We start from the raw sequence: 143,547 nt of genomic DNA, 5'->3' as shown, positions 1-143,547 counted from the left end.
CCTTTACTATTTTCTTATTAACCGGGCAAATATCCAAGGACTCCAACTCCTCACTGGGGTCTTTTGCAAGGTTTCAGTCACAGGGCTGGACAGGAGAGTGACGGGGCTCACAAAGAAGCCAAGCACAAGGAGAGATTTGAAGGCTGGAGTCACCTCTAGCTGTCTGCAAGAAAGCCATAGGGCAAGGTTTGCCTTTTTAGTTTGACCAAGGAGAGAAACAACAGCCATTTTGTAGAGCAGTTGTTCAACCCTTGCTTTTCCACGCACTTTGCTTCAAAACTCTTTAAAAGGGTACTTTAAGGAAGGACATTGGGATGCAGTTGAGGAGAAGAAAATCGGAGGTTTAGAATGAGAGAAAAAGCCTCTTCCTGCACCTAGGACCTCAAAGGAGGGCATTCCATTTTGGCAGATCGAGTGATTGTGAAGAAGACTTGAGCGAGAAGGGAAGTGGGAGGATGACGAAGGGTGTGTGTTCTGTCTGTAAAGATGTGTTCTCCAGAAGAGCTCTGTCTTCTTGCTTTGCCCAAGACCTATAATGTGGGCATCCTGGTGTCTCCTCAAGCCAGACCCCCTCCCTCCTGGGCATGGCTGGGTATTGTACGGCTCGGAGTGATTCATCGTCTGATGGAGCACTTGAGAAGGGACCCCTCCCCCTGCCGGGTCAGAGCGGTGAATTCAGCACCCCATCTACAGCAGCCAGTTTAGGGTGTCGGAAGGGAAAAGCCCTCAGAATTAGTCACAACCTTTAAAGAGTTACTTGCTTGCAGATTTTAAATGCCATATCATTGTTTCCAGGCTCATTTTATGAATATAAAGAGTATTAGTGAGTTTAAGAAGATGAGTTAATTAAGAAATCGTAATTCCCAGAAAGCCTCTTTGACATAATTTAAAATCCCAGGTAAGTGTAATCCATCATTTAAACCTGAAATTGAAGGGGTGACTGGAAAATACTGTGCAACAACACAATATAAGTCATCCCAGCAAGAGGGTCCAGAGGTGCGGAAGGAGAATGAGCAAGGGAGGGACAGACATCTGGGGTACAGCAGGTGGTTAGAGGAGGAGAGTCGCTCTGGCCCAGAGATCTCAGAAACGCACGGCTGCCATCCAGGAGATGTTCACAGACGAGTCCCTCACCCCAGGGCCTTCCAGCGCCGGCAGCGGCCGATGCCCCTGTTTACCATGTAAGGAAGCCACCATTTGGGGGAGTAAAGCAAGGTTAGGTGCCGTCTGTTGGGGTATTGCCAAAGGGGTTGGTCCGTGGCATGGCGTTTTGAATTTCCCAGATCTGGTCCTGTGAGAACTGGTATTAAAATGCACTCATCATAAAACCATCGCTGGACCAATCCTTGAGAGTACGCCCTAAAATGAAGCATGGTTGTGGCCCATTTTGGTTATGTTTGCTGCCCCTTCCTTGTAGAGCCGTGCACAGTGAGTCTGAATTATCCTGTCTTGTGCTGGGCCCAGTGAGGTCCACGCCAACCAGAGCGCCATGATCAAGTGTAGACTGTGAACTCTTGAGGTGTTTCCTTGTGTCTTCCATGGCACAGACGGTTTTCCACAGCGCGGCAGCGGCAAGTGGCCACAGCCCTATGAGGTCCCGAGAGGAGGCGTTCGAGAAAACCCCAGGTCCGGCCGTCCCTCCTCCTGAGAGGGAGGGTCCCCCGCTGTGCATTAGTGCCCTTCCTGATCTGGGTGACGAAGGGGAAGCCCCGGGCACGTGCGCTCCATCCAGCAGCTGGTGTTGCCGGTGCCTCCAGGAATCTTCCCACGTTTCGCAGGAGGAAACGTTACTGGTGGCGGTGTTGCCCTTGGCTGTGATGCATAGAGAGGTGGGACGGTGTTTGGCACCAAACGCAGCCCATCGCTGGGTCCCGTGGATGTCAGTTGTTGTTTTATTGAATTTTCACTTCAGCTGAGTGAACTCAGGGCAGAAAGAGATGACTCCAGTGACAAAGAAAACAGTCTTAGGGCTTAACCGTGACCCAGTCGGGGAGCTGGGAAATAGCCAAAACGTGGCATTACCGTTGTTTGCTGAACAGCCAGGAGAAGGCTTCCCGCGTGTCCATGTGCACATATTTACTTAACACGAACTCAGGTTGAGGAAGGAGCTCGGATCGTGAGTCCCGGCAGCCTCGGGAACTGGCAGACAAGTACACTGGCAAGTACATCACCCGCGCGAAGCTTGCCCCCCACAGTGGAAAGCACCATTGTTGGTTAATTGCTGTGTGCTATTAATAGACGCTGAGTAATGGGAAGGGACTTGTGGAGGTCTCGTGAACCCGTCTGCTGGCTACGTTTATATGACCATGTTTGGTGCAGGACATCTTCAAGGCGCACAGTGGAAGCTTGTGTGGTGCCCAGACCAAGTGTGCAGGGCTCAGGCCCGCCCACCTCCCCCGAGCAGGCTTCGGGATAAGTGTTTCCCAAGGACTAGGGGCGCCTTTTCTGGCCTGGGCTCTAGGGGATGGCGGGGTGCATACTGAAGCCTGATTGTTTAATCCAAGGGCCTAGGGCTCGTAAAATTGTTTAAAATGCACAGGCTGTCGTGCGTGAGGCCCATCGGCTGAATTGACATTGTGCCGGATTATGGATGACAGCCAGCTCCGCGCCTCGGGTCTGAAGGCCAGTGCGCTCCAGCTTCCCGTGAGAGCGCAGGTTATAACGATCAGACATTAGAAATCAGACCATTTGCTCTGCCTTGGTTGGAAGCCAGATGCAGAAGGTGATGACCCCATGCGGCCACCCCTCTGGTCATCTCTGGACTTGACAGTGCTTCCCCCAGACCCCCGGGCCTGGGGGCACCTGGTTAGGAAAGGCAGATGGATTCACGTGTGAAGGATCCCTGTTCTAGAGTTCTGCCTGGCAATCCGGGTTGGACACAGAGGAGGCATCTTAAGTGAAATTTACGCAGTTGTACAGTGAGCCTTTATTTATTTTTTTTAAGGACTCAAAGAATCCTAAATATTTGAAATCAGGCAGCCATGGCCTGATGCTGTCCAGTCTGCGTTCTCTCTGACCCTCACAGATGACCACGTTAGTCACTAAGTAGATGGACCGTGAGGAGTCGACCTCCGCTTTCTGCGGGTGCCCATGTGTGCCGGTTTGTGAGATCGCCTCAGAGGTGGGCGCCCTCGCAGCAGCGGCCCCTGCAGAGTGAGCATTTGTTTGTTTGTCTGGGATGCGTTGTGTTCCCGAGGACTGTTTTCACCTGGCAGGTGTCACGCGGAAGAGTCGGTGATACCTGTTCTAGGCCAGAACACGAGATGCTGAAGGCCTGTGAATTAAGGTCAAAGAAACTCCAGGTTAGTCATTGTTGCCAAAAAGAAATTTTCATTCCGATGATATCAAGAGGTTGTCTGGGAGCCAAGAACATAAAAAGAACAATATTTAACTAGAACTCTTAGATAGTTATGTGGGAAAATACACGTGCAGATGTGTGCTTGTGTGTGTGCGTGTGCGTGTGCACGTGTGTGTGTGCGTGTGCGTGTGTGTGTGTGTGTGCGTGTGTGTGAGATCTTGCAGCAAGAGTTTGTGTAATTATTCCCGTGTCCCTGCATCCTGCACCCCCATTGTGGCATAAAAACCTTCCACCGTCTGCCATCGGTCAGCATCAGGAGGTTATGGTTGCAGGAGCAGATGACCCCAGACCCTCAGGGCTTGTGACAAGGGGGGCATCTTGCTCACAAACGTGCTGCGGGCGGCCTCCATGTCATCTCTGTTCTGGCATCTTGGCTCAAACTGTTAGTCACTCTTCTGGTGGCTGTGCCTTTCAAAGATCCCTTTATTTAAGATTTATTTGAGAGAGAGAGAGTGTTTGTGTACACATGTGCGAGCAGGGGGAGGGGCAGAGACACTCTAGCCGACTCCTTGCTGAGCACAGAGCCCGATGCAGGGCCTGACCTCACGGCCCCGAGATCATGACCTGAGCCGAGACCAAGAGGCAGACACTCAGCTGCCTCAGCCGCCCAGGCGTCCTGTCAAAGGAGTGAATTTTGATGTGTCCTTCCTAGACTTTCTGCTCCAAGAGGGCACGGGCCGTTGCATGTGTCTCACATGGCAGAGTGCCGGTCGCTGCGACAGCAGTCAGTCCCATCAGCTGGAGGAACAGGAGGCTAACCTCTGTAGGGGCACAGCTGCGAGAGGCTCCCTGAAATCCAGACTTAGATGTAAAGGATTTTCCCCATGTGAGGAGTGAAGAGAGCATGCCGCCGGCTTCTGGACAGAGCTGTGGTGGTGTGACAGACCCCAGCGGTCCCGGGACTCCCTGCCAGTTCTCCAAGAGCGGTGGTGCAGGGGGAGGGAGCGCCCAGTGGAGGGAGAGGAGCTCATGCTGGCCTCCCAGCAGCGCTAGGATGGGCCTTGGTTGCTCTGTGTATTTCCATGGTCCACAGTCTCCGTGAAGGTCCTCGCCCCAAGGCTTCCCTCCCTCCGGGATCGCAGTGAGGGAGAATCCTGTTGATTATGCCCCCAGTTCACACATTTTCCCTGGAACTGCTTCAGCATTGGGAATGGCTTAGCTAGTCTTTCAGGTTTTCCATATTTGTTTGTCTTTCTTCTTCTGTCTACATCCCAAAAAGATTCGAGGTAATTTAGAGTAAAACACGGATGTACATTAAGGTTGCTAAAATGGAAAGAGAGCAGCAACTTGGGGGCATTTCATGTATGTTCCTTTCTTGTGAATGTCCTCCAGTATTCTTGGGTTTAGCTTTGCCATTTTTTCCCGGTGACAAGGTAGCCAGGGGCCAAACAGCCAACTCATAAAGAAGGAAGTGGTGCTTTTCCCTCTTGCTTATTAATTTATGAAGTTCTATACATTCTGACATTTCTTTTTTTAAAAAAATATTTTATTTATTTATTTGACAGAGAGAGAGAGAGACATCACAAGTAGAGCAGCAGGCAGAGAGAGAGGAGGAATCAGGCTCCCCGCGGAGCAGAGAGCCCAATGGGGGGCTCGATCCCAGGACCCTGGGATCATGACCTGAGCCAAAGGCAGCAGCTTAACCCACTGAGCCACCCAGGAGCCCCCATTCTGACATTTCTTATATTAAGTTTTCATTTTGCCACTTTGGGCTGAATCCTTGTTTCCTGGTGTCCTGTATTTGGCATTAATATTTTTATTTCTTGGTGATCTCTGTAATGCTAACACAAATTCGTAGACACATACTCAGGGTAAGGCTTTCCTGCATCTAGAATTGGTGATATGAGGTCAGGGTCAAAATCAGCAGCACTACAGGAGGGTGAGTCACTGAATCTTGAGGTGGGGGCACACTGCCTTGAAGCAGGCTGGTTTGCCAGTAGAGCTGGGGACCTGCATGAGTCCTGATGCTCCATCCTGTTGGGTGGCAAGTGAGACTGTCTGAGGAGCCTGGGGTAGAGCCCCTCACGTACCGTGACGCTGGGTGCAGAGACGCTCTCTCTGTTGTCTTCAGTCTGGGCTTTGCCTTGGTGAATGTTCAAATTCCCCTAAGACTTAACATTCTCCCGATGAGAAACCTGAGTAGATGTGTACGTGCGTTTTGTGCCAGCCTTCCTTGTCTCCCTTCTTACTGACCTGTCAGAGGACGCCTGCCTCTGTCCACGGGATGGTTCTCCCCCGGGGAAGCGGACAACGGACAGCATGCCATTCTCTTCTTTCTTCCCTTACCCAGAGTAGCTTTGAAGCCTCCTGATACCACGTAGCACGTATTACTCTGCCGAAACCCAGACCCTCCAGTGTTTACGTGCATTGTTATCCCCGTGATTCCCTAGTCATGTTTCACGGGGGATAGAATGTTTCACTGAACCGTCAGGGTTTGTTTCTACACAGCGGAGTGTAGTGGGAGCTGAGAGAAGCCGGTGTCGATGCAGAAGCCCTACCCGTGGGAGGACCTGGGCGCCGGGTCTGGAACAGCGTCGGGCGTCCTCACTGGGACGCTGCTGCTGATTTATGTGTCTCCTCTGACGAGAGCCCACTCTGCCCGGTTGACTTTCACCTTTAACTACAATTACAAGAAGAGTTGGAGTCATCCGTACACTTGGGGGTCAAGTGGGGAGCAAGAAAGACGGCGGTCGGGACGTCCACCATTGGTGTCTCCTGAGGAGGGGGTCCTGCCCTTCACAGTGACTTCTGTGTGTAGCAAAGGCAGGCGCCACGGTGGCGAAGAAAGACCCGGGACCCAAACGGGGAGCTGTGCAAGGTACCTGTTTCCTCGGGGTCACGCTTACGCACACTCTGCTCTTCTGTCCAGCAAATGTTTATTGAGCCCCTGCTTCGACCCAGTGCTTTCCTGGGCATTTATGCTCATATTCTCCTCTTCTCATGGAGTCACATTCTAGGAGGAGAGGCAAAACCCTCAAGTAAATACATGGGCAAGATGATTTCATGCAGGGGAGCGTGATCCAGAGAGGAAAGCAGGGTGGTGTGATGGGGACTGTTTGCTGCTTTGACTGTGAGCTCAGGACAGGTCCTGGGGGTTGAGGAGGTTGGGTTCAGGCCCTGAGTCTGAGCATTTCTGGCAGAGAGAGCAGCACAGGCAGAGGGACTGAAACGAGGATGCACCAGACGTCCTCAACGGACAAGCAGTCCTCGTGGCTGGGCATGGTGAATCAGAGGAAGGAGGCTGTTTGCAGATAGAGAGGTCCGCAGGAATCTGGGTTCAATTCTTACTGGGAAGGCTATGGAAGGTCTTAAGCAGGAGCACACCATCGATTGGGATTTCTGAGAACCCCCGTGCTGCCCTCAGAGAATGGGTTATAGGAACAGGAGTGGAGCACGGAGCCAGGCTTGCCTGTTCCATCTTGCCCAGGTGGGAGGCCATGGGGAACTGCATCAGGAGAGGATGTAAGTCCCATTCTTTCCGTAGTCAGGTGGCCGGCCAGTCTGTCCCCCTCATCTCCATCACACAGCCCAGACGGTGTCACTCACCAGCTTTTCTTGTTCTCCAAGAGATCAAGAGATTGGCACAGGCAATCAATAAGCCATGTACCACATTGGCTCATACTTTTGTTTCCAGATCAGGAGTTATGTTTTCCTTATGTTTCATCTCCAGGATCCCATTTAGGTCCTGACCTCACAGTAGAAACCCAGAGCACCCCAACTCTGGCTATTGGAGCCAAGCCAGCCCCAAAACTTCATCCCCTGCACGGCACTGATCCCCTCCCTTGGATGCCCCACTCTGGAGCCAGAAGCACGTTCAGTGGGCACCTCTCCTGGGTGCCAATGTAGTTTGGGGCTGATGGCTTGCCCGTTTCCAGCAGAACACATGTGATCAGGTGAGCAGCCTCTCTTTCACATGGTTCTAAATGTTCTTACTTGGATTTTGCTTAAAGAAAAAAAAACAACACCAAACTATCAACACATTTTTCCCTTTTCATACTTCACCAAAGAGGAAAAAAGGTAGCAGGATAAACTCCCACGATTTTTCCTGTGGTGACTCAGCACAAATATGACAGATCACAGAAGGGATCCTTACTGGCAGCTGTCAGTGTCATCTGAAATGAATTAGAGCTTCCCCCTTCCCTGCAATACTGAGCTCTGAGAGAGACACGGGAGGTTGCTCCCACTGCTCACAGACCTGGAGGTCCACCGCTCAGCTCTGCTGGGGGTCACGGGTGCTTCTAGGGCAAACTGAACCCGGCTTGGGTGTTGGGGAAACATCAGCCCACCTCGCTTTGCTCAGCACAGTCGTGTGTGTTGTGCAAACAGGCTGCATTTTCTTGGTCTCGAACAGGCCGTTGGTCTCTTGGGCGGCAGCTGATTTGGCCGAGCAGGAGTTGGGACCTCGACGTCTGGGGTGTGCAAACGAGGGCGTTCACATTGTAGGATGGCTGGGTTACCAGTAGTCATCCCGTAATTCGAGATAACCCACCACATGACTAAAGAGACATCTGGAAACCCATGCGTGTGCTTACGGAAAACTCTCCTCCGGGTACCGCTGGTCCGTGTTTGTATGATGGCTTCCCTTTGGGCTGTTTTCCCGCCATTGTGGTAAATATTTCTGCATTTGAAGCGAGTGACTCAGGAGAGAGCAGAAAACCTGTTGTTATTGCCAATAATTCTCTTTTGCAAAATGTAGGAAGATTGAATTCTGCCCAGACGCTCTCCAGCTTTAAAACCGAACTTCCAGCCCCTTCCCCCACCCCCACCCGCTCGCGCAGGCTCCCGCCGGCTGCGCTTTTTGTCCCGCGTCTCGCCCCGTCCGCAGCCTGACTCGCCGCTCTTGTCCTCCTTCCTCCCGCTTTTTCTTTCTCTCCTCTCACGGTCTAAAGATGCCCTCGGCCACCAGCCACAGCCGAAGCGGCAGCGGCAGCAAGTCGTCCGGACCGCCACCCACGTCGGGTTCCTCCGGGAGTGAGGCGGGGGCCGGGGCAGCTGCGCCGGCTTCCCAGCACCCCGCAACTGGCACCGGTGCTGTCCAGACCGAAGCCATGAAGCAGATCCTCGGGGTAATCGACAAGAAACTTCGGAACCTGGAGAAGAAAAAGGGCAAGCTTGATGATTACCAGGAACGAATGAACAAAGGGGAAAGGCTTAATCAAGATCAGCTGGATGCCGTATCTAAGTACCAGGAAGTCACAAATAACTTGGAGTTTGTGAAAGAATTACAGAGGAGTTTCATGGCATTAAGTCAAGATATTCAGAAAACAATAAAGAAGACAGCGCGTCGGGAGCAGCTTATGAGAGAAGAAGCCGAACAAAAACGTTTAAAAACTGTACTTGAGCTCCAGTATGTTTTGGACAAATTGGGAGATGATGAGGTGAGAACTGACCTGAAGCAAGGTTTGAATGGAGTGCCAATATTGTCTGAAGAGGAATTGTCATTGTTGGATGAATTCTACAAATTAGCAGACCCTGAACGGGACATGAGCTTAAGGTTGAATGAGCAGTATGAACATGCTTCCATTCACCTATGGGACTTGCTGGAAGGAAAGGAAAAATCTGTATGTGGAACAACCTATAAAGCTCTAAAGGAAATTGTTGAGCGTGTTTTCCAGTCAAACTACTTTGACAGCACCCACAACCGCCAGAATGGGCTGTGTGAGGAAGAAGAGGCAGCTTCAGCACCTACAGCTGAAGACCAGGTAGCTGAAGCTGAACCTGAGCCAGCAGAAGAATACACTGAACAAAGTGAAGTTGAATCAACAGAGTATGTAAATAGACAATTTATGGCAGAAACACAGTTCAGCAGTGGTGAAAAGGAGCAGGTAGATGAGTGGACAGTCGAAACAGTTGAGGTGGTAAATTCACTCCAGCAGCAACCTCAGGCTGCATCTCCTTCAGTGCCAGAGCCCCACTCTTTGACTCCAGTGGCTCAGGCAGATCCCGTTGTGAGAAGACAGCGAGTCCAAGACCTTATGGCGCAAATGCAGGGGCCCTATAATTTCATACAGGATTCAATGCTGGATTTTGAAAACCAGACTCTTGATCCTGCCATTGTATCTGCACAGCCTATGAATCCGACACAAAACATGGACATGCCCCAGCTGGTTTGCCCTCCAGTTCATTCTGAATCTAAACTTGCTCAGCCTAATCAAGTTCCGGTACAACCAGAAGCTACACAGGTTCCTTTGGTTTCATCCACAAGTGAAGGGTACACAGCACCTCAACCCTTGTACCAGCCTTCTCACGCTACAGAGCAGCGACCACAAAAGGAACCAATTGACCAGATTCAGGCAACAATCTCCTTAAATACAGACCAGACTACAGCATCATCTTCCCTTCTGGCTGCTTCTCAGCCTCAGGTGTTCCAGGCTGGGACAAGCAAACCATTACATAGCAGTGGAATCAATGTAAATGCAGCTCCATTCCAATCCATGCAAACGGTGTTCAATATGAATGCCCCAGTTCCTCCTGTTAATGAACCAGAAACTTTGAAAGAGCAAAATCAGTACCAGCCCAGTTACAACCAGAGCTTTTCTAGTCAGCCTCACCAAGTAGAACAAACAGACCTTCATCAAGAACAGCTTCAAACAGTGGTTGGCACCTACCATGGTTCCCAGGACCAGCCTCATCAGGTGACTGGTAACCACCAGCAGCCTCCCCAGCAGAACACTGGATTTCCACGTAGCAGTCAGCCGTATTACAACAGTCGTGGTGTGTCTCGTGGTGGTTCCCGTGGTGCTAGAGGCTTGATGAATGGATATAGGGGCCCTGCCAATGGATTCAGAGGAGGATATGATGGTTACCACCCTTCATTCTCTAACACTCCAAACAGTGGTTACACACAATCTCAGTTCAGTGCTCCCCGGGACTACTCTGGCTATCAGCGGGATGGATATCAGCAGAATTTCAAGCGAGGATCTGAGCAGAGTGGACCACGGGGAGCCCCACGAGGTCGTGGAGGGCCCCCAAGACCCAACAGAGGGATGCCGCAAATGAACACTCAGCAAGTGAATTAATCTGATTCACAGGATTATGTTTAAACGCCAAAAACACACTGGCCAGTGTACCATAATATGTTACCAGAAGAGTTATTATCTATTTGTTCTCCCTTTCAGGAAACTTATTGTAAAGGGACTGTTTTCATCCCATAAAGACAGGACTACAATTGTCAGCTTCATATTACCTGGATATGGAAGGAAACTATTTTTATTCTGCATGTTCTGTCCTAAGCGTCATCTTGAGTCTTGCACATGATACTCAGATTCCTCACCCTTGCTTAGGAGTAAAACATAATACACTTTACAGGGTGATATCTCCATAGTTATTTGAAGTGGCTTGGAAAAAGCAAGATTGACTTTTGACATTGGACAAAATCTATAAATCAGCCCTAGAGTTATTCAGTGGTAACTGACAAAACTAAAATATTTCCCTTCGAGGAGGAGTGGAGTGTGGTTTGGCAGAACAACTGCATTTCACAGCTTTTCCAGTTAAATTGGAGCACTGAACGTTAGATGCATACCAAATTATGCATGGGCCCTTAATATAAAAGGCTGGCTACCAGCTTTGACACAGCACTATTCATCCTCTGGCCAAACGACTGTGGTTAAAAACACATGTAAATTGCTTTTTAACAGCTGATACTGTATAAGACAAAGCCAAAATGCAAAATTAGGCTTTGATTGGCACTTTTTGAAAAATATGCAACAAATACGGGATGTAATCTGGATGGCCGCTTCTGTACTTAATGTGAAGTATTTAGATACCTTTTTGAACACTTAACAGTTTCTTCGACAATGACTTTTGTAAGGATTGGTACTATATATCATTCCTTATAATGTACATTGTCTGTCACTAATCCTTGAATCTTGCTGTATTGTCACCTAAATTGGTATAGGTACTGATGAAAATATCTAATGGATAATCATAACACTCTTGGTCACATGTTTTTCCTGCAGCCTGAAGGTTTTCAAAAGAAAAATAGCAAATGCCTGCTGCTACCACCCTTTTAAATTGCTATCTTTTGCAAAGCACCAGTATGTGTTTTAGATTGATTTCCCTATTTTAGGGAAATGACAGACAGTAGTCTCAGTTCTGATGGTATAAGCAAAACAAATAAAACATGTTTATAAAAGTTGTATCTTGAAACACTGGTGTTCAACAGCTAGCAGCTTATGTGGTTCACCCCATGCACTGTTAGTGTTTCAAATTTTATGGTTATCTCCAGCAGCTATTTCTATAGTTGCATTTATCTTTTGTCTAACCCTAATTGAATTACCTTTTTCTCATGGAGGCATTTATATTCAAAGTGGTGATTCCTTCACTTAGATGCATAGGGAGAGTCACAAGTTTGATGGAGATGACAGCTTAGTAATTTATGTACTGTTGGAATTTGTGCTAGCAGTTTGAGCACTAGTTCTGTGTGCCTATGAACTTAATGCTGCTTGTCATATCCCACCTTGACTTCATGGAGAATTAATCCCATCTATTCAGCAAAGGCTACTAATACTAAGTGAATGGTATTTTCTGTGCAGAAATTGAATTTTGTTTTATTAGCCTTTAGCTAAGGAGTTTTTCCAGTAGGTGCTCAGCTACTAAAGAAAAACAAACAAGACACAAAACTATTCTCAAACATTCATTATTAGACAACTGGAGTTTTTGCTGGTTTTGTAACCTACTAAAATGGATAGGCTGTTGAACATTCCACATAAAAAAGTTTTTTGTAGGGTGGTGGGGAAGGGGGCATATCTTCAATGTTTATTTTAAAATAAAATAAGTTCTTGACTTTAAAAAAAAAAAAACAAAAACAAAAACAAAAAAACCCGAACTTCCAGGGAGAACATCATTTTTGTTCTCTTTCACTTCCTGTGTTTAAATCATCCAGAATCCATTCACACTTCGTGGTGTCCTCTGGCTCAGTCTCTCCAAATGCCTTGGAGACTGGCTGTGTGAGCGGCGTGGATGAGGGTGGGAAGAGGCTTCAGCAGGCACAGAGGACCTGTCATTTTGGAGGTGACTCCCCAGGGTTTAAAATAAGCGATTGTGTGATAGAGAGTAACTGCTCTCATCCCTGGTATGAAAGACAAAACCAGTTGGACTTTTTAATGTAATTGATATAGGATCTTAAAAACTCCTGTTTTTTTCTTTTACTGTATGTTTTCAAACTGCGTTTTGGGGGAAAGGGCAACAGAGATGCCCCACCTGCTTCCGCCTCCCTGGGACGACTTGGCCCCAGTCCTTTCTTAGCCACCCAGGCCTCGGTGAATGGGGAGGCGGGTAGGAGGGAGGGCCACACCTTATCAGTCTTCCCACCCGGGTTTTGTTTTGTGCTATGTGGGCCCAGCACCCAGGATTGTGTGCATGGAAAGTCCCACTCTGATAGTGTGCCCCTCCATGCTCCACATGGACTGAATGTCCAGAACTGGGCTGGGTCCTGGAGGGACAAGCCATTGTCATCACGGATAGGTACAGGGGAGACTGCTGCTCCCACAGACAGCACCCCGCCAGCCCCCGACCAGGAGCTATTTGGTAAGAGGCGGGGTTGGTGTTTCCAGGGATGAGGGACGGAACCCACACGCATCCCATCTGTTCTCGGGGCAGGGCTGCGGCCGGCTCCCGCCGCGGGTGGGCTATACTGGTCTACCATGGCAGTTCTCATCCTGAGCGCTGGCTAATGCTTGCTGTGAATTGAATCACAGGGAAGAAACACCCATTTGAGGTGTGAGCCAGTTGATTTACACAGTAGGTGAGGAGAAATCCCTCTGGGCCGCGTGGAGGTTGAGTGGAGCAGTTTCCTGTGGTGTCCCAGCTCTCCGCTGGCCGTGCCAGGACCCGCGGCGTTGACTGGGGGCTGGGCTGGGGGCCGGCCCAGAGCAGGGTGCAGACACCTCCACTGGGGGCTCGTGCGTAAGTAACTGTGCTCTCCAGAGCCCCATTCCAGGGCAGCCTCTTGTCCCACAGTGAATAGGGAGCCCTGTCTTGGAGAATAACACAATGACCTTCATAACAGCTCCATGGGGAAAGCATTGCAGGTTGGATTGGGCTGTGAGGCCTTCCGGGATAAAGCACGTGCTAAAGAGGGGGACCACTCCCTCAGGGCACTTGCAGGGGATGCAGCACGCACAGAGCAGACAGGGCCCTTGCCAGGTCCCGGGGGACATCCCCAGTGCTGGGAGCCGCCCTGACCACCGCCCAGCCCCATTTGGGGACCATGACCTAAGAGAGGAGGGGAGCCTGCCCCGCTGGGAGGAGACCTCTGACCTGAGACAGCCACACACTGTCCTCTCCCTGTCCACAGTCAGCAGAGCCCTAGCCCAGGCCAGACCACTGCCCTTGGCCTCTGCTGAGCTGCTCCCTTCACGTGGCCTCCAGACAGGCTCTGTCTCAAGCCATGAAACCCGTGGTCCTTATAAGACATGTGAAACTGGGGACCTGCCTATTGCTGTCCTTTATTTTCTGGAAATAAGTATGGAAGAAAACACTGTAGAGACTGGGGAGTGAGTCAGGAGGACAGAGAACATGCTCCATGCGAGGTGGGCCTGGCACAGGCCATGTTCCCACAAGAGACACCGTGCTTGGACGGGGCTGTGCCTGCCGGCTGGCCACCATGGCCACTGTGGTGGCGGCTCTGCTGGGGGAGGGGATCCAGGTGCCAATGCAGGTAAGCGTGTCCGCTCCCTCCGTCCATGAGGCAGCCTCACGGCAGGATGGCAGGAACGTGTGTTTCCGACACGGGAGGGGCCGGGCCACACACGGGCGGAGTCCGAGCCCCGGGCGTCCTGTCTGCCCATCGCCACCGTCGCCGTGCCCTGTCCAGCCACACTGCACCGCCTCGGCCTCTGGTCGTCCCCCAGAGCACGGGGCCACATATCCGTGCTGTGGAGTCACACGCAGGTGCTTCAGACTCCGGAGAAGCAGACAGATGCCGAGCAGGGCTGTCAGGAGATTCTGGACATTCTTAGAAATGACATGTCCATTTCATCAAATGCGTGATGAAAATTCCTTTAAAAAGAAATAACCCACAGTTTAAACGAGACCTGAGAAGAGTGTAGATCAGCGCTTTGTGGCCTGAGTCCAGCGACACCTCCCTGGCTGGCGTCAGAGCCCAGGACGTGTCCTTTCAGGGTCTCCCGTCCCGGAATGACAACACGTGGCCCCCCATGGAAGTAAGACATCCCGCACATTCCATGATCCCCTCTCTCTCTCCCACACTGTAAGTCACCATCAGAAGTCCCGTCAAACAAATCCTGAGGGTCCCATCGACCCCCGGCCCCCTTGGCACCTTTCCATGTGTTTGCGTGGATACATGAACCGAGGTCAATATTTTAGCACAGATGGGATTGATTATACATATATTTTTGCAACTTGCTTTTTAAACCTCCTGTGCCTTGGAGCATATGCATTATCAGAACGCACAGGTGCACTCACTTGAGAAAAACCGCATAAGGTCCTCCAGACTGGGTGTTGGGCTCGTTTGTTTAACTCATATCGATGACATGTAGGTTGTTGCCTTTGTCATCCCTCGCTACAACTGATGCCTTTCCACACCCTGCTGAACTCATAAATTGCCTTGGAAAACAGACTTCACTCATTTAAATGCCCCCCGAGACTGTGCTCCTTCTAGGCAGTCTTTCCAGTACTTGTTTTTTTCAGCCCTTTGAATTTCTGACCATCTGGTAATTAGAGCATATTTTTAAAATCTTTACTTCCCTGATAACTAATAATATTGAAAGTGTCGTGTTTTATGTGGGCTATTTGTACCTCTGCATAGATGAATGTATTTTGGGGGGTGGTTTGGCTTTTTTATTGATTCCTAGGAGCTCTTTATATATGCTAGACATTAATTCCTTATTTTCTGCACATGCTACATTCTCTTCCTGGCAGTCTGTAGCCCGAGGCTTTTTTCTGCTCTTCTGAGTTCTTTCGAATAGCTCAGCCAGTAACCTCACACCTTATGAATGTGTGAAATGCTGAGAACAAGAAATGGGGCCTGTTTTCCACTCAGGCACGCGGGTCAGAAGACCCTGGAAACTTCCGCCAACTTCCAAGCACAACATGTCGTGGAGATGACCTTGTTCTCACTGTGTCCTGCTGGGCTGCTGGGGCTGGAAGGAGGCCCCCGGGGCCCTGGCTACATTTTCTTGCTTTCCCACCACTTCAGGGATGGAGCACTGCCTTTCCTTGCCAACGCTGACTCTCTTGGCCCCCCTGCTTCTTAACCTGCCCGAGTGCATCTTGCCCACCGTGGTGCAGGTCCGGACTTTGTCCTGATAGCTCACGGTTTCTGCAGCAGGTGATGTCAGACTTGCTTCCTCCAGCCCTGGAGGCAAAGCTTGGTCAGCAGGGAGGGTCTCACGGTTGTGGATGTAGGTTGGGGCTGCGAAGGCACCCAGGCCTGGACCACGGACTCGCTGGGTCTCTCCAAAGCGGCCATCATTTCCTCCTGCCTTACAACTAATTTGGGCCGCTCTGGTGGCAAGCCAAGTCATCGCAGGTTGCATAAGGCCTGCAGCCCTGGCCTGTACATTCCTTTGTCCACCGTGAACTGACCTTCATGTATGAGAGCCCCACAGACTGGCCTTCGTAGGAAGCCGGGTTTTATTCCTGAGCTGTGAGCATGGACGCCTTTGCAATCAGCCTCTCCTCCTCCTGCTCAGGCTCATTTCTCCATATTTTCTCTCCTCTTCTTTCCTCGCCTTGTTTTCTCTGTGATTTGCCTGCAAGGGGGGACGATTTGTCCCAGTTCCTTCCTGTGAACAGTGGCCCTGAGCACGGGCCCCTGGGACAGGCCACAGTAGGAACCTCTGAGAAAGAAAAGTGTGTTTGAGCTCAGCTGGTGTGATGAACCTTTGAGGGCAACAGAGAAGAGTGATTATCTCACACCCTCAGCCCCGCCTGCTGTCGAGAGGCTTATTTTCACGCTGGAAGACGTGGTTTTCCGGCTTCACCATGTGGGGAGTGAACCGTTCTCGGCAAGAGTGGTCACTCGGAAGAGCATGCAATGCTGGGTTTCTCCTGGGGGTCATCGTGCCCTCAGGGGCATTTGGCAATGTCTGGGGATAGCCTGGGTGGTCGTGGCTGGGCAGGATGTCGCTAGCAGCAAGCCTGCAGAAGCCAGGGGGGTGGTGAACATCTTCGGAGCCCGGCACAGCCCCCAGCCGAGGCCCCAGTGTCGGCAGGACCTGGGCTGCTCTCCAGGCGGTGCTGGGTGTGGGAGAGCATGCTTTGCGAGAGGACGCCCTGTGGGACTGGGGGTAGGGGGTCACCTAGCTGTCCTTCAAGTTCCCAGCCTTCCCTCTTCCTAGCACCGCCATCCTTCAGAACCCATCCTCTCAGAGGAGAAATGGGGGCTTTCTGACCCTCCTGGCCCCAGGCCCCACATGTGACCTGTTACAGGCCCTGGCCTGGACCTTCATTTCTGGCCTGGCTACAAGTGGGAGCCGCCAGCACTGCTGGTCCAGGCCAGCTCGCCACCATGACTTCGTTCCACACTGGCACTGGGCTTTCCTGGCCTCTCTCAACCCATCGCTCCAGTTTGCACACCACACTCCTTGCCTCAGTGAAGCTGGCCGCAGGTGTGCTGGACGTAGGTGAGGACGGGTGTTGGCTGCCAGAACACTTCCTCGCTGCCCACCTCTGGCTCCCGTACCTAAGGGGTTCCTGTTAATTAGGCATCATTGGCCACACTGGGAGCTGCGCGATAACATTTTATAGGCCATTTTCTCATAAAGAAAAGCAAAGCCGATGTAATTCTTGCTGGCTTTGGGGTTTTGGCTTCACACTCAGTACATCTGATGCAGCCACCCTGGGAATCAAAATCCTCCAATCATTGGCCGTATCATGGAGTAACAACGAAAATGCTACATTTTAGTTCTTTGAGCAAAGACCCTCAAATCCTTTAATGTCCAGGCAATAAACATCGAACCATCTTCCCTGAAGGCCTGCAGACCCTGAACTGAGCTCTGAGTCAGGAGATCCCCAGCAAAGGTTTGGAAAGGCTGCAGTGGGGGCGACACTCAGTTCTGCCTTTGCCAACATAAGAAGTGTGCATGTGGATGGAAGCATGCTGTGGTCAGCCATCCCGGGGGCTGTCCTTGCCCTCGGGGCTCAGGAGGGACTTGAGCAGGACCATGGAGGGGTGTGGTGGCGTGCACCTTGGTCATCGTCTTACAGAGACTTCTGGATCTAAGATAAATGCCAAAAAATGAAGCAGAATTAAACATGCATACAGAATGGGGATGACAGGGCCCACCCTGAGCCCTTGCCCGGGCTTTACTGACACTGGGCCATTGTTCACACTCCAGCCCTCTGGTCTGTTTCAAGAGCAGAAACGTGGAGACTGATGGAGACATGCCCATGGAGAACACTGAGGAATGCCGATAGCTAAGATGATGGAGAAGCCCATAGACGCATACGTGTGCATGTGAGCACACACATGGTCTGCACAAGTGTTTGATGTATCTCTCTGGGCATTATAGGTGTGCGTATGCATCTGTCTGTCTTCCACCTCTGTCTATCCATCCAACCATCCATCCATCCATCCTACCATCCATCTACCCATCTGTCCATCCAACCATCCAGCCAGCCAGCCAACCATCCATCTACCCATCTGTCCATCCAACCATCCAGCCAGCCAGCCAACCATCCATCTATGCATCTGTCCATCCAAGCATCCATCCATCTGACCAACCATCCATCTACACATCTGTCCATCCAACCATCCATCCGTCCAGCCAACGATCCATCTACGCATCTGTCCATCCAACCATCCATCTATCCATCCTACCATCCATCTACGCATCTGTCCATCCAACCATCCGTCTATCCATCCTACCATCCATCTACACATCTGTCCATCCAACCATCCAACCAGCCAGCCAACAATCCATCTACGCATCTGTCCATCCAAGCATCCATCCATCCAACCAACCATCCATCTACACATCTGTCCATCCAACCATCCAGCCAACCAACCATCTACATATCTGTCGATCCAACCATCCACCTATCCATCATATTATCCATCTACACATCTGTCCATCTAACTATCCAGCCAGCCAGCCAACCATCCATCCATGAATGTGTCAGTATACACAGACACGCACACAGACACAGACACACAGCAGTCATAAGAACTGAAAAGAAAATTTGGGAAATCCCCTCTGTTCTTCACAGCCCCTAAGGATGTTGGCATCTATGGAACAAGATGCCAATGGATTGTTCTGGAAATGATTGGGCTGTCAGGAGAGCATCCTGGTGTTTTAGAAATAAAGAAGCTTATGCACTTGCTACAAGTTTGTTTCCGAAATGGGTATAAATTTTTTTTTCCTCAAATGTTTGTGCTTGAAGAATTTGTCTTTGTTTGCCTAGACACACTGCTGAGGGTTATTGCTGAAATGGTTAAAAAAAAAAAAAGATAATGAAATGTTAAAAAAAAAAAAAAAAAAAAAAAGCAATGGTATTCATAGAGCATCTGCTGTGTGCCCAGTGGTGAGTGAGGACTTCTGCATGCATTCTCACACTGGGGCCATCACTGTCCCCAGCTGGGGACCCATCGATGTAGAGGGTCTAGCACTTTTCCCAGGGCTCTGCAGGCGGCAGGAGAAACTCCAGCGGGGCCAGCATGGGGCCGCAGGGAGGGGCTGGAGAGAGCGGTGGCCAGGGTCTCCGGCTGCTTCTCTCTCCTTCCGTTGGCCACTTATTCCCAATAATTACCATTTATCCCTATTCCTCGTGAGCCAGGCAGGGGGCCGTACCCAGGAGTTCATGATCATGGGCACTGGGATGCAAAACAGGGCATTGGTGAACATGGTGAGGGAGGTCAAGGCAGGAATCATTGGAGAAGAAAGAGGTCATCTAGGGAAGGTTTCTGGGAGGAGGGAAGTCAGGGCCAAAGATGTTCCTTAGGGCCTGGATGTAGACCAGATATGAGTCTGTGGATCATGAGAGCTTCTACACTTACACGCACGCACACTTGTCTGTTGACAAACAGCCAGAATGATCAAAGGCGTATCAGCCCACCTTGGGAAGATGGCTCTGATCAGTCCAGGCTATGTGCACGTGAACCGATGCTCCCAGCCTGCTGCCCAGGAGGAATGTAGGCCGGCTGCTCCCATCTCGGCAAAGGAGGAGCTGGGGGGATGTCATGGGAGATCTCAGATCCCGGGGAAAGAGGCTCTGCTTGAATGGCTCAGGCTGGAGGCTCTGGGAACATGAGCAGCATCAGACGGTGTCTGAGGGTTTGGGACGGTTCAGGAGGCAGCAGCGTTGAGATGGGAAGCTCTGCCTGGAAGCTGGAGGGAGGAGTCGCTTGTCCTGCTGATAATGAGAGACAGGAGACCTCTGAGCACTTGGGTCTCCATCTGAGTGGAGCGTGGGGCTCGCCTGTGCTCTGGAGACCCTTCTAGACCTTTCTAGGTTGTTCCTGCCACGCGTGTGAATGCCTTCCTTTGCCAAGACGTGTGCTCACGTCACCTTATGAGTGGGTTGGGGCGGGGAGGAGAGGAAGAAATCATCCCTTAGTTCCCGTGACAATGTGTGTTGGAAAGAGAATTATAAGCCCGGGAAAACGGGCAGATGAGAGAAGCAGCTGGCTCTTTGGTGACAGCGTGCACATCGTGGAGATGTGGGGCCTTCCAGGGGCAGGTGCGCATGACCCAATGATCACAGCACGTGAGTCAGACATGCTGCTTGGCCCTTGTCCTTCTAATCAGCACAGCATCTGTCATTCTGAGGAGGAGAACGCTCCCATCATGGTTCGGTTTCGGGTGATGGTGTGTGCAGGAGGCCAGCGCTGGTTGCTCCCACAGAAGGACATCTGCTAAGCAGCAGGTGACCGAGCCAGCACAGCACAGGGTGCAAGGACAGGAGCCAGCATCCAAGATGGGGAAATGGTGCAGGTGCGAGGTCAAGGCACAGGGATTTCCCTCCGTCCTTCTTCCATGGGCTGAGGGACCCAGCACCCAGTGCTCTGGGCCAGCAACTTAGGGCGTAAAGAGGGGACACCATGACATGTCCCCAGTGGTGCCTGCCCTCAGGAAGTTCATCCCGGCTTCTGGCTGCCCCGCCCAACCCAGGCACCATGCCAGGCGTGGAGGATTCCTGCACGACCTGGGAGCAGAGCCCCACTTGCCCGGAGGCCACAGTCTGAAGGGCATAGAGAGGAGACCAGGTGTCAGTGTCTCACCAGCAGTGGTGGCTCCGAGCCCGGTAGGCAGATGTTGGCGAAGCAAGTCAGAGGACTGCTGGGCGTCCTTCAGCCAACAGGGTCCATGGGGTCCTTCCCAGGAGGAGACATCTGGGCTGAGTTCTGAGTGGCAAGAAGGAGCCAGGCAGGGAGAAGCGTGGCCTGCTCCAGAGCACAGACCATGGAGGGCCTGATGGGGACGCGTCTGGGGTGCCAGGCACGTGAGCCATGGGAAGGTTTGGGGACGGCACAAGGAAAGCTGCCAGCAGAGAAGGGGATCCTGGCTAGGATGGGGCCGCAGAGGTGGAGGGAAGGGTCCAGCCTGGGTCTGAAGAGTGGAATGCAGGGGCTGAGGTTGGCAGGGTGTCCGGAACAATTCTGGGATCAGGAGGTCATGTTGGCCACAGACACAATCAGCAGCCACACAGGAAGAAGCCACAAAGAACACGCACCGCTAGCCCATCGGCGGACCCCGATGGCCTCGCTCCTCACCTTTCAAACTGTGAGCGGGAGGCTCTAATTACCTCTCGCAACACATGTCCTTTTGGGCACACAGTAGATACGTGGCCCGGGTGAGTGGGTGAGTGGCTGGGGGCTCTGGTGGTCTCATGGGGGTACAGGGCTGGGGGCTCCGGTGATCTCATAGAGGGTGAGGCCCCAGTTCCTTCCAACTGCAATACTCTGCCCCTCCCAGGATGAAACACCTGTGCCTCAAGTCTTTCCTGGGGTCCCAGGCAGCCACTGCTCAAGTGGGTCTGACCTGCATCCTTGAACTGACCATTTCCACACCCCGCCACCGGCTCACTCATTCATTATCTCACTTACTCATTCATTCATCAGACAGCTCGCTGAGCGTCTGGTGTTTGCCAAGTGCTGAACTGGGTGATGGGACTGCACCGGCCAATGTGACAGATGTGCCCCTCCCCCGTGGGGTTCCAGTCTCGGAGAAGTGTCGGAGATCCCCCTCTCGCACACACCCACACACACGTATGCAGAGATAAGATTCTGACAAATGCTGTGAGGAGGTCCTGGGTCCTGGGCCCACAGGCAGTAGATCAGGGGTTTCTGGCCCAGCCGGGGTGGCCACAGAGGGCCTCCTGAGGCCCAGAGAGCTGGGGATGAAGGGCAAGCGGAGCCCGAGGGCAGAGGAGCTCGTTATGGGAGCTGGAGGATGGTATGGCTGGGGCTCAGGGCATGGCAGAGCGAGCAGAGGCCCCCATGTGAGTGTCTGTGGGGCGTGGATAAGGGCAGACCTGCAAACCGTGACTTCTGAGTCACCGTGGCTGGCATTTCCCTCTGTCTTCACCATGAGCAACTCCACAGACCAGATACCATCACGAGCAGGGCCTGGGAAGGAAGGGGTTCGGACTGTCCTCCCTCTGCCGGCTTCTGACCAGGACCCTCCACCTCCGAAGAGGCGTGTCACAGGAAGCCACGCGGAAGCTCCCGCAGACCCAGCCTGTGGCAGCAGGGCGTGGTGGCAGGGTCCCCGGGGCTGTTCCCGTCAACTCCGCTGATGCTCCCAAGTGGCCTCCCTGAGGACCCTCCCCCCACCATCTTGAGGCCCGTGGTGACAGTGGTGCCCCTGGAGCTCCAGGTGCTTCATGGCCTGGTGTCTGGGAAGCTCGTGTGGTGGTGTCCACATCAGGGCAAGGTGCCCCGATGTACCCCCTAAAGGACTTCCCCGGGGGCTTGGGGCCCGCCCTGTCCCCACTTCCCGGCTCGTGTGGTCATCTGTGTGGGGTGCGTGCTATCCATGAACATGGGCACGGACAGAAGAAGTGTTGCTCGTTGAAGATCCCAGGATGGAGACTTGGCCTGAGAACGTTGAAGGAGGGAAGCATCTCTGGTTCAGTCCCAGGCCACAGGGAGGCTGTTTCCATAAGAGATAATGAGGAGCAGGGGAGGTCCTGTGACCCCCCCCCAAATGGTTCTCAAGGTGTGGCCTGTGACCACCATCCTTAGCACTGCCTGTTAGAAACTCGGACTCTTGGATGGACCTGCTGAGTCAGGAACGCGTGGGGTGGGGACAAGAAGTGGGGTTTCAACAAGCCCCTCGGAGGATTCTGATGCCCATGAAGGGTGAGGAGCTGCTGCCCGTGATTGACCATGACCTCATACCGGACCTGCCTCCTCCTCGCCCTCCCCCGGGGTGCTCGGTCACTTGTCCTCCAGGGCTGCAGCCCACGCAGATCAGGGGACAGGCTGGCAGCCTTTCTCCTTTGATTTCTTGTGTTCTGTATTTTCATTTTAGTTTTTTTTTCTGAGATAGTTTCTGAACAATGTATGAAATACTAATACAAACACATGTTTTATGAAATAGAAAAATGAGCTCCCAACGTCAAGCTAGAAGCTTCCCTGCCCAGTGGAAGCCCCTGGGGGTCCCGCCCCAGCAGACCCACCTGCCCCTCGGAGGCAGAGTTTTTCATTTCCTGTAATACAGGGTTTTGTTTCACTTGTTGATGGAGCTTTAGAGAAATGGAAAATCATGCACCGTGCCCTCTGAACTGGCTTTCTCCCCCGGGTGCTGAGAACCCGCCCAGACTCCAGCTAACCATGTCAACTCCGGAGCCAGATGTTGGGTTCCAGACCCAGCCCTGCCTCCCGGATCTGGAGCAAGTCCACTAAACCTTGCGAGCCTGAGCTTCCTCACCATGAAATGTGCTTTCCTGGTGCGTTTCCAAAGCGCGGGGGCAGTAATGTGCAGCTAGCTGTGGCATGGCTCTTTGCAGAGGTCATGGGACATGTTCACGGTCTGCTCGGAGCTGCGGTGTCTGCCTGGTCCCTTGTGCAGGGGATTCCGATCTGTGAATGTGGCACCATTTGTGCACCTGCTCTGGGTTGACCCTGATTTGTTTCCAGTTTTCTCCTTTTAGGAATGGCACCTCTGTGAACGTGCTCATCCCGTGTTCCTGGTGCCGAGGTGTAAGGCGCTTAGAGCTTCCCAAGTTTCTGGAGCCACATGAAGTTGCTGGTGTGTAGCGTAGGACCGCTCGCTTCACCATTTGTGGAAAACACACTGTGCTCCTTTGAGGGGATTGGGGATGTGGGCATTCCCACCAGCGATGTATCAGAATTCCTGTGGCCTCAAATAGTTTTCAGAGGTTTGAGGCAAGCTTTTAAAAAGGCTTTTGCCGTGCCATTGTGATTTTATTTCCATTTCCAACATTCTTAATGAGGTTGAACATCTTTCGTATGTTTGCTTGCCATTCTTCTTTTATTTCTGTTGTTAAAGTTTAGTTTAGGTCTTTTACCATTTTCCTGTTATGTTGTCGTCCTCTCACTGAGGTGTAAAAGTTACTTATGAGCTCCTGATACTGATTCTTTCCTACATTTACATGTGGCAGATCTTTTCTCCCAGCTGGCCTCTTGTCCAGCTTTCTTCGTACTGTCTTTGGTGAACACAGGTTCCTAACTGAGTGCTGGGAGGTTACTCATTGTTTTCCATGTGTATTGATTTTTTATGTGTCTCACCTAAGAAATGCTTCCTTGGGGCGCCTGGGTGGCTCAGTGGATTAAGCTGCTGCCTTCGGCTCAGGTCACGATCTCAGGGTCCTGGGATCGAGCCCCGCATCGGGCTCCCTGCTCCGCAGGGAGCCTGCTTCCTCCTCTCTCTCTGCCTGCCTCTCTGCCTACTTGTGATCTCTCTCTCTGTCAAATAAATAAATAAAATCTTTAAAAAAAAAAAAAAAAAAGAAATGCTTCCTTAAGCAAAGGTCGCATAAGTCCTCTGCCAGATTTGCTTCTAAAATTCTTCTGCAAGTTCACGGTTAAGCCATTCAACCTTTGGGAACTGATTTTGTAAAGGATGTGGGATAGAAATATAATTTCACTTCATTTATTCTACATAGAAACGAATGGCATCCTTCGGAGGGTTGGGTGAGTATAATACTGTCTACTGATTTCCAATGCTAGTTCTTCACGTAGAAATCTTTTGTGTGTTCAGAAATGTCATCGCTTATGAGACTGCTTGTTCCATCCATTCTAGAGTGTTGAAATGCAGTGGACACTTGTAAATTTATCTTGTACCTAGCAATCTATTCAGTTTCTACTTTCTAATAAATTGTAGATTCTCTGGGATTCATCCATGTAGATAATCATGTCATCTGTGAGTAACATCATTTTAAATTATTTCTTTGTAGCTGGGATTCTTCTTTCTTGTTAATCATTGTTAAGTAGATATGTTAACAGCAGATAACTGCCTTGTTCCTGATTTTAAAGGCAGTGGCTCTAATGATTTGTCACTAAGTACAATGTATGCTGTAGATTTAAAAGATATCCTTTATGAGTTTATGGGGCACCTGGGTGGCTCAGTGGATTAAGCCGCTGCCTTCGGCTCAGGTCATGATCTCAGGGTCCTGGGATTGAGCCCCGCATCAGGCTCTCTGCTCCGCAGGGAGCCCGCTTCCTCCTCTCTCTCTGCCTGCCTCTCTGTCTACTTGTGATCTCTCTCTCTGTCAAATAAATAAATAAAATCTTAAAAAAAAAGATATCCTTTATGAGTTTAGAAAGTTCTGTCATTCTACGTTTGCTGACTTTGCATTGCATTTTTCTTCTTCTGCTAAGACAATCTTATAATGTTTCTCTCCAGTTTGTTCACATTGGAAGTTGCATGAGTAAACAAACTTGCACTCCTGAGTAGATTTTGCTGGGTCATGAGAGACGATCTTTTTATGCCCTGCTGGATTTAATTTACCAGTTTTTATAATTAGTAACTTTTATTTCTTCGGAGGTAAGATCACCTGTGATTTTCCTTCTACTTTTCTGGCTCGATTCTGGTATTAAGTTTACACTCGCTTCATGAAACTATGTGGGAGAGTGGTCCTTCCTTTTCTGGTCTCTGGGAGAAAGTCACAAAATTAAAATCTTGTCTTGACTGAATTTTCTTAAAATCATCCATATCACAGGGTAAGCTTCGATTTCTTTCCCTGGATATCCCACTACTTGGGGTGTGATTTCAACACCTCAGTAATGCCCTTCTACCCTGTGACAGGAGCCCCCGTCCCAGTGCAGAAATGGTCTATACTTGTGAGGCAGTCACAACATCTAGGATGTGTATGTGGCAAGGCGAGGGCTTCTGACTCAGGAACTACCTGGGACTCCGTCTTCTGGGATCAGCAGGAGTTCAGCCACTGGTCCACTCGGACCTGCAACTCACTTACCAGCTGTGAGCAAGTATAGGTTTCAATTTTTTTTTTTTTGGCCATTTCAATACTGTTAAACCCTGTTAAAACCTGTACTGATCCAAGAAGATATTCTCATGTACCTTTTTTATTATTTATTTTTTTAAATTTTCTTTCAGCATAACAGTATTCATTGTTTTTGCAACACACCCAGTCCTCATGTACCTTATTTGAGCTAAAGTCTCCTTAATTTTTCCTTTCTTTCCAGCAACTCAGGTAAATCCATGATGCTGAGCCCCAGATACCGAGCAATTAGACCCTGGGAACTGCAGTCAGCTCTTAACTGTCCCCTAATTCTCCTTGATTTCTCTCTCTCTTTCTCTTTTCAGTTTGAGGCTTTCTTTAATAACAGGAAAACACGCACACACATCCTTTTTTACCACCTTAACGACATTGAAGTGTACCATTCACGAGCGCTGGGTGTATGCACTGTTGTGTGCTCCACCTTCAGAACGGTTTCATGCTGCGAATGGAGCTCTACCCATGCAGCACTCCCTGCTTCTCCCTCCCCGCCCCCAGCCCCCGGAAACCACCATTTCTATGTTCTACGTCTATAAATTTGACTAATCCGATGCCTCGTATAAGTGGAATTGTGTAATATTTGCCTTTTGTGACTGGCTTACTTCACGTAACAGTGTTCTCGAGGTCCGTCCTTTTCTAAAGTGGAAAAATGTTCCATTGTGTGTCTCCACCACATTTTGTTGACCCATTCCTCTATCCATGGAGGCACATTTGGGTTGTCTCTCCCTCTTGGCTCCGGGGAATAACACTGTTCTAAATGTGGGTGTGCAGATATCTCATCCAAGTCCTGCTTTCAGTTCTCTTGGACATAAATGTGGTAGAATTGCTGGGTCACAGAGTAATTTTTTTAACTTTTCAAAGGACCACCATATCATTTTCCCTTATACTGGTACCGTTTTACATTCTGACCAACGGTGCATGGGGCTTCCAATTTCTCCACATCCTCATGACCCCGCTGTCCTTTCCTGGTGTAGCGATAGTAGCTGTCTTGATGGGTACGAGACGACAGCTCACCGTGGTTGTGATTTACATTTCTGTCATGACCAAGAAATCCATCTAGTTTTCTAAGGTGGACCTGATGAGCTCCTGAGAGTTGTGCCTCTGGAAACATGAGGGTCACGGTTGAGGTCAGTAGTGCTGAGTTCGCCTCAACTGCTGCTTAGAGAGGCTATTGGTAAGTACATGTCTGTATGAGGCAAAGTGAATAGGTTTGGTTCTCATCTCCATTCAGAGGAATCACAATGGCCAGCAGAGTGACATATTCTTAGGTAAAATCTCTAGAAGCCAAGATGGTGTAGAAACAAAGAATGGATATTGTTGTTAAATAATTCTTCATGGGTCGCTCACATTTCTACATATCTTTTGTTTTAATGTTCCTCTAATTTTATTTCATTTTTTATTATGTTAGTCACTCTACACTGAATCATCACTTCTTTTTTTAAAGATTTGTTTATTTATTTATTTGTCAGAGAGAGAGAGAGAGAGAGAGAGAGAAGAGCGAGCATGCACGAGCAGGCAGAGGTGGAGAGAGAAGCAGGCTCCCTGCTGAGCAAGGACCCTGATGTGGGGCTCGATCCCAGGACCCAGGGATCATGACCTGAGCCAAAGACAGTGGCTTAATCAACTGAGCCACCCAGGCATCCCTATATCCTCACTTCTTGATGCAGTGTTCCATGATTCATTGTTTGCATTACAACACCCAGTGCTCCATGCAATCCGTGCCCTCCTTAATATCCACCACCAGACTCACCCATCCTCCCAGCCCCCTCCCCTCCAAAACCCTGTTTGTTTCCCGAGTCCATAGTCTCTCATGGTTCTTCTCCCCATCTGACCCATCCCCCTTTAGTTTTCCCTCCCTTCTCGTAATATCATCCTTGCTATTCCTTATGCTCCACAAATAAGTGAAACCATATGGTAACTGTCTTTCTCTGCTTGACTTATTTCACTCAGCGTGATCCCCTCCAGTTCCATCCATGTTGATGTGAATGGTGGGTATTCATCCTTTCTGATAGACACATAACACTCCGTTGTATATATGAACCACATATTCTTTATCCATTCATCTGCTGAAGGGCATCTCAGCTCCTTCCACAGTTTGGCTGTTGTGGACATTGTTGATATGAACACTGGGGTGCATGTGGCCCTTTTTTTTCACTACATCCATATCTTTCCTATATACTAACAATGTAACTGTAGAAAGAAAAATTAGGGAATTGACTCCATTTACAATGACACCAAAAACCATAAGATGCCTGGGAATAAACCTAACCAAAGAGGTAAAGGGTCTGTACTTGAGGAACTACAGAACACTCATGAAAGAAATTGAAGAAGGCACAAAAAGATGGAAAAGCATCCCATGCTCATGGATCAGAAGAATAAACACTGTTAGGATGTCTGTGCTGCCCAGAGCAATCTATATTCTTTCAATGCCATCTCGATCAAAATACCAATGGCATTTTTCAAGTACTGGAACAAGCAATCCTAAAATTTGTATGGAACCAGAAAAGGCCCTGAATAGCCAAGGAGATGCTGAATCATCAAGGAAATGTTGAAAAAGAAAAAGCTGGGGGCATCAGGTTGCCTGACCTCAAGTTACTTACAAAGTTGTGATCACCAAGGCAGCATGGTACTGGCACAAAAGCAGACACGTAGATCAATGGAACAGAATAGAGAGCCCAGCTATGGACTTTCAACTCTGTGGTCAATTAATCTTCGACAAAGCAGGAAAAAATATCCAATGGAAAAAAGACAGTCTCTTCAATAAATGGTGCTGGGGAAATTGGACAGTTATGTGTAGAGGAATGAAACCTGGCAATTCTCTTATACCGTACACAAAGATAAACTCTAAATGGATGAAAGACCTCTATGTGAGACAAGAATCCACCAAATCCTAGAGAACATAGGGAGTAACCTCTTCAGCATTGGCCACAGTTCCTTCTTTCGAGACATGTCTCCAAAGACAAGGGAAACAAAAGCAAAAATGAACTTTTGGGACTTCATCAAGATCAAACCTTCTGCACAGCAAAAGAGTCAATAAAACAAAGAGGCAACCCATGGAATGGGAGAAGATATTCGCAGATGACACTGCAGATAAAGGGCTATTATCCAAGATCTATAAAGAACTCCTCAAACTCAACACCCAAAAAACAAATAATCAAGTCAAGAAATGGGCAGAAAACATGAACAGATACTTCTCCAAAGAAAACATGCAAATGGCCAACAGACACATGAAAAAATGTTCATCATCATTAGCCATCAGGAAATTCACATCAAAACCACATTGGGATACCACCTTACACCAGTTAGAATGACCAGAATCAACAGGACAGGAAACAACAAGTGTTGGAGAGGCTGTGGAGAGAGGAGAACCCTCCTACACTATTGGTGGGAATGCAAGTTGGTGCAGCCACTTTGGAAAATGATGTGAAGATTCCTCAAAAAGTTAAAAATAGAGCTACAGCAGTTGCACTACTGGGTATTTACCCCAAAGGTTCTCTTTGATTTCTAACCAGGCTGAGAGATGTGAGAAAATGAACCAGGTCATGACAGCTCAAAGACTTTCCTCTGAAGCCTGGGCTGGAGGGGTCATGGCCTCTGCTGGGCACATTATCACTAAGTCTCAGCTTCACAGTCTTTTAAACTTTTAAATCCATGGACCACTTTCCTGCCCCAGGGCCTTTGTACACACAGTTTTGCTGTCCAGGATATTGTCCTCTGTTTGCATACCAGTGCCTTCTCATCCCTCAGCTATGGTAAAATGTCGCTTCTTCGGACAGACCTGCACTGACTACCTGCTCACGGTTGGTCCCCTGCCTCACCCAGAAGGGTCTCTACTTCTGTGTATTTCTTATTTCCATCTGAACACTGTCAGTCAATAAGGTTTTTTTCCTTTGTCTTTCCCACTGGAGTGTAGCTCTGCAGTAACGCGACTGACTCATTGGCCTTGCTCACCCTGGCATCCCTCGCCAGTTCTGGCATACAGTAGGTGCTCAGTGAATGCTTTGGAATGACCAAGGAATGTCTCAGCTGCTGAGCATCTTCCTTCAGATCTGCCAGCAGCCCCAGAAGTGTGATGTTCCCACCAGCCCTGGATATGGCTTGTGAGGCCGTGCCTTCTGACCTGTTGCTCTCCTGCTAGACGCCCTTTCCCACCCCTCCAGCCGGCAAGTCCCTTTCCTTCCCGCAAGTCCAGCTGGGTCCCCTGGTGTCCTAAAAGGGAACAGAGTACTGGGATGGAAGTCCTGACATGGTGACATGTCTGCCTGAGGGAGGGCTTAATATCATCCCCCCGCCTCGGGTGAAGGGATAAAGGGATCAGTGGGAACCAGAGCGTCCTCACCTCGGGAGCATTGGGAGCACTCCAGGGAACGTGGGGATGGTGGTCGTCCCTGCCTTTGTTGGGGGCGGTGCCTCTGTCCTCACACACGCTGGCCCCTCAGCATGGCAGCGTCCTTCAGCCTGGGCACAGTTTCTTCATCTCTGCATTCTTTGGGCAGGATTCACAGTTTTTCTGTGGATTGTCTTGAATAATCCTCATCTTGTCTGGGTCCTTGGCAGGGCCCGACATCTCTATGCGCCTGCACACATCTTTTAGGAAGCCCCAGAGCCTGGGGAGGTGGTGGGGCTAGCCGGGAAGTGGACAGTCCCTGCCCACAAGTCATTCCCATTGGACAAGAGGCAGATGATGATGGGTCCCATGATGCAGAGGAGCAGAGGGGACCAAGGGTCGCAGAGGACAGCACCCCCTTGACCCAGATGACTGGAAGGGCTTCCTGGCTGAGGTAGGGTTGAAGGTAGGCTGGAAATGGGGAGGCATGAAGGGGCGGGGCTGGGGATGGAAGCAGCATCTGCACCCCACGGGCCCGTGTGTCTGTGAAGATGAGTCCACCAAAGACAGTGATGTTCAGAGCATCAGGGACCCCAAGGCTCCTCGTCAGTGGTGTGTTGAGGGCGTGCCGCACCCACTTTGGGGAGGAGACTGGTCGGGCTCCTGCACGTGGCTTTTCAGAGCCCTCAGGTCAGAACTCAGTCTCCCAGGTCCAGGCAGCATGTCCCTTCCCGTTGGCTGCAAGGCCCCTCGACTTGTCCCGACATTTGGGGAGATGTCAGCCCCTTCTCTCACCTCCGCGAACCCCTGCTATGATGGTGGTCCCCCTTCAGTAAAGTCTTTCTTGCCATCTTGAACAAGGGTCAGAATAGGTTATTTAACAGAATCAAGACTGCAAGTAAGTAAGCAAGACAGGAATTTAATGGAGGCTGGAGGGATTGGGAAGCTGTTTTCTAGTGACCATGAGGGCATGGGGGGGTAAGACCAACACCAGCAAGCTGTGCTCAGGCAGAACTCAGGTGGGCACGAGACCGGTGTCAAAGATCTGATGAGAGGGCTTCCCGTTGTCCCCAGCGGCCCTGACACTGCAGCGTGGAGGGGACACATTCACTCCGGTGAGATCATCGGAGGGAGCACGGGCTTCGCTGCGGAAATGCTTGTCTCTGCACTTTGCTGTCTTCTCCGTTTGAAGGCTGAACCTCCAAAGAGATGTTACTGAGCTCCTGCATTTAGTTTGCTTCTAGCTGGTCTCTGCAGCAGTGGGGCGGTGGTTCATCCTAAGACGAGGTGCCTGTCTTGGCTTAGAGAGCCCTGAAAGTATCCTACCAGAATGGGGTACAAGGATCTTATTTAGGGGATGATCCCAGGAGACCTGAGGAGAGACAGCAGAGTAAGGAGGAAAACCCAAAAAAAGGGGCATGTTACGGGGTCAAGGCCCTAGGCAACTGGCACTTAGCCCCTTAGGGGCCCCTGTGGGACCATGTAGAATCCAATGCCAGGAAGGAGGAGGTGGGTGTTCTCCCATTACTGACTAGGGTTGATCCTACCATGTATGTGGCCAAGGAGAACTGTGGACACAGGAACTGCCCGTCAAAGTCGCCAGCCACACCCGGGCCCTAGAGCTGTGGACGGGGCCGTGACTGTTCCTGGGAACACCTGCTCCCTCAAGCCCGCCGTGTCCTGACGCCTGGGACAGCCATCTGTGGCTGGATGCTAGCTCTGCTCCAGACCCTCCTGGAGCTGAAGCTGCAGTGTAAGAAACCAATGGTGGGACACCGTTTAGTAGTAAGGACACAGAACGATGAGCCAGCCTCAGAGTTCAACCAAGTGAGTGAAGCTGATCGGGGAAAATACAGCAGTGTAGACGGTACGTCCAGCCGTGAAGGGGACATGGCAGAGGGACACAGAACCCTGCCTGACGGGCCCTCCCGGCTCAATCTGGGGACATCTGAGAATCAGAAATAAATGCCACAGGAGTGGACCATAACCTGTGGAATAAAGTAAGCCTGGGGTTGGGGGAGGGGAGCCCCTCACAGCAGCAGGGCGGCCGACGCGGGAGACATGAGCCACGGGCTGGAGACGTGCCACGTGACGAGCTGCGCTGATTCGGCCCAACTCTGTCGGTAGAAGTTAAGGAGCAGTAGAATAGATGGACAGACAGATGGGCTCAAAGTATCTTCCAGACAATTATTCTGGGCCTCTTTTAGACTGTGTGGAAATAATTAGCCCATTGCACTCAACCCAGCAGTTCACGATAAACCAAAATATCCACTGAGCAGGAATTTTTCGTTTTGAAGAGAAGAAAGAACATGAGGAGAAAGTGTGCCGCCCACTCCCCCACATTTGTTTTGTTTCCTGAGAAGGAAAACGGCCAGGGATCATGCCTGCGGAGGGCACCAGAGGACATCCCTCCGCCCCACGCACTTGCCTCGGAGCACAAAGGTGGCGTCCACGAGGACGGTGGAGGTGGCGAGCCCCTCTTCCCTCTGCTTCATTCTCGGTGTGCAGCACTTGGCTCTCCACTCAGTTGTCGGGGTGGCCCATCCCAGACCCTCATCACTACAGGGCCCTGTCTGTGTCTCAGTGAGCGCTCAGGGCTGCGTGGGGCTTGTAAGCCGCTGTTTGCCACCTGAGAAAGCGAGCTTGCCTTCCTTATTCATCTCAGCCACTGTCCTACCGAATTCCAATGCCCAGCGCATAGTAGGTGTTTCACCAGCGTTCGTGGAATGAGTATCTGGTGTGATTTGAGGAGCATGTGCGAGTCACATCACCAGAGTGTCTCTGGGTGTGTGGGCCAGGACTTCTCACGGGGCCCAGGACACCCGGAGTGGCGTCTGGAGACATTGTTGTCCCCACAGGTTGGGGATGGGGCTGCTGTGGGCATCCATGGGGTCCGGAGGTGCTGTTGAACACCCTGCAGGACAGGCTGGCCCCCACGGCAGACGGTGGCCTGCCTCAAAATGTTGGGTGCGCCGAGGGTGAGAAACCCCAGTCAGGATCATAAGATCTCAGCTCCTTTTTCTTCCTTTTCATTGTTTCAATTCCCCATGTTCTCTGACCAAATTTTGTAATTAAAAATTACTTATGGAGAGATTTTTAATGAGGACACACTGGGAACAAAGAAGAAGGGGTTCTTGAGAATGGCCTGGTCACAGTTTTCTGTTCCCACCTGCCTAGTTTGGGTCCCTGGGGAAGTTTCTGGGGTCTGTCTGAACCCACATGCCCTCAGGCCTCAGGGTCCTTGGAAGCTCAGAGAATGTTCTAGAAAACACCGTTGAGATATGCCCACTCTGTGATCTGCCAGGTAAGTGAGGCCGAGAAAGCAGAAATTTACCCAAATGGACAAGACTCAGCTTCATCTAGGGCCGAGGGGCTGAGCCGCTATATTGCGCTGTGAGGCCTGGAAGACATCGGCTGGACTGGGCAGGCCTGGGGTACAAGCAGAACACGCCGACGTGACCCTGGCAGTGGACGAGGTCTGGGACAGCCGGTTCTCACCAGAGCCCCGTCACGCACTGCACTGCTGCACTGTATTGGCTAAGGGGCATGGTCCGGGCGGCAGGTGCATCCCCGTCCCTCGGAACGCCGTTCCTGCAGCCTCGGTGCGCGGGCTCCGGGATTGCCTGAGCAGAGGCTCTTGGACTGCAAACAGGCGTGCTTCATACCCAACCGTGTCACTTCCTGGGATGCTCCCCGGTTCTGGCGTATTTGTGATTGGGTAGTAAGACTCTCTCCCTTAGGTGCTATCTGCAGAATGATCCTTAGGTTAAAAAAAATGATAATACTAATGGGAAGCCATATTTCTGCCTTGGCACACTGTCCTCTGTGGACGCGGACTGTCCCTAATTACCAGCCCCACTCGCAGTTCGCCCTGGCTAGGCCGCTTTCCTAAGGCAAGCCCTTGGGTGCACGGCTCCAGCAGCCAGGGAAGCAGCTGCCTTAGGGGAATTTCTTTCTTCTGGACACCTTTCCCACTTCCCGAGCAGAGCAGAAAGGTAATGATGAACAGCTGTAGGGAGACGGCTCTTGGAGACCAGTGCAGGGGCAGCCACCGTGGAAGGAACCAGGGAGCACTGGTGGGGTCACCGCTCCCGGACCTGGGAGATGAGGAAGCTGCTGGCAGAGCTCCTCATGTGCTCTACAGCCGGATGGGGGGTCAGGACCGAGCACGGCTCTGCACTGCGTGGTGGGCTTCTGAAAACTGTGCATGTACTCTGGGCGGTGGACAGTGGGACTGCCGTCTAAAAGCCGTCCTGTGTTCCCAAGGGCCCCTTCCCCTTGTTTGGTGTGGAGCCTGATGCCCACCAGCTGGGCCCAGGGTGCTCCAGCTGGGCCCAGCCTGGCAGCCTCCCTTGGGCCAGCGCACTCCTCCATCCCAGTATTTTGATCCTGCACGACCTCTGGTCATGAGGACGTCACACTGGGCCTGACTGCCTAACGTGTGTTGTATACGGACCCCCAAATATTTATTCATATTAACTTCTTCAAACACAAGACTCTTGAAACAGGATCTTCAATTATTGAGAAGAAAAAAAGGAACCTGACTTTTTAAAAAAAAATTAACAGAAAATTCCAAACATACTCACAAGTAGAGGGAGCCGCATCCCCAACCCCCAGACCTGTCTCTTACCTTCTCTCCACCAACGTGGGTTCTTGCGCATCTGTCCCCCCAACAGCCTGTCTTCCTTCCTAGGAGGAAGGGACATCACCATGGGAACTGGGGGGGCAGCGTCCCCCTCGCTCCCTCCTGACGTGAAGCACTGAACATCTCCGCCTTGTAAGCGGCATTCTCGATTGCTCTTCTGTTACGCACCTGCTTGCACGTGTGCTGTGGTGATGGAGAGACTGCTTCTGCCCCCAGGACGCGTGGACAAGGAAGTGGCCTTCCAGGCAGGGGCCGAGGGCTCACGGGTGACCCCTGCCGTTCAGGGTGCAGGAGCTGCCGGCACACAGAGCGCCCCCCGAGCCCAGCGGTTGTCCCTGACGGCTCCTCTGGGGGCTTCCATGGACGGCTGCCTTCCAGATGTGAAGGTTTGCTGGGGTCCTCTGCCCTGTGAGGCTGGAAACCTGTCCTCATGACTTAGCTCTTTAGTGCAGAACGGATTTTTGTCCTGATGAATATTTGCGGCTGCTTCAGCCTGAAAGCTCGCGTCTGTCTTACCTGAAGGCCACTTTACAAATGAAAAAACAGGAGGGTTCGGCAGTGTTCCCTCTGCTCACCACAGTGGAATCGATTGTGGAAAATCCCTTTTCCCCCTTTCTTCCCTATTTAGAGAGCCATGGACTTACTCAGGACAACTAGTTGGTCCAACAAAAGGCTCATTTCCCAGGCTCCCTTGCAGTTGGCTGTCAGCACACGACTAAGTTCTGACCCAGTGCATTTACATGGGATTATGGGAGGAGCTCCTGGAAAAATTTTCATGCAAACTCTCCCTTCTGCCTCTCCCTCAACCTTCTTCCTCCTCCTTTTTTTCTGTGTGGACCATAGAAGTGATGGCTGGAGATCCAGCAGCTCCCTTGGACCAGGAGGAAACCTTAAAGGTAGAAGCCACAGGTACATACACCAGAAGTGGGCTGGGTCAGCATGACCCCTCGGACCGCTGTAATCCTTCCGGACTGCCAACCTGGGCTGCGTTACGTGAGCAGATGTCCCTGTGAGTCTGAGGGAGTCTGTGTGAACCTCTGACCCTCAGCCTCATGAAGGTTGTCACCTCACGTGACTTCTGTTCTTCTGGATGTGACGTGTGTTTGGGGTGGGGGTGGATCGGCTTCCGGTTGCTGTCATCAGGGTGATGTCATACTTGGAGCTGAGTGGCCACCTCCCCAGAAGTCAGGACACTCTGGAAAGGGACCACCTTGTTCCCCCACCTCCATATGGGTGCTGTGCCTCCACACACGTGGGAAACTTGTGAGCTGGACTCAGAGAAGGGCAAGGGGTCCCCTTGTACTTCGCTTACTCATGTCCCTCCCTCACGTGTGCCCTTCTCTGAGTCATTCTCCCAGTGGCCGTGGTCTGTGTTCACAGCACACGCTCCCGCGTCTACGTCTTCATCGGCAGCTCAGGCTCAGGCTCCCAAGGGCTCACGGAACCCTGTTTCTCTACACATACACACCCCAAGTTGTCTTTATTCCTGAATCCAAAGGGAAAGGGAAAGCACCATCACTGACTTTGGAAAGCTTCCCCCTTTGTCTAAATACGAACACGTTAGTCTGGCAGGATGCGGATGATTGGGAAAAATCTAGAAACTGCCGTGTGCGATTTCCAGCTCATGTGTCTCGACACATTATTCTTAATTAATTATATTTTATTGAAGCAATTAGGTGACTGACAACCCCAGTTAAGTGGTAACAAGAAGACCATGTCTTGTCACACGCTAGTGATCAGATGGTGGGGCTGCACGTGCCTGGGGCTGGCGCCGTGCGGGTCGCAGGGGGCAGACGGGCTCGCGAAACCTGCAGGCAGGGCCCTGGGCCATGCACCCTGCCACCCGCCACCTGTTTGCACCTGGTGCCCCCCGCCCCCGGCCAAGGGAAAGAGGCTCCTGCACCCTCCCCACATCCTTCTGCTTCTCTTCTCTTTGTTTTAATATCCGGAAACAGTGAGGACAGCTGTTCCAGCTCCAAACCTGGTGCTTCTCCGGGAAGTTGGGTTAATCTATCTAATTTGATACCTTTCACTCTGTTCCACGTGGTCGAGTGCTTTCCGTCAGGGCGTCAGAGAAATTTCATGCTTCCTGCCTATTCTGAAACAGCCTGTGGTGCTCGGAGCGGCCGCGCACCTGGATCAGCCCTGGGGCCCCAGGATGTAACTGGGATTGTGACTACGGGAGGCATGGGCGTCCTTGACGTGGCCCAGACCGAGGGACAGTGGCCACACGGCGATGGGGTTGCGCATGGAAATGGCACTGTGTTCTTCAGTCAGATTTCCCTGACCTCAGTGCTGTTTCTTTGGGGAAATGACGAATGCCTGGGGGTTTCTGGGGTTTGGAGTAGGGTGGCTGTTGTGTTCTTTCGAGGATGAACGTTGTTGAGAAAAACAACCGTTGTTGTTACCGATGTTGTTAATACCCTCATCTTGGCACCTTTCCAGGCTGGTTTTGGTGGTCGGGAGTGGGGTGGTGCTTGAGATCACGCTGAAAGCTCTCAGCCCAGTTGGCTTCTGGCCCTGCCCTCCTGCCTCTCAGCGGCCAACGCCAGGCCCCTTGGCCCGGCCCACCGGCGCCTCCCCATCCCTGTCCCATGAGTTGCCATGCGCTCCCAGAATGCACGTGCCTGGGACACGTTCCAGAAACCACGTGTGCCCATGCACGGCTGCTTCACAGTGTGATTATGGCTCCTGATCTAGGAGATGGGCCCGGGGCCCACTTAGGATCTGGGGGACAGGGCACCCTTTGCTCTCGTAAAGATCAAGAACGAGGGAACCGCTCACGGAGTTGCTGTGGGAGGACCACACGTGGCCCAGCCACGGCCCTGGGGCCCACATTCATGCCGTTCAGCTGGTAGGTGTCCTCATGTCTGCAGCAGAGGGGAAAACAAAGCCATGGCGGAGATAGGAATTTAATCCTAGGGTCCCTGCAACAGGTCTTTTCCACGACAAGGATCAAGACGAGGCCCAACAAAAACAAAGGGGCACACCGTTGACCTCTTGTCCCTTGTACTTGTCCCACCCTGGGTCTTCAGCGTATCTCCCAGGTCTCTGTCTGGACAGAAGACCTTGCACTTTGCCTCCAGGGCTTCAAGCTCCCGGGAAGGATTTCAGGATTTCCATACCCTGGGACGCAGTTCCCTTGGCAGGAGGGAGTGCACAGGAGGCGGACTGGTTCTTTTATTCATACGGGTGCTGATCCGGGGACACCCTGTGCCGTGGCTGAAGGGGGGGGCTGCCCTGTTGGGGCAGGTGTCCTGGGGGACTCACACCCTTTGTTCACTGTCAGAAGACAAATGTCATGCGTTAGGAGGAGAGAACATTGACACAGACGGGGTGTTACTCTGTGGGGGCCCATGGCCAGCATGTCTGATCAGAGGGGATCTGAGCGGAGACCGGGCGCCATCCAGGAGCCAGCCCACAGGAGCCAGCGAAGGAACATTCCAGCAGAGGGATGGGAAGGAGCTCTGAAGGCACAGCGTCAGCCCCGGCAGCTGCAAGACACCCCGAGCAGGCAGTTCAAACACCGGCGTGGAGGGAGCCTGGAAGTCCAGACCAACGTGCTAGCCAGTGTGTTTCCTGGTGAGGACCAGTTCTGACCCATAGCCACCCACCGGGGCCCTGTCCTAGCATGGGAAGGGGGATGATGTCTTCCTCTGTTTTTAAGGGCACTCATCCCACCACGGAGCCCCAGCCCCGTGACCTCGTCGCACCAAATTACCTCCCATTGCCAGGGCTTCACCAGGGCAAGTGTGGGGGACATGAGCGTTCAGCCCTTAGCCACCAGGCTCAGATCCCCACCTGGTTTGCCAGTAATGCCCTGTTGATTCTGGGACCCCACCCTCTCTGCCTGGTTGCACGTGAGACAGACACAGCCCACACGCTCACTCACAAGGGGGCATCCCTCTAGGCGTCTTTGAGAGCCGGTGAAGACACCCAGAGCACAAGGTGGTTGTCACCAACGACGTCTCCCTCCTTCTAGAAGTTTCTTCCCCTAGTTCCTCACAGGGCTGTTCTGGCCCACCATGTTGGGTGCCACTGGAAAGCCAGCTCCCTCGAGGGGCAATCCGTGTGTGTCCACCTGGTGTGACTATACCTCGCCCCCCATGTGCTCCACCACATGCCTACCTCGCTGTGCAGCCGTGTCCTGCACCTGGTTGCCAGCAACCCACAGAGCAGGGCCCCGGCTGCCCTGGCTTGGCACGGGGGAGATGTGGCACCCCTGAGCCTTCCTCATGGCTCACGAACGGCGGGGAGATGGGGCTCAACCACTTTGACAGCATTCTGCTATCTTTTCACAAAGCTGCACATAAACTTCTTTATGAAGTCTCTCCAGAAGCCCTACCCCCAGATATAGTCCCAGGAGAGAGGAGTGCACAGGTCACAATAAATATTTTTTTAAATGTGCAGGAAAGTTCCTAGAAGCCTTGGGCTTTCTGACCCCAGATCGGAAGCTGTCCAAGGGCTCTCACAAAGGAAAATGGGTCAAGGGGCCACAGCATATTCCCGCAGGGTATCCCGGCACCATGATGGGGGGAAGGCGTCAGAACAATGTAGATGACCGTCACAGACATTTTGCTGAGACTCCTGGTTTCTTACACACTTTGTGTGTTTTAGGATTATTTTAAAGAGGAAATAGGTTAAGAAGCAGGGCTATCGAGCATATCTTGAGCAGGTAGAAGCTGCTGCGAATGAGCGAAGCGAGTCCCCAGAATCCTTCTAGAGAGATCTGGCACTGGTCCAGCTGCCAGCTTCACTGTGGCCGTAAAATGTCATTTAGTTTTTAATATTCCCAGTTTGGAAACTCTGAAGGGGAATCAGTCACCACTCCCAGAGATAAAACATGCAGTGACTAAGAATACTCAGCATTTCAGAAAACTGATAATCATCATTAATATTCATGGGCTTACGGCACCGCACACCATCCTCGATCAGACCCAATGGTGAGTGTGACTCCACCTCCTTTCCCAGATGAGAACTAGGGAGCTCAGGGAGCGGGAGTGACTTGCTCAAAGGCACACAGCTCAGGGCTCAGTGGGGGATCTAAACCATCTAAGTCCTGGGAACAGCCAGCTGTATCTCAGCAGAGCTTGCTCTATACTGAGACAGACGAGTTGGAGTTGTAGGAAAGCCCAGTGACACTTTAATGCCTTTCCTGTAAGTTATTAGGGAAAAAAAGAATATCTTTTGACCATCCATCCACCCACCCATCCATCCACCCATCCGTCTATCCACTCACCCATCGTTTTATCCATTCATCCTTTTGTCCATGCATCTACCCATCCATCCATCTATCTGCTCCTCCCCCCATCCACCCATCCATCCATGCATTCATACATCCATCTCTTCATTTACCTACTCATCCATCTGTCCATCTGTCCATTTACCATCCCTCCTTCTTAGTTATTGGGGATTCCGTGACCAATGGAGCCGATGAGGTCCCTGCTTTCATGGATCTGAAGTTCTTCTTCACCATCCTGTGCAGTCATCAAAACGGGGAGCCATGTCATGTCCTCATGAAGACTCCTGCCTCCCCACCTTTGGGCTCTAGTAGTGAGTCTGATTTTTGAGCTGCATTAGTCACGCCCTCATGCAAGGAAAAGCTGCATTTGTAGATGTGAAGACCTCAGCAGAGGCCATGCCTGGATAACTGCCAGCACAGCCTCTCGCCTTCTTTACTCTAGTTTTTAGACAGGCAGTGTTTCCGTGCGGCCAGGCGGCCCAGCTGCAACATGGAGGCTCCGCCGTCAGCTGGGCTACACTGTGTCACCTGCTTCAGAGATGCCACCGCAGCCATGTCTCAGACGTGGCCCATCGCATGCTCTGCGGCCACACTGACAGCCCATTTCATTGAGCTCTGATGCAGAGCAAGCTTGGAGTTCAAACAAATAAAAATAAAAATGAACCCTGAGTGCCAGAAGGGAGGGAGTATGTGCATGTTGGGGGATGTGTGGGGACAGACAGGGGTCCACGCCGTGGGCGGACCACAGCAGGCAGCCCGCGGGTGTGCATGGATTGGAGAGAAGCGTCAGTGCCCACAGGATGAGGCCGTCAGCACACTCCCTCCTCTGCATGGTCGCGCAGGGAGACCAGGCACAGGGTCACGTCTCAGTACGGGACCGTGGGTCCATCTCTTCACCTCTCCGAGCCTCCCACCTCATCTAGAAAGACGGGATGCAGTCTCCCAGCCCTCGGAGCACAGGGGCCTGCCTATGGCCGAGCCTTGCTAGGTCTCTCCTTTCACTCCGCCCAGCAGAGCCGGTGAAGGATGCCTTTTGGCCACTGATCTAATTCGCCCTTGCCTGCAGACAGTGGCCCTTTCTGTCGTGGGGCGGCCCCGTGTCTGGTTCATTGCGTAATCCTGCTAGGTAGGTGAATGTCTCTGTCTTCACTCTAGTCTACACTGAGACAAACTGAGGGGAGTCTCAGTGAATGCTGATAGGAAAATCTGGGTCCCCCGGGCCTGACCCAGGATGGCCAGGGCTGGCTCCTGACTGCTCCCCAGAGACAACTGTGCAGTCTGTCCCCAGTGGTGCGGTCAGGAATGGGCACAACACACATCTCTAGTGACAGGCGGGGACTTGAGAGTGACCATAGAAATTTGCAAATGCTGTAGATGAGCCTCCTTCCCAGCGAGCTGGTTTTTGACATTTGCAAGCACCCCCCTGGCTTGGACTCCTAAAGTCTAGATTCCTTAGCAAAGCATTCGAGGCCCCTCCTGTTTTCCTAACTCAGCTCAAGGTGACTTAAAGAGAAGAAAGAAAAGAGGGCTACAGAGGGGATTGACTGGCTCCCATACCTGGAGCCCCCGTGGTAGGTCATGGTAGAGATGTGCCCAGGTACTCCGACTGTGTCCTCGGACTTGGCTGGCTCCGTCCCCCAGCCTTGTCCGCTCCAACATTGCCCGCAGCATCAGCAAACCCAGGGAAATGGCTTTTCTTCTCTGGGAGCTTTAGCCAGAGCTGTGGGGCTACATCTCATGGCCTTGATCTATCTCTTCTTTTCCCCTTGAACTAATCGATCTGGATGGAATGTTCTGGGTGGCCAGGCCTGTGCCCTGGCTGGGGGCAGAGGCAATCCCGCCAAGTCTCCGGGGCCAGGGCAGAGGGAGGCTTGGGCCTGACTCTAGAGGAAGGGGTGTGCGTGCAGGGCGGGCCAGACCCCGGGTCGACTGCGTTTCTCCCTGCTGTGTCTCTCTCATCCGTTCTCCTTTCTGTGCTCCTGGCTGTTTGTCTCTACGTGATGTCTGTGCAGGACGCCCATCTCTGTTGGCTATAATTTTAAACCACCATTCTCAAGCGCCTTCCCCATCTCTCCTTTGCCTCTGAGCCCTCTGCCTCCTTCCCCTGCACCCCCTTGTACATTCCCCCTTCACACACCCCCCACACCTTCTGCTGGACGGAAGCAGCTGCAGGTCATGGCAGTGCCCCCTGCCTCCCCCAGCTGCCAGCATGGGCTGTCGTCCTGGGCGAGGGCGTAAGTGGGAGAGAGAGCACGACACCTGCTCTCTGTGCTCCAAGGCGGAACCTGGACTGGGAGAGAGATGGCCGCTCCTCGCTCTCCTGGCCAGTGACCTGGGTCTGTGTCCTCACCTGTAGGCAGGTGCAGATCCCAGTGCCACGGTGGGGATCGAATGGAGCCTGACACCCCTGCACAGTGGTGGAGCCCAGATCACGCCCGTCACTGCCGCAATGACAGGACTTATGAGAGATCACGGCCTGGCACCTGGTAGGCACCGAGGTGGTCATGATGGCCTGCCTCCCCGCCCCAGCGACTGCCTGCCACGGGTTGTCACCAAGCCCACTCATCGTGAAAGGTGTCTCCTGGTGCCACATCTTTCACGTTCCCAGCAGCTCCTGTGTGCATGGACTCAGGCCAGGGTGACACGGGGCACAGACGGGGCAGCATCAGCAACACACCCGTATGTCTGTGGTCTGGAGGCTGGAGGTCCGAGGTCATGGCCCGGACAGGTTGGTTTCCCTGAGCCCTCCCTCCTTGGCTTGTAGAGGGTGTCTTCTTCTCCCCAGTCCTCATGTGCTGGACCCCCTGTGTGTCTCTGCCCCAGTCTCTTCTCGTAAAGACACCTGTCAGACTGGATGAGGCCCACACTTGTGACCTTGCTTTAACTTAATTCTGCCTTTAAAGACCGTCTCTCCAAACACAGTCGCATTCTGAGATCCTGTGTGGCAGGGGGAGAAATCCATCACAGGAAATTGGGAAGACACAGTTGCAGCCTGTAACACTGCCCAGCAGCCTGCTGAATGCAGACCTGTCACCCAGGGGCGAAGGCCTGTGCTGCTGCGGTGGGCAACCTGGGACGGGGCCCATGCGTTCCCCCAGCCCTTGGTCAGCTCGTCGTGCTGGCTGCTTCGGCAGGGCCGTCTCAGCAGGGGTGGGGGAACCTGTGGATCCCCAGTCAGCTTGGGGTTTGGCAGAGGCCTGTGCTGCTGCTGGCAAGCAGGCTCTCAGGAAAGAGCCTTGTGCCATCCCCCGCAACTGGGGGGCTATGCTCACAGTGCCCGTCACCACGGTCTCCTGCCAGCATGGGAGAAAGGGGTGGAAGGTGCCGTCTGCTCTCAGAATTGGACTTCCAGTTACAGCCATTGTCAGTCGTGCCCTGGTGGGAGGCGAATCTGAAGCCCGTCAAGAAGCCACTTGCTGGGACACTGGGTGGCTCAGTTGGTGAAGCCTCTGCCTTCAGCTCAGGTCATAATCTCAGGGTCCTGGGATTGATTCCCGCATCGGGCTCTCTGCTCATCGGGGAGTCTGCTTCCCCCTCTGCCTGCTGCTCCCCCTGCCTGTGTTCTCTCTCTGACAAATAAATAGGTAAAATCTTAAAAAAAAAAAAAAAAAAAAAGGAAGAAAGAAAGAAAGAAAGAAAAAAGCCGCTTGCTGTCCTCCCGCTGAAGTCAACACAGCTCCTCGGCTCAATCAGGACAAGCACCCAGGTGGCCCCCCCGCCCCATTGGTGAAGGTCTCCCTAGGGAGCGGCGATACCCATGTCCCCCTGCGCCCTGGTGCTCAGGTGTCTTTCAGCGACCGGTTCAGGTGGAGATTCCCACCTGGGTCCCTCATGGTGGTTCTGCCAGTACAACCGTAGAGGCTGGCCCTCTGCCAACCAGAGGTCTCAGGACTTCCACCGGGAAGTGGGGGCTGCTCCGTGTGCCCCTGGCAGTGGTTCTCAAGCAGGGTCTCCAGACCAGTGGCCTCGGGATCTCCCCAGGAAATGTTGGAGACTTGTCAGCCCCGTCCCAGACCTGTTGGGCCCAAGTCTCTGGGGCACAAGGATGGGAGGTAGACCTACAGAGCTCACCAGCCCCAGTAGGTGCTGGCCACGGGCACCTTTAAATATTCTGGGAGCCACACTGCAAGTACCGAGAGGGGTGCCTGGGTGGCGCCGTCGGTCGAGCATCTGATTCTAGGTTTGGGACTTAGGTCCTGATCTCATGGGTCATGAGATCGAGCCCCACGTCACCATCTTCTTGAGGATTCTGCCTCTCTGCCCCTGGGCATGCGTGCTCACGCCCTCTCTCAAATAAATAAATCTTTTTCTGAAGAAGTATGAAGAAAAAGCTGAAGTGATTCTTTGAAATGGTAAATATACATGATATAAAATTTACCATCCTAACCATTTTTTTTCCCATTTTATTTATTTTTTTCAGCATAACAGTATTCATTGTTTTTGCACAACACCCAGTGCTCCATGCAAAACGTGCCCTCCCTATTACCCACCACCTGTTCCCCCAACCTCCCACCCCTGACCCTTCAAAACCCTCAGGTTGTTTTTCAGAGTCCATAGTCTCTTATGGTTCGCCTCCCCTCCCCAATGTCCATAGCCCCCTCCCCCTCTCCCTGATATGAGGACATCCTAACCGTTTTTATGTCTGCAGTTCTGCGCCATCAGGAGCATTCACAGTGACACAACCGTCCCCTCCGTCCCCCTCCAGCACTCCGTCTTCCCCAAATTGTGTGATGTCCCCATTGAACACTAGTCCCTCCTTCCCTTCCCCCAGCCCCTGACAGCCACCACTCAACTTTCTGTCCCTGTGAATGTGCCGGGTCTAGGTCCATCATATAAGCAGAGGGATGCAGCGTCTGTCCCTTTGTGACCGGCTTACCCCACAGAGCGTAGTGTCCTCAGGGCTTCTGCGTGTGGTAGCAAGTGTCTGAATGTCCTTCCTTTATTGAGGCTGAGTCATAGTCTATCCTATGGTTGGACCGCATCTCCTTTACCCATTCCTGGGACGAGGGACACGCGGGTTCTTTCTGTGTCTTGGCTGCGGCAAACACGAGAGTACACACATCTCTTTGAGTTCCTGTTTTCATTCTTGTGGACAGATGCCGAGAAGTGGGATTGCCAGATCATAGGGTATCTCTATTTTTAATCTTTTGAGGACCCTCCGTACTGTTTTCCATAGTGGCTGCACCAGGGTGCCTCCCCACTCGCAGGGCACTGCATTCCCTCTTTCCAAATCCTCTCCAGCATTTGCTATGGGTTCTCTTCTTGATGGTGGCCATTCTGCTTGGTGCGAGGTGACATCTCACTGTGGTTTTGATGTGCATTTCCCTGACGATGACATTGAGCATCTTTCCCTCAACCTGTCGGCCAGCTGCGTATCACCCTTAGAAAGACCAAGCCTCACTCATGCCTCTTGATCTGGAGGTGGGAGTGGCAGCAGGCACAAGGTTTGGGGACACACACACACACACACACACACATACACACACACCATCCAAGTATTTAGCCTGAACTTGGTACTCTGGGCCTAATAGGGGAAGGTCAGGAAGGAAGATGGGAAGGAGGAGAGGGAAAACAGAAACCCAGGGTGGAGGGAAGTCCAGATGAGAAATGATTCTTGGAATCAGTGCAGAAGACCAACATGGAGAAGGCAGAAGGAGGGGGTCTCACCTCCCACTTGCCAGGCTCTGGGGTCTCAATCACGTGTTGAAACCGTTTTGTGCCTGGCATGGTCGCACGCTGTGGACACCCTGTCGTGCCTGCATCTTCAGCCACACAAAACCTTCTGTCACGCTAACTCTGCTTCCAGCTGGTGGGGCCTCATCTGAGCCACAGTGATGATTAACCCAGGTACCCTGGCCTCTTTGAGTACCACCGCCTCTGAGTATCTCTCCCCGCACCCTTTCCTGACCAGTTGGCCCCCAGCCCTCTGGGCACCCCAGGGAAGCTCCAGGGGTCCCTCTTTGCATGCATGCAGACGTCCCAGCCTCTGCTTTGCCCCATGAAGGGGGAAACCTGAGGTTCATTGCTCTTAACCTTTGGACACAATGACCTCTTCTCTGGAGGGCCTGGAGCTCAGAAGTGCAGAATAATACACAGTCCCAGGACAATGAGAATCCCTGAGCAGAGTGCTCTGGGACCAGGATGCAACAGGAGGCCAGAGATCAGGGTCCTCAGGGACAGCAGAGGTCAGAGGACCTGAGCCATGGCTTGATCACATGTCCAGAACACAGAGTCCTCCCTGCGCCTCTTGCTCCATTTCACTCTTTCAACTCAGAAGGAAGGTAACAGAAGCTTTGGAGCCCCAGAGGGACACACGCTGAACTGAATATTACAGGAAAAAAAGTGCCACAGAAATAGAAATGCTGCAATGAGAATTAGAAACCAAAGTATCTGCCCTAAATACAACATTAGCCAACATTTATTTACACTGCACAATGCACTTTTCACATACGGTATCTCACTGGGTACATTCACACTAAGGAGACCATACTGACACTCTCATTTTGCAGATGGTAAAGCAGAGGCTCAGAGAAGTTAGGTCATTGCTGAAGATCACACAGTTGACAGAAAGGGGACTCACACCCAGGTTGTTACTCCAGATCTCACAAAATAGTTTAAGGATTTATGTTTGCTAAAAGAATGAAGTAACTAACAGACTGGTGCAAACTCATGACAATCCCTCACTCACACAGTGTCAGAAGATTTATAACGACATTCCCCAACATTCTCTCACTGGATCCTGCCAACAGCCCTATGAGGTTCTGGACGCTCGGATTTTGGGAAACCTGACATTAGACGACCAATTTCTCCATGCCAGGCAGGAAGAAGAGCTAAAAACATAGGTTGCTACTCTTTAGACTCCCACCGCTATAAACCCAGCCTGCTGTCTTAACCGCTGTACTCCAGCTCTTCCCATGCCCAGACACCTAGGTGACACTCAATAAATTATTTGTTTAATAAATGTAAGAATGAATGAGAGTGAAGAGAATCAGTATCACATTATGAATGGGGAAGAGATTTAAAAGCTGACACAGTCTACAAGTAGGAGATTTTTAGAACAATTATCTGGCCACTCTGTCCCCTCCCGCAGGGGAAGTGGGATTCCTCCTTCCAACTTGGCTAATTCCACCCCGGGAGGGAGGGGCCCTCCCAGGTGCCCTAGACCCTTGCACCTGCTCCTCTCCCTATGCACGCAGCAGGCTCCTCGGAAGGAGCCGGGATCAGAGGTAAGAGGGGTCCTTGGAGGAGCCCCGGGAGAATAGGGACGGGGCAGGAGGGGGATGAGTGCAGCGAGAACCCTGGCGGGGCAGGGCTGGCCAGCACGTCCAGGTCGGGCTGCGGTGGACTGAGCCGGGCCAGCTCTGCAGAAGGCGGAGGCTAGCTAGCCTGGACAGTCACATCCCACTGCAGGGCCCGGGGGACAGCCGCACTGCCTCTGTACCAGGACTCTTGCCAGCAGCCAGGCAGCGCCTGCACCGCCCCACACTCAGGGACAGACTACGCGGCCCCTCCTAGCTCTGGGCCCCCCCACCCCGCAGCCCCGCGGCCCACTCCCACTCGGCCTCCGCCTGCCCTCTGCCCGCAGCTCTGTCATGCGCTGCCTGCTGCACGGGGCCCGCGCCAGGATGGGGTAGGGGCAGCGCCAAGGAGCCGGGTGATGGGCCGCCCTCTGGGCACTGAGCAGCCTGCCGAGGCCTGACCTACCGCGAGGACTCGCGGACGTCGGTGTGGGCAGGGCAGAACATAGCACTGTGGACCCTGGGTGACGCTGGGGCGGGGAAGGCGTGGGGAGACCGGGGGTAGGGGGATCCGGGGCTGCTGTGGGCGGTGGGGAGCCCGGGAGAGCTGCTGCCACCCGTGCGTTCTGGGCAGTCCTGGAACCCGCCCCCAACAACTCCGGCCACCTTCAGGAGCCCCACCTGGATGTCAAGTGGATGCCCCAGTGCCTCCCAGCAGACTCAGTGGGTTCCATGGCTTCGCTGATGCCCCTCTCCCCATATTTAAGCCCTTAGGTCCTCCTGCTGGTCAGTTGGGACCTGGGCTTTGTGCAAGCAGGTGAGTAAAGGGGTAGTGGGATCAAGCAGAGCTAGTCCGTACATGGGACCTGTTAACCTATTCACTCTGGCACCCAACAGACGGGCCTCCTTCTCCTGTGAATGTGACAGTCACTCACCTCAGAACCAGCTCGGCCACTGTGTCCTGGGACATCCCAGAAGGCAACATTGTCATTGGCTACTCCATTTCCCAGCAAGTACGAATCACCCTTCTGCTCCCTCAGCCTGTGTCCTTGGAACTCTGAGCCTTCCTTCCGTTACCCCCACTGGGGACCAAAGCTCCCCTCCCCGTGGTGGGGGAATCTGGGAGCTGGTGTCCCCTGGCTCAAGCTGCCCTTGTCATCCTACTCCGTGGAGTGCTTGGATGTTTGAGTCCTGGGACTGGTGTGAGACCACCCTCCTGTCCCATCATCTCCCCGCAGCGACAGACTGGCCCTGGGCAGCTTGTGATCTGGGAGGTGAACACCACCACGTGGGCCTGTGCCCTCTGGGGACTGGCTGAAGACAGCGACTACACGATGCAGGTTCGGAGCATCGGCCTTTGGGGAGAGAGCCCCCCAAGGCCTCGGGTGCACTTCTGAACTCTCAAGGGTTCTGACCGGCTACCCTCCAACAGCTCAAGCCCAGGTGAGAGGCTCAGCTATCCTCCACTCCCAAAAGCTTTGGATTCTCTGGCTTTTTACCTGCCCTTTAGCCTCTTGTTTACTTCCCCCCAAACAAGCCAGTCTAGCTTAGATGAATAAAAGGATGACTTAATTCATCATACTGCCAAGAAACGAAGGAATAAGGTTGGCAGGGGACTGGGTATAAACAGGCTGATAATGAATTGTTTGGGAGAAGGGCTTTTAAGCTTCCTTTTCCCCACTGTCTGTTCCTAGCCGCCGCAGTCTGTGTGAATACTTGCCCACAACGGTCCTGCTTTTTTGGTCTCTAACTACCTGTCCACCTTCCTAGAGAGGGGCTCGCAGGGGCAACCCTGCCCCCAGACTCTCCATCCTTACGGGTCTGCATAGAAGAGCTCTGTGGCCGCTCCCCATAACCTGGAGTCTATCTCTTTCTTCTCAGGTGACATCACAGTGGAGGGTCTGGATGGACAGCGACCATTGCAGACAGGGGAAGTGGTTATTGTGGTGGTGTTGCTCATGTGGGCCAGTGAGTGAGCAGCTGCACGGGGCACCAAGGATTGGGGAAGTGGGGGCTCAGTGAGGGTGGGAGGTGGTGAAGGCTGTCAGGGGAAAAGGCAGGGAGGGAAATGCAGGGGAGATGCTTAGTTGAGGGTGAGCAGAAGTTTGAGGAGAGGAAGGCTAAGAGGGTGGTGCTCGCATATGAGCACCCGAAATTCAAGGGTTTTCTTCTCAGATTTTCTAGAAACCGTGTGGGTATCTCACTGCCCTTCAAGGCTGTGAGTGGGGAGGTCAAGATCAAGGTGCAGATTGTATTGTTGTGTCTCAGCTGTAATTGGGCTCTTCTGCTGTCAGTATGATATCATCAAGGACAACGACTCCAACAACAACCCCAAGGAGAAGGGGAAGGGGCCAGAACAGAGTCCTCAGGGAAGACCAGTGGGGACGAGACAGGTAATATGATGTGGGGCCAGTGAGGGAGGGAAGGGTGATTTCGCTTCTAGAAGCAGTCAGGGAAAGGGAGAAGGCCAAAGAGGGGCAGGAAGAGAAAGGAAATGGATATTTGGGATGAAGGAGGCTCTTACCTTCCTGACATGAGACTCAAGCCATTTTTTTTCAAAACAGAAAAAGTCACCATCCATCAAGACCATTGATGTATGAGTGAAGAAACCGAACTCGAAAACAGATGCACTAACAACCTGGGGATGGGGATAGGGTCAGGGAGAGCCTCAGTTGGTGATCTGCCCAAGACTGAAGGATCCCATAATCTCTTAGAGGGTAATGACACTCCCACAATCTCAGGCCTGGTACCCATCCTCTTTCCACTGTGAGCAGGGCCAGAAGGTAGGTCTCTTAGGGGCTGTGCCCCTGGACCTGGGGAATGGCTATCAGATGGGATATGTCCTTCCATCCCCCAGGTCAAGGGGAGAGACACCTGTTCAACTGTATCCCACTAAGTCCCAGATGGGGCCCCCATCGCACCTGCATCAGGTCTCTCGGCATCCCCAGCTGCCCCCACATCTTGCCTCTGGGTCTCAGAGAGGGGTGTTTCTTGGGGTTCTCCACCTCCCCCAGCAATTCAAAGGAATTGTCTGGGTCTGGGGCAGATGCTGCACTGCACTACTCCTATGTCTTCCACGGAGCCTCAGGTGCTCCCCCTCTCACCTGGTAGCCCCCCTCCCCCAGCTGCTGGTGACCTCACCCCTTGGACATTTTTCCAATAAACGTTCTTGGACAAACTGGAGATGACTGCGTGGGATACTGTATAGTATGCTGAAGACACTTCCCCACTGTCTCTCCCCTGACCACAAGGGCCTCTCACACCACCACCAACTCCACAGGAGCACTCTCATTGTTTTAAGGCATTTGTTTTGATTCTATAACCTGGAATGGGTGGGGAGAGGACAGAAATGGGTATAGAAAACTAGAGCCCTAATTCCTTTTGTTTTGTTCAGTGAGAAGGGCGGAGAAGGAAAAGAAGGGGTGGGGGGATATAAATTCTCCTGCATCCGTGGAAACGAAGGTTATACCACACGAGAGGGGCCGGTAACCTTTTCAAGTTCACTGCCCACATTGACACCCAAGCTTTTCACCATTTATTCCTCTGACTCCTCCATCAACCTCAGTTAATTTCCAGAAAAGGACTGAGTGGTGTTTGGGACAAATCAAAGAGCAGCTCCACTAATGGATCCTTCAGTCCACGTGCTCCTACCCTGTGCCTCCTGTACTTAGAGTCTTCCCCGCCCTCACTCTTCCTTTTGTTTCTGTCTGCCTCTGTCTCTGCTGATTCGGTCAAAGTCAATAATAACTGTAAAGTGTAAGTGAGTTTATATTCACTCTCTGCCACTATATCCAGAGGAGGATTATGGAAATAAAACTGAGGGGTTGGAACTCCCCTGTCAAAAGACTTATACTTTGGGCTCTGGGGCTACTTCCTTCCTGTGAAAGTAGAGGCTTTCCTCTACTCTTTCCTAAATTCCAAGGGTGGGGAATGGTGCCAATGAGAGAAATACCTGTTGATGTTTGCAAGCACTATGGGGGAAAGGCTGCAGAACCCAGAATCTGGACATCATATGCTATACTCTCTGGAGAATCAGAGGTCTTCTCAACTTCGGATCTTTCCAGAGGAGGTGTATGAACTCTCCTTTTCTGCATCTCAGTCTCTCTGGCATGTTACAAGAATTTAGGCCAGTAATTCTGAAAGGGACCCCAATCCAAATAGATCAAGAAGTCATTATCCTTTCTACTTAACCTAGCTCCAACCCTAGGTATCACAAGACTTAACTTCATCCTATCAGATAAGCCAAGTTCTCATTTGCCCTCTGCCTTGAACCACAGAAGCACCCAGATCTGGGCAGCAGTCTTTGATCCACTGCTTCCCAGTTCTGAAGTAGTACCTCTCACTGGCCACTGGCACGGAAACATTCACATCTCGGACTCTGGACACCTCGTCTCTTGGGATGGAGGTGGCACGGGGTATAGAAGCATGGCATAGATATAGGGAGCTAGAAGTTCAGAATATAAAGGCTGGGGGCGCCTGGGTGGCTCAGTGGATTAAGCCGCTGCCTTCGGCTCAGGTCATGATCTCAGGGTCTTGGGATCGAGCCCCGCATCGGGCTCTCTGCTCAGCGGGGAGCCTGTTTCCTCCTCTCTCTCTGTCTGCCTCTCTGCCTACTTGTGATCTCTCTCTCTGTCAAATAAATAAATAAAATCTTAAAAAAAAAAAAAAAGAATATAAAGGCTGTTTAAATGCATCAGCTCTGGGTTGAATCCCAGTTGCATCATTTACTGTTAGTTTGTTAAGTGACCCCTCTAATCCTGAGTCTCCTGGGATGTGAAATGGAACTAATAATGCCATCCCCTTCAAAAGGTGTCTTTGAGATTAAATGAGATAATGCATCTACAACCTTTTGCCCAGTACCTGGCAGAGGCATACTGAGTATTCAGTTAGCTATCATGATTAGCCTTGTGATACCCCGTGCAAATCGTATAGCCTATTTCGGTTCAAACCGGCCCGCTGCAAAATGTGTGAAAGCAACCGCCCTGCCTTCCTCCAGGGTTGTAAGGATTAAAAGAAGTATTCGGCCACACTTTACTCACAATCACGGTGTGAGAAAGACCGCCATTACCTAGGACCTGGAGTATGTGGAGGGCTTGTGGGCGTGGCTTGAGCTTGAGTTTGCAAGCAAGGACAGGATTGGTTGAAGAGAGGATTCGAGTCCTCTCGGGGTCCCGCCCTAGACCTCACTGCGCCTGCGCACCTTCTGTTTGCTTCAAGGCGAAGCTAGGTGGGGACCTGGTGAAGAGTGTTCGGCTCTCTTAGCATCTGCGTCAGCGGCAGTCTCTGCGGCTGCGTGGCGGGTTGTCCAGGTAACGACGGGAGTTGTCGCTGACTGGTGGCATCAGAGAGACAGGTGTTCTTCAGGCAGTTGAAGCATCTGAGGACCCTGCTGAGCCCTCAGGTGAGGAGTTGCATGCCTCCTCCTTCCCTCGCCAGCCTTAACGTTCCCAGAGAAGTGGGGCAACTGAAATCTCACCATGCTGAGCGCCTACTGTATGCGGGAATCTCTGCTCGGTAGGCAGTGTGCGGTAGTCAAGACGGACCACTAACCTCGGTAGCTTTCATTCCTTTTCATTTGACCTCAGTTGTGTACGAGGCCCCGTGCTGGGCGCACGTGTAAACAACGAACCTAAGTCTGCGCCCGGATAAACAAGCGCTTTAGGCAAAAGCCCCAAAGACGGAGTGCGGAAGACCTCACGTGCGCTCTGTTGATGAAGATCTCAGATTCAGAAAAGGATGGGCACCGGGAGAGGAACCATGCTAAAGGAAGGCTGGGTTTTGGAGCTAGGAGACCAGCATTCAAGTCCTAGTGCCAGCTCCACTTTAAATAAATGGTCCAATCGCGCTGACTTCAAGCCCTGGGCACAGTCTCTGAGGCCCACCCAACTACTCCATTTGGAAAATGGGAGTAACAATAATAGCAGCCTGAGGGGGTTTGGAGGAAGAGTTAAGGAAAGTCATGTGCCCATAGCCTTATCAAACTAAAAAACCCTGTAGAAACTGATAGACGAGAGAAAACATTCAAAATTCAAAGGATAGACTCATACAAAGCTAATGATAGTATCTGCCATCAGTGAATGTTTCCTATGTAGCAAGACAGCATAATTTCAGGAGTTAGGATTGTGGTTTGTGGAGTCAGACATACGTGGATTTAAATCTTGGTTCCATCCCCTTATAAACTGTGTATGTCAATTTGAGCAAATTACTTAACTTTTCTGAACCTCAGTTTCCCCATCTGTAAAATAGGCATAATCATATCTGTCTCAGCATTATGAAGTAAAAGGACAATGCATATTGAGCATGGATCAAAATGTCTAGTCTATGGTAAGATCTTGTTAAAGGTTGGTTTTTATTATTCTACTCCCTGCCCGCATTTAATCCTCACCACAGTGCTGTGAGGCATGAGGAAGGCTTCACAGCGAATGTGGTATTAGGAGAATAGAGGGAAATTAGAACAAAAGAGAGAAGTGCTCATTGCTCAGGACACTGCCCCCGAAATTGTAATTTAAAAATTCCTTTACCCTAATGGAATAATTGGAAGTGAAAATCCCCTTCAATCTTTCAAAATAAGATGTCATGTTGCAGGGTAGGGCAAACGCCCAGGATTGGCAAAATGATGAGGGAAGATGATGAGCAAGGAAAATGAGGAACCTCAGCCTTTCGAACCTAATTCAATCAAGCGGTGGGGGAGGGTAAAGGTGGTGGTGTGGCTATTTTCTGACTCTGAGGATTTTGATGGAGGGAAGAAAAAAAATAGGCCTTTTAAACCTGGGACTTTGGAGGTAGGTGGGTTAGGAGTGAAAAGTAACAAAGTTTCAAACCAGAGCTCTGGAGCCCAAGTAATTAATCACACTATTGGAGCAGAAGCCGAATGTTTTATTTCAAGGAGGGAAGTCCTTAGTTCAGAACCGTTGAGGACCAGGTGGTGGACAGATGTGGAAGAGAATAATTGACTGGGAGATGATCACTTCAAAACTGGACTTCTGAGCAGTGCATAGTTTGGGGGGGGGGGGATTAAAAAAAAAAAAACTAAGCTGGTGGCTTTTCATCCTAAATCTCAACTCTGATTGTTTAACTCCCCATTCCAGAACTTTCCCTGTCTTTTTCCTACCAAATAAGCCCAAACTCCTTGGCCAAATTCCAAAGTGTTTTTTTTGTGCTGGCCTCACTGTTTTTCCTGTCTTCCTTTGTCTGTTCTATTTGTAAGATAGTTTAAGCTAAATTAAATTACTGTCTCTTAATGAGATTTGCCTTTGCTCCTATCATTCCTTCTACTTCAGATAACTTCCCCCATTTAACTACATCCAATTCTTCAAACCTTAAAGTTGGGTCATTTAAACATAAAACGATTTCAGACTTCTCCAAACTATCATGGCTTTGTACATGCCTTTCTAATGGGATTTTTTCTGTTTTGCACCATGTTATTAGCCTGGGGGCAGGGACTGTATTTTGCTCTTTGTCTTCCTCTGAGCCCCTGGCTACATGCCTTTCTCAGTAAGGTACTCAAAAAATATTGAATGAGGAGTGCCTGGGTGGCTAAATCATTAAGTGTCTTCAGCAAGGTCATAATCCAGGGTCGTGGGATTGAGCCCCACATTAGGCTCCCTGCTCACTGGGAAGCCTGCTTCTCCCTCTCCCACTCCCCCTGCTTGTGTTCCCTCTCTCGCTGTGTCTCTGTCAAATAAATAAAACCTTTAAAAAATAATATTGAATGAAAAAAAATGTGTATATTGAATGAATGGCCAAAGACCAGAACCTATTAAAAAAGAAAAACTTATCAGACCAAATGAATTTATTTCAGTTGAGCTATGAAGGAGCAAGACCATTGCAGGGGCACATTGGTACAGTTGATACTGTGTGTCACCTCAAAGTGTATTTGCATTATGGGTTTCTAAAGCACCTTGTTCTCCTGGGCCAGGGGTTTTATAGCCTTGGAGACCAAGATGCATCTTTTGTTTTAAGAACTATGATTTGGAGAATTGACCAAAGTCACACTAGAGCTAAAGGAACTAGAAATGCTTTTGTCACTCTGGATGAACACCTGGGCTTATTTTTGCCCCCTCTGCCTCTGCAAGATGGAGCTGCAAAGGTGACCTGCATGGCTTGGTCCCAGAACAATGCCAAGTTTGCCGTCTGCACAGTGGACCGAGTGGTGTTGCTATACGATGAACATGGGGAGTGGAGAGAGAAATTCTCCACCAAACCAGCTGAAATGAAGGTGAAGAGAGTACTCTGTGTGTCCTTAACCTGTTCATGGGGTCTTATGAATCTGGAAAACTTCCTAACTAACTTCCCCGGCCATCTGCATAGGAAATGGCCTGCCCCATCTTTTCTCAGGATAAATCCCTCACGCTCCATACAGTCACACAAACACCTTTTCTTCTCTTTTCTCTACCATGGGTACTCATGACTTTTTTTTTTCTTTTCCTTTTTTAACTCTTAATATGGCAGGAAGAGCTATATGGTGAAGGGCATGGCTTTTTCTCCTGATTCCACTAAAATTGCCATAGGACAGACCGACAACATCATCTATGTGTACAAGATTGGAGAAGATTGGTGAGGATAGAGACTGGGAGGTGGGGGTGACCTGGAAAAGAAGGGGAAGGCAGGAAGAAATGTCTCATTGGGGAAAGGGGAGTAGAGAAGATGATGGTCCAGGCTGGGACGTGGAGAGCAAAGGCCTTCCCGAGTCTGTTGCTGCTTCCCTATCTGTGCCTGCCTCATGTGTTGTGAGATCCCATCCCTGGTGGGATCAGCCTAAGGACAGCATGAGGACCTGTGATGGGAGCCCTTGGTGACACAGCATCTTTGTTATTATTCTAACACTGCTCGGGTTTCATTGTATGCCTCCTTTCAAGGCTCCTATGGAACGGTAGGAAACATTAGGGGGAGCAGGGAACGTACCTGGTCTTTCCTCCCTTCCCCCAGCATCACGTGTGGCACTTTATTTATGAAAGTGTTTTTAATGTGTTTTCCCTCCTTTTATGTGGCAGGGGTGACAAGAAAGTCATCTGTAAGAAATTCATCCAGACGGTAAAGTTCAGACCTGTCTCTGGGAGATTTGGATGAACAAACATATATCAATATATCTGCTTGTAAATGTAACCAGAAGTTGCATTTTTAAAACTTGTCAGTCTGACTTTTCCAACTGAGAGGATGGAGGATGGCGCTGCGTGGCTGCCCATCCTCCTTGCTTTCCTCCTTGAGCCCTGCTGTGTCCTCTTCTCTGCTGTAGGCGACTGGGGTGGTGGCACGTGTGGGGGGTTCAGTTTGTTATAAATGCGCTGGGCTACATGGACAGGGTTATCCTTTTCATGATTTCCTCCTTACAGAGTGCTGGCACTTGTCTGCAGTGGCCGGCAGAGCACATCATTGTTTTTGGACTGGCTGAAGGGAAGGTAAAGAAGGAAGAGAAACACAAGAGAGGTTGTGGGTGGGGATAATGGTTCTGGAGAGAGAAATACGGTTAAATGTTTCCTTAGGGTCAAGTTATATATTGGGGGGAAAACAGAAGGACCAGTTTTTTGTTATTTCTTTTTCTTTCCTTAGGATCTGGGTGGGATTGAAAGGAACCTAACCAGACTTGTATCCATTTTCCCATTTTCAGGTTCGTTTAGCAAACACTAAAACTAATAAATCATCTACCATCTATGGGACAGATTCTTACGTGGTATCACTGACAACAGAATGAGTACGGAAGAGCAGTATCCCAAGCTTGGAGACATAGGAAGAAGCGATGGGGATGTCGGGACTGGGAGACTATAATATGGAAGATGGGGAGGAGTGGTAGCAGGGAGCCCAGGTAGGGTAATGTTTGACACAGAAGCGGGATTTCTTGGTGAGACAGAGTAATCTCTTTCTTCCTCTTCCTCTTCCTTTTAATTCACTCACTTTTTTAGTTCCTCTGGGAAAGGAATTCCCTGGTCATGCAGATGGCACCATTGTTAGGTATTTCTTCGATGATGAAGGCCTGGAGAGTCACAGGTATGACTAAAGGATGCTGTGAGATGGGGGTAAAGAAACCCAAGATCCCTCCTAGGGGAGGTTGAACATTAAGATTGAGGTGGTTGGTGGGGGGCACATTTAGATGCAGCCACAGAGAGAATTTTTATTCAGGAGGCCACAGCTTAATATTTGTGGGCAAAGAGGAATCGAGTGGAAAGGATTCTGAGAGTAAGGGAAAGTGAAAATTATTCTTATCTATGTAAAAAGTGTATTTATATGTATAAACTCATAGGAAAAGTCATTCTCAAGAGAGAAAAGGGAAAGGGTGGGGGATAAAATGAATGTTTATGTTTTACTTTATGTAATTCTCTATTGTCCAACTAACTTACCTTATGACTTACTTGTAGAGGGGTGCCTGGCTGGCTCAGTTGGTGGATCATGTGACTCTTGATCTCAGGGTTGTGAGTTTGAGTGCCACATTAGGTGTAGAGATTACTTAAATAACTAAAACTTTAAAAAAATAGTAATCCCTTTCTGCCTGGGTGACTTTCTCCAAACCAGGAAAAATCCGGCCTTAGCCTAAAGCAGTCTCCCCTGAAACTAGAGAATCTCTTCTTCCCTTTGGACCCCAACCTAAAAATATGACATTAAAGGCAGGAAAGAGAAATTCCTACTTTATTGGAAGCCAAAAGAGATTTAAAAAAAGAATTACTCAGGTAATAATGAAATTTATTTCTTCTGTAAAGAAAGAGCTGTATGCTCCGTGTGGACCTAGCCAGTGTTAGTTAATGTGTAGGATATGTCCCTTTGGGGGCCTTATAGGTATTTACTAAAGAACTCAACATACAAGCCTTTTGAGGTTTCCTCTTGAGGACAATGTCAGACATGTGTGTGCATGTCATACATATGTGTGTAAGAGTATAAAACACAAAGACGGTTTGTGAAGTTCTCCAGATTAGGATGTGTTGGGGTGGGAAAATGTTGGGAGGAAGATTGATACAGGGTATAAATTTTTCCTAGAAAGGAAAAATCCCTGGCTGAGGCTGTCAGAGTCAGAGTGATTGGAACCCTTTACTTCTGTCTTAGGGGAAGTTGGTGAACCACCCCTGCCCACCCTTGGCTTGGGCAACCAATAGCATCGTGGCTGCAGGCTGTGATCAGAGAATTGTAGCCTATGGAAAGGAAGGCCATGTGCTACAAACTTTTGATTACAGCCGTGACCCTCAGGAGCGGGAGTTCACCACCGCTGCTGCAAGCCCTGGGGGCCAGTCTGTTGTGTTGGGAAGTTATGACAGATGGGTCCCTTTCCATGTGCATCTACTGCCTACTTTCCCTGTGTACACCTTGCTCTAGCCCAGTTATTTTCAACCAGGGTGGGAGAATGGTTGGAAATCCATGTAGGTTGAAAGAGATCCTCAGGTTTTAATTCACTCACTTCCCTTTTCCTGCTCCCACCATCGGTTGGGACTCTGGCAGTTCCACAATACACCAGGATTTTGTGTCTCTGTGCCTCTGCATGGGACTCCATAGTGGAATTCATCTCCACTGTCTTTGTATTACCATTGCCTCTGTTCAGACCACTGGCTCGGTGTTTGTCCCATGATATTACACTTTGGTGTTTATAGTTATCTGGCTAAACTGAAACGCCCTTGAGAAGAGGGCCTATTCATTGTTTTTAAATCTCCAGTGGCCAAATTAGAATCCAGTACATAATATATGCTTAAAGGTTTTGTGAAGGAAGGAAGGAAGGACGGGATAGATGGATGATGGAAGGGTAAATAAAATAAAATAAATAAAGGGCCCCAGTCCCTTCACATCAGCTTTACTAGCCCTGTCCTTTTATCCCCTTCGATGTCATGTGGGTCTCTTCCTTCCTTTTTCTCTGTTTCTTTTCCCTTATTTCTGCTTTGCTAACAGCTCATTTTTCTCACCAGCCATGATCTCCTTTTGTTTTCTCCACTCCTATCGCTCTCACCCCATTTTACTTTTCTCTTGTTTTTTTTTTTTTAAAGATTTTTATTTATTTATTTGACAGAGAGAGATCACAAGTAGGCAGAGAGGCAGGCAGAGAGAGTGAGAGGGAAGCAGGCTCCCTGCCGAGCAGAGAGCCCGATGTGGGACTCGATCCCAGGACCCTGAGATCATTACCTGAGCCGAAGGCAGCGGCTTAAACCACTGAGCCACCCAGGCACCCCCTTTACTTTTCTCTTGATTGTCCCAACTTCCTTCCTTGGAACCTTTTAGTCCTCTCCTATGAGATTCCCTAGCATGTGTGTTCTCTTTCACTTCCTTTCTTCGCTGATACAGCAAGACTCATTGCCTTCAGTTACCCACCCATTTCCACCCTTTTGCTCAGTCTCCATCTCTTCTGAAATCCACCTTCTTAATTTCAGACTTCGGCTACTCAACTAAAGCCCTTGAAGAAGTATCTGGGAAGTGGCAAAGCCCAAGGAGATTGCCAACTTAAATACGGTCACTGCCTTGGCCTGGAAACGGGATGGCTCACGACTCTGTGCGGTGTGTTTTAAGAGTAATCCCTTTCTGCCTGGGTGGAAAATCCAGACTTAGCCTAAAGCACTCTCCCTGAAACTAGAGAATCTCCTCTTCCCTTTTGACTCCAACCTAAAAAGATGACATTAAAGGCAGGAAAGAGAAATTCACACTTTATGGGAAGCCAAAAGAGACAAAGAATTCTGTAGGCAGGGTTGATTTCTCTCCTTCATCCCATCACTGTCCTTGAGTGCTGTGAGTGCCACCTCTTTCCATCTGGTACTTCCCAAAACTGCCAGCCCTTTTACTGCCAACTCTTTCCTAGATTCTAGAACTTGGGTTTCAAAGGTGTCTCTAGATATCCTTCTGATGCCTGTGACCTTTTATGTTGTCGCTTTCCCTTCTAGGGCACACTCTGTGGTGGAGTGGAACAGTTTGACTGCTGCCTCCGGAGAAGCATTTACAAGAATCCGTTTGAGTTGACGTATGTGGGACCTAGCCAGGTGAGCAGCTGATAGCCAGTGCACCAAAATCTCCTTCTGGACACTGCCACAGTGTCAAATATAACCCCTGGCAGAGCTGTTCTGGAGAACAGAGTGTATCAGGCAACTCTTTGGCAACTTTCCTGCTGTAGCCCTTCCAGCTTACTGTAAGAAAAGATTTAAACACCAAATTTAAGGGGTACAGAGATCGCCACTTCCATCTTCCTGGTTTAAAACTTTACTACCTGGGGCTCCTGGATGGCTCAGTCTTAAGTGTGGGACTCTTGATTTCAGCTCAGGTCATGACCTCAGGCTTGTGAGATCAAGAACCACATGGGGGCTCCACACTGGGCATGGAGTCTGTTTAAGATTCTCTCTTTCCCTCTCCCTCGGCCCCACCCATGTCTCCATCCCTCTCTAAAACAAAACAAAACAGAAAAAGCTTTATTACCTATATGTTGTTAACTAGGGAGTTTAGGATTATGCAGGTGCATAACATTGCTTTAGGGCCTCTGAACTCACCGTGTGTGACATTGCAAGGTAATTTCTTTGTTCTTGAGCCCACTTTTCTGTTTTCCCTACCTCTGTCCCCTTTTCCTTCCATTTATTATTCATTGGTTCCTTCATTCTTTTTCTCTTTTTTTAAAAATTTTGTTCACTTATTTGACAGAGTGTCCACACAGGAGCCAGGGGAAGGCCAGAGGGAGAGGGAGCACTTGGACGTGGGGCTGAATGTGGGGCCTGATCCCAGGATCATGACCTGAACTGAAGGCAGATGCTTAATCAGCTGAGCTACCCAGGTTCCCCCTCTTTTTTTTTAAGATTTTATTTTTAAATAACTCTACACCCAACTTGGGGCTCAAACCCACAACTGAGATCAAGAGTTTCATGCTCCTCTGACTGAGCCAGCCAGGCACCCTTGTTCTTTCATTTTCTGTCCATTCTCTATACATGAGCACTGTTAGGACAGAGAATACAAAGATAATTATCTGTATTATATTGTTCCTTAATCAGGATCATTTTAGCAAAGAAGTATATGAAATGACAGTATGATCAGTATACACCATGATTAAAGTAATCACAAAGATTTTCACAAGAGGTAGAGGATTGTAAGGAGAGTGATTAGTTTGACCCCGTATGTATTATGTATTAGCATTGAAGGAGATAATCTCTGAAAACATTTTGTAAATAGTAAAGCACTGTGTGAATATGAGGTGTCATTTTTACCAACAATAGCCTAGGCTAGGTGAGGAAACAAGATACTAGCTTTGTTTAACACTGTGGAGGTGGGCACGGCAGGTTAACCCCTCTTTGGGGTTGAGGGAAGCCTCAGGGGGCTCAGACTTGTACCTTACCAAGGTGATTGTGAAGAACCTGTCATCGGGGACCCAAGTGGTACTCCAGTCACACTATGGCTATGGGATAGAAGAGGTGAAAATCCTCGGAAAGGAACATTAGTTACCTGGTGGCCCACACGTCAGACATGCTGCTGCTGGGGGACCTGAACACTAATCGCTTTAGTGAGGTAGGACCCCCAGGCGGAGGGGCAGGGAATGGAGCATCGTGAGCTGCTACTTCCAGGGAGCCCAGGTCCCTAAGGGGGAAGATCTCTAAGTAAAAGTTCTAAGATGCTGGCGTTGGGGACCTGGTGGACCTGGGAGTGAGACCCTGGAGATTTGGAATCCTGGAATGGGAATTCCCACTGTTGGACAGTGTTTACAGGATCACTCAGAAGCCTAGAAGTCTAGGGCAGAATGTGACACAGCACCCCACTTGTGGAACATCAGGGCCTTCCTAAACTCCTTCTCTCTGCCTCCTACCCCGTCCTTGTCTCAGCGTTGTCTTGGATACTTACCCACATTGTTCTTATGTCCTCTCTCTCTTTGACACGTGGCTTGGCAGGGATCTGGTGGCAATGAGAAGTATTTCTTTGAAATTGAGAATGTGAGTAGAGCTTGATTAACCAACCCTCACCATCTCAGTAAACCTCCTAGCTAAGAGCAGATAAAGAAAGGAGGGCGAGATAGGCAGAGGAACAGAATACAGAGAAAAGTGGGAGTCACTTTGCACTGACAAGACATCTCCCTCTACTACTGTTGACCATGCAGACTTCTTCATGCAAACTTCCTGCCACGTGACAGTTCCCTTCATCCCCAGGTGTGCATGATCTTCAACGCTGGAGAGCTAACCCTGGTGGAATATGGGAGTAATGATACCCTGGGTTCTGTACGTACTGAATTCATGAACCCCCACCTCATCAGGTAACCCCACAAGGTTCTCTAAATTTTTGAAACCCCAAAGAAGTCCCTTTTAACCTCTCACTCCTGTATCCTCAAGATTAATCTAAAAACGTCATCCCATATGGTACTTTGGGGCCCTTGCTAAACATCCCGATGACCCAAGTCCATTCTGCCTTACCTCACCCTTCGTGTTTCAGTGTCCGTATTAATGAGCGGCGTCAACGAGGGATGGGAGACTATAAGAAATTGGCTTCTCTTGTTGATGTTAAGACTATTGCTATAGGTAAGACTCTCCCATAATTCTGATAACAAAACAGATGTTTCTAGTATGCTTCCATATCACAGGGGTGTGTAGAGTGGAGAATGCAGGAATCTGAGAGGCACCAGGTTAATGTATGGCCCTGCTCTCACAGAGGATGTGGGAAGTGTTCTAATCCACGTGTGTGAGTCTGCATCTAGCTGTATAGATACACATAAACTGTTACGCATATCAGCTTGTCCCTATAATTGTTCATGTTCTTTAGGCATGTATCTTTGGGCTAGGAATTGTGAACTGTAGAGCGGAACCTTTAGTCAATTTATGAATTTTCCTGTTTAGACTTAGGACATAGGATAATGGACTGTTCGAACTGGAAGGGGACTTATTTTCTGTAGAGTTTGACATTGGTAGCCAGTGTTGACAAAATTTATTTGAATTTCACAAGTGTTCACATAAATAAATACATCTTATTTTACATATTAATAATTAACTCTGGGGACACCTGGGTGGCTCAGGCAGTTAAGAGCCTGCCTTCGGCTCAGGTCATGATCCCAGAGTCCTGGGATCAAGTCCCGCATAAGGCTTCCTGCTCAGCAGGGAGCCTGCTTGTCCCTCTGACTTCTGCTCTCCCTGCTTGTGCACTCACCCTCTCTGACAAATAAATAAATAAAATCTTTAAAAAAATTAACTGTATCATGAAATGTTTCAAGCATGGAAAAATGTATTTAGAACAGCACAGTATTCCCTATGATGTATAGAGAATAACATACCCATATAGCCTCATTAAGAACAAGGTCTAGAGTCAAACCTCCCCACTTCTGCAATTATACCTGGGTGATCTTAGGTCAAATTTCTTAACCTTTCTGTATCTCAGTTTCCTCATCCACAAAATGGGGATAAAAATTGTACCTACCTTATATGAAAAGCACTTAGACTAATGTCTGGCACATAATAAGCACTTAATAAATGTTAGCTATTAATAATATTATTACTTGTGTACCCATACCTAGTTCTTTTTTTTTTTTAAGAATTTATTCATTTATTTGACAGAGATCACAGGCAGAAAGGCAGGCAGAGAGAGGAGGAAGCAGGCTCCCTACTGAGCAGAGAGCCTGATGCGGGACTCGATCCCAGGACCCTGAGGTCATGACCTGAGCCGAAGGCAGAGGTTTTAACCCACTGAGCCACCCAGGCGCCCCTTTTTTTAAGATTTCATTTATTTATTTGACACAGAAAGAGAGAGAGAGATCACAAGTAGGCACAGCGGCAAGCAGAGAAAGAGTGGAAAGCAGGCTCCCTGCCAAGCAGAGAGCCTGGTGCTGGGCTTGATTCCAGGACCCTGAGATCAGGACCTGAGCTGATTTCTGAGGTCTCGTTTAAGAAGTTTCCCTGGGGCACCTGACTGCCTGAGCCAGAGGAGCATGTGACTCTTTTTTTTTTTTTTTTTGAAGATTTTATTTATTTATTTGACAGACAGAGATCACAAGTAGGCAGAGAGGTAGGCGGGGGGCGGGGGGGGGGCGGGGCGGGGAAGCAGACTCCCTGCTGAGCAGAGAGTCCAATGCAGGGCTCAATCCCAGGACCCTGGGATCATGACCTGAGCTGAAGGCAAAGGCTTAATAAACCACTGAGCCACCCAGGTGCCCCAGCATGTGACTTTTGATCTCAGGATCGTGAGTTTGAGCCCCAAGCTGGGTGTAGAGTTAATAAATAAATAAATAAATAAATAAATAAAATTTTTAAAAAAGAAGGTTCCTACTCCCTCCTACATTTTAATATTTTTAGCTTTTGCTTGTCATCTGTAATTAATTTTTGTGTGTAACGTGGGTGTGGCTCATAATTTACTTTTTCCATGTTTAACCATTTATTGGAAATCCATTCACTGATTCGTAATGTCACCTCTTATAAATCAAGTTTCCAAATACATATGAGGCTGTTCTTAAGATACCTTTACAGTTCATGAGTTTTATGTTTCACATCAGATTGTTGAGTTGTAATGGAAATGATGTAATATGGCGGCCCATGTTCCAGTGGCAGTAATGAGCTGTGAGACTTTGGACAAGTCATCCCACTACAAAGGGCTTGTCTTCAATAGTGTATAAAATGACCTTCTCTTAACCTTTTTTCATTCGTGACCCCTTTGAGTATCTAATTAAAATCATAGATCCTGGGATGCCTGGGTGGCTCAGTTGGTTAGGCGACTGCCTTCAGCTCAGGTTGTGATCCTCGAGTCCCACTTTAGGCTCCCTGCCTGGCAGGGAGTCTTCTTCTCCCTCTGACCCTCCCCCCTCTCATGCTCTGTCTCTCTCTCTCCCTCTCAAATAAATAAATAAAATCTTTTTTAAAAAATCATAGATCCTTTCCCAGAAGAAAATACATAAACATATAATTTTGTATATAATTTCAGGGTGTTCACAGAGATGGGGTCCCACAGCTCTAGTATTCTGTGATTCTACTTAAAAATTGAGACATTGAAACATGGCTTTATGAAGTTGGCTTTTAATTAAAGGAAATTTCATTTTTAGGTTGGTCTTCCCAGTTGTAGACATTAGCTGGCATTTGGTCTTGAGCTTGAGCACGGATCAACGCAGGACATTGCGCATTGGTAACGTATACAAATAAGAGCTGTGAAGGCGCCGTGTTCAGGAGACTCCCTGAAAGCATCCTAGCCAGTCCGTAAGTGTGATCTTATCTTACATTGTCTGCAAAATTCACACCAAACTAAAATACTTATCCTCAGCACTTTCAGCCTGACTTTAATCAGAGGTTCCTTCTGTTTTGTCTGTGTGCCTTCTCCACTGTTTGCCCCTCGGGGCTCTTACATCATTGACACTCAAAGTGCAAGGAACTCCTTGTAGCACATATGTTCATCGAGGTCGTTTCATCCATCAGCTTTCTCTTCATGGTTGTGCTGGAACTGGGGCTCTTCCTTAATGTGCTCAGTGCCGCCTTCCAGAGGATTTCTTGAGTAAAGGATGCCCGTTGCTCTGATCTGTTCTGATCTGCTATGAGACAACTCCAAGATCCCAGAGAGGAATCTCATTTCTTGATGGATCTGGACCTTTTGAGCTAGCTACAGAGTTAAACAAAATCTCTATAATTTTAGTATAAATCTAGTATTGTAAGCATCTTAGCAAAATTATGTCATATTCCTCATACTCTACACTGATGGAACATTCTTAAAGCCCAACATAATAATTAAAGGCAAGACTTTTGCAGGCTGCCTTGTGTCTGTATATGATTATGTGGAATCTGTCTTCTTAACCCTCTCTCTTTTACTTTGTAGTGGATCTGACTGGTGGCTACAACATTGGCACCATCAGCCATGAGAGCCGTGTGGATTGGCTGGAACTTAATGAAACGGGCACAAGCTTCTCTTCAGGGACTGGAAACTTCGTGTAAGAAGGGTTACTAAGGCCTTAGCCATTGAGTAGTCCATAGAGGATGTGATACTACCTGCTGCCAGGGATTGCGGGGGGCAGGATGGGCTTAATTTCTTGGTGCACTATGCCATCAACATAGCAAAAGGCACAGAAGAATCAACATGGTGTCTGTTATCACAGCCCATCTGTTAACATAGCCCATACCTTAAGAAGATGGTATTGTGATGGCACCAAAGTCAAGAGGGAAATTTGGGAGCTGGTTTCTCTTTTACTGTTCACAAGTCTGTGCCCTCGGGAGACTGCCTCACCCCTGCATGCCTGGCTGAACTTTACCCACACCTGTTGCAGCATTCCTCAGCTACACGTACCCCACAGTGTTAAGGCTGGCTTGACAGTCTCCCCCAAACTCCTTATTGACTCTGATCTCAATATGCTATCACCAAAGAGCTCAATCTTGAGGGCAAAGAGACTCTCTGGTAATTTTTCATTTCATGTTCATTGTGATGGGAAAGCCACATCGCCAATTTCCAGACCATTTAATGTGCATGGTGGCCTTACTTTTGTGATCCAGTGTGGCAACTCTGGCCCAGAGTTAAACTCTAAGAATGAAGGTCTGACCTTCAGCTAACTTAAATTTCTGGTGTAGCTCTGGGCTCACTTGGTCATCTCTTATGGGCCAGAGTCAGGATGTACCAAGTCAGCATAAACGTCGAGCATTGCAGGCTAGTAAGCTTTGAAATCCAGCATCTGCCTGAGGGGTGGGTCAGCTCACCACATTTCGTTAGAGAAATGGTCGATATCAGAAGCCACCCCATAGCCCCTTCTGATTGCGCTGTCCACCTCTTCCTTCTGCAGTTGCATCTGTACGATACTGAAAGCTGCTCTAAGACGATGATCCTCCACTTCTGCTCCTACGTGCACTGGGTCCCAGGAAGTGACGGGCTGGTGGCTCAGAACCGAAACAGCCTGTGTGTGTGGTACAACATTGAGGCACCCAAGAGGGTCACCACATCCTCTATTAGGGTATGTCGGTGCCAGGGGACCTCAGACATAGTGTCTCACTGATCAGTTAGGGCCCTGAGGAAGCTCCAAAGGTTATTTGGTTTTCTCTGGCCCACCACCCATCATCTCTGTGATAGAGTCAGCAAGTAAAGCCTAGATCCTTCCCCACAGTGCGCTAGGCTCCAGAACCGTCCTTTTTCAGATTCCTGACATTGTATTCTGTCCTCTCTATTCCAGTGGCCCTGGGAATTCACCAGGTCATAATGAGTTCTCTTAGACTGGAAGAGCCCCCTTAGCGGGGGCAGTTCTGTCAGTTCCTGGGTGAGGATTCTCTGTTGTAAGCTATTCAGAGCTTCTTTTTTTATGACTGAAGATCGGTCACTCTCCTGTCCTGCCAGCATCATGTATATTCCAGTGACCTTCCAGAATCTGGGAGGGAAAACAAGAGAGGCCCTGTGCTAGGTGAGGATGATTGGTGTGGATACAGAGGGAGCATGTGATAGTTCTTTTTGTCTTTTTTCTACATCTCTTCTTTCCTGCTTTTCTTTCCTCATTTTAGACTAATTACGTTTGGCGCTTGGGGGCTGTTTTGTCCTGTTTTAAACACATTTTTCACATTTTTGCTTTGGAGGTCATACATTTGACTCCTATAGTGGTTACCCTTGGAAGTTTACCATACCCTTAAATTATTCTGAATAGTTTCAGCTTATTTAGCATCTGACCCCTGGCAAATGATACAAGGACCTGAACTTTGATTACCTCCCCTTTGCCATTATTGCCCAGTATTTTTTTATCCCCAAAGTGAGACGTTATTCTTTTCCACAGCTGGAATTTGGTTACATTTACCATCATGGTGCCAGTTTCTCTGCTCACTCTTTTTGCATTGCTGACCTTTGCTCTGGAGTTACCTCCTTGAGAGAAAGTGTTTCGAAGATGAATCCTCAGTTTCTGAAAAGTACCAAAATGGAATTATCTGAAAATGTTTTTATTTGGCGTGTTCTTGAAAGAACAGTTTGACAGTTTTTCTTAATCTTTTGCAAATATTATCATCCCATCGACTGACCCCCTTAGTTCTGAGAAGTTTATTAACAGCTCCTTGTGTTGTCTTGTTGCTTTTTAAAAAAGATTTTATTTATTTATTTGAGAGAGCAAGGGGAGGGGCAGAAGGAGAAGCAGACTCCCCACTGAGCAGGGAGGGATGGGGGGGGGCTTAATCCCATAACTCCAGAATTGTGACCAGAGCCTAATTAGGGCAGAGGCTTACCTGACTGAGCCACCCAGGCGTCCCTGTCTTGTTGGTTTTAAAGTCTTCTTTTTTCCAGCATTCTGAAGCTTCAGTACATTATGTCTGCATATAAATGTCCTCTTACTTAACCGTGCTTGGTGTGTATGTGCACGCGTGCACGCGTGTGTGTGTGTCCCATCTGCGAGGACACCTTGTTCCTCAGCCATGAGCTCTTTAAATGTTGCTGCTTCTCTGGAACTCTCTTTCTCACCCTCAGAACTCTAATTAGGTATGTGTTCCATTTCTTGTCCTGTCTTTGTGCCTCTAGAACCTCTTATTCTTCCTTCCTCCTTCTCGCTCCATGCACATTCTGGATAATTCCTTAAGAAACATCTTGGCAAGGGGTGCCTGGGTGGCTTGGCCCTTAAGTGTCTGCCTTTGGCTCAGGTCATGATCCCGGGGGTCCCGGGGTCCTGGGATTGAGCCCCTGCATGGTGCTCCCTGCTCAGCAGGAAGCCTGCTTCTCCCTCTCGCACTCTCCCACTCCCCTTGTTTGTTTCCCTCTCTCTCTGTCAAATAAATAAATAAATACAATTTTTAAAAAATTATTTAAAAAAAAAAGGAAACATCTTGCAAGTCAGAGGTTTACTTTCACCACTGTCTTATCTGCTATTGAAATCACCCACTGAGTTTTCTTACTTCGAATATTGAATTTTTCATACGGTTTCACTCTTTTCTTTTTTTTTTTTTTTTTCCCTCATTTTATTTATTTTTTTCAGCGTAACAGTATTCATTCTTTTTGCACAACACCCAGTGCTCCATGCAAAACGTGCCCTCTCCATTACCCACCACCTGTTCCCCCAACCTCCCACCCCTGACCCTTCAAAACCCTCAGGTTGCCCCAACCTCCCACCCCTGACCCTTCAAAACCCTCAGGTTGTTTTTCAGAGTCCATAGTCTCTTATGGTTCACTTCCCCTCCCCAATGTCCATAGCCCGCTCCCCCTCCCCCAACCCCACCTCCCCGCAGCAACCCCCAGTTTGTTTTGTGAGATTAAGAGTCATTTATGGTTTGTCTCCCTCCCAATCCCATCTTGTTTCATTTATTCTTCTCCTATCTCCTACCCCCCCATGTTGCTTCTCCATGTCCTCATATCAGGGAGATCATATGATAGTTGTCTTTCTCCGATTGACTTATTTCACTAAGCATGATACGCTCTAGTTCCATCCATGTCGTCGCAAATGGCAAGATTTCATTTCTTTTGATGGCTGCATAGTATTCCATTGTGTATATATACCACATCTTCTTTATCCATTCATCTGTTGATGGACATCTAGGTTCTTTCCACAGTCTGGCTATTGTAGACATTGCTGCTATAAACATTCGGGTACACGTGCCCCTTCGGATCACTATGTTTGTATCTTTAGGGTAAATACCCAGTAGTGCAATTGCTGGGTCATAGGGTAGTTCTATTTTCAACATTTTGAGGAACTTCCATGCTGTTTTCCAGAGTGGTTGCACCAGCTTGCATTCCCACCAACAGTGGAGGAGGGTTCCCCTTTCTCCGCATCCTCGCCAGCATCTGTCATTTCCTGACTTGTTCATTTTAGCCATTCTGACTGGTGTGAGGTGATATCTCATTGTGGTTTTGATTTGTATTTCCCTGATGCCGAGTGACGTGGAGCACTTTTTCATGTGTCTGTTGGCCATCTGGATGTCTTCTTTGCAGAAATGTCTGTTCATGTCCTCTGCCCATTTCTTGATTGGATTGTTTGTTCTTTGGGTGTTGAGTTTGCTAAGTTCCTTATAGATTTTGGATACTAGCCCTTTATCTGATATGTCGTTTGCAAATATCTTCTCCCATTCTGTCAGTTGTCTTTTGGTTTTGTTAACTGTTTCCTTTGCTGTGCAAAAGCTTTTGATCTTGATGAAATCCCAACAGTTCATTTTTGCCCTTGCTTCCCTTGCCTTTGCCGTTGTTCCTAGGAAGATGTTGCTACGGCTGAGGTCGAAGAGGTTGCTGCCTGCATTCTCCTCAAGGATTTTGATGGATTCCTTTCTCACATTGAGGTCCTTCATCCATTTGGAGTCTATTTTTGTGTGTGGTGTAAGGAAGTGGTCCAATTTCATTTTTCTGCATGTGGCTGTCCAATTTTCCCAGCACCATTTATTGAAGAGGCTCTCTTTTTTCCATTGGACATTCTTTCCTGCTTTGTCGAAGATTAGTTGACCATAGAGTTGAGGGTCGATTTCTGGGCTCTCTATTCTGTTCCACTGATCTATGTGTCTGTTTTTGTGCCAGTACCATGCTGTCTTGATGATGACAGCTTTGTAATAGAGCTTGAAGTCCGGAATTGTGATGCCACCAACTTTGGCTTTGTTCTTCAATATTCCTTTGGCTATTCGAGGTCTTTTCTGGTTCCATATAAATTTTAGGATTATTTGTTCCATTTCTTTGAAAAAAATGGATGGTATTTTGATAGGGATTGCATTAAATGTGTAGATTGCTTTAGGTAGCATAGACATTTTCACAATATTTATTCTTCCAATCCAGGAGCATGGAACATTTTTCCATTTTTTTGTGTCTTCCTCAATTTCTTTCATGAGTACTTTATAATTTTCTGTGTATAGATTCTTAGTCTCTTTGGTTAGGTTTATTCCTAGGTATCTTATAGTTTTGGGTACAATTGTGAATGGGATTGACTCCTTAATTTCTCTTTCTTCAGTCTTGTTGTTGGTGTACAGAAATGCAACTGATTTCTGTGCATTGATTTTATATCCTGACACTTTACTGAATTCCTGAACAAGTTCTAGCAGTTTTGGAGTGGAGTCTTTTGGGTTTTCCACATATAGTATCATATCATCTGCGAAGAGTGATAGTTTGACTTCTTCTTTACCAATTTGGATGCCTTTAATTTCTTTTTGTTGTCTGATTGCTGAGGCTAGGACTTCTAGTACTATGTTGAATAGTAGTGGTGATAATGGACATCCCTGCCGTGTTCCTGACCTTAACGGAAAAGCTTTCAGTTTTTCTCCATTGAGAATGATATTTGCGGTGGGTTTTTCATAGATGGCTTTGATAATATTGAGGTATGTGCCCTCTATCCCTACACTTTGAAGAGTTTTGATCAGGAAGGGATGCTGTACTTTGTCAAATGCTTTTTCAGCATCTATTGAGAGTATCATATGGTTCTTGTTCTTTCTTTTATTAATGTGTTCTATCACATTGATTGATTTGCGGATGTTGAACCAACCCTGCAGCCCTGGAATAAATCCCACTTGATCGTGGTGAATAATCCTTTTAATGTACTGTTGAATCCTATTGGCTAGTATTTTGGCGAGAATTTTTGCGTCTGTGTTCATCAAGGATATTGGTCTGTAGTTCTCTTTTTTGGTGGGATCCTTGTCTGGTTTTGGGATCAAGGTGATGCTGGCCTCATAAAATGAGTTTGGAAGTTTTCCTTCCATTTCTATTTTTTGGAACAGTTTCAGGAGAATAGGAATGAGTTCTTCTTTAAATGTTTGGTAGAATCCCCCTGGGAAGCCGTCTGGCCCTGGGCTTTTGTTTGTTTGGAGATTTTTGATGACTGTTTCAATCTCCTTACTGGTTATGGGCCTGTTCAGGTTTTCTATTTCTTCCTGGTTCAGTTGTGGTAGTTTATATGTCTCTAGGAATGCATCCATTTCTTCCAGATTGTCCAATTTGTTGGCGTAAAGTTGCTCATAGTATGTTCTTATAATTGTCTGTATTTCTTTGGTGTTAGTTGTGATCTCTCCTCTTTCATTCATGATTTTATTGATTTGGGTCCTTTCTCTTTTCTTTTTGATGAGTCTGGCCAGGGGTTTATCAATCTTATTGATTCTTTCAAAGAACCAGCTCCTAGTTTCATTGATTTTTTCTATTGTTTTTTTGGTTTCTATTTCATTGATTTCTGCTCTGATCTTTATGATTTCTCTTCTCCTGCTGGGTTTAGGGTTTCTTTCTTGTTCTTTCTCCAGCTCCTTTACGTGTAGGGTTAGGTTGTGTACTTGAGACCTTTCTTGTTTCTTGAGAAAGGCTTGTACCGCTATATATTTTCCTCTCAGGACTGCCTTTGCTGTGTCCCACAGATTTTGAACTGTTGTGTTTTCATTATCATTTGTTTCCATGAATTTTTTCAATTCTTCTTTAATTTCCTGGTTAACCCATTCATTCTCTAGAAGGATGCTGTTTAGTCTCCATGTATTTGGGTTCTTTCCAGCTTTCCTCTTGTGATTGAGTTCTAGCTTCAGAGCATTGTGGTCTGAAAATATGCAGGGAATGATCCTAATCTTTTTTCATATGGTTTCATTTGGTTCTTTCTCTAGTCTGCCTGGTCATTTTTTCTAGTATATTTGCTACTGAAGCGAGCACAACCTGGCCATTTTTTATAGTTTCTTGTCTCTTGCTTAATTTTTCATTCCATCCCTTAGGTCTTTAAACATTTCACAATTCTTTCATATTCCATAACTGGTTTCTTCCATAATTGTTATTTTTAATATTGGAAATCCTTGGAGGTCCAAAAGTGCTGTAGTTATTATTATTGTTTACTCCTTTATGGTAGTTAACTTCTATTTTGGTAGCTTTATTTTATTGGGGGGCTCACGTTACACTGAATATAATTTTTAGAATCTCAAGGGCCTAACATGGGCATGTTTTCCTCTAGATATGATCAGTGTTTGCTTTTGCAGGAATCAGGCATACTAATGACTTTTGTTCCCTTTCCTGAAGAGAGGATCCCAGATTTCATGACTAACAGAATCTCAGAATCGCCCCCTCATCCTGCTGGAGGACCCCTGGTTTATTCATCCGCTGCTGTGTTTGCCATCAGGGCGACTGTACCCTTTCCACTTGCTCCCCTGTTTTTTCCTGCTCAGGTTTTAGCTTACTGGCTTTTTCCTTTTTTTTTCTTTCCTTTCCTTTTCTGTTTTTCTCTTTTTCTTTCTCTTTTTCCATTCCTTCCTTTTCTTCCCTTCCTTCCCTCCCTACATTTCCTTTTTTTTTCCTCCCTCCCTCCTTCCCTTCCTTCCTCCCCGTGGGAGACTAGGAAGCATGCCTAGTGATTTCTTCAGGTGACCTAAGCAACAAATGTATTCAAAAGTAGGGCCCAGGTTAAAGTTGTATTTTAACAGGACTCAAGCTGGAAGCAGAAGTGATTGGACGCTTTGTCAGTTTACATCCAGGCATTAGTTCGGGCACAGCTCTGAGTGTACAGGAACCTGAGGGCATTAGTGTAGATAAGGGATTCTTACCTGCTTGAAGGAAACTAAACGCTGGGCAAACAAGGGCCACTGTCATTCCCTCAGTGTGTAAGCGCTAGGGTGGGGTAAGGCGGGGTCTGTTCTGCAGTGGAGTCGTGGAGACACTAAACTGGAATTCGGGTGGGGTGGGGGGATTGAAATTTTACAGGGTGATGTGGTAGGTCTGGAGCAGGGCGGGGGGAAGACCGAGGTGATGGTGACCGAAGGTGTGACATCTGTTGCCTGCATGCTGGATGAGGGCCTGATCGAGTTTGGAACAGCCATCGATGACGGCAGCTACACCCGGTGAGGGGCTGGGCTGATATCCCCGTGAGGTGGTGGGAGAGGCTGGGTTCTGAGGCTGGAAGACCTGACTGTTGCCTTCCTTCCTTCTCTCTTCAGGGCCACAGCCTTCTTGGAGACTCTGGAAATGACCCCAGAAACAGAGGCAATGTGGAAAACCTTGAGCAAACTGGCACTCGAGGCAAGGCAGCTCCACGTCGCTGAGAGCTGAGGCAGACCAGAAGTGAGGTGTGGGCAGCTAGGAAGGATGGCCAGAGGCCATTTTCCATGGGGCGGGAGTGTGAGACGCTCCTCCCGTGCTAAGGCACCAGTCCCCTGCCATTACAACCAGTAACACCTTTCAGGTAGTTATTCCAAACATTCTTCCATCCCAGTTTATAAGATTTTTATTGCTTTTGCTTCCCCTATATAGGTACCCCTTCAGAGTTTTAGCACCCATGCCCTCCAGTCCAGGTGTTGATGTATATTTCCAAATGTGGCATAGGAGTGTAGTTAGTAGGACAGACTTGGGATTTTAGACTCTTTCAAGTTACCTGGCTCCATTTAACAGCTTGTATAACCGTGGGTTAAGTGAACCTTTCCAAACCTTGGTTTCTCAATTTCCTCTCTGTAAATGGGAGTAATGATAGCATTTACCTCCTAGGGTGGTAAAGAAGAATCATAGGGGCGGTGAAGAAAGTAGGAGAATTCTCAGTGCTCAGTAAATGTCAACTGCTGCTGTTTTGCCAGGAGTCCTCTTGGATCCTTCCTTCCCGTGGCCCCACAGCTAGACAACCAGCTTGTCCTAGGGCCCTGACCCAGCGTCTTCAGGCTGTTGTTGTAGTCATGTGGTATGTGTCAACAGGCAGGTGATCTCTTTGAGAAGATTCGAAACCCAGAGCTGGCCCTGGAGTGCTACTGTAAAGGCAGCGCATTCATGAAAGGTACTGCCCCCTACAGCCCCGCCTTCCCTGTTAGAGTCTTGCCCAAATCATCCCCCTGCACCAATTTTGTGCATCTGTTCTGGTGGATCGGCTCAGTTCTCCATCCCTCCACTTCTCACCTATTTTCTACACCCCATTTCCCTGAGTCCCATCCCTGGAAGTCTTAGCTGAGTGCCCTCTCTGTCCCTGGCAGCGGTGGAGCTGGCTCGGTTGGCATTCCCAGTGGAAGTGGTGAGCCTGGAAGAGACCTGGGGGATCATTTGGTGCAGCAGAAGCAGCTCGATGCAGCCATTAATCACTATATTGAAGCCAGGTAGAGGGGTGCAACTGAGACTGGGTGTGAGGTCCAAGGTGATGGGTCAAGTAAGGGCACCAAGGCTCCAACAGAGATGACACCATGTAGGTTGGAGTAGGCTTGAGATGTCTCCCTACCTCTACCTGTCTTCCTCTTGCCTCATACACACGGATGCCTTTCCCAACTCTGCCAGGTGCTCCATTAAGGCAATGGAAGCTGCCCTGGGCTCCCGCCAGTGGAAGAAGGCCATTTATATATTAGATCTACAGGACCAGAACACTGCGTCCAAATACTATCCCCGCGTGGCCCAACACTATGCGTCTCTGCAGGAGTATGAGGTGAGGAAAGTCCCTTGCTGGAGCTGGAGGCAATGCAGTACAGAATGAGAAGAGAACTCAGAACCGGAAGTGGGGGCCACCTCACCAAATCCTTCTTTCTGGGTCCCAGCAGCACCAGCCACCCTGAGCGAGAAGAAAGCAGTTTTCTTCCCTTATTTCATTCCAACATAACACAAACCCCTCTCCCAGATCTATACAGCGAGTCTCCAGCTCTCTTCTATGGAACTCCATGGGAGTTCCAATGTGGAATTGCCCTGTGTTGCAGAAGTACGAGGTCCTTTTAGGTCCTTTTAAACTGCGTGTTGTATTGTCCCCATTCTGGTCTTGGCTGTTTTTTTGTTTTTGTTTTTGTTTTTGTTTTCAAAACAGTAGAGGGTGTGAGACAAGATAGCCCTCTTTTCTTCCATGTTGGGGACTAAGGGTCCTATCCTCTCCCCACCATCCCAGCTAAGGTTTGCTCTCCCCCTGCAGAGGCTCTAACGCTCTTTCTCTAATGCTCTTGCTCTCGGCCTTTTGTGTCTGCTGTCTCGAGCACAGATTGTGGAGGAGCTCTACATTAAGGGAGACCGAACAAAAGATGCAATAGACATGTACACTCGGGCCAGCCGCTGGGAGCAAGCCCACAAGGTAGAGAGTGGGGCGCAGTTCGCCGAGGGCTCCACCTCCCTGGGGCTGTCCCTACTTTCCTTGGGCTCTGATGTCCCCTCTTCACTGGCCTCCTTGAAAGCTGAGAAAGAGCACCAAAATAGAAAAGTCTGGAGCGCTTGGATGCCTAGCCACAGGGAAAGGCAAGGATGAAGAGGCCCTTGTTCCCAACCTGTAATTCCGAAGCGAGCAGAAGAGTTTGGGAGCTGGGGAGCCCCAATTGCCCCTCCCCAAGCTGTCGTCACAGTGGCAACTTCATTCCCTGCCTGCAGCCAGAACCCAGTGGGTACGGCGGGACCTCGGGAGTGGGAACACGCGCCCCACCACAGGTCATCTCTGGCCTTTCTGCGTGAGCAGAATATAGTTCTGACTTTGCTCCTTATGGTTTTGGAATTCCCTGGACTGACCAGGAAAGCATCCGTACACAAACCCCTGTGGTTGTTGGGAAGGTTCAGAGTTGCTGGGAACACAGTTCACCCCTGAGTCATGCTTCCCTGGCCACTCCGCAGTCCCCCTGCTTCCCTCGGAAGCACGCTGGAGGCTACTGGGTCTCTGTGTGTCTGCAAAGCTGGCAATGAAGTGCATGAGGCTGGAAGACGTGTCGGTGCTGTACATCACCCAGGCCCTGGAGATGGAGAAGCAAGGCAAGTACCGGAGGCGGAAGGGTGAGCCACAGCCCTAGAGGAGTCATGCAGGGAGAAGGATGCACGCTGTCTGCCTAGAAGGCAGTGATGCAGGAATCTAGGTCGAGGAGCCCTGGGGTGTCTCTCCCCTCCCCAGGCACTACATGACAGTGGAAGAGCCTGGTCTTGCCATCCCCATGTTCAAAAAGCACAAGCTGTGTGATGATATGATCCGCCTTGTAGGGAAGCACCGCCCAGATCTCCTCAGTGACACACACCTGCACCTGGGCAAGGTGAGTCCTTCTCAAGTCTCAGCCATCTCTTCCCCGAACAGGCTCCACATCCCCCTCGCCCCATCCTGACCCTCCTTTCCCCAGGAGCTGGAGGCTGAAGGCTGACTGCAGGAGGCCGAGTATCACTACCTCGAGGCTTAGGAGTGGAAGGCAACAGTGAACATGTACCGGTCCAATGGGCTCTGGGAGGAAGCCTACCGGGTAAGGAGTCCAAGTCACTCTGGGGATGCGCCTGTCCCTCTTCCCCACTCTCAAGTGATGCATTCTGAACTGGTTGTGGGTCTCTCTGAAAAATGTTCATACTGACAGGCAAAATTTCACATGCGGTAGGAGGGGGTCTGTGGACTACCTGAAGTCCATCCTTGGACCCTGAGCAGGCTAACAGACCCCAAAACTGAGCCCTCTCCCTGTTCTAGTAGAAAGACCGGACCCTTGTCAAAGCTGAAGTCCGATCAGAGGGGAGTAGGGAGCAGACATGTGGCCCTGCGTGGGAGGATTGCCAAATGGCTTTGCTTCACAGGTGGCCAAGGCTCACGGAGAAGCTAATGCCCACAAACACATGGCCTATCTGTGGGCAAAGAGCCTGGGAGGAGAGTCCGCAGTGAGACTGCTTAATAAGCTCAGACTCCTGGAAGTTGCCGTTGACCATGCCGCTGACAAATGGTGAGACCCTAAGACTTCTCTCCACTGGCCCCTTTTGAGAAAGAGCCTCTACGTAGACGAGGAAGATTGCTGTATAGCTGAGAAGTGTTTCTGAAAACGGAGGCAGGAGTGAAGAAATCCTTGGAAGAACGTGATGGAGAAGCAAGGAATGAATCAATTGCTCTGCCCTTGCTCCCCGGGGACTCAGAACAGTGTTTAGCTGTTCTAAGAAGATGGAACGTGATCAGCTTTTTTCCTTCTTTTTCAAAAAGACCTTTTTAAGTAACTACTATACGCAGTGTGGGGCTTGAACTCAACCCGAGATCAGGGGTCACTCATTCTACAGACTGAGCCAGGCGGATGCCCCAGAGAGAAGAGCTTTTAAAGCTAAGGTGCACTAAGCCAGTAATTGACTTCTGAGTGATGGAAGTGTGCTTCTGTTAAATGCAAAAAGAACTTTTCTTAAGCAAATGTTACAAAGACCAGTAATAATCCTGCATTGAGTCAGATGGCTGAGGGTAGTCTTAATATTTTAGAGAGACAGTTTTTCTGCTAGTATAGATGTGACTCAGGAGGAAGTGGTGAAGAACCCAGAGCCCTTGCTCCTGAGGAAGAGTAGTTCTGTGAGGCTAACTGCGGTCCCCTGCCTCACGCCCATCCCATTCCTTTATGACCACTAGTCGCAGGAAGCACAGGCTTTTCCAAGTGTCCCCGGACCCACGTCCTCCTTTACGTGTGTGTGTGCTTCTGTATCACTTCATATGGACTGTCTTCTCAATCTGTCTTTCCCTCCCCCGGCCCTGTCTCTGCCCTTTCTGTTTTCTCCTGCCCTGTTCCTCCTCTTATAAAATGAAAGTACTACTCTGAAAGACAACCTGAGGGTTTTGAAGGGGCGGAGGGCGGGAGGTTGGGGAATCAGGTAGAGGGTAATAGAGAGGGCATGTATTGCATGGAGCACTGGGTGTGGTGCTAAAACAATGAGTACTGTTACACTGAAAATAAATAAATAAAAAAAAAGAAATGGGGAAAAAAAAATGAAAGTACTAAGTAGGCAGACCTTACCTACACCTTCCATTTCAGCTCATGGGAATTTGCTTTTGAACTCTCTCGGCTGGACCTCAAGCACAAAACCCCTGAGATTCATGTCCAATATGCTATGTACCTGGAGGATGAGGTATGGATGTGCTCCTTCTCCCTTGCTTTTGACCTTGAACTCCTCCTCTCACGGCTGCCATGATGGCAATCTGCTTCTGATCATGTGTGGCTGCACTTCTGTCCCTACAGGGTAAATCTGAAAAGGCTGAAGCTGAATTCATCAGTGCTGGTAGTCCCAAGGAAGCAGCCCTCATGTGAGTTACCCATCAATTCCTTACTCCCGTCCTCCCAACCACAGCCCCAGGACCTGGCATTGCCACCTTCACCTGATCCTGGTACCAATAAATCTTCTACCCCCTGTGACATGGCTGTTTGTCTCCCACTACTGAGGCCTCAGTCCTGTACTGAGCCTCCCCTGTGTCCTCTTCTGGGAGCAGGTTCGTCCATAACCAGGATTGGGAGGCAGCTCAGCGTGTGGCCGAGGCTCACGATCCTGACAGTGTCGCCGAGGTGCTTGTGGGGCAGGCCCGGGGGGCCTTGGAGGAGAAGGACTTTCAGAAAGCAGAAGGGCTGCTGTTTCAGGCCCAGAGACCAGGCCTGGCCCTCAATTATTATAAGGTAGGGCACCGGATTCAGGGCCATGAGGGGGAGGGGGAGAGAGTGTAAGAACCCACAGAGCACTACACTAACCAATACTACTGGGAAAGATCCAGAGAGTTAGCAATGGAGAGGGGGAAGGAGACAAGAAGGAGAAGAGAGGTCCAAGGACCTAGGGATCCGTGGCCCATAGTGTACAGCACCTGTGTGGCAGTGGGAAGGTGTCATGCCGGCCTCTGCCTTCCTGATACCTGGAAATCTGAGCAGGAGGCTGGATTATGGAGTGATGCCCTGTGGGTCTGCAAGGACTATGTGCCGGGCCAGCTGGAGGCTCTGCAGGAAGAGTAGGAGCGGAGTCCATAGTCTCTTATGGTTCGCTTCCCCTCCCCAATGTCCATAGCCCGCTCCCCCTCCCCCAATCCCACCTCCCCGCAGCAACCCCCAGTTTGTTTTGTGAGATTAAGAGTCATTTATGGTTTGTCTCCCTCCCAATCCCATCTTGTTTCATTTATTCTTCTCCTATCTCCTACCCCCCCATGGACTCTGAAAAACAACCTGAGGGTTTTGAAGGGTCAGGGGTGGGAGGTTGGGGCAACCTGAGGGTTTTGAAGGGTCAGGGGTGGGAGGTTGGGGGAACAGGTGGTGGGTAATGGAGAGGGCACGTTTTGCATGGAGCACTGGGTGTTGTGCAAAAAGAATGAATACTGTTACGCTGAAAAAATAAATAAAATGAGAAAAAAAAATAAATAAATAAATAAAAAAAGAAGTACAGGAAGAGTAGGAGCGGGAGGCTACCAAGAAAGGGGCCAGATATGACGCCGGGAGGCAGCAAGTGTCAGCAGGGCTGGAGGGTGGGTCACAAGGTATGCACCGGATAGGCCCCGCTGCCCAGCCTGTTCTGGTCACGTGTACTCTCATCTTAGGGGCATGGAGGGGCTCGTGGACCAAGCTCGCCAGTGGGAGCAGGCTGGGGAGTATAGCCGTGCTGTCAACTGCTACCTCAAGGTGTGGGACTCAGGCAGCAGCAGCCTGGTGGAAAAGTGCTGGATGAAGGTGAGGCGGGCCACACCCTTTTTGGCCATCTACTTCCCAGACTGCTCTCACAGCCAGCATTCCTCCTCAGACATTGCTTTTTCCTCCTGGGCCTCTCATTTTCACTCAGGCAGCAACGTTCCTGCTGAGTGCTTGCTAGATGCTAGAGCCAGAACTTTGAAAACTGTAAAAAGGGATCTAAGGCAGAACCCCTAACAGCCTGAAGTTGGGGGAAGTTGGACCACTGTGGCTCAACTAATTGAGAAGCTCGGTGAAAACTAAAGGATGTGACTTGAAGTGGAGTTCAGAGGAGGGTGAAGTCTCGACTGAGAGGGAGGGAGGCTTAGTGAGGGAGGGGGTAGACCTGGGACCAGAGCTGGAAGGGCAAATCCAGAGGCCAGAACTGGGGCCAGATGGAAGCCAGGAAGAAAGCAGAGGCTCCTCCTCTACATAGAAGCTCCTGAAAAGAAGAATCTAACCAGTGAAGCCAAGTCAGTAGGTTTCATCAATTCCTAAGCATATATATAATCACATATTATTTTCTTAGAAATTGGGTTGCATGTGAAGTTCTTTTTAAAGATTTTATTTATTTATTTGACACAGAGAGAGATAACAAGTAGGCAGAGAGGCAGGCAGAGAGAGAGGTGGAAGCAGGCTCCCTGCTGAGAAGAGAGCCCGATGCGGGGCTCGATCCCAGGACCCTGAGATCATGACCCAAACCGAAGGCAGAGGGTTAACGCAGTGAGCCACCCAGGAGCCCCTGAATGTGAAGTTTTAAATGATGTATCTGGGGTACGTGGGTGACTTGGTGGGTAAAGCATCTGACTCTGAATTTTCGGCTCAGCACATGATCTCAGGGTTGTGAGATCAAGTTCTGCATTGGGCTCTGCACTGGTTGCGGAATCTGCCTTAGATTCGCTCTTCTTCTCCCGCTGCCCCTCCCCACTCATGCTGTCTGAAACAAAAAATAACAAAAAATAAGTAAATGATGCATCTTTGATTCCAAGAAATATGGTATTAGGAGTTTGAGGGGGATATGGAGTCGGCGCCGCCGATCCCAGGTCTGAAGGTCTACTTCCACCTGGCAGCTTCCAAGGGGGCTGTGGCCAGAGTGAGTCACGTGACATGACTCCCTCCTCTGAGACCCCACCCCAGGAAGCTGTAGGTGGGGTTTGGAGCCCCAAACCTGGCTTCAGGGCCCCTTCGTCGCATTCCATCCCTTTGCAGGACACCAAATATTCCTTCACCCTCCGTTCCCCACCTCCAGCACACGAGTGGTCTTTCTAGGTGGAGATCAATTATTGCCCCTTTATTTAGAGAAATTACAGACCCATTCCCACCCTCCCTCCCTCCAGGTAGAGAGGCCTTGAAGCTCTTTGACTGCTGAGGGTGCAGGTATCGGAGGCAGTGGCTGAGCAGGAAAGAAGCCAGAAAAGGGGCAGGTCAGTGAAATCTTGAACCAGACAGTAAATAATGGAGATGAATCTCTTCTCATCCTTCAGCTTCAGGCCTCTAAACTTGGCCTGTTTGGGAGTATTTTGTGTGTGGTCCCTAGGAGACATGTTTTTTTTTGGGGGGGGGTCATTTTAATATTTACAAGAAATAAATCAGCAGAACAAGATTATATCAGATAGGCTGTGTAGAGTAGCTGCGGCTTATAAAACATACCAGTAATTTGTACCTGGTGAGTATAAAGAAAACCAAGGCAGGATTCAGATGTCTTTACAACCAAGGGAGTACACAGGGCATCAACAAATTAGAGGACAAAAAAATTCACATTTTCTACATTGAAAAAAAATTTACAGATCTCACAAATGTCTTTGAAGACAAAGAAAAAGCCAAAAGACAAAGAAAAAGTCCTCTGAAGGGTGGGAAAAAAGAAGAAATCTGAAACGGAATTCTAAATGTAAAAAGAGTTTTACTTCACAAGACCAATATTCTTGGCTTCTGTTTCATATATCAACAATCTCCACATTTTGACTATAAAAACTTCTGCTTCTTCATCAAGTACCATGGCAACATTCTAGGAGATGTGTTTTGAGTAGCCCTTGCAATCTTTAGACAGACCATGTCTGAGCCTCTCCCTAGGGGAGCTGTGTTTGAGTCTCTTCTTAACGGGACTGTGATGGGTTCTCGCAGAGGGACTGAGATGGGTTTTGCCACGCCAACTGTACTGGTCCCTTTCAAAGTGGCTCTGTTGGCTCTGCTCAGAATGACTGTGTCTGTTCCTCTCAGAGAGATTGCGTCCACTTCTTTCAGAGGGACTACAGTGAGTTCTCTCTGAGAAACTGCGACCTCTCCTCTCAGAGGTCCTGTGCTGTCTTCTCTCAAAAGGACTGTGTCCTCTCACCTCTAAGGGACTGTGATGAGTTCTCTGAAAGAGATTGCGACTGCTCCTCTCAAGGGGACTATGACATCTCCTCTCAGAGGGACTGCGACATCTCCTCTCAGAGGGACTCTGATGGCTCCTCTCAGAGGGACTGCGACATCTCCTCTCAGAGGGACTGTGACATCTCCTCTCAGAGGGACTCCGATGGCTCCTCTCTGAGGGACTGTGATGGCTCCTTTCAGAGGGACTTCGATGGCTCCTCTGAGAAGGACTTTGATGGCTCCTCTCAGAGGGACTGTAATGTCTCTTCCAAGGAAGACTCTGATGGCTCCTCTCGGAGGGACTGAGATAACTCTTTAGGGAAGGATTTTGATGGCTCCTCTCAGAGAGACCGTGATGGCTCTTTGGGGAAGGACTTAGGTGGCTCCTCTCAGAGGGACTGTGATATCTCTTCCGAGGAAGACTTTGGTGGCTCCTCTCAGAGGGACTGTAATGGCTCTTCCAAGGAAGACTCTGATGGCTCCTCTCGGAGGGACTGTGATATCTCCTTAGGGAAGGACTTTGATGGCTCCTCTCAGAGGGACTGTGATGGCTCTTTAGAGAAGGACTTTGAAGGCTCCTCTCAGAGAGACCGTGATGGCTCTTTACGGAAAGACTTCGGTAGCTCCTCTCAGAGGGACTGTGATGTCTCTTCCGAGGAAGACTTTGGTGGCTCCTCTCAGAGGGACTGTAATGGCTCTTCTGAAGAAGACTTCGGTGGCTCCTCTCAGAGGGACCGTGATGGCTCTTTACGGAAAGACTTCGGTAGCTCCTCTCAGAGGGACTGTGATGTCTCTTCCGAGGAAGACATCGGTGGCTCCTCTCAGAGGGACTGTAATGGCTCTTCTGAAGAAGGCTTCGGTGGCTCCTCTCAGAGGGACCGTGATGGCTCTTCCGAGGAAGACTTCGGTGGCTCCTCTTAGAGGGACTGTGATGGCTCATCTGAAGGCAGCTTTGGTGGATCCTCTCAGAAGGACCATGATGTCTCTTTAGAGAAGGACTTCGAAGGCTCCTCTCAGAGAGACCGTGATGGCTCTTTACGGAAAGACTTCGGTAGCTCCTCTCAGAGGGACTGTGATGTCTCTTTAGAGAAGGACTTTGATGGCTCCTCTCAGAGGGTCTGTGATGACTCCTTTCAGAGGAATTACATGGGGTTCTCTCCCTTAAGAAGCTATGGTGGTTTTGCTTCTTGGGTGTGAGTGTCTCTTTAAGGTGACTGTGTGAGGTTCTCTTAAGTGAACCATGTAGATTTCTCCCTCTGACTTGAACTTTGGTTCCTATTTTGGAGCTCTTGGACTCCTGGCTAGAGATTTCACATCTGTAGGAGTTTTTCTTACCTTTGCTGCTATTGTCGTTTTGAAGAATAACCACAGTCTGTCCGACTGAAGTGGTTTTGAAAATAGCACTTCTTTGGGAAACCATGGGCTTGGGTAGTTGGGTATGTTTAAGTTGGAAAGAGCTACCTCTTTTTGGTTGATGAGCTGATCTGAATTGCTGTATTTCTTCCCATAACATCTTCTCCTTCTTAGTGGTGATGTCTGTTGGCTTTAGCTTAGCAACTGACATCCTCTCTCTTTTGATATCTCTCGATGAGGAATAATCTCTGGCTTTTTGTTTTGGATCGTGGTTTTTGCTTGAACACAAATGGTCTGGCCTTGACCTGTCCTCAGGCTTCTGTCCAGCAAAACCCATAATTCTGTGTGCCGTCTGGAATGCTTTCTTTAGACCTTGAAAAAGCAGTGGAATGAATTTGGGTTGGGAGGGTTTCTTAGATTGTCTTTTTGAAGAGGCAGTAGTTGTCTGAGATGCTCCATTCCTCTTCCTTCTTAACTGGGCTGGTAAATCCCGAGGACGACTCCGTATTGTGGTTCTACCATTTGTATAGAACTCTGTGTTTTGTGTCCTGCCTCCCATAGTGATTCTTTTCTTTGGGTATTTTGAACTACGGGTCTTTTTGGTTCTCCTTTTAGACCATTTTTCATCCTGATGGCTTTCAGAGTCACTCTCTGGTAGAGAGTGAACTTGAGTAAACTCATAGCGCCCTGGCCCTCCAACTGTCATCTTTCCTGCTAGGGCAGGGATCCTATACTGTCTTTGCCTGATGTGGACTTGTACAGGAGCAGGAGATGGGGAAGATACAGACTGGAAATCCATTGTAGAAGTAGGACTCTTGGAAGCTCGAGTGTAGACTTTAGCTTTCCTTAGTGATGGTGATATAGAACTCCTTGATGTGATGGATCTGTCTCTTCTGTGATGCTTTGGGACTTGGGATCTTTTCCTAGTTCGCATCCTAAAGCCAAGATGCAACCTAATCTCTCCGTGGTCTTTGGGAGTGCTTACAAGGTGGAGCTGTGGGTAGATAAGAAGGTAAGGCCGCAACGTGCCCTGTAATTTATGACAGCAATTAAGTCCTACACATCGGCCACACTGTAGGCGCATAGGGTATTTTAAAACCAGACCTGAAGTTAGAGGTGGAGGTACATGGGGGAGTATTTGACTCCTTAACAGTTTTGCTGCTACTTTTAGCTTCAGATCTTGTAGCAACTGGAACTGTTCTGACAAGTCAGTCTTGGCCTGGGGAAGATAACTTGGCTCGAGACAGTGTTGGGACTCAAAAATCCTTGTCTGTGAACTCTGTGAGTTCTCACTCTCTTCCATTGGAACAGAATCTTTCCTAGTGAAAAGTGTATGGAAGGAAGACTCTAAATTTACTGGGACAGGAGGCTGGCCCTCTGTACACGAAACAGGCACGTGCTGAATGACTTCCTGGGATATATCACTAAGCTTCGAACTTTTCTTTATTTTTGCGCTAGCCCCAGAGTATTGCTGTATTATGGAGGACATGGAGCTACGTGTCCACATCCTTAAGGCTATTCTTTGTTTGTGACCATGATATGAAGTGTGTCTCTGAATGTAGTTTCTGGACACTGAAGTCCGAGAAATAATACTTCGACTCTTCTCTAGCAGATTCTTGGAAAGTTGCATCAGTTCCGCAGGAACCCCAAATAAATTCTGAATAGATTGACAGATATCTGCAGTGGCTCTTCCCGTTAAAGGTGTTTGAGAACAAAGGTTCCTTTCCATAGTGGTGCCCAAGACATTCCCTAACACTAGCATATTGGAGAGATATCTTCTGGGTAGTCGCTGTCTCCAGGAGTGATTCTCCCAGACATTCTGTTGTCTGCTCAAGACAGACCAGTTAAGGCCTCTTTGAGTTCCTGATCCTGACTGGAAGGTCCTAGATGGTGATCTCCAGCTTTGCAGTGGATGTTGGGATAGGTGCTGGAGTGAATTCTCTAGCTTCCCCACCGGCTTCTTATCAGTCCTCTTAGATATGACACCCACTCCTGGGATCTCAAAATGTGGGGTTTCTACAATGTTAGCTGTCTTATCAGAGGGTTGATTGTGAAGAGACAAGGGAAGGGTTGAAGTTTGTATCATAGTAGAGTCTAGAAAGTATTCTTCAGACTGCAAAATATCTGTCCCAAAGTTTTTTATATCCAAGGCCCTTGACACTTCTGGCATCTCCAAATCACAAAGGTTTCCTAATTCAGATGCTTCAGCAGAGCTTGAGATGAGCGAGTTTGAGGAGTTCTGTAGAAATCTAGAGAAATAATTCCCTATTTGTAACTCCTCTGTTGAAATAAAATCCTCAGATGCCCTCTTCTGATATACCTGTACTAGATTCAAATCCTCACATTGCATGGTTTGAGGAGGCCCTATATTTATCCCCATTACTTTCCCAGCATGAAGCCCTTGTTCATGAGTGAACACTGTAGATTCCTGCAAACTAAATGCTAGCTGTGAGAGTGATTCTGAAGATTTCTCTTCAGTATTTGGCCTCAGAGTTAGTTCTACAGGTTCTTCCATTTCTTGAAGGTGTGGCCTTGGGAAGAAATCCAAACAATCTATTACTTCAGTAGCTGATCCTAAGGAGACTCCTAGTGGTTCTATAATCTGAGGAATTGGTAGTGGTGCTAATTCCTCAGAATTTACAGTTTGAAGTGGTGGCCCTGGGATTAACACAGTCTTTACAATTTGAAACCCTGTGGACTTCGTTATATCCAAAATTTGGTGGCTTGGCTCTGTGGTTAATTCCTTTGATTTTACACTTTGCAACCGTAGCCCTGAGGTAAACTCGGAAGGTCTCACATCTTGTACTTTTGGAGTCAGTTCAATGTAGTCTACCATTTGAGAGGTTCCCCCTGGTGTTAATGCTACAGAAGTTACAACCTGAAGTGGTGGCCCAGGAGTCACTTTCCCATATTCAACAACCTTGGGGGGGCTTACTGAGGTTATTCCTATTGGTTGAGCAGCTTGAAGCTGTGTCTTTGTAGATCCTGTGACTTGATCTAGCGGCTTTGGACTAATCCTCATAAACTCTGTAATTTGACCCTGTAGTCCTGGAGCTATCTGTGAATATTTCATACTTTGATTCTGTGACTGTGTCAGCCCCATTGGTCCATCCCCTTGCTGCCATGTCTCAGATGTGAGCTCTACAGATTCTGCATGTCCTGTAACTTGACCTCTTTGCCTTGGGGACAAATCTAAAGAGTCCTCCCTTTGAAGCCATTGCTTAGAGGTTGAAGCCACAGATTCCGGAACTCGATATCTTAGCCTTGGTGTCATCTCTGAAGATTCTGGGACGTGATGTAATGACTTTGTAGTCAGTGCTTCTGATTCTTCCCTTCGCAGTCTTTTCTTGGAGATCACCTCCACAAAGGGAGGATTGGGCCTTGGAGCGCTCTCTGTATATCCAGTGGTTTTACTTATTGGTTTTGGGGTCATGCCAAAGGGAGGATTGGGCCTTGGAGCGCTCTCTGTATATCCAGTGGTTTTACTTATTGGCTTTGGGGTCATGCCAAGGAGTTCCTTCTCTGTTGGCCTTGCCTTGGAGGTCAACCCCATAGTTTCTGTAGTGTGATGCTTGGGCTTTGGTGCCATCTCTTCAGATCCTGTAACTTCCTGCACTGACCTTGTATGTGATTCCCCCAAGTCCTTAACTTGAGGCCATGACTGAGAGAGCAACTCTAGTGTTTCTGGGATTTTCTTTAAGGTTAATTCCAAGGATTCAGAGCCTTGATTCCTTAGCACGTGAGTCAGATCATCAGATTCTGGTACTTGAAGATCTAGCCTTAGAGGCATTCCTGGAGATTCCATGGTTTTACTTGTTGACTTTGGGGTCAACCCCATAGAGTTTTCTACAGTTTCATTGCCTTGATGTGCCAACCTTTCTGTGGTATGATAAACTGGTACTGAAATCAAATTTACAGACTTGGAGACTTGATGCTTTGGTGTTGGGATCACCAAATTCACAGATTTAGGGACTTGAGGCTTTGGTGTTGGGATCATCTCTGCACCTTCTACAAATTGATGCCCTGGCCTAGGGATCATCTCAGAGGAGTCTGTGATTTGATAGCTCCTCTTTGGAGTTAGTTCCTCAGATTTTGTTCTTTGAAGCAGTGACCCCGATAGTAACTCTACAGATTTTATATCTTGTTGCAGAGATGCTGAAGACAATTTCACATGTTTTATACTTTGCAACTTTGCTTCTGGAGGAAACTCCAAAGGTTTCTCACCCTGTCGTTGTGATTCTGGAGACAAATTTGAAAATTTAACACTACTCAACATGGGTCCTGGTATGAACTTCTTAGTTGGCTCTGGTGCCAACACTATTGATTTCATACCGTGCCATCCTGAAGTCAGCTCTTGGCAATTCATACCTTGCTGTTGGGACCCTGGTGTCAACTCTACAGATTTCCCATCTTGAAAACATAGTTCCGGTGCAAAGACCTCAGAATTAACACTTGGGGACCTTAGGCATGATGGAAACCCTGAAGAATTAGCACCTTGAGGCTGTAGCTGTAGGTTTGACTTCAAAGATGTCACATCTTGAGAACATGGCTCTGATTCAAACACCACAGATTTCTGCCTGAGGCAAGAAATCAAATCCTTCGAATTCACATCTTGAGGTTGTGGCCCTGGTTTCAACTCCAGAGATTTCACATCTTGAAAACACAACTTTGGTGCAAACACCACAGAGCTCTCACTATGCTGCCTGAGGTGTGAGGGCAGCTCCCCAGAATTCATACCTTGAGGATGTGGCCCTGGATTTAACTCCACAGATTTCACTTTTGTAAAACATGGCTCTAGTGCAAACATCTCACACTTCAAGTCCTGCAGCTTAGAGCCTGAAGCCAGTTTCACAGAATTTCCACCACAAGACACTGGCTCTTTGTTCATCTTCACAGACCTTACATCTTCAAGCAGTGGCTTTGGTAAAAATAACACAGATTTCCTGCCATGCAGTGAAGAGCCTAAAGTGAACACTGGGTGCATAACTTGTTGCTGTGACCCACAGTGGTTCTCCAAAAACTGTATTTCTGGAAACTTTGTCCCTGGAATTAACTCAGAAGCTTTCACACCTTGCAAATGTGGTCCAGCGTTGAACAGAATAGATTTTGTACCTTGATATTCTGACGTAGGATTCAATTCAGAGGGTTTCATGCCTTGCATCTGTGGGTCTGGATTAAACTTTATAGCATTTATGCATTGAAGTTCTGACCCAAAATTCAAATCAGAAGAATTCACGCCTTGCAGCTGTGGGCCACAGTTTAATTCTTGTGATGTTATACCTTGAAACTTTGTCCCTGGACTAAATTCATGTTTCACATTTTGTAAATGTTGCACAGGGTTGAACATAAGAGATTTCATACCTAGAACTTCTGACCCCAGATTCAAATCAAAAGATCCCATACCTTGACATTTAACCCCTGAAGTCAACTCAAAAGATTGTATACCTTGCAAAGGTGGCCCGAGTTCAGACCCCACAGAATTAGCACATTGTAACTTTGGCTCTGGATCCAACTCAAAAGAATTTACACACTTCATCTGTGGCCCAGGGTTGCGTTCCATGGGTGCTACAGCAAGAAACTTTGACCCTGGAATCAATTCGGATTTTAAATCTTGTACATGTGGTTCAGCGCTGAACACCATAGATGTCTCACTTGGATTCTTGGATCCCGGATTCACCTGAGATCCTGTACCTTGACATTTTGTCCCTGGAATCAGTTCAAAGTACTGTACGCCTTGCAAAGGTGGCCCAGGTTTGCACCCCACAGAATTTGCACATTGTAATTTTGGCTCTGGATTCAACTTAGAAGAATTTATACACTTCATCTGTGGCTCAGGGCTGCATTCCATAGGTGCTATAGCAAGAAACTTTGACCCTGGAATCAATTCAGATTTCAAATCTTGCGAAGGTGGATCAAGGTTGAACACCATAGTCGTCTCCCTTGGGATCTCTGAACTCAACTCAGAAGACTTTGTACCTTGACGTTTTGAAACTGAAGTTAATTCAGAAGGGTTTATACCTTGCAAGGGTGGCTCAGATTTGCATCCAACAGAATTTACACACTGAAGTTTTGGTTTTGAAATAAATGCAGAAGAATTCACATCTTGCAAAGGTGGCCCAGGGCAGAACACCTGGGATTTTATACCTCGAGACTCTGATCCAGAATTCAACTCAGATTTTACCCTGTTCAGTTGTGGTCCAGTACTGAATGGCCTAACATTTATACACTGAAGCTGTGGGGCTAGATTAAATTCAGAGGATTTCCCACCTTGTAATTTAGGCTGATGCTTCGTTTCCAGAAATTGCTCATATGGAAGCTTCCTGTCTGTGCACAACTCGGGTTTTATCTCTTGTAACTGTGGCCCAGGATTGAACTTGAAAGATGACATACCTTGAGGCCTTGATCCCTGGCATAACTCAGAAGATTTAACATCTTGCCACTGTTGCTCAGGATTGGATTCCTTAGATTTCACATCTTGGGGCTTTGTCTCTTTGCACAATTCTGAAGATTTTATATGTTGCAAATGTAGTCCAGGGTTGTATACCACAAATTTCACACTTTGAAGCTCTGGCCATGGTTTCAACTTAAAAGACTTCTCTTCTTGCCGCGGCTTCCCAGCATTGAACTCGGAAGATATCACATTGCAAATCTTTGATTCCAAAGCTAACTCAGAGGGTTTTGTGACCTGGAGTTCTAGGTCATGGTTGACCTTTGTGGTGTTCATTATTTGAAGCTTTACAGACTCAGGAGATTTTGCACCTTGCAACTTCGCCCCAGGGCTGAATTTCAGAGATTTCAGGGCTTGAATGTGTGATCCTGGTGTCGACATAGGCAATTTCCTATTTTGTAACTGTGGGACTGACTCAAACCCCAAAGATTTCACATCTTGGGTCTTTGCACCTAGAGTCAATTCAAGAGGTTTCATGTCTTGCCACGTGGGTCTGGTAAGGAGCTCCACATGTTCTCCATTTTGAAGCTTTGTTTTTGGCGTTAACTCAGAAGATGGTACACCTTGTAACTGCAGAACAGGTTTTAACTCAACAGATTTCAAATCTTGGAGTCTGCACTCTAGCATCAAGTCAGATTTCTCACCTTGTCTCTGAGGTCCAGGGTTGAACTCCACAGATTTCACACCTTGAAGCTTCCTCATCTGAATTAAATCAGATTTCCCACCTTGTAGCTTTGGACCGTGGTTGAACTCAGAGGGTTTCCCTTCTTGAAGTTTTGACCCTGGGATCACTTCAGAAGATCTCATACCTTGCAAGTGTGATCTAGAACCAAACCCTGCTGATTTTTTATCTTGAAGCTTTATACCCATGATCAACTCAGAACATTTCACATCTTGTAACTGTGGGCCTGCTTTCACACCTGAAAACTTCCTCTCCAGGATCAAATCAGAAGATTTCTCACCTTGTAACTTTGGATTAGCTTTCAGTTCTGCAGATTTCACACCTGGAAGCTTTTCCCTTGGGATCAGTTGTGAAGATATCACATCCTTCAAGTGTGGTCCAGACTTAAAATTCAGAGATTTTACATCTTGAAGCTTTATACCCATGACCAATCTAGAAGATGCCCCATCTTCCAACTGTGGGCCTGACTTGAAATCCACAGACTTCACTTTTTGAAGCTTTGTCCCCTGTATCAGTTCAGAAGATTTCACACGTCTCAGCTGTGGCCCAGGTTTGACATTCACAGACTCCATATCTTGAATCTTTGTTTCTGAAATTGATTTAGAACTTTTCACTCCTTGAAACTGTGGGTCAGGGTTGAACACCAATTGCACATTTTGAAGCTTTGATCCAAGGGTCAGGTCAGAAGATTTCACAACTTGCACCTGGGGACTGGGACAGCTTTCTTTATGTTTTACATTTTGAAGCTTTGTCTTTGAGGTCCTTTCAGAAGAATTCACATGTTGTAACAATGGCCCAAGGTTGAAATCTGTACATTTGGTACCTTGAATCTTTGTCCCTGTGATCAATGTAGAAAATGTTATACCTTTCAACTGTGAACTTGGATTTAACTCAGTAAATGTCTTATCTTGGGACTTTACCTCAGGTGACAACTTAGAAGGTTTTAGATCATGCCACTGTGACCCAGAGTTGAAATTCTCAGATTTCACACCTTGAAGCTTTGTCTGAAGAGTCAATTCAGATGACTTCATGCTTGTCAAGTGTAGTGGGGAGTTCAATTCTATAGTTGTATTGCTTTGTAATTGTGACCTTTGGCTTAATACGCCAGATTTCACACCAGGAAGCTGTGAATCTTCCATAAGCACCAGAGACTTCACACGTTGAAGCTGTGCTCCTGGGGATGAATGTAAGGGTTTCGCTTCTTGAAGCTTTGATTTTGCAGTCAATTTAGATTTCCCATCATGCATGCAAAGCCTAGATTTCAGTGGCATAAATTTTATATCACAGAGCTTTGACCCTGAAGTCAGCTCACATGATTTCACACTTCTAACCTGTAGACAAGGTGTCAAATCACAGTCCTGAAGCTTATGTTCCTGGAGTGATGCTGAAGATTGCGTATCTTGGAGCTTTGGCCTTGGAGTTAACGCAGATGACTTTCTATCTCTTAACTGTATCAAAGGTTTCAACCCTAGAGACTTGACACCTTGAGACTGTAACCCTATAGACTTCACACCTTGGAAATCAGGTCCTGGTATCCACTGGATACACCTCATTCTTTCCAGCTGTGGCTCTTTTTTGAGCTCAGTAGTTTTTACATCTCGAAGCTGTGGCTCTGAGGTTGATGCCAAAAGCTTCCCTTTGTGCAGCTGTGTTCCTGGGAGCACCCCAGGGATTTTCATGTTCTGCAACTGTGGCCCAAGGTTGAACTCTGTATATGTCGCACCTTGAGTTTTTGACCCTAGAGTCAATTCAGATGACTTCACATCTCTTAACTGTGTCAAAGATCTCAACCCTAGGGATTTAACACCTTGAGACTGTGACCTGAGATTTAACTCTACAGATTTCACAGCTTGGAACTTAGGTCCTGGTATCCACTGAATGCATCTCATACTTTCAAGCAGTGGCTCTTGTTTTAACTCAACGGTTTTTACACAAAGCTGTGGCTCTGAAGCAAACTCTGAGACTTCAATTTGGTGCAATGGTGACCCTGGGGTCAACTTAGGAGACTTTATGCTTTGCAACTGTGGTTCAAGTGGATCAGGCTTGAATTCTTTAGGTTTTAAACCTTGAATATTTGATTCTGGAGTCAAGTCTGATTTCATACTTTTAAACTGTAACTCAAAATTGAGGTCTACTAGTTTTTTACCTTTAAATTTTAGCTCTGGAAGTAACTCCAAAGACAGCTTATCGTCCGACATAGCCCCTCTCTTCACCTGCTCTGAATTCACACATTGCTGCTTTGGTGAGATTACAGATATCGTGCCATCCTGTTCTGGCCCAGAAGTTAAATTCATGAGTGCTGTCTCTTGAAACTGTTGCCTTGGGGCAAAATCCATAGTTTTTACTCCTTGAGACTTTGATCTTCTGGTCACTTTCACAGATTTTACTTCCTGCTTGTTTAGCCTTGGGGTCCACTTTACAGATTGTACACATTGCGGCTCTGAATCTGGAGTTTCCTCTACAGATTTTAAACTTTGATGCCTGAAACACGGGGTACTGTCGACAAATTTACTATCTTGGATTTGTGGCTCTAAAGTCAGTTCCTTGGGTTTCACACCTTGCAGTTCAGACCCTTGGAGTAATGGCCCTGGTGCAAAAGGCACAGATTTCTCACTTTCAATTTTCAATTCCACAGTTTGCACATCTTGCATTTGTGTTCTTTGGAACAACTCCACAGCTTTGGAGTCTTGAATTCTTGCATGCAGAATCAAGTCAGAAGTTGTACCTTGAAGCTTGGTATCTTTGGTACTTTTCACAGGTTTGACATAGTCTATCCATGGCACTGCAGTTATCTCCATAGATTTCTCACCTTCCAGCTGTGGACTAGGGGTTGGCAAAGTAGATTTCGTACCTTTTGGACCCTGTCCTGTAGTTAAGACCACAGATTTCACATCTTTCAGCTCCGAGGTCAACAACTCAGATTTTACACCTTGAAGTTTTGAGTCTGGGGTCAGCTCCATTGGTTTCATACCCCCCACACCTGGCCCTCGGATCAATTCAGAAGATTTTATACCTTGTAACTTTGTTCTTCTAGCCAACTCAGAATAGTTTACACTTGGCAACTGTAACTCAGGAGTCAACCCCATAGATATTGCATCTGGTTTCTCTGGCTGAGAGACAATTCGATAAGAAATGTTACCTTCCAAGTTGGACATTTGGTCCCTCCCTAATTTTTTTACACCTTGAAACTGTGTCTCTGGTACTAGCATATCAGGCTTGACCACTTGCTTTTGAGGTCCTGGGGACAACCCCACAGATCTTACTCCTTGCATCTTTGGGTTTGGGGTCAACTCAAAAAATTTCACATGTTGTAGTTGTGGCCCTGAGTTTAACTCTGAAGTTTTCACACCTTGAGGTTGCGTTCCTGATGTCCGATCACAAAATTTGACATCTTGTAACCATGGCCCTGGGGTAAGCCCCACCTGTTTTATATCTTGAAGCCTTGGAGGTGTCTTTGCTAATTTAGAATCTTGAAATGCTAATTCTGGAGTCATCTCCACAGAATTTACACCATTAAACACTGATCCTGGGGTTTGCTCCCCAAATTTGACAGCTTGAAGTTTTGGCCCTGAAGTCAATTCAGAAAATTTGACATCTTGCTGCCTTGGCCCTAGGTGCAGTTCCTGAGACTGCACACCTTGAAACTGTAGTTCTGAGGTCAACTTCATAGACTGCGTGCTGTGAAACTGTGATCCTTCAATAGACGGAAGAGTTTTCATATTTTCACTCAAGAGCCCTTGGCTTAATGGCAAAGGTGATTCTGTTACAAATCCCAAGGATTGTATATCTTGAACCTGTGTTCCCGGTATACATTGCACATGTTTCAAACCTTGATGCTTTGGTTCTAAGGTCAAATCAGAAAATCTGACATCTTGCAAGCGTGGTCCTGAGTTTTGTTCCACAGATTTCATACCTTGAGTTTCTGGTTCTGGAGACAATTGTACGGACATAACACTTTGATGCTTTAGCCCTGGGGTAAAGTCTGACAATTTGATTTTTTGCACTGGGGAACCTGGGGTCAGTGCATCAGATTTCACACTATGATGTGGGGACTCTGAGATGAAATCTACAGGCTTTTCTCCTTGAAAAGGTGGTCCTGGAGGTAAATTTGAAAATCTGACACTTTGCAAATGTGGCCCTGGGATCAATTTCACATCCTGAAGCTGTGCCGCCTTAGTCAATTCCTCTGATATTATATGTTGTAGTATTGGTTCTTGTACCAGCTTCTCAGATTCTACCATTCCAGTAGTAGCTGGCTGTTGGATTAAATTAACATATTCCACGTCTTGTAATTGTGGCTCTGGATGCAGCTGCATAGACTTTACTCCCTGGAACTGTGGCTCTGGGGTCAACTCCGGAACATGTCGTTTTGGTCCTGTGATAAATTGCTTAGATCCCACCACTACTGGGGATGACACAGGGGTTAACTTCACAGATTTCAAATTTTGCATTAGTGGCTCTGATTTCTCATATTGCATTTGTGGTCCCAAAGTCAATTCCAGGGATCCTTTTACTGAATATGGTGGTACTGGCATTGTCTCCTGGATATTTTCAACTTGAGACAATGCCAACCCATAAGGTTCTGTGTTTTCGTATTCTGACCTTAGGGGTACCTCTGAAGGCTCAGTAACTTGAAGGTGTGGCTTTAGAGTCATTCCCGTAGATTCTATAACTTGACCTGTTGGTTTTGGTGTTAATGCCACTTGGCGCAAAGTCCCAGAAAACAGCTGTGCAGTTTCTGTGTCTTGATGGCCTGGCCCCAGAGTCATCTCTGAAAAATTCTGAAAACATGGCCTGGGCATCATCGCAGGAGTTCCTGTGACTTGCTGTGGGATTAACTTCACAGATTCCTCCTCTTGTGGCCAGGTCTCAGAAGCTAACCTTACAGAGGCTGTGTCTTGATGCCTTGGTCTAGAAGTTGGACCCAAAGATGTCTTTGCTAGTAAATGTGGTTCCAAGCTTAGTTTCCTCGATTCAACATGTAAGCGTGTTTCAGGAATCAACCTCTTAGATACTTCCAGTGGTACAGTTAAATCCACAGCTGTATTGCCATGCATTAATGGACCTAGAGCTAACCCGTCAGGTTTTGTACTTTGGGGCTGTGGTTCTGGGGTCAGTGGCACAGATTTCATACCTTGAAATTCAGGTTCTGAGGTCAACTTCTTATAGTTCCTAAATTCTGAATATGGTCCTAGATTCAGGTGAACAAACGTCATACTTTGGGACTCTGGGTTCAACACTTCTGGATTTATTCCTTGCATCTCTGATCCTGGTACTAACGCTGGAGATTCTTGTATTATGTGTTGAGGCATTCGAGTCTCCAGGGCTTTTACGTCTTGGAGCATTGTCTCAAGAGCATCTTGGAACGGCACTGAGTTTGCCTGCATACATTCTGAAGTCTGGTTCAATGGCCCTGGAGTACTTCTTAAAGATGGTTGTGTCAACTCCATAGATTCTTTCCTGTGGTGACAAGGGTTGGAAGTCAACTCTACTTCTGCTCCTTGATATCCTGGCTCTGTGATCATTCCTGAAGATTCCAAAGCTTGGTGCCATGGGGTTAATCCTTCAGGTTCTGTGGCTTGATGATTTGGCTTGAGGTTCAGCTCTACAGAGTTTACTGCTTGAATGTGTGCCCCTGAGCTTGGCTCCTCATATTTCATACTTTCCACCTGTGTTTCAGGAATCACATTTCTACATTCTGCCATTTGAGGAAATTTCACATCTTTAAGCAATAGTACTGGGGCTGTCTCCTTAGATCTTTCATCTGGTAACCATGGCTTTGAGGCAAACTCCATAGATTTCTTATCTTCCTGTGGTGGTCTTAGGATCAACTCCACAGCTTTTGTATCTGAAAACTTCGGTGGGAGGGCCAAATGAACATATTCCAGACCTTGCAACTGTGAATTGTGGGTCAAATCTAGCGATTTCCTATTTTGCAAGTGTGGTGCCTGGGCTAACTCAGCAGATTTTCCACTTTGTTGTTGTGTTCCTAGGTTCAAATGAATAGATTTCACACCTTGAAGCTGAGACCCTGGGGCTAACTGCACAGAATTCCCACTTTCCAGCTGTGAAATAGGTGCCAACTCATTAGATTTTACAGTCTGCAGTTGAAGTTCTGGGGCCAGTTCTATAGGGCTCACAGTTGGGATCGGCTGTCCATATTTTACCATCTGTGGGACCGAACCTGGAGTTACGTCTATAGATTTTACATTCTGCAATCCTGGGGATAACTTCATAGAATCCACAGTCTTAACTTGTGGCATTGGCTTCACCCCCAGATATTCTGCACCTGGAAGTAGAGATGTAGTGGTCATTACTGCAGATTCTGTGACTTGATGCAGTGGCTCTTGGCTCATTTCCTTAGATGGTGCTCTTTGACCCAGTGATCTTGGGACTGTCCCTAAATGTTCCATTATTTGATGATGTGACTGTTTTGGCTCAGCCAGATTTCTGATTATGGGGTCAGAAGCCAACCCCATAGTTTCCATAATTTGATGGCTTTGCCTTGGACACATCTCTGAAGATTCTAAGATTTGATGCCTTGGGGTCAAACGTGGAGATTCCATGACCTGATGAGGTAGCCCTGGGGTTAATGCTGTAGTTTTTGTGCCTTGAACATATGGTTGTGGAGTCATCTCCACAGAGTCTTGCACTTGAATCCGTGACCCAGGAGTCAACTCCAGAGGTTTCCTGACTTGAGATACTGGCCTTGAGGTCAAATCCTGAGTTTCTACAACTTGTGATTGTGGTGTTATGATCATTCCCATGGGTGACCCCAGTGCTGCTGGGGTTACCTTTAAAGAGTGTATGGATTGATGTGATGGCATTGGAATCATCCCTACTGATTCTGTGATTTTAAGTGGTGGCTTTGGAGGTAAACCCACAGATCCTACAACTCCAGGTGGACCAATAGTAGGAGGACAGCTAGAAGATGTCAAACCGACTGGTTGAGTTGCTCCTGGGGCCAAAGTTGCAATTTCAGACTGTGAATCTCCAGATTCTATAACATGTGGCGGTGCTGGTGGAATTATTCCCATGGAATCCATAGCTTGTAATTGTGCCACTGGAGTAACTTTCGTGTAATCAGTAACTTGATGCGATGGACTGGAGATCATTTCCAGTGATCTTGTATTTTGACATATTGGCCCTGGAGGAATCTTCAATGGTCCTGTGATTTGACTTTCTGGATTTAAGGTTATATTCACTGATTCAGTAACTTTAGGATGTGGCCCAAAAGTCATTTCCACAGTTTCCACAACTGTATATTTTGCCTTTGGATGCATCTTTCCTGATGGTATAACTTTATGGTCCAATGATGTGGCTATTTCCCCTGATTTCATGGCTTGGGATGGTGTTCTTGGGGTTTTTCCCACTGGTTTTATGATATGTGGATGTGATTCATTAATCATCCCCATAGAATCTGTGACTTGAAGCAATGCTGCAGGAGTTACCGTCACATTATCTGTGACTTGATTCACTGGTCTGGAGGTCATCTTTGATTCCATAACTCGATGCTGAGCACTTGGTGTTACCTCCACTGGTTCAGTGACTTGATATGATGGTTTAGTGCTTACACTCACTTTTTTTGTGGTTTCCATTGGTTTCCCAACTTTGGCTGGTGGCTGTGGGAACAAACCTACAGATTCTATCACTTCTGAATGTGATTCTGGGATCATCCCCATCGAATCCATGACTTGAAGTAAAGCTAAAGGAGTTACCTTTATACTATCTGTAACTTGACATGGTAGACTTGGGGTCAATTCCACATTAGTCATGTGGGACTTATGCTGCTGAATCCTTTTTTCCAGACGACCTATGACCCTCTGTTCTATATTAAGTTCTAGGACATGTTTTGGCTCCTTCTGCAGTCCAGTGGTTTTCTCTGGAATTATGTCAGCTCCTAAATTTTTGGGAAGTGGAGTGCCCAATGATGTAACTAAGGGCCTGGATGTAAGGATTTGGGGGCCATCCCCAAGTTGTGACTGCTTACCTGGGATAAGTGACTGTGAAATTTTTGTTTCTGTTCTATTTAATCCAGATTCCACTCCAATATTCACATGGAGCTGAAATGATGGACAGTTTGGGAATTTATTGTAGAGACTTTGTTCAGTGCTTTGATGAATGGGCACAGATACCTGGATTTGAGGTTTCTCTGGTTCAGGAACTCCTCCTTGTGCCTCAATTAAATAATTCAGCATTCCCCATGATTCCCTCACAGGCAGAGGCACTGCTTGTTCCCTCAAAGTATAAACCTTCCAAGCCATATGTCCCTCTAACTCCCACCTAGCTAAAGGAGAAAGCCGGATTGGAGCCCACCCCGAGAATCGTGGTCTTGCCTTGGTGAAAATAAAATCTGGCCCATGATGCAATGTCAAATGACTCTTGCTCTCTCCCCCATTCTTTGTTTTTTCTTGTTGGCGGAGATCTGGGGATTCAAACATAGAGTTGATAAAAGAGTTTTGGGATCTTAAGGGTGAAAGAGCTGCCAAATTCTGTAAAAGTTTTGATTTCCCAAACTCTGAGAGCTGAAAAGGAGGCAGGGGTGTGCCTTTGTTCCTGAACATGGAAGACTGGGTTTTGGGTAAAATAGGTAAACTATGGCTCCGGAGTTGCCAGGTTGTTCCTTCAGAAAAGACGGGAAGGTGGGACAGGCAGGAGTTGTTGCATAATGATCCAAAGGAGCTGCTGTCCTTAGTAGAATGTTTTGCCTTCTTACAGCCACAACAGGGTAAAACAGGCTTCTGAGCCACAAGCACAGAGAAGGTGGAGGAAGAAATCACATCCTGTGATTCAGGCAAACATAATTTCTTAAGACTTGATCTAAGAAATAAAGAAAAGTTTCCATTTGCTTTGAGGCTGGAAAAAGTAGGAAAAGGGAAAGGTAACGGCTATTTCAAATGTGAAATATTTTGGCCCGAGGGAGAACAATAACAACAAAAGAGATTGTTTTCCCCAATATCAATTACTTGTGTGAAGAATTCCTCTACCAGGAGGAGAGGACGGTATGGGTCTCCATTCCAATCAGAAATGATCCATGGACTAAAACCTTTGGACCCAGAATTTATCCCCACTGCCAAAACTAAGTAAATAAGCCACCACCTAACAATCTCTCTTTTCCCTCTCTTTTCCCCTCCCTCTTTCCCTCTCTACTACCTCCCTTCTTTGGTCTCTTCCTCCCTCCCTCTTAAAAGTTCTACCACCTTTGGGGCACCTGGCTAGCTCAGCTGGTAGAGCATGCAATTCTTGGTCTCAAGAATTCAACCCCCACATTGTGGGTAGAGTTTACCTAAGACAAAAACAAAAACTTCCACCACCCAACCTCCCCCCAGAAATGACCTCCCCTGACCTTGCACATTCCAGATGTTGGAAGATCTGATGAAGACTTCTGTCCATGGACCAGAGTACATACTCCTGGGCCCATCCTATAGGGAGACCTGAAAAGCTGGACACAAGAGTAGGTCAATGTCACTGAAGTGATATTAAAGTACTAGTAAGGAAACCAATAAGAATAGTGACTTAACTTAGAAAAGGAACAGCTATCATTGTGAGGGAAGTAAAACAGTACTAGGTACCTTTCTCCTAACTCATACAGAGTTTATCAGTAGAGTAAGCTGAAGAGAGGAGGAATAGATAGTGAAGGTCAACTCTACTCACTGTGTCCAGTTAGCTTCCGAGCAGCTCATCCTAAGTTTTTCTTCCCACTGGGAAGCTGGGAACAGAGGTAAAGAAGCTTTTAGCACCCTAATTGTTGATACCACCTCTACCTTGTTCCACCCCGGTGTTTTACAGATAAGACAACAAAGGTGAAATCATGCCTAGGATCATTAAGTTAATTAGTGGTAGAGCTCAGACTTAACCCAAGTCTCAAGTTTTTATATTTTGAACTCTACTCTGCTGCCTTCACCATGTAGTAGATTAAGTTGTTGGAAAGCGCAGGAACAGTCATGCGAGTAGGGAGTTGGAGTAGGGGAATCAAAGTTCATAACACATGTTTTTCCCCCCAACAGAGTCTACCCAGTGCCTATGACAGGGGAAAAAGTTATCGGAACTTCCTGCACCAAACATTAATCTCACCAAATTTCTTTCCTGATGCTTTGAGTTCTACACGAAAGGAAAATTAGGAAAGAGAGCATGGGGAAAAGAAGCATAGGAAGAATTATCAATCTGTTTACATCTCTTTGGAAGTTGCTAAAAAGAATCTAGCATCTTTGGAGATGCTAGAAAGAATAAGCACATTTCTTTCGTTTACATAATCTGTCTCAAATTCCCTCCCTCAAACTGTTATTAAAGTCTGGAGTTTTAAAGCAGACCCACAGTTGATTTGTCATTAGCCTTGAGCTGAAGAATAAAGGATAGGATCTTTCTGACCTGTGAGTTTCTGGATCTTTTTCAATTTACGCTGCTTTGAAGTCTAGAGAGGCACAAAGAGAAAAAAATAAAATCAGAAAATGTTCTAGGTTAGAGAATCAAGAGCACATTTCCTCTTACAGACACAAATATTGATACAGTTGGTGTCCATAACCACAGCACAACTGGCACCCCATTCATGTATTCATAGATCATTTAATGGGTGCTTACTAAGTTCTAGGCATTAGGTTGGGTGCTAGGACTACAAAGATAAATAGGACCCCTGTATTCTGGGAATTCACATTAATGGCAAAACAGATGTCTAAAGAGCTAAATTATAATACAGTGTGGCAAATATATAACACATAAATAGTATATAAATAAATAGATAACAAAACATATAAATATATTAAAGAAATTTATTAAAATTTATAGATATATTAATAAATAAATAACAGAAATATAAGTGTTACAGAATAAAAGGACAGTGATTAACTGCCTGGGAAAGATGGGGAAAATTACTCAAGAAGTGGCCATTTGTACTGGAGTCTGAAGAATCAACAGAAAGTTTTTGGTGAAAAAAAGAGCCTGCCAGGCAAGTCAAAAGCACCATCACCAAGAAGATTATAAAGTCATGAGTGTCAGGTGCACATTGGCTAAGACAAAAGCTGAAAATATAAGCGGAAGCCAGATTTTGCCAAATGATGGAATTTTTATTTGATCCTTTAGGTCAGGATTTCCCAATCAGTAACGTAATCTCCTAAGTTTTTTGCAAGCTTGTTCCAGGTCACTTTAAAGGCAGAAATTACATTTGTTACCATTTCAAATAAAACAATTTTTATTTCTCCCTTTTGAATCATGACATCAGTCTCAGAGAGTGTATTATAAGAGTCTACATAATATTATTCATAGTATTGCCAAATGTTTTAGCTAAACAGTGTTGAATAAGAGTGTTAAAAGCAAAAATTCTCCCAAGAATGGTGGTTCAACATAAGAAAGTAAATCAATGTGATACACCACATTAATAACACAAAGGGGAAAAAAGATGGACAATTATCTCAACTGGTGGAGAAAAAGGATTGCCAAAATCCAACACCTATTCATGATTTAATAAAAAAAAATAATAAAGACACTCAACAAACTAGGGATAGAAGGGAATTTCCTCAATATAGTAAGGGGTATTAATGAAAAACCCATAGCTAATATCATTCTCAATAGTGAAAGCCTGAGAGCTTTCCTTTTAAGGTAGTGAACAGACAAGGATGCTCAATTTCACTACTTTTCTTTAACATTGTGCTAGAAACTCCGACCAGAGCAATTAGGTAAGAAAAATAAAAGCCATCCTTTCCTTTGGAAAGGAAAAGTTAAACAATCTCTATCTCTATTCATAGATGACATAATCTTATTTACAGAAGATCGTAAATAATACACACACACACACAAAACCCATTAGAACTAATAAATGAATTTAGCAAAGTTACAGAATGCAGTATCAACACACAAAAATCAGTTGTATTTTTTTTTTTTTAGGTTGGTTCCATACTGGGCCCAATGGAGAGCTTGACCTCATGACCCTAAGATCAGGATAAAGATCAATATCAAGACCTAAGCTGAGATCAAGACTTGGATGCTTAGGGGTACCTAGGTGGTTCAGTTGTCAAGAGTCTGCCTTCTGCTCAGATCATGTTCCCAGAGTCCTGGGATCAAGCCCTGCATCTGGCTCCCTGCTCAGCTGGAAGCCTGCTTCTCCCTCTCCCACTCCCCCTGCTTGTGTTCCCTCTCTCGCTGTATCTCTCTCCATGTCAAATAAATAAATAAAATATTTTTAAATATAAATAATTTAATTTAATTTTTAAAAAACTGATTGAAAATAGAAACCCTGGCCTCTGCCTTCAGCTCAGGTCATGATCTCAGGATCCTGGGATGGAGGCTGGTATCAGGCTCTCTGCTCGGTGGGGAGCCTGCTTCTCCTCTTTCTCTCCCTCTGCCTGCCTCTCTGCCTACTTGTGATCTGTGTGTCAAATAAATGAATAAAAAAAATCTTTATAGATTTTATTTTTAAATTTAAAATTAAAATTAAAACGAAATTTAAATTTTAAAAATTTTAGATAAATCCCCTGATATGAGGAAGTGGAGATGCAACATGGGGGGTTAGGGGGATAGGAGAAGAGTAAATGAAACAAGATGGCATTGGGAGGGAAACAGACCATAAGTGACTCTTAATCTCACAAAACAAACTGAGGGCTGCTGGGGGGAGGGGAGGTTGGGAGAGGGGGAGTGGGTTTATGGACATTGGGAAGGGTATGTGCTATGATGAGTGCTGTGAAGTGTGTAAGTCTGGCGATTCACAGACCTGTACCCCTGGGGATAAAAATACATTATATGTTTATAAAAAATAAGAAATAAATAAAAAAATTCTAAAAAATAAAAAAATTAAATAAATCTTTAAAGATTTATTTTATTTATTTGTTTATATTTATTTGAGATAGAGACCATGAGAGAGAGCATGAGAGTGGAGAAGATCAGAGGGAGAAGCAGACTCCCTGTGCAGCTGGGAGCCTGATGCAGGACTTGATCCCAGAACTCCAGGATCATGACCTGAGCCAAAGGCAGTTGCTTCACCAATTGAGCCACCCAGGCACCCTATTTTGAAGTACTGATATAATTCCGAAAATGGCATTTTTTTAAGATTTTATTTTTAAATAATCTCTACACCCAGTGTGGGCCTCAAACTTACTATCCCAAGATCAAGAGTCACATGCTCTACTGACTGAGCCAGGCAGGTGCCCCTAGAAAATGGCATTTAAAATACCAGACGTTGGGGCACCTGGGTGGCTCAGTGGGTTAAAGCCTCTGCCTTTGGCTCAGGTCATGATCCCATGGTCCTGGGATCCAGCCCCACATTAGGCTCTCTGCTCAGTGGGGAGCCTGCTTGCCCCTCTCTCTCTGTCTGCCTCTCTGCCTACTTGTGATCTCTGTCTGCCAAATAAATAAATAAAATCTTTTAAAAAATAAAAATAAAATAAAATACCAGACATTGCGTCCCTCCTAATAATCATCATGACCTTTGAAATTGTCTCCCCTCCCTCCAAAGAAGTAATTCTGATAAGTCTTAGACCCAACTTTCCCATTTAAAGAAATAGAGAAAAAAAATGGAACATATTAAATAACAACATGGGTATTTAATCAGTAGAATCTTGCCTGCAAAACTCTAGAGGACAAATGATCCATTTCTTTAACATATAAATGGAAAGAATAAAAGAAAGATATGGAGGTAGGGAATCTACAAATTATAAGGAAATTAAACACACCAACCAATCTCAATATGTGAACCTTATTTAGATCTTGAGTCAAGCAGACTGTAAAAAATAATTTATATCATTTATGATACATTTGGTATTTGCCCAAACCAAATTCAGTGTTTATTTTCCTATTTTGGTAGGTTTTTTTTTTTTTTACTCTTTATAAAATATTTTTATTTTAATTTTAATAATTTTTTTTATTTTTTAATTTATTTATTTTTTCAGCATAACAGTATTCATTGTTTTTGCACAACACCCAGTGCTCCATGCAAAACGTGCCCTCCCTATTACCCACCACCTGTTCCCCCAACCTCCCACCCCTACATTTGGTATTTGAATACTGATGGATATTTGATGGTACTCAAAGATTATTGTTAAATTTTTAGGCATAGTAATGATACTGTGATTAAGTATTTTCTCTTAAAAGAGTCTTTACCTTTTAGACACACATATTTAATCATGAATGAAATTATGTTACCCGACATTTGCTTCAGAACAATGCAGAGTTGAAGCTGGGTTATGGAATCATGAAGATTCATTATGCACTTTTTAAAAAAAGATTTATTTATTTATTTATTTGACAGACAGAGATCACAAGTAGGCAGAGAGGCAGGCAGAGAGGGAGGAAGGGAAGAAGGCTCCCCGCTGAGCAGAGAGCCCAACTCAGGGCTCTGCTCCATCCCAGGACCCCCTTGGATCATGACCTGAGCAAAGGCAGAGGCTTTAACGCACTGAGCCACCCAGGTGCCCCTTATTATGCACTTCTATGTGCTTTTGATTTGTTTAAAAATTTCCTTAAAATGACAAAAAAAATTATTTACTATAGCTCCAGAAATCCCTCTTTATGGAAAGCTAAATATTATTAAAAGAAATTAAAAAGGCCTAAATAAATGGAAAGACAAACACATTCAAAGATCAGAACACTCATTATTTTTACTACATTAATTATCCTTAAACTGACCTATAAATTCAGTTTCATTCCCATAAAAATCCTGCATATTTTTGTGTGACAATTAACAGGATAATTAAAAAATACAGAAATGCCAATGACCTGGGATGCCTGGGTGGCTGTCAGTTGAGTGTGCAACTCTTGGTTTTGGCTTGGGTTGTGATCCTGCATTGGGCATTGCACTTAGTAGGAAGTCGCTTGAGATTCTCTCTCTCCCTCTCCCTCTGCCCCTCCCCCAGCTCACACATGGGCACGTGCTCTCTCTCTAAAATAAATAAAATAAATCTTTAAAAAAAAGAAAGAAATGCCAATGACCTAGAATAACTAGACAATTTTGAAGAAGATCAAAGTTGTAAGACACGACCAAACTTCAGGACTTACTACAAAGTCTTATTAATAAAGACAGTGAAGTATAAGGACAGACAGACCAAAATAACAAAATAAAGAGCCCTGAAATTGACCCACACATGTGTACATTTATATGATTTATGACAGGGTCATCAATGCAATTGAAAGAGAAAAAGTGATGGTCTTTTCAGTAAATGGTGCTGGGAGAAACGACTGGAGTTTAGAGTGTGATGGTGAGGTAGTCATGTAAGTATAGTGTCAGATTTAAAATTTTGGTATTTTGTTCATCATAAATTTTCCACATTAATTTTTATTTTTAAATAATATTGTATTAAATATTACCTTGTTTACTAGGCTTTTTGATGCCCCTTAAATTTTGTGCCCAAGGTGAATGACTCTCTCATTTCACCCAGTCCCTGCCTTCCTGGAGGGATTGGATAATTCTATGGGAGGAAAAAAGAACTTTGATCCCTACCTTATACCATACACAAAAAAGTAATTTGAGATGGATCATAGGCCTTAATGTAAATGAAAAAAAGGTGGGGGGGGGCTTCTAGAAGAAACATAGAAGACTATTATCATAGCCTGGGGGCAGGCAAAAATTTCTTACATTGGACATGACAAAAAAAACCCTGAGCATAAAAGCAAAAACTGAAACATTGGATTTCATTAAAATTAAGAACTTCTGTTCATTAGCACACCACTGTGAGTGAAAAGATAAGCCACAGTGGGAAGATTGATTTTGAATACCTACATCTGACAAACAATTCATGTCTATAATATGTAAAGAGTTCCTACAAATTAGTAAGTAAAAGATTGGCAATCCAACCGTTAAAAATGGGCCAAAAAAATTGAACAGGAAGGTCATAAAAGAGGATTTTCAAATGACCAATTAACATAAGAAGTTTCTCAATATCATTAGTAAACATGGAAATGCACATTATAAACCACAATGCAATGCCAAACACACTACCTAGAGTGGCTAAAATTAAAAAGATGGTCAATGTCAAGTGTTCACAAGAATGTGGAGAAACTAGAACTCTCATACTCTACTCATGGAAGTATAAATTGGTATAATTACTTTAGAGAACTGTTTGTTATCATCTACTAAAATTAAACATACATAGCACATGGCCAGGCATATTTCCAATGGAAATAGGGTTCCACATCAACAATGTATCATTTACAATTAACATCTTGAAACTTTATCTTACATTTTATATAGACACTTTATATACATTTTAACTATAAAAAATAACTGACTTTTTGAAATGCAATATGCAAGAAGGAAATTATTTTTTTTATTTTTTAAATTTTAACTCCTGCATAGTTAACATACAGTGTTATGTTCAGTTTCAGGTATGTAATACAGTGACTCAACAGTTCTATATACTACTTGGAGCTCATCAAGATACTCTTATGGTGCCTGGCTGGCTCAGTTGGTAGAGTGTGCCACTCTTGATCTTGGGATTGTAGGTTTGACCCCCCCTGTTGGGTATAAGGATTACTTAAAAAAAATCTTAAAAAGAATAAAGATAGTATACTCTTAATCTCCTTCACCTATTTCATTCATCCTCCCACCCACCTTCCCGCTGGTAACCATCTGTTTGTTTTCTATAGCTAAGAGTCCGTATTTTGGTTTGTCTTTCTCATTTTTCTCTTTTGTTCATTTGTTTTGTTTCTTAAATGGCGCATATGAGTGAAATCATATGGAATTTGTCTTTCTCTGACTGGCTTATTTTGCTTAGCATTATACTCTCCTGATCCACCTGTGCTGTTGCAAATGGCAAGTTTTCAATCTTTTTTATGACCGAATAATATTCCATTGTATATGTATATCACATCGTCTTTTTCCAATCATCTCCCAATGGATGTATAATCCTATTTTTATAAGGTTCAAATGAGGCAAAAATAATCCATGACTCTAGACATCACAATAGAGATTGCCTCTGGGTGGGAGGAGAACAGACTGGCGAGGACCATGAAGGAACTCTCTAGGATTATGGCAGTATTATAAGCTTGATTGGGGGTGCTAGTTAATAGGTGTATAAATTTATCAAAACTCATCAAACTGTACACTTAAGATCTATGCATTTTGCTGTTTATAATTATGCCTGAATGAAAAGTGTATTTGACAAAAAAGCCTTTTTTTACATATATATGTACTAGGAAATTTTATTAATTATGTAGCAAGGTGACATTGAGGAATTTACACTATACATCCTTCTGAGAAAGGAACGAATGTTTGCCCTCCCCAAAGAGGGTAGCCAGGCCTTTGTTCTTAAGGACTTAGTTTTCCTAATCCATGGCAAAGAGTTAAGTTTCTCCTGCTGAAAAAATTGCCAAGAACCTTAAAGACACCCCTCATATAAGACTAGACCTGTGGAGTATTTTAAGCTGAATTGTGCCGGAGGCTTAGTATTTGGTGTTTCCAGGGTTGAGAAGAACAGGAAGCTGGCTTCCTGATATGGAGACAATGCTGAAGCTGCAATTACACTGAAATAATGAGGCCCTGAGCCTGGTGGGATTCAGGTCCTCCTGGTCCTAGGATCTCAGAGATAGTAGACTGGGAGTCTTGACAAAGGTTTCTGTGACCAAGCTTGGCACACTGGAACTGAGCCACAGATTTTGCCTTCAGATGGCAAAGATGAAAAGCAACAGTTACTCCCATGGTTTGAGGACCTAACCCTCTGGGCACCTGGGTGGGTCAGTTGGTTGAGTGTCTCTTGATTTGGGCTCATGTCCTGATCAAGCCCCACATTGGGCTCCATGCTCAGTGGGAAACCGACTTGAGGTTTCTCTCTCTCTCCCCCCATCACTGCCCCTCCCCCCTGCTTGCGCACACACTCTCTCTAAATAAATAAAAATAAAATCTTCGTTTTTAAAAAAAGTACCTGATCTTCTGCCGTTTGGGATAAACTGCAAAAGCTCCAGAATTCCCATACAATACAAACGTTGGGGGAGGAAAAACTGACCCTGGGCTTTTTAGCCAACCTAGGTGATAGGAGGCTTAAAGCAGATTATACCCGATGTAGACAAGGAACTTTATTTGCCCTTTCTTATACCTAAGTGTTCTGGAACAATTCACTCCTGTTAAAGTCCATTAACTTTCATGCCTCACCTGTTACATGGGGAAAAGTGGGCATTTGTCTTTTCTCTTCCTCTTCAAGATGTTAAAATGAACTTTGCAACTTTAAAAAACATGCTGCTTTAAAATGAAATGATTATATACCTAATGTCACTTATCATGTATTATGAAAAAGAGATAAAGTGATGTATAAATTCCCAAGGGGTTGACAAATTTTGACAATGAAAGTTTTGAGGGTCAAAAACAGGCTGGGAAAGGCCACTGCAGGTGGTGGGATGCTGAGAGATTTTGTTTGTTTTTTCAGCCAATTTTGGCAGAGTGATACAGTCAGCCATGGGAAGCTCTGTGTATGTGGTTTCTCTTCCATAAAGCCAGGGCTACGTTCTATGCTCTAGGCTTGAAAAAGTTTGTAGGAGTCCAGCTAGCATAGCATAAATAAATGAAGTCCTAGTTAAGACAGTAATACCCAAGTGGGATTGCTGTGTTTGAGAGATGTTTCTGAGAAAAAAATAATTGAAAGGAACTTTGTGGCCAAATATATTGATAACTAGATCTACCTCCAAGATCTAGAGTATAAGCTAATGCTGTCCAATAGAATTTTCTATGATGATGGAATTATCCAAGATCTGCTCTGTCCAACGTGATCGCCTCTAGCCACATGTGATACTTGAAAAGTCCACAATGCGATTAAGGAATTGAATTTTAAATTTTATGTAATTTTGAGTAATTTAAATTTGAATGGCCCCACGTGGCCAGTGGATACCAGACTGGATAGCACAGGTCTAGACAATTTGAGCAGCAAGGTGAATATCTCCACATAAATTTTACAAGCACTTCAAATGTCATAGTTAATTTTCAGCCTCCTACCACACAACTTCTGTCTAATGTTTCCTATGTTGTTCAAAATGCCATCGTCTTGTCAGTCATCCAGGGTTAAAATTCCAAAGTCATTTATTCATTTCACAAACATCCAGGGAGCGCTTACTAAATGCCAGGCAGGATCCTAGGCATAGGGAATACAAAGATGAATATAGTCCTTGTAGGAAAACAGTGATAATATTTATAATTAACTCTTGTATTTGAGGTCTGATCAGGGAAAAAACCAGACTCAGTCCCTTCTCTTTCTGCTTTACTTTTCACATCCAAACTTTTGTCACAATAGCCCCCTGAGGGCAAAGATTTTTTACCGCTGTATCCATAGAGCCTAAAGGAGTGCCTTGTACAGGGTGGTGGTGGTGGCTGGTCAACATTTGAGGAATGAATCCATGCCTCTCCTACCATCCTGCTTTAATTCCCTTTCCCTCCTTCCCACTACACCTCGTTCACAGTCTCCAACTGGTTTAGCTACCCAGACAACTGCCATAGACACTTACTGGAGATATTTTAAACCTTCACTTTCAAAGTGTGGTCCTGGGTCAGTAAGGTAACGGTATATAAAATCAATATATAGAAATTCATTGCATTTCTATTTACTTATAACGAAGCCATAGAAAGAGAAATCAAGAAAACGATTCCATTTACAACTTCATCAAAAATAATAAAAGATCTAGAAATAAACTTAACCTAGAAGTAAACAAGGAGGTAGAATACCTGTACTCAGAAAACTAGAAAAGATTGATTGAAAAAAACCGGAGATGGCACAAGTGGAAAGATAATCCATGCTCCTGGCTTGGAACAACAAATATTGTTAAAATACCCATGCTACCTAAAGCAATCTACAGATTTAATGTGATCCCTTTAAAAAAAATCATCAGCATTTTTCACAGAACTAGAACATTCATAAAATTTGTACAGAACCACAAAAGATCCCAAACTGCCAAAACAATCTTGGGGGAGGTGGCAAACACATCTGGAGGTGTCACAATTCCAGATTTCAAGGTGAACTACTACAAAGCTATCACGATCAAAATAGTGTGGTACTGGCACAAAAACAGACACACAGATCAATGGAACAGAATAGAAAGTTCAGAAATAGACCCATGATTATATGGTCAATTAATCTTTGACAAAGGAGGAAAGAATATGTGATGGGAAAAAGTCTCTTCAACAAATGGTGTTGAGAAAACTGAGTAGCTACATGCAAAGAATGAGATTGGACCATTTTCTTACAACATACACAAAAATAAACTCAAAACGGGTAAAGGACCTGTATGTGAGACATGAAAACATAAAATTCCTGAAAGAGAGCACAGGGCATAAGATCTCTGACATTGGCCGCAGCAACATTTTTCTAGATATGTCTCCTGAGGCAAGGGAAAGAAAAGCAGAAATAAACTATTAGGACTACACCAAAACAAAAAACTTCTGCACAGCACAGGAAGCAATCAACAAAACTAAACAACAACTTACTGAATGGGAGAAGATATTTGCAAATGACATAACCGATAAAGGGTTAGTATCCAAAATACAGAGAGAAATTACACAATTCAACACCCCCACAACCAAATAACCCAGTTAAAAATGGGCAGAAGAGAGTTGCCTTTGTGGCTCAGTCAGCTAAGTGTCCAACTCTTTATTTCAGCTCAGGTCATGATCTCAGAGTCATGAGATCAAACCCCACGTTGGGCTCCACACTCAGAGCTGAGTCTGCTTGAGATTCTCTCCCTCTCCTTCTGCCCCTCCCCCACACTCATGTTCTCTCTCTCTCTCTAAAATAAATAAGTAAAATCTTTTTAAAATTTTAAAATAGAATTATATTACCCAGTAATTGCATTATTGGGTATTTACCCAGAAACTTTGAAAACACTAATTTAAAAGGATATATGTACCACTATGTATATAGCAGCATTATTTTTTTTAAAGATTTTATTTATTAATTTGAGAGAGAGAGCATGCATGTGTGAGGGGGAGGTACAGAGGGAGAGAGAAAAGCAGGCTCCCCCTGAACAGAGGGCCTGACATGGGGCTTGATCCAGGACCCTGGAATCATAACCTGAGCCAAAGGCAGACACTTAACCAACTAAGCCACCCAGCTCTCCCTGGAGTACCATTATTTACAATAGCCAAATTATGGAAGTACTCCAAGTGTCCATTGATAGATGAATAAATAAAGAATATGTGGTATATGTATACATATGCATATATACATGTACACACACACACAATGGAATATTATTCTGTCACAAAAATGAATGAAACATTGTCATTTGCAACAACATGGGTGGATCTAGAGAGTATAATGCTAGGTGAAATAAGCTAGTCAGAGAAAGACAAATTCCATGTAATTTCACTCACATGTGGAATTTAAGAAACAAAACAAAGGAACAAAGGAAAAGTAAAGAGAGAAACCAAAAGACAGACTCTTAACTACAGAGAACAAACATGGTTACCAGAGGTGGGTGGCGGGGGATGGGTGAAAGGGATTAAGAGTACACTTATCTTGATAAGCACTGAGTGATGTAGAATTGTTGAATTACTATATTGTACACCTGAAACTAATATAACACTGTATGTTAACTATACTGCAATTAAAATTTTAAAACAATAAATAATATAAAAATGTGCTTTCTTAAAAAAAAATGTGACGGGGCACCTGGGTGGCTCAGTGGGTTAAAGTCCCTGCCTTCGGCTCAGGTCATCATCCCAGGGTCCTGGGGTGGAGCCCCACATCGGACTCTGCTCAGCAGGGAACCTCCTTCCCCCTCTCTCTCTGCCTGCCTCTTTGCCTGCTTGTGATCTCTGTCTGTCAAATAAATAAATAAAATCTAAAAAAAAAAAGACCTTTGACATTTTTTAAAAAGATTTACTTATTTATTTGAGAGAGAGAAAGGGCGTGGAGCAGGGGGAGGGGAGGGAGAAAGGAGGAAGGGAGAGAGCCAGACTCCCTGCTGAGCACAAGGCATGATGCAGGGCTTGATCTCACAATCCTGAGATCATGACCTGAGCCTAAATCAAGAGTCACAGACCAACTGAGCCACCCAGACACCCCTTGACATCTTTCAATTGCATATAGAATGAATATGTATATATACGAACTCTTCAGCCTGGCATGGAAAGCCCTCTACAATGTCACCTCTGTCAATTTTCCAGATTTTTCTCACAGTGACCTCCCTTTACTTCTACATTCCAACTACATAGGTGTCCTCTCTTCAAACATATCCAACACTCTTCAGTTTTCCCTGCTTTTCCCCAATCCATTCCTTCCATCTGGAAAGTCTTCCCTACTTTCTTCCATCCACCCTATCCATCTTCAAAGCCCTTCCCTTCTTCTGAAGCACAGTTCAAACCTGAGGTCCCCCAGAGGCATTTTATAGATCCCCCTGCTTCAAAAGACTGCCTCCAACCTCTTCAGCAGTATTTATACTTCTATTAACCCTTATCATTTTCTCTTTCATTATGTATATATCCATCTGTCTCCCCAGGTTTGCCTAGAGCTCCTAGAGGGTGGGGTTGGGGTTTTATTTTTCCTCAATGTCTAGTACGCCACCATATAGAATAGGAGCTCAAGGTTTGTTGAAATAAACTGAAAGGAACAGGATTGAGCATGATTTACACTTATAGGAAGACATCCATAGGCACTCTCTCAACTCCCCTCTTCCCCCACCCAGTTTCTCCCCTGGACCAAGATGTAGGACTTTCCAAGGCTTCAGAGGCAGGGACGGGGAGCGGTGGATTTCCAGGGAAGGTTGCATCACATACCTCTGAGGCTCTCTTGGCTGCCACCTGCTCCCTGCTCTGTCTCCCAGAGAAGAGCAGCCAAAGCCCCCAAACGAGGAAACCAAATAGTAGTAAAAGGCTGACATATGATGGAGGCGGCATGGCCAGCCCCCATATCGGTGCCATTTCTCAGCCTCATGCCCCTCTCAGCCAAATAATATTACCCCTCAAGGTTGTGACTCCATATGACATCACAATGGTCATTGCAAGGTAAACCTGACAGGGCCCAGCCAATGTGCGAGCGGCTTGGGTCTCTTCTCTGAGATGTGTCCATCAGAGGCCCCTTCCTGAGGCTGCCCATGGGCTCTGCCTTCGCAGCCAACGCTCGGGAAGACCTCCTTTACCATCCTACACGGATTGGGTTGGACAAGTTGGCATAGAGAGTATGGAGGCAAGATTTCAAAGGAGCAGCCCCTCCAAAGGGCTTGTCTTGTCCTACAAGCATCTTCTCTGGAACCAGTCACTCCCTAGAGGTCCAGGCATGCTGTCATAAGTTCCCAATCACAAATTAGAATACTGAGACAAGTACATTTAGGAAAGCTAGGCTATCCTAAGTACAGATACTCTCAGGAAATGTGATTATATATGGTTTCCTAATTCCAAAGTTTGACACATTTCTTAGTTGCTATAACATTGAAACAGAGAAGTCACTCGGGGAAATTAAATGATCTTAGAGGATCACTCAACTCCAAAATCCATAGTCTCATTTTCTAGAAGATTTATTATGTCATTACACCCAGAGTTAACTGGATTCTCTATGGTTAATTCACTGTAAACAAATTTTATAAAGAATCAACTTATGCTATACTAAAGATGAATAAAACTGGCCAGAGTATTTTTTTTTTCTTATAGTGTTAGGGTCCGTGATCAAAGGAACGAGACTGACACAAAGCGAAAATCAAGCAAAGTTTTATTTCACGTCATGCATCAGGAACCAAACTGCATTAGAAACCAACCTGCATTAGAAACCAACCTGCATTAGAAACCAACCTGCATTAGAAACCAAACTGACCGGTAGGTGCCCGAGTCTTGCTGGGGACCACCGCCTCCCAGTCGCTGGGGTCCCTCCTGGAGGCTCCCTGCCTCACCCTCACCATACCACAGACCCACTCTGGGCGGTGGACGACGGGGCGGTGCCGCTTGAGGTGGCGCCGCTGCCACTGCTGCTCTGGGCGAGGATGACAAGGACGACAACCCCGATGACACAGACTCTGCTCCCCATGATGCCATTCCAACAAGGCCCACTCCCTGGACGAGGCCACACACTGGACGATGCCTCTTCCGACGATGAAGAGGCCGCTCTGGACGAGGCCGCTCCCTGGAATGACGCCGCTCTGGCAAGGCCGCTCTGGACCAGTCCACTCCAGCCCTGGTCGTGGCTCGGAGCGGCAAGGCCGCTGGCAGCGGGGCCGCAGCTGGGGGCGGCGAAGCTGCTGGAGGCAGCGAGGCTGGTCGCCATGGGGCTGCAGCTGGGGGCGGCGAGGCCACTGGCGGCGGGGCCGTGGCTTGGGGCAGCGCTGCTCCCGATGACCTGGACGCTATCACTCCTATGACTACCCTAATGGCTCCCAAAGGCTACCCTAACGGCTATTCTAACTGCTATTCTAACTGCCATTCTAACTCCTCCTACTTCTCCAACGGCTATATGAACTCCTCCTACCCCACCCAGCCTCACAGACTAACCTTTATAGAGGTGGTTGAGCCCGGCCCACACACAGGTGGCCAATGAGATTTCAACTCACCACAGTTAATATAGGCACACCCCACTAATTGGATATGGCTATCTGGCCTGGCCCGCCCCTATATCCGGGGTTTACAGTTCCTCTGGCTAATCAAGCCCCTACAGTAGGAATGTTAATTTGGAAGATCAATTCAATTAACTAACTATTGAATAGCAGGCACTGTTTTTGAAAAACACAATTATGGTATGTCACCTTACAGAATTTTCAATCCACTGGGGCAGCCAAAGTAAAATTCTCAGCCCATCATCAAGCAAGTGGTTAAATAACACATGATATGTCCATATTATGAAAGACTTTGCAGTCACTATAAAGATTATAAAGAATGATACTTGATAGGCTGAGCACACCTCACGTGGCAGGTTACTAGCATATGCCAGCCTGGAGTTCTAAGGTTAGGGGTGGAGGTATAGTTTTGGTTCTTAGAACACGTATGTACAATTTGACAAACACTTTTTAAAAAGGATTTTATTTATTTATTTGAGAGAGAGTGAGAGAGAGAGGAGAGAGGAGAGAGGGGGAGGAGCAAAGGGAGAGGGGGAAGCAGACTTGCCACTGAGCAGAGAGCCAGACACGGGGCTTAATCCCAGGACCCCAGGATGGTGACCTGAGCCAAGGCAGACGCTTAAGCAACTGAGCCACCCAGGCACCCCACTTTTTTCTATATGTGTTTAAAGATGTATTCCTTGGGGGTATCTGGGTGGCTCAGTGGGTTAAGCCTCTGCCTCCAGCTCAGGTCATGATCTCAGGGTCCTGGGATCGAGCCCCATATTGGGCTCCCTGCTCACTGGGGAGCCTGCTGCCCTTCCTCTTTCTCTGCCTTTCTGCCTACTTGTGATCTCTGTCAAAAAAATAAATAAAATCTTTTTTAAAAAATGTATTCTTTGTGGAGTCAAGATGGTGGGGAAGTAGGAGGAGGCGCCATTTCAACCTGGACCCTAAAGTGAGCTGATTACCTACCAAAGAACTCCAATCACCCATGAAATCAGCCTGAGATCAGAATTATACACGTCTGGATCTCTACAGGAGCAGAAGACACCAGTGGGCAGGTAAAGCAGAGTGGAAACGTCGGACTGATATCAGAAGATAAACAAAAGGGGGAGGGAGCCACCAGAAGTGACCGATTGGAAAGTAATACCCCAATGCGAGAGTGCCCTGTGTCTGGGGACCAGCATTAACTTGGAGTCTGGTTGAAAGCCCTCAACAAAGAGCAAAGGATCACGGGGGAAAACTATGGGAATCGGGGGGGTTAGGGACAGGGGCTTAAGTCCCCGGACCCAGGACAGCCTCCCCTGGTGCTGAGCCAGAGAGAGTGTGGCGGAGAAACCAGGTCTTGGTCCCTGAGCCACCAGCGTGCCTGAGCCTCCACTGTGCCCCAGAACGCCTGGGGTCCAGCTCCTGTGAGGGGCTGGGAGCCTCGCCAGAAGGCGTTCCTGAGACGCCCACGCTCCACACCCTCCCTGAGAGAGGTGCATGCAGGCATTAGCCTGTTGCTCTTAGACCCAGGCCAAGGGATCAGAGCCTGAGAGGCGAGCGCCCACACCCTCCCCTGGGAGAGGTGCTCACAGGCGCCAGCCTGGAGGTCTCGGACTGGGAAAAACCAGGCACTCCCAGCCCAGGCCAGTGGGAAAAACCTCAGTGTGCGATCGCTGCTTGGAACCTCTCTGGCGGTCTGGAGCTGCCCAGACAGATGCCGCTGCCATGGTTTTGGGTACAAAGATGAGATCCTGCATCCCCAGGGACCATCACTTGGAACCTACTCTGCCAGCAGCTCTGCAGAGCATTCTGAGGCTTCTCTCTGAGAGGGAGGTCGGGGTGCAGTCTGCTCTCCTCTAAACCTCCAAAAACCATCAAAAGCTCTCAAGGTGAGAGAAAACAGATGAACAAACATAAAAACCTCCAGAGAACAAAAGACCCCCCCCAAAACAAAACGGTTTCCTCAGAGCCCACCCCTTGAGGGGGGCAGGAGGACCTAACTCAGGGAATATCATTGACTGAAAACACACGTGGCAGGCCCCTCCCCCAGAAAACCAACCAGGAAGGAAGAAAAAAAAAAAAAAGACGACAACAAGAGAACAACCACCACTACTTCATAAATACAACTTTTATTTTAAACTCTTTACCACTATTCTGGTTCATTTTTTATACATACAGATAATTTTTTAACCTATTTACCATCAGAGTGAGTTGTCCAGTACATCAAATTCCTTAATAACCTTCTAATCTGAACTTTTTGATACATACACCCGTGTTTTTCTTTTGCTTTTCTATTTTTTTAATTTTTTAAAAATTTTAATTGAGTTTAGTCTAGTTTATTATTTTTTAATTTTTATTTTCTAATATACATATAGAGTTAAAATTCAAGGCAATCCCCTTTCCCCAATCAATGCTATCCCTATAGGCAAACCAATTTTTAATCCCCCTTTATCTTAGGAAAGTTGAGTCCCTTAACAAAGACATCAAGATACATCCAGGAAGAATCAAAATAACCTTTCTCGCCCACACTGAGATTTTATAACCACTCCCCCATCTTTTCCTTCCACCAGTGTTTCTGTGTATTTGTGTTTGTCCTGATAATATACAAATCTTATACTTGGGGTTCTTTTTGACGGGGTTCTTCCTTTTTTTTGCTGATATATATATATATATATATATATATATATATATATATATATATATATATTTCCCTCTCATATAATTTTATCAGTCTTTTTGTTTGTCTGTTTTTGTTTGTATACTTCATAAATCTTACCTTGGGCCCCATTTGGGCTGAGCCTTCTCTTTTATCTTCCCTTTTTTTCCCTCCCTCTCTCTCTCTTTTTCTTTTTCTTTTTGTTTTCTTTTTTCTCTTGTTTTGGTGGGGAAAATTGATTGCACAGAAGCGTTCGAGGGTGCACCTTGACTGCATCACAGTCGACACATCCAGCTGCATCTGTTCAGTCAGCTCTCAGCAAAATGACTAGGAGAAGGAATGCCCATCAGAAGAAAAATACAGAGGATGGACCTTCTGCAACAGAGCTAATGGCTATCGACATAGACAATATGTTGCAAAAGGAATTCAGGCTAACAATTTTCCAGGCAATAGCTAGGTTGGAGAAAGCCATGGATGACCAAATGGAATTGATTAGGGCAGAACTGAAAGCCACCAGGGATGATGTTCACAATGTTAGGGCAGAACTCAAAGCCACCAGGGATGATGTTCAAAATGCTCTCAATGAATTCCAATTTAATCTAAATTCTATAAAAGCTAGGGTAACTGAGACAGAAGATAGAATTAGTGATCTGGAGGACAAACAGATAGACAGAAAGGATCAGGAGGAAGCCTGGAACAAACAGCTCAGAAGCCACGAAAACAGAATCAGGGAAATAAATGATGCCATAAAACGTTCCAACATCAGAATTATTGGAAACCCTGAAGGGGAGGAGAAAGAAAGAAGTCTAGAAGATGTAGTGGAACAAGTTGTCTATGAAAATTTTCCCAATCTCACGAATGGAAAGAGTGTTCATGTACTAGAGGCAGAACGTTTTCCCCCTAAAATGATAGATTCTCGAAAGTCCTCGCGACACCTGATAGTTAGAATGAAGAACTATAATTGTAGGCAGACCCTCTTGAAAGCAGCTAGGACAAAGAGGCTCCTTACATACAGAGGAAAGCCCATTAGAATAACGTCAGACCTGTCCACAGAGACCTGGCAAGCCAGGAAGGGCTGGCAAAATATATCAGGGCACTAAATGAGAAGAACATGCAGCCAAGAATACTTTATCCAGCAAGACTGACATTCAAAATGGATGGAGAGATAAAGAATTTCCAAGACCGGCAAGGCCTGAAAGACTATGCAACCACCAAGCCGACACTGCAGGGAATATTAAGGGGCATTCTATAAAAGAGAAAAAAATCCTAAGAACATCATTGAGCAGGAATATAGAGACAATCTACAGACAGAAAGACTTCAAAGGTAACACGATATCAATAAAAACGTATCTGACAATAATCACTCTCAATGCGAACGGCCTAAATGCGCCCATAAAACAACACAGGGTTGCAGATTGGATAAAACGACAGGACCCATCCACATGTTGTCTGCCGGAGACTCATTTTGAACCTAAAGATACACCCAGACTGAAAGTGAAGGGATGGAGAAGCATCTTTCATGCCAATGGGCCTCAAAAGAAGGCCTGGGTAGCCACTCTCATATCAGATAAATTAGATTTTAAAGTAAAGACTGTAGTCAGAGGTACAGAAGGACACTACATAATTCTTAAAGGGACTATCCACCAAGATGATCTAACAATTGTAAATATCTACGCCCCCAATATGGGAGCAGCCAATTACATAAGAAAACTATTAATCAAGGTAAAGAGTCATATTGATATGAATACATTAATAGTAGGAGTTCTTAACATGCCTCTCTCAGTAATAGACAGATCATCGAAGCAGAAAATTAATAAAGAGCATTGAATGAAACATTGGACCAGATGGACCTCATAGCTATATACAGAATATTCTACCCTAAAACAACCGAATACTCATTCTTCTCTAGTGCACATGGAACCTTCTCCAGAATAGACCACATAATCAGCCACAAAGCAAGACTCAACTGACACCAAAACACTGAGATTATTCCCTGCATATTCTCAGATCACAATGCTTTGAAACTGGAGCTCAATCACAAGGAAAAGTTTGGAAGGAACTCAAACACCTGGAAGCTAAAGACCACCTTGCTTAAGAATGCTTGGATCAACCAGGAGATCAAAGAAGAACTTAAGCAACTCGTGGAAACCAATGAGAATGAAGACACTCGGTCCAAAACCTATGGGATACAGCAAAGGCGGTTCTAAGGGGGAAATACATAGCCATCCAAGCCTCCCTCAAAAAAACTGAAAAATCCAGATACAGCAGCTGTCTCTACACCATAAAGAACTGGAGAATCAACAACAAATCAAACCAACTCCACCCACAAGAAGGGAAACAATCAAGATTAGAGCAGAGATCAATGAGGTAGAAGCCAGAGATACAGTAGAATCTATCAATGAAACTAGAAGCTGGTTTTTTGAAAGAATCAATAAGATCGATGAACCATTGGTCACACTAATCCAAAAGAAAAGAGAGAAAGCCCAAATTAATAAAGTTATGAATGAAAAGGGAGAGGTCACAACTAACACCAAGGAAATAGAAATAATCATCAGAAATTACCAACAGTTATGTGCCAATAAGCTAAGCAACCTAGATGAACTGGATGCATTCCTGGAAAACTATAAACTCCCAAAATTGAACCAGGAAGAAACTGACAACCTGAATAGACCGATATCTAGTAACGAGATTGAAGCAGCAATCAAAAACCTCCCAAAAAAACAAGAGCCCAGGACCTGACGGATTCCCTGGGAAATTCTACCAAACTTTCAAAGAAGAAATCACACCAACTCTCCTGCAGCTGTTTCAAAAAATTGAAGCAGAAGGAAAACTTCCAGACTCTTTATATGAAGCCAGCATTACCCTGATCCCCAAACCAGGCAAAGACCCTACCAAAAAGGAGAATTTCAGACCAATATCACTGATGAATATGGATGCTAAGATTCTCAACAAGACCCTAGTAAACAGGATCCAGCAGCACATTAAAAAGATTATCCACCATGACCAGGTGGGATTCATCCCTGGGTTACAAGGATGGTTCAACAATTGCAAATCAATCAATGTAACAGAACAAATCAATAAGGGAAGAGAGAAGAACCACATGGTCCTCTCAATTGATGCAGAAAAAGCATTTGACAAAATCCAGCATCCGTTCTTGATTAAAACGCTTCAAAGTAAAGGGATAGAGGGAACATTCCTGAACTTCATAAAAAATCCATCTATGAAAGACCCACAGCAAATATCATCCTCAATGGGAAAAAGCTCACAGCCTTCCCATTGAGATCAGGAACACGACAAGGATTCCCACTCTCACCACTCTTGTTCAACACAGTATTAGAAGTCCTAGCAACAGCAGTCAGACAACAAAGAGATATAAAAGGTATCCAATTGGCAAGGAAGAAGTCAAAGTCTCTCTCTTCTCAGATGACATGATTCTTTATATGGAAAACCCCAAAGACTCCACCCCCAAACTACTAGAACTCATACAGCATTTCAGTAACGTGGCAGGATACAAAGTCAATGTAAGAAATCAGTGGCTTTCTCATACACTAACAATGAAAATACAGAAAGGGAAAATAGAGAATCGATTCCATTTACTATAGCACCAAGAGCCATAAGATACCTGGGAATAAACCTAACCAAAGAGGTAAAGGATCTATACTCGAGGAACTACAGAACACCCATGAAAGAAATTGAAGAGGACACAAAAAGACGGAAGACCATGCCATGGTCTTGGATCGGAATAATAAACATTGTTAAAATGTCTATACTGCCTAGAGCAATCTATACTTTTAACGCCATTCCAATCATAATTCCATCGGTATTTTTCAAAGAGCTGGAGCAAATAATCCTAAAATTTGTATGGAATCAGAAGAGATCCCAGTTGCTAATGAAATGTTGAAAAACAAAAACAAAACTGGCAGCATCACGTTACCTGATTTCAAGCTTTACTGCAATGCTGTGATCCCCAAGACAGCGTGGTACTGGCATAAAAACAGACACATAGACCAGTGGAACAGAGTGGAGAGCCCAGATATGGACCCTCAACTCTGTGGTCAAATAATCTTTGACAAAACAGGAAAAAATATACAGTGGAAAATAGTCTCTTCAATAAATGGTGCTGGGAAAACTGGACAGCTATATGTAGAAGAATGAAACTCGACCATTCTCTTACACCGTACACAAAGATAAACTCAAAATGGATAAAATACCTCAATGTGAGACAGGAATCCATCAGAATCTAGAGGAGAACATAGGCAGTAACCTCTTCGATATCAGCCACAGTAACTTCTTTCAAGGTATGTCTCCAAAGGCAAAGGAAACAAAAGTGAAAATGAACTTTTGGGACTTCATCAAGATCAAAAGCTTCTGCACAGCAAAGGAAGCAGTCAACAAAACAAAGAGGCAACCCACAGAATGGGAGAAGATATTTGCCAATGACAGTACAGACAAAAGGTTGATATCCAGGATTTATAAAGAACTCCTCAAACTCAACACACACAAAACAGATAATGATATCAAAAAATGGGCAGAAGATATGAACAGACACTTCTCCAATGAAGACATACAAATGGCTATCAGACACATGAAAAAATGTTCATCATCACTAGCCATCAGGGAGATTCAAATTAAAACCACATTGAGATATCACCTTATACCAGTTAGAATGGCCAGAACTAGCAAGACAGGAAACAACGTGTGTTGGAGAGGATGTGGAGAAAGGGGAACCCTCTTACACTGTTGGTGGGAATGCAAGTTGGTGTAGCCACTTTGGAGAACAATGTGGAGATTCGTTAAGAAATTCAAAATAGAGCTTCCTTATGACCCTGCAAATGCACTGCTGGGTATTTACCCCAAAGAGACAGATGTAGTGAAAAGAAGAGCCATCTGTACCCCAGTGTTTATAGCAGCAATGGCCATGGTCGCCAAACTGTGGAAAGAACCAAGATGCCCTTCAACAGACGAATGGATAAGGAAGATGTGGTCCATATACACGATGGAGTATTATGCCTCCATCCGAAAAGATGAATACCCAACTTTTGTAGCAACATGGACGGGATTGGAAGAGATTATGCTGAGCGAAATAAGTCAAGCAGAGAAAGTCAAGTATCATATGGTTTCACTTATTTGTGGAGCATAACAATTAAAATGGAGGACATGGGGAGATGGAGAGGAGAAGGGAGTTGAGGGAAATTGGAAGGGGAAATGAACCATGAGAGACTATGGACTCTGAAAAACCACCTGAGGGTTTTGAAGGGGCGGGGGATGGGAGGTTGTGGAACCAGGTGGTGGGTAATAGTGAGGGCACGTACTGCATGGAGCACTGGGTGTGGTGCAAAAACAATGAATACTGTTACGCTGAAAATAAATAAATTAAAAAAAATCATTTTATGGTTCAGTGTCCTATTTTCCTCAGAGAGGCGGATGTCAACCCCGAGCTTATTGCAAGCAGTTGGGGTAAAAGAAATGAGTCTGCACGTTTTATGGGCGCACACGGACTGCAGGAGGCCACGGCGGGGCTTTCCTGAGCCGTGGGGGTCGCCTCCCCAGAGAGGCCCTCACCTCCCGGGAGATCGGCGGCCAGCAGTTCGCACCGCTGACGCAACCGTGCTCCTGACCACGGCTCTTCCTCCCACTCGAGAGCTTTTCTGACGCTGTTCCTTCTTTGAAACTACTTCCAGCTCCCTGCGAGCAATTCTGGCAATAACTGGGTCAGTCTGCTTCTGGGAGAACCACTTAATCCGCGAGTTCCTCGCTGCGTAGACGCGCCTCCTCTGTGCGTTTGGCCAGTAACACGGTCAGGAAGAGAGTCGCACTGGGTGTGCCGGCTACCCCGCTCGCACGCTCGCCCCGACCCCGCGCCGGCTCCCAGCTGCATCCTCGAGCGCAGTAGCCGGACACGGGGGCACCAGGGCTGGCCAGGGGGCATGCTCCGCGCTGGGCCATGCACTGTCAACATGTTCCCACCAGCACGACAGCCGCTGCTCAGGGCTGGCTCCCGGGGGACTCTGTGCGACCCCCGTCTCCCCTCCGAGAAGACAGCCAGCACTTCCAGCGCGCCGAGTAGCCCGCGCTGGCCTCTGGCCTCACTGCTGGGCCGCCAGCAGGTGCCTCGCCACACCTCTTCCCCCCAGGCCTGAGCCTGTGCGGCACCTGGCGCCCCGCTCACAAGGCAGGCCAGCTGCTTGAGCGGCCACCGCACAACTCCCTGTCTCTAACCCAGGAAAGTGAGGCGCGGTATCACCGCTGGCCACTCCCAGCAGCGGAGGCCCATCTGCGGGACTGCCAGCAGATGAGAGAGTGAGGGAGCCGCTGGCCCCCCATGCCCACCCCCGTACTCCCCGCCTCAGGTGGTGCAGCCGCCTCCCTCCGTGCCTGCACGCCCTGGAGAAGCTGCCAGGGCACCTGCTCTTCCAGAACTGCACAGGCTTCATCAGCCCCTGGGCCCTGCCAAGCCGGCACCTCAGCCCTGCTGGGTCCGCATGCCCTCTGCTCTCCTCGCTCACCCCAAACTTGCCTCCACACCAGAGACGAATCTCACCCACACACATCCAGTACCAGAGACGAATCTCACCCACACACATCCAGTATGGTCTGTGGCCACCCAGGTCCTTCCAAATGAAATCCCAGCTCCAGGGATGGGGCCTCACATCTATGGCCGCTCACCCGACCTCTCCTCTACCAGCCGAGACCCTCTCCCAAACAGCATGCTCATGCCCCCTGCCACAGCCCGCCTGCCACCCCACCCCCGTGTCACTGCAGGCCCATCACCTAAGTGCCAAACTAGAAAGAATGGGATAATCCCCACCCCCTCATAGAGTGGTCTGAAAGGTGGAATGACATTAGATACATCATACAACCTTGAAACACGTGGGGCCTGGAGGTGTTAACACCGAGACCCCAGGGCAGCTGGCGACGGCATGACAGGGACAAGTTATACAGCCTCTTGATGCCTCATGTCCCTGACCTGAAGCCAGGGATGGAGAGCAGGACCTACCCCACGGGGTTTTCTATGAGGACAGGGTGGATCAGACCCTTTGCTGAGCCTCTGGCTCGCGATGACCAACCAGGAAGCATTAGCTGCCAACATCATCACTGATGTGGAGAACAAAGGCAAAATAAATAAATAAATAAATAAATGTGGATTAAAAATAAATTTCCTTAGCACTTATCGCTCGCTGATAAACACCTGAGACAGGTAGAGTATGACATTCCCCCAGAACTCCCAGCTGCCTTCCTGCTGAAGCTTGGTTAGAGGCAGAAAGCAACCTTAGCTTGACAACACCCAGATGTACAGGATCCTGGAAATCTCTGACACATGAACAGCCTTCTGGAAATATCCTTTATCTCTATCTGTCCCCCAACTTGAAAGTATATAATCAGTCACTCCTCATAATCCCAGGGCAACTCTTTCGGCCCACGGGTCCTGCCCCTGTGCTTTAATAAAAACACCTTTTTTTTTAACACCAAAAATGTCTCAGGAGTTCTTTCTTGGCTGTCTGCTCCTGGCCCGCCTCAATCATCATTAGCACCACCATCATCCCCTGTCCTCCAGGAGAGCCTCCCCGGGCTCCTCGAGATGAGCACTGGGTTAGCACATGGCCACTCTGGGGTCCAGGGGAGTTCCCAAGCACAGCTACTGTACAGAACCAGTAAGCAACCTTGGCTTCTTGTTTTCAGCAATTCCCACACACCAAGACCTGCCCTGTGAATTGGAAACACATGCCGTGGAGCATTCTCTCTCCCAGAGAGGAAGGAGACTTGCCTTGTCCCAGACAGTAGCAAAGCCTTTCCGTTCTTGCCACCACCTGCCAGCCCCTGACCCCAGAGTCTATAAGGACCTGTGGGATGGGGAATATCATTCTGACCATTTGTGGACCATGCCATCTGCCATCATCGGGCTCCCAAGCAGCAGCCCGAACCCACTGCCATGGAGACTGACGTTTCTCACTTGCTTTATCTTGAGATCCATCCCTTCCTCTATTCCGGGTCAAGATTTTATCTCGTTCCTGAGGCAGTAAACTTCCTCCGCAAGCAGTTACCCACACCTCTGACTTACACTTAGACAGCGGCTCTTGAACATCGTTGGCCACAGTACAAACCTGGGTTTCTTCCTCCTAGAAGATCTGTCCGACTGCTGGGCTAGGTGGCACGGTGGGAAGGGGGCCCTCTGGGGCCAACGAAGAATGGGACGTAGGCCCAAGAGCAACTGAAAACATCCCCCACAGCTGATCCTCCCTACAAAATATTCTCGGAGGGTGAGCCAGTGAAAACATGACATCCTGAGATCACAGAGCTAGGAGATGGAGGGGGTGACTCTGGGTTTGAACCCAGGCATTTGACCTCAAACAATGGTATAACCACATTCAACTGTAAGCGTCATAGCAAGGTGGCCTCTGCACCTCCAAAGCCCTCGTCAGTCACCTGGAAGGTGAGCACTGTTGACACAGGTCGCTGAGCCCTGAGGCTTGGGGACAGGGAGGGGATAGAAATGTGCATTTCTGCCTTCTTTATTTATTTAGGATTTTAAGTAATCTCTATACCCAACATGGGGCTTTAACTTACAGCCCCAAGATCAAGAGTGGCATGTTCTACCCACTGAGCCAGCCCGGCACCCACAGAATTTTCATTTCTAACAAGCTCCCAGGTACCTGCCTCGGTGCTCTGGTCCACAGGCCTCGGAGAACAGCCGTTCACTCTGCATCTGAACAGGGGATGCTGCTGCATCACCGATTACTGTAAAAAATCAAGTCAGAGAATTCAAGAAGGAAAATGTGTTTCTTTTTCCTCTGAACACAGCAGGAAATCACTGCATGAGGAATGAACATAAGAAGCCTGAGCCTTTGTTAAAACTTAAACATATGTTTATGCATGCATATGTTTTAAGTGGATATTTTTAGTTCATAAACAAAATTAGTTTCCCTTTTAATATACATTACATGTAATTTTTTAAATCAAAGAATGTAGACTATGACTCTTAAAAGTAATCAGCTCTATGAAAAAGTAAAAGATGGGCATAATTACCGTCAGTGACACAGGCAGCGTCTGCGTGGTCTGGTCCCCCTCAGCAGCCAGCGGCTGTCCACTCGGAAGCCGCCCACAGTCCCTGCACCACCAGCTCAGACCGGAGCCACAAAGTCCCAGGCCACAGCTTTCTGGGAGCCCTGCTCTTACCATTATTATCCTAATAAGAAATGCTAAGTGGCATCACTAGGAAACCACGTGAACTATCTGTGTAAAAGGACAGCAAACATTTTTCTTTTATTATTGGTATTTCAATTTCTAGATATTTCATTGTAATGAGAGAAATCACAGGCCTGGCTGAAACTTAATCTGGTATTTTGTGGTGCTGTGAGGAATATTTTTCCCTCCTAATCTCTGCTTAAAGCATAAGTAGGAGCACCTCTACCCATTGCCATGAACAAAAAGCACAAAAGTGTTCAGAAAGTGATAACAAAGATAAATAACGCGGCAATAAAATTTCAGCACCAGTGATTTTCCATTTATATTTTCTCACTGGATCATGTAGTCCCAAGCTCTGCGCTTGCGATCTCTGGGCCACATCGTCAGAGTCATTTCATATCTAATGCTTCCCAGGGAGCCCGAGACCAGGGCCCTGATCCACGCTCAGGCGCAGCCGGCGAGTTCCATGGTCGCCACGCGACAGGCCTTACTGGGCCACTTCCTGGTCTTTCTCAGGCAATCAGTCTCGACAGCTTAGAGAGCGTGAATTGGCAGTCAGACTCCTCCAGCAAAGGGGGGCTTCAGGCGTGATTACTGAGGACACTTACCCTTGGAAACGAGTGCTGTGGTTTTCCTACATGAAACGACAGACGTGGTTTTCAGCCAGCAAGTGTGGGCCTTACTAGCAAGCAATTGCCAAGTGCACTAGGAGACCTCCAGGAATGTTCCAGAGAGAGAAAGGTGGAAGGAGGGAGAGGGAGCCGAAGGGGTTGGCTCCTCAGGTGCCTACAGGAACAGCACTTCTGCTCTGTGGAAAGGACTCCCTCAAACTCAAGTTCTCTATCGTTATATAGTATTGTATATATTAAATATTATTATATTATTTAGAATACTCATCCATCAGTTGATGGACCCTGGGGTGGTTTCTACTTCCAAATAATGCTGCTGTGAACATCCTGTGGGTTAAGCTTTGTCGGTCATGGAGAGAAAGGGGTTTGCAGGAAAAGGTACCAAGACAGAAGGGCGGCATGGACTGCCACAGCCTTCAAAAGACCAGCTCCAGGGCAGAAGGAGCCCTGCCAGGCTGAGCGAGGCCTCTGCAAGGAAGCTGTGCTGAGGCTGGCCATCCTTCCGCTGCTGTGCACTGAGCTCTTTGCACCAACGGTCTCAGCTAATGCCCTCCCCAAGCTGTGAACATTTCCTCATTTTACAGACGGGGAAACTGAGGCTTGCCCAAGGTCACAAGCGAGGTCTCAAATCCAAGCTTTTCAGTCTCCAAACACCAGGTTCTCAGTTAGGACACTATCGAGGTCCTGGAGCAAAGCAGGGGCTGAGGGGTACATGCGGACCCCGGCAATGTTTGTCTCTCGCCAAGCACCCTCTGCAGACCCACTGCCCAGGAATCCTATCCCCTATGGCCAGAACACCCGATCCCAGCTGCTGAGTCCCTTTTTCCTAAACCCCAGCCGGTTCTTAAAACTGCCTTCCAAGGCAGAGTTTTAATTCTCCCACAAGATAGTCCCCCTGAACCAAATCTCATTCATAAAAGATGAGAAAGACATTTTAACAAAGGCAGCAGCACACGCTCACAAGCTTGCCCCCTCGAACAAGAAGGAGTTTTCTCTCAGAGCAAACTCACCTCCCTCCTTCCCAGCAAGTCTTCGGGTCACCAGCCCAGAAGCGGCCCAAGGGTGAGCTCATACGCGCACGTGTGCCGTCACCTGGCTCTTCCTTGCGGAAGAACACGATCTCTACGGCATATCTAAACCACTCCTTTAATTACTGAACATTGTCTGGGTTTGGAAAGGAAAAAAAAAAAAAAAAGGCACCTAATTGGAGACTCCCTTTCAGTCTGAAGATGTTCTGGGGAACATGGGAGGAAGTCACTGGAGTGTGACTGACTGTCACCCCGGAGCCGGCTGGTGACAGAAGACCAGTGCCACGCAGCAGAAAGCTGCAGCCACGGGAGGCCCAGTAGGGGCACCGCTTCTGTGGCTCAAGGCAGACTCTGGGCTGGCGCCGATGGAGCTGCTCTGTTTGACTGCGTGGCCACAAAACTGCCGGGTGGAGGGGCCAGCTGCAGGCCCGGACGAAGCGTCCAGCAGGCAATACGGGGGTCCGCTCGGCTCCAGGAGAAGCGATGCCAAGGCCACTGTCTGTCAGCCATACGGTCACGCACCCGGCGCCCACCTGCTCGCAAGTCTGCAAAGCACGTGTCTGCTCCTGTCTTCCCTCCACAGCTTCCTGCTTTCCCTTCAAGATACTCAGGCTTGTGCCCCGCGTCGCGACTCAGCAGACAAGAGGACTCACGAGGACCACCCCCCCACTCCCCCGCAGCCTGGATCAGGGTCAAGCAGAATGGGGAGGCATGCCTCCTGGCCCCACGCGTCTGCCGGCGGTTTCAAATGCAGGGACAGCGCCGAGCGCCCCAGGCACACCCGGCAGGTGGCCCCCACCCACATCTCCTGTCAGGCCGCTCCTCCCCCGCCACACGAGCCTTGTCATCTGCATTGGCGCGGTGCCTGGCAAAGCGGGGCTCAGGTACCCTCGAGGCAGGGAGAAGAAGGGAAGTCAGGGAGAGGAGGACTTGCACATGCCCACCAGCAAGTCTGAGAATGTGGTAACGCAGCCTGGGCTCCGCGCAGTTCCCATCAGTTGGAAACGGTGTCCCCCGTCCTCCTGCATCCAGACAGCAGCCTACCCCTCCTTCACCATCAGGCCGTGATTTGGGGCTCAGTGTCTACCGTTAAGGAACGGGGTGCCATGGCCGGGATGCAGATGCCCTGTGTAGAGGCTGCTTATAGGCCACCAACTTGAGCAACGGAAGCCTGAGGAAGAAAGAAGGGCCCACGGGGACCCCCAGCCCCCAGGCTGGGTACAGACGGGCGCATTAGGTGACCCACCTCAAAGTACACATAAGCCCGGGCTGACCAATAGGTCACTCACACCAGGACACGGATATCAAAAAGGGGAATTTCCTTATGCTCCCATCCGTCCTTACTCCCCACCTTAACTACAGTCCCACCACCACCGCATGGCCAACAGTCTCTCCCTCCGGCCCTGCCCACTGCTCCCTGGTCACATAGTCAGTATTTCCAGCTCCTCTGTCCCTCCTTGCCGCCTCCTCACACCGCCCATGCCACCGGCCCCCATGCCATCGGCAGACCCCACTCCGTGAAGCGAGTGTGCGGGACCGGGGACAGCCGCCCTCTGATGTCCTCGCAAGACCCTGGACACTCACTCCCTCCGCGGCTTGACTTCGCTGATGGGGGACATTCAGGGAGGTTGTCATTAGGGTGACCAGCTTGTCCCTGTCTGTCCAACTCTCTCCATTTTAGCACCGAAAGTCCCACATCCTGGGAAACCTCCCAGCCTTGGGCAAATGCAAACGGGGGCAGTGGCTCCCCACAGCTGGCTGCCCGATCCTTACAGGACAATCCCACCACACCTTCCGTCCCTCATTGACTGATCACTCTGCAAGCACTCCGTGAGCACCTCCCACGTGCCAGGCCCCACTGCAGTAGTGTGCACAGCTACAAACAAAGTGAAGGCGGCTTCCACGGGAGACAGACAATGAGCAGCTCCAGGAGCCCGTCCTAAACACATGCCACGTGATAACTGTGCTAGAGCCAGAAACAAAATTGAGCGAGGGCAAGAGCACACCGGACCAGGTGACATCCGTGGAGGGACCGTGGAGGGACCACCAATACGCAGGTGTTCCAAGGTCTCAGGTGTCAAGTGGCACCCCAGGGAGTGGGCAGAAGCACAGGGGAGCACATCAGATGACTTGTCTTTTCTAAAGAAGCAGGGTGACCACATCTGATGAGGAGGTTTCCCATTCCTTCCTGGGAAAATCCCCAACACGCCCACCCTAGCGAGTTAGACTGTCCTCAAGCAGGTGTGCAGGCCTATGTCGTGAGCGACCCCACCCATGCACCCTAGATACCCAGGACTGTTCCCCCACAATGCGATCAGGGCAGGGCTCTGTCAGCCTGGGCGCAGTGAGGATGATGGGCACCGGGGCCAGCTGTTTGGTATAAATGCCCCTGAACAGAGTGCCCGGGAAAGCAACAGAGGACAGCCACAGGCGGAGTGGAGCATGGTGGGATCACTGAAGAGCTCAAGGCTCACCAAGGGGAAGACACGCGCCAAGGGGAAAACACACTCAGTATTCTGAGCCCTTCCATACAACCCCAAGTGTGCACGGTAATCCCACAATGTACCAACCTGATGTTACAAATCAATTTCTCAAAATGTGCTAACTACGAACTGAGACACAAGAAGAATCCCAAGAGACCCAAGTCACACCATGTAACTTGTAGAACAAGCCCCCGGGGGTGAGCCCCACTAGTCTGACTTCTGAGTTCTTTCCAAAGCACCACACAGACGCAGCCACGCCTTACGCATCTCGTAACTCTCAGCTGGTGAGTGTCAATGGAAGTGATGACGAGGTAAATAATTACATAAACTTCGCAACATAAATAAATCTAAACATATCAGACTTTGCAGACAAACACAGAGCCTCAAACAAGGCTTGCTGCTTGTGCACATGCTCTGGGGAATGCAGAGGGGTGGTCTCGGCCAGCGACCTCCTGCCACTTTACGGCCTCTCAGATCTCTGTGTTAAACGAGAAACACTCCGCGGCCACAAACAAGTTAACCAGAAGACACACCAGTGTATGTGAACACAGAAGTGCTGTAAGATTAGAGCGCAAACCAGCAGAAAGAGGTGGGCATCTGTTGGTTTACTCCTGGCAGTATTGGCTTTGTGTGTTTTTTATTGGAGGAACTTGTTTCATAGATAATTCAAGAGACCTTACTTGAAACAAAATGTATTTTGCTTATACTTGGAATAAGAAAAGGCAGTAATGTTGGAATGAAATCCAGATTAAAAAATAAGATCAGAGAATAAATGGTATAAAATTTGGCAACTGAAGCATGGCCACCCAAAGGTAGGTGATTCACGAATTGGCTGGAAAGATAGTTCAGCTGATGGTTTTTAACCACCTACTATGTTCTCGGGATATTTTAAATCATTCTCCGTTTTAACTGATGGTTTACATGATATGTTATAATCCACATGAGAAAATATTCATTCTGGGGGAAAGTCCCCAGAGTCGGCATTATAATGGGAGAAAGGACAAGTGTGGTAATTGCTCTGGGGCACCCTGCCACCCACAGTCCCTGAGCAGGACAGCTGCTCAGCTCTCAGCAACCTCTGACGATGTGGGGAAGGGACTTGTGGGGAAGGGATGTGTGCCAGTGCCTGGACAATATGATGTCAATCGAAGTCTCCTAGGAATTGGGACTCCCACAATAGAAACAGTTGCATAGACCCTCCCTTATTCTTACTGCTTTGAGTGTCAGTACGGTGACTGGACCTGTGGCAGCCGTTTTGCTACTGTAAGGAACAAAAAGGCGGAGATGTTCACTCTGATATTGTGGAGCGACGGAACCAATGCTGAGAGCTGACTGTCTCCAGAGTTCTGTCACTTAAGAAAAATAAGCTTATTTAAGCCATAGTGAACAAGCTTCTGTTTCTTTTAGCCAAAAAGATTTTTTTTAACATTTTTATTTATGTATTTGAGAGAGAGAAAGAACACAAGCAGGGGTAGGGAGGGGCAGAGAGAGAAGCAGACTCCCCGCTGAATAGGAAGCCCAGGGCGGGGCTTGATCCCAGGACCCCAGGACCATGACCTGAGCCAAAGGCAGACACTTAACCGACTGAGCCACCCGAGCGCCCCTCAGCCAAAAGTTTTCCTAACCGGTATATCCCTTATGTTATGTGACGGGGATGCAACGGCTACTTAGTCTTCTTGATACTGATAACTAAAGAAATACAAGTTTGCTTCTTTAAAGGTAACTATTAATGTCAACACAAAGCAGGACACACATCTTCTAGGAAGAACGATCAAAGACAATATAATTCGTATAGCAAAGAAAATCACAAGGAAGCGTCAATACAGGAAAAGGATGATAAAACAAAGGTCAAATGTATTCTATCCATTATGACAAGAAAGTAAGTGGGTTAAACTTTCTATTAAATGATAACGTATCTCACATCGGCACAAGCGTATTGACACAGCAGCAGGAAGCAATGAGGAAGAGTTAAGGGCGGAAGGACACTCACACAAGCAGTTACAGAGTTAACGAGAGGTACTCCACAAGAGGTTAGATCACAACCAACGCCGCATCACCACCGGGCACATGGATACAGGCGTGGTGGGCATCTGATGAAATAGACACTCACTCCTGACAAAATTCCTCAGTAAAACCAATTCGGAGAAAAATTCGTTGTCATGATAAAAAGTAACTGTCCTCGCGAAATACTACACAGAAAAGTAATACACTTAATCCATCAATGCCTGCCAAAAGGTGAAAATCCCCACCATATTTGTTTCTATCATTGTTCTACCAAAAATAATCAAAAATCTTTAAATGGTCTATTAGAAAAATAAAAAGAAGATTATTATTTTCATGCAAAAAAAAATGTCTAGCTGGGAAGCAAAAAGGCTACTGAGGTACTGAATGACCTGTTAACAAATCAGCGAGATCCTTTATCCACAATAACAAGCCGGAGACTCTGGGAAGGAGTCCACGTACAAGAGCCACGAAAATATAACATACTTCAGGATAATCTCGACAGGAAATGTACGGACTTAGTGAAAAATATTACAAAATTTTTGCCAAGGAATAGAAAAGACAATGAAAGAATTGAAAGATACATCACATTCTTGAATGAGAAGGTATGATGTAGTGAAATATCAAACATTTTAAAATTAAGCTATAAATTTAGTGAAATTCCAATTGAAATGCTAACATGAGGCTTTCTGAAGCTTGACAACATGATTCTAAAGTTTATCAGGAAGAACAAATTATAAGATCAGTGCCTAAAAGATAAAAAAGGAGTGAGAGGGAGATGGGAGGGGAGGGAGGGCACAGAGGGAGATAGAAGAGGATGGAGGGGGGTGAAAGAGGACGATGGGGAGGGAGGGGGATGGAGGGCAGATGGAGAGGGATAGAGGGAGATGGGGAGGGATGGAGGGGGAAAGATAAAGAGGGAGGGGAAGATACGGGGTATGGAGGGGGGATGGTGGGGATGGGGGGATAGAGAGAGACGGAGGAGGGATGGAGGGGACTGGAGGCATGGAAGGGGATGGAGGAGAGAGGAGGAAGATGCAGGGGTTGGAGGCAGGTAGAGGATGGAGGGAGATAGAGGGAGAGAAGAAAGGAAAAAGGAGGGAGAAGGGCAATGGCCCATGTTTGGCTTGTCTCAACAAAACATGAACACTGAACTAAAATGGACTGTTACTATCCAAAAACAACTATAGAAATTTAGAAATGAACCCAGGCATACTGTGTGGTAAGAGTGATATTTAAAATCAATAGTACAGAAGTGAACAATTCAATAGATGTGACAACTAGCTGATCATCTGGGATGAAACAACTTCATGACTTGCACTGATATAAATTCCATGTGGATTAATGACCACAGAGTTATAAGGGAAGTAATAACATATAGAAAATACTTGTATTATATATGTATAATATTCTTAAAACAGAAAAAGATCTCTTAGATCAGAAAATGAAAAACACCCAGTAAAAAGTGGCCCAAAGACATAAACACATAATCACAAAAGAAAAGGCAAATGCTCAAATTCATGAGACACGGACTGAATTCAATAACAACATACAGTTTCTCACCTACAAGCTTGGGAGATGTTTTAAGAGCTTTAACGCTTGTTGGCAGTCAAATACAGGTGAAACGGAGAATGTGCAGGCCTGGGGAGTACGAGCGAGTAGCCGCCAGCATGGAGAGCATCTGATGCTCTCAAACTTACAGGAAAATATCCTAAGAAATAATCTTAGATGAAGAAAAAGAAATTAAGAACGAGGTGATATGCCAAAGGTGTGAGAGTTACAATGGTGAATATTGAGAAAAAATTTAAGTGACCAAGAATACAGAACTGTCATCTAACTGATGACCTAATGTGCAGTCACAACAATTTTCAAAGAATATTACTATGAGTACAGTCAAAGATAGCGGAATGGTGCTCTGGGGATCTAGCCTGATGCTCCAGCTGCCCCCAGGGAGGTGAGGAAACAGGCCACAGGCCACAGAGAAAGTGACATCTCAGCCATCAGTACCAGCTCTCAGTAAAGGCAGCAACATCCCCCCCATGAGATGCACAGCATGTAAAAAATGCAGATGTGGGAAGAAGCAAGGAACTTGGGGACCTGCATGTCCTCTGACCACCTGGGTGATTTTACATGATTTCTGGTGCCCCTTGATAGGGACACTCATGTCCAGCTTAGTATAGGCTGCTGCCTCTAACCAAGGATTCCTGGAGCCCGGGGTTTGTCAACAGGGGACCCTGAAGCCCCTGAAATCAGCTATAAAATCACATATTTTCCAAACCCACAGATTTCATCAGATTAAGGGGCTGTCACTCCCAAAGACTCTAGGAGCCATGGAGGTATGGTTATCTCCTTTTTTTTTTTTTTTTTAATTCCAGTATAACTAACATATTGTTTTATATTAGTTTCAGGTGTACAATATAGTGATTTGAGAATTCTATACATTACTCAGAACTCATCATAATAAGTGTACTCTTACTCCCCATCACCTGTTTAACCCACCTCCCACCCATCTCCCCTCTGGTGACCATCAGTGTGTTCTCTGTAATTAAGAGACTGTTTTTTCTTTTTTTTTTTTTTTTTTGGTTTTTCTTTCTTTTCTTTATTCATCTGTTTTCTCTCTTAAATTCCACGTATAAGTGAAATCATATGGCATTTATCTTTCTCTGATTGACTTATTTCACTTAACATTATACTCCCTAGGTCCATCCCTGTTGTTGCAAATGGCAAGAATTCATTCTTTCTGATGGCTGGATAATACTGTGTGTGTGTGTGTGTGTGTGTGTGTGTGTGTGTGTGTAAACACCACATCTGTGTATATATACCACAACTTCTTTATCCATTCATATTTTGATGGACACTTGGGTTGCTTCCATACATGGGTTATTAGAAATAACGCTGAAATAAACATGGGGCGGGCATATATCTTTCCAAGTTAGTGTTTTCATTTTCTTTGGGTAAGTCCCCAGTAGTGCAATTACTGGGTCACATGATAAGTCTATTTTTATTTTTTGAGGAACATCCATATTGTCTTCCACAGTGACTTCACCAGTCTGCATTCCCACCAGCAGTGCAGGAGGGTTCCTTTTTCTCCACATCCTCGCCAACACTTGTTTCTTGTGTTGTTCATTCTAGCCATTCTGACAGGTGTGAGGTGATACTTCATGATGGTTTTGATCTGCATCTCCTCAGTGATGAATGATTCTGAGCCATCTTTTCATGAGTCTGCTGGCCATCTAAATATCTTTTTTGGAGAAATGTCTATTCATGTCTTCTGCCCATTTTAAACTGGATTATTTGGGTTTTGGGGTGTTGAGTTGTATGTGTTCTTTATATATTTTTGATAGTAACCCCTTATCAGATACGTCATTTATAAATACCTCCTCCCATTCACTATGCTGTCTTTTCTTTTTTGCGGAAGTTTTTCATTTTGGTGGGCCCGACAGTTTATTTGTGCTTTTGTCTCCCTTGCATTAGGTGACATACCTACCTCTTACTTTGCTGGGTGGTGTTTCATGGAAGCACAGGAGAGAGAGGAAGCCACAGTGTTTCCCAAGGTCTGCCCATGCTCTGGTGCCTTTGTGGGAGGCACAAATGCCTTTCCAGTGTTGCACATCAGCTCTCAGTTCTGGGCACTAACAGGAAGCCCTAGCCTTGCTTCCTCTCATGCTGGGCCCGAGGGAAGAGCCAGGTGCAGGAGTACAGAAGCTGCAGCCAGGTGGGAGAACTCATCCCCCTCCTAAATCACTGGTGTTGGTGCTCTCAGCTTTCGATCCTCACCTGCCAACAACAGCACTCCAAGCACCAGTCACAGGGAGCTGCCAGGACCTGCAGACATGTGAAAGCATCTGGGAAAATATCAAGTAGTCAGTGTGAACAGAGGAGGGGGACTCCCCCAAGGTACATGCCTGGGGTGACTCTATTGGCTGCAGAGTGATGGCTGGACTCCAGTGCCCCACTCCCCCATGTGCAGCGAGCACCCAGTCACAGAGCTTCAGTCCCCTTCCAAGGGTGAGGGCTGCTTGGACAGGATGCGGTGGTAATAATATCTTCATTTGTCTAACATTCCGTACTATTCAAAGTGCATCTGCAGATACTCTGCTCAATTAATCCAATTAATCTTCATGGTCCCAGCTGTAGATAATTAGACAGGTATTAGTATTTTCACCTAAGCAAAGAAAATGAATGGTTGCTTTGCAAAAGAAGAAATACAGGTAACTAATAAATTCAAACTAAAACAAGACACAATTTGTCATTTGTCATACTGGCCAGAATTATTTTAAAAGTTAATGTTTGTTTGGTGTTTTGTAAAGCTTACTGAGTCGCTGTTAAGCACCAGGTGTTGGGAGAGACAGAAAGGACATACAGACCTGGATTAGTCCAACTGAGTCCTTGTCTAAAGCAGAGCTTCTCCACTTCTGCATGACTGACGTTAGGGTTAGGGTTACACTTGGTTTCGGGGGAGCAGCTCCTGAATACAAAGGATGCTCAGCAGCACCCCAGCCTGCACACACCAGATAGTATCCCATCCCCAGCTGAGAGAACCAAAAATGTCTCCTGGGCAGCACAATTGCCCCCAGTTGAAAACCACTGGTCCAGGTTAACAAGAAAACTGGGAAACTCTGTTTAGGAACTGTTGGTGGGAGTAGTGTTTAATTGGAGAGTAATGTGACAATGAGTCTTGACAATGCATCTTGAGCTTCCTCAGATGCCTCACCCCAGCACATGCACTTGTTGTAGGCCGGGGGAACAGCAAGAGAGCTTTGTGTGGCTTGTCTCTGAGTGAAGAAAGCAAGCCTTGCTAGAAATTCTAACCCAAGTCTACACCAACCAGGACATACACAAATTCAACACAGAAAACAAGTGAACTGTACCCATTCACAGATGCAACACAGCAAAATGAAGATTGCCCAAGAAAAAGAGAAAACCGTAATAGCAGTTGAGGGGCAAGTGATTCTTTGAACATCTTCTCCTCAGCCATAAGAAAAGCCCACAGGAAAGGAATGATATCTGTATGGAGCTATAAGGGAAAAAAAAATCTAAAATTCTACATTATAATAAACTATTGTGCAAAAGTAAAGACAAAACTAAGACATCTTCAGACAAATAAAGATTGAAAAAAAAAGTTACCACTCAGAGCATGAAAGAATTCTGAAAAGAAGCTGTTGACCAATGAGAAATAAGTAGCAAAAGCAGACAATCATGTCTTCACACTGTTGGGGGAGGGGGAGAGGCACAGTCCTGAGGTCCAGAGGTCACTGAAGCAAGAGTGCACGTCAAAGCTTATGGTCCGCCATGAAAAGAACTACCCTTGAATGAGGGACTTCCATACCAGCACCAGAAGTACAGGGAATAAAGGAACTTTGATCAGTTATTCAGTCTGTACTCTCAGACGGAAAAGAAGAAAAAAAAAATGTCAAGAAAACTGCAATAAATAGAGAGTACAAAATGTCATTATTGAAACTCAGTCTAAATTCATCAATCATCACAGTAAATATAAATGGATAAAATAATACAGTTAAAAGACAGTTTTGAGATAGGACTTATCCACCTACATGCCCTAAGCTGGTGTAATAACATCAGAAAAGATCGATGTGAAAAGTTGGAAAGAAGAAAGATGTCAGAAATTTGGCTGAGCAAACCAAGACTAGGTGGAAAAGGAACCCTGCTGACCGCCTGTTAATGTTGACAAAACCACAGATGGCCTGGCCTGGAAGGAAGACCCAGCATGCTCCAAAACAGGAGAGCACCTCTGAGAAGCCAAAGTGCTAAAATTCCTTGGCAAAGGTGAACTTTTGTTCTTTTAAAAAAAATCTTCACTCAAAACTCCAAGCTTGTATGGCTTTGTTGACAAATTGTACCAAATGTTGAAGAATCAAGTAGTTTCAATTTTTTTAAGGTTTTAATTATTTATTTGACAGACAGAGATTACAAGTAGGCAAAGAGGCAGGCGGGTGGGGGGGTTCCCTGCCAAGTAGAGAGCCCGATGTGGGGGTCCATCCCAGGACCCTGGGATCATGACCTGAGCTGAAGGCAGAGACTTTAACCCACTGAGTCACCCAGGCTCCCCTCAAATAGTTTCAATCTTATGCAAACTTTTTCAGGCATTAAAAAAAAGAGGAAATATTCCCCAACTCAGGAGTCTAGCCTGACCTTGATACCAAAAGCCTGACAAAGACAGAACAAGAGAGAAAAATCACAGGATGGCCTCATTCATGAAAGTAGGGAACAAAAATCCTAAACAAAATATAAGCAGCTGGAATGCAGCATTATGTTTAAAAACAAAATGCCCAATTAACTCATAAAAATGTGTTCACAAGTTAGTAATTATTAGTAACCGGAGAGATTTAAGTTAAGCAATGGAATACTGTTACCACATATACCATATTGCTAAATGGAAACAGCCTGCCGATACCCCGCATTGGCAGGAAAATGGAGCAGGAAGAACTGCCATTCACCACTGGTGGAGATATTGACATGGCCACTCAGAAGAAAACAGTTTGGCACTGTCTCCTAAAGCTTAAGTTACACATACTCTATAACCCAGCCCTTCCACTTCTTGGTTGATACTATAGAGCAGGAGTCTTTAAAGTGTGTTCCATAGTCCAACAGTATGAGCAACAGCTAGAAACGTCTTAGAAATGCCAAATTCCTGAGCTTTACTCCAAACTCAATCAATCACCAATTCTAGGTTGTTCCTCAACTCCTTCTCCTCTCCATCTCCCCATGTCCTCCATGTTATTTGTTATGCTCCACAAATAAGAGAAACCATATGATACTTGACTCTCTCTGCTTGACTTATTTCAGTCAGCATAATCTCTTCCAGTCCAGTCCATGTTGCTACAAAAGTTGGGTATTCATCTTTTCTGATGGAGGCATAATACTCCATCATGTATATGGACCTAGGGGTAGGGCCCAGCAGTCTGTGTTGTTACAAACTGTCCAGGTGATTCTGATGTATGTTAAAGCTTAAGAGCTGTGGCCATAGAGAAACAAGAATATATATCCATGAAGATACAAAGACATGGATGCTTTTAACAGCATTGTTTATAACAGCCATACATGGAAAACAAATCTCCATCAATTTCATAATAGATAAATGATGAATCACGAACACTACATCTGAAACTAATGATGTACTATATGTTGGCTAATTGAGTTTAAATGGAAAAAGAAAAAAGTAAGTTATTCAATGGTTAGTTAGGGAGTCGGACTTGAGGTTGTGTAGGTAAAGCACTGAGCACAGAGTCTGGAAGAAGAAAAACAGAAGTATTTAATGATATAATAATGATATGTGATAAGTACATACTTGCCTATTTGTGTGCATATAAAATACATGGGTATTCATAACCCATAAACATATGGTATGTATGATAAATATGTAAAGTAGTAGAGTATTAGAAACATGGATTTTAAAACTTTTTAATCACAAAAGTTACACTGTTAATAAAGAAGATTTAAATTTTTGAAATAAGATGTACAACTAGGAAAGAGGTACATATAAAACCAGTTAGAAATAAACACAGAGAATATTTAGTGTATAGTTTTTGCATATTTTCTCTTTCCTGTACATTTACTTAAAATTTGGATCTTATTGTACATCATGTTTTGAACCCTTCTTTAACAATGTGCTGTGAATGTTTTCCTCTGTGGTTAAACATTTGTCTTCAAAGTCATGTTTAATGGCTCATTATGTTCTGTGTGGGAGTTTCCGTGGGGCTCTGATGGACTGAGTGATGCCTACAGCTGTAGGGAGAGGGAGAAGGCTTTTGATAGCAGACTGTGCAGAAATTGTCTACACGGAGATGGTGAGAGGAGGCAGGGTGCGGCGTGTTCCCAGCGGCTCCCTCAAGATGCACAGCTGCGGGGCGCCTGGGTGGCTCAGTGGGTTAAGCCGCTGCCTTCGGCTCAGGTCATGATCTCAGGGTCCTGGGATCGAGTCCCGCGTCGGGCTCTCTGCTCGGCAGTGAGCCTGCTTCCCTCCCTCTCTCTCTGCCTGCCTCTCTGTCTACTTGTGATCTCTCTCTGTCAAATAAATAAATAAAAAATTAAAAAAAAAATTTAAAAAAAAAAAAAAAAAAGATGCACAGCTGCTGGGGTCTCTCTGTCTTGCCAAAGGGCTGCTCCCGTTCACAGCCCCACATTCCCCTGGCATGCTGTCAGACTGCCCCTGGCTCATGGCTTTTCCAGCAAGGTGTTGTCAGAGTATACATTTTGCTGACCTGACTGTGGGGAACTTATGTCTTATTACTTCATTTGCATTTCCTCTGTGCTCAGAAATGTGAGCATAGTTCTCCTGCTTCCCTTTGTCACCTGCTGCTCTTCCTACTGGCCTGGGTGCATTTTCCTCATTAATTTTTGATTTTTTATGTAGTCCAGATGCTATGTCTTTGCTGTGTTGCATTCCAAAGACTTTCTCTTTTTTTCTTTTTTTTTAGACTACAACTTCTCTGTCATGTAGCTTGCTGTGTCTCATGTCAAAGATTTTGAAGTTAACCTAGTCCCACTTACCCATATTTTCTCTTATGGCTTGTGCTCTGGGCATTTTCTTTAGGAAGTGCATACCTGCTCCCGCTCTGTGGAGAGTGCCTGGCATCATCAGAGCATTGGTGCTGGTAGGCCGCAGTACCTAGCAGCTCTGTGACTCAGAAGAGACTTCTCTCTGGATCTTATTTTCTCCTTTATAAAATGGGGATAATAGTGTTGGCTTTGTTGTTTTTCAGATTTACTGTAATCTCCTTGAAAGCGTTCCCAATGCCTGAAAAATCACACAGGAAATGTTAGGTGATCATTGTCCTAGACGTTCTGCTTTTCCTCTTAACATTCATGTATTAAGTCCACCTGGAATTTAGTTCTGGTGCAGGGTGGACATGAACGTGGCTGGCTTGCAGTGTGTGGCTCCCCACACCAGTAATTGATGGATCCGTCTTTTCACTGGGAGGTTGTCACGCTGCTTCTGTTGCATAGCAGCTTCCCAGATAGCCATCTCTGTGCTATCCCATTCCAAGCAGTTCCAGACTGCTTTTCTGTCCCTGGGACATGGTGTGTCTTTACTGTGGCCTTAACTGATGAGGACGAAGAGTCCAGTATTACCTCTACATTCTTCTCCAAAGTCATCACGGCCAGTTACCTTTTTTATTTATTCATGTGGATTTCAGGATCCACCTATCAAGCTTCACAAGGACCCAGAGACTAACATGTGGCCACAGGACCTTTTCTCCCAGACACACCACAACTCCCATTAGAACATTTTCCTGGCATTTTGCTTGTTTGTGTGAGAAGTTCTTGATTTTGAAGATGTTCTATTTAGTAACCCTTTCTATGCATCTACCGATACTGAGGCTTTTGGCTAGTTCCTGAAGTTCACCTTTGCCAAGGAATTTTAGCACATTGGCTTCTCAGAGGTGCTCTCCTGTTTTGGAGCATGCTGGGTCTTCCTTCCAGGCCAGGCCATCTGTGGTTTTGTCAACATTAACAGGCAGTCAGCAGGGTTCCTTTTCCACCTAGTCTTAGTTTGCTCAGCCAAATTTCTGACATCTTTCTTCTTTCCAACTTTTCACATCGATCTTTTCTGATGTTATTACACCAGCTTAGGGCATGTAGGTGGATAAGTCCTACCTCAAAACTGTCTTTTAACTGTATTATTTTATCCATTTATATTTACTGTGATGATTGATGAATTTAGACTGAGTTTCAATAATGGCATTTTGTACTCTCTATTTATTGCAGTTTTCTTGACATTTTTTTTTTCTTCTTTTCCGTCTGCAAGTACAGACTGAATAACTGATCAAAGTTCCTTTATTCCCTGTACTTCTGGTGCTGGTATGGAAGTCCCTCATTCAAGGGTAGTTCTTTTCATGGCGGACCGTAAGCTTTGACGTGCACTCTTGCTTCAGTGACCTCTGGACCTCAGGACTGTGCCTCTCCCCCTCCCCCAACAGTGTGAAGACATTGAAACCTTGCGATTTGACCACTTACTCTATTTTCTAACATGCTGTTTTCAGTATTTTACTTTGGCTTATCTTTTAACCTCCCTGAATTA

The 143,547-nt window shown here is 47.2% G+C and overlaps 3 protein-coding genes and 2 pseudogenes across 3 annotated transcripts; 4 read left to right on the top strand and 1 right to left on the bottom strand.

The window, feature by feature from the left end:
• Nucleotides 1-8,158: 8,158 nt before the first annotated feature.
• LOC123927141 (caprin-1-like) lies at nucleotides 8,159-11,506 on the top strand. The gene has a single exon (XM_045981661.1). The coding sequence runs from the start codon at nucleotides 8,248-8,250 to the stop codon at nucleotides 10,375-10,377; it is 2,130 nt and encodes a 709-aa protein (XP_045837617.1). The 5' UTR covers nucleotides 8,159-8,247; the 3' UTR covers nucleotides 10,378-11,506.
• A 36,112-nt stretch (nucleotides 11,507-47,618) lies between these two features.
• Nucleotides 47,619-50,198, top strand: LOC123927156 (annotated as a pseudogene).
• A 5,081-nt stretch (nucleotides 50,199-55,279) lies between these two features.
• LOC123927171 (intraflagellar transport protein 172 homolog) lies at nucleotides 55,280-56,935 on the top strand. Its single transcript, XM_045981688.1, has 5 exons — nucleotides 55,280-55,417; nucleotides 55,651-55,755; nucleotides 56,193-56,232; nucleotides 56,532-56,597; nucleotides 56,807-56,935. The coding sequence occupies exons 2-5, from the start codon at nucleotides 55,661-55,663 to the stop codon at nucleotides 56,888-56,890; spliced, it is 285 nt and encodes a 94-aa protein (XP_045837644.1). The 5' UTR covers nucleotides 55,280-55,417; nucleotides 55,651-55,660; the 3' UTR covers nucleotides 56,891-56,935.
• A 2,646-nt stretch (nucleotides 56,936-59,581) lies between these two features.
• LOC123927165 lies at nucleotides 59,582-76,841 on the top strand (annotated as a pseudogene).
• Nucleotides 76,842-82,219: 5,378 nt separating this feature from the next.
• On the bottom strand, nucleotides 82,220-113,939 carry LOC123926583. Its single transcript, XM_045980537.1, has 13 exons — nucleotides 113,796-113,939; nucleotides 101,456-101,534; nucleotides 100,778-100,832; nucleotides 100,470-100,565; nucleotides 98,108-99,943; nucleotides 96,309-97,051; nucleotides 91,929-95,762; nucleotides 90,329-91,679; nucleotides 89,232-90,175; nucleotides 88,675-88,730; nucleotides 83,742-88,566; nucleotides 82,974-83,621; nucleotides 82,220-82,901 (listed from the first exon to the last, which is right to left on the bottom strand). Exons 1-13 carry the CDS (start codon nucleotides 113,937-113,939, stop codon nucleotides 82,294-82,296), a joined length of 15,219 nt encoding a protein of 5,072 aa, XP_045836493.1. The 3' UTR covers nucleotides 82,220-82,293.
• Between the last annotated feature and the right edge of the window lie 29,608 nt (nucleotides 113,940-143,547).

This window comes from Meles meles, chromosome 16 (genome assembly GCF_922984935.1).
Source record: "Meles meles chromosome 16, mMelMel3.1 paternal haplotype, whole genome shotgun sequence".
In the NCBI taxonomy this organism is placed as follows: domain Eukaryota; kingdom Metazoa; phylum Chordata; class Mammalia; order Carnivora; family Mustelidae; genus Meles; species Meles meles.
Note: the sequence above shows the minus strand (reverse complement) of the source record. Positions and strands in the feature narration are given on the sequence as shown.

Excerpts from the sequence above, each read along its gene's own strand:
- LOC123926583 (XM_045980537.1), bottom strand. The coding sequence starts at position 113,939 with ATGGCACCGATATGGGGGCTGGCCATGCCGCCTCCATCATATGTCAGC. Across the intron at positions 97,052-98,107 it reads ATAGAATCTGGAGATTCACA|GAAATCGCTAGATTTGACCC; the intron begins GTCTGAAATTGC and ends CTTGCAAAATAG. Across the intron at positions 95,763-96,308 it reads TCACCTGAATCTAGGACCAT|ACCTTCAAGTTACTGAGCCT; the intron begins ATTCAGAATTTA and ends CTCTAAAGCCAC.
- LOC123927141 (XM_045981661.1), top strand. The coding sequence starts at position 8,248 with ATGCCCTCGGCCACCAGCCACAGCCGAAGCGGCAGCGGCAGCAAGTCG.
- LOC123927171 (XM_045981688.1), top strand. The coding sequence starts at position 55,661 with ATGGTGAAGGGCATGGCTTTTTCTCCTGATTCCACTAAAATTGCCATA. Across the intron at positions 56,233-56,531 it reads GTAAGAAATTCATCCAGACG|AGTGCTGGCACTTGTCTGCA; the intron begins GTAAAGTTCAGA and ends TCCTCCTTACAG. Across the intron at positions 56,598-56,806 it reads TTGGACTGGCTGAAGGGAAG|GTTCGTTTAGCAAACACTAA; the intron begins GTAAAGAAGGAA and ends TCCCATTTTCAG.